General features: G+C 38.7%; 2 protein-coding genes and 1 long non-coding RNA gene across 3 annotated transcripts in view; 2 read left to right on the top strand and 1 right to left on the bottom strand.

Moving 5' to 3' along the window:
* The first annotated feature begins 28,846 nt into the window (after positions 1 to 28,846).
* Redic1 (regulator of DNA class I crossover intermediates 1) lies at positions 28,847 to 79,889 on the top strand. Its single transcript, XM_090328998.1, has 13 exons — positions 28,847 to 28,891; positions 31,465 to 31,603; positions 34,386 to 34,518; positions 35,072 to 35,114; positions 36,232 to 36,420; positions 53,883 to 53,998; positions 60,171 to 60,667; positions 61,244 to 61,313; positions 62,987 to 63,038; positions 70,789 to 70,852; positions 74,515 to 74,597; positions 78,603 to 79,059; positions 79,834 to 79,889. Exons 2-13 carry the CDS (start codon positions 31,498 to 31,500, stop codon positions 79,887 to 79,889), a joined length of 1,866 nt encoding a protein of 621 aa, XP_090185124.1. The 5' UTR covers positions 28,847 to 28,891; positions 31,465 to 31,497.
* A 15,469-nt stretch (positions 79,890 to 95,358) lies between these two features.
* Slc2a13 (solute carrier family 2 member 13) overlaps positions 95,359 to 114,142 on the bottom strand; it is a 318,943-nt gene continuing 300,159 nt past the window's right edge. The window contains exons 8-10 of the mRNA XM_090319807.1: positions 105,225 to 105,346; positions 104,964 to 105,116; positions 95,359 to 99,953 (exon numbers count right to left, since the gene is read on the bottom strand). Of these exons, the coding sequence (XP_090175933.1) occupies positions 99,727 to 99,953; positions 104,964 to 105,116; positions 105,225 to 105,346 (502 nt within the window). The 3' untranslated portion in view covers positions 95,359 to 99,726. The remainder of the gene's footprint in view (positions 99,954 to 104,963; positions 105,117 to 105,224; positions 105,347 to 114,142) is intronic.
* Positions 99,894 to 102,576, top strand: LOC150066281 (uncharacterized). The gene is made up of 3 exons (XR_016532866.1): positions 99,894 to 100,050; positions 101,122 to 101,201; positions 102,488 to 102,576. It is a non-coding gene; the product is annotated as an uncharacterized LOC150066281 (long non-coding RNA).

The raw sequence follows: 114,142 nt of genomic DNA, 5'->3' as shown, positions 1-114,142 counted from the left end.
TAAAAATGTAACCATCTGGAAAACCAACTGGATTCATTTTAAGAACTCCAGTGTCTCCTGCAAGTTTGTTTTCCCTGTGTTGTTTAAAATTAGAAATAATCGAATAGCTACTTCCTATTTTTTTGTTTCAGCTATTTGAAAAAACATGTTTATTTTTTTTAAAGTCATCTTCCTAATAGGAGACTTCAACTACACAAGAGTTAAGCATGTTTGTTTTCACATTTAACAGCAGGTGAAGTGCAATTTTTAGGTAAGACTATTTATTTTTAATCTAAAAAATATTTTTCTGTCTTTACTTCCCCCTACAACATACATACAAAGTTCTAGTCCACAGAAAATGATACCATGTGATGAAATCCATAGATTTGCTCCTGCTAGGCAAGCATTCTACCCCCCAAGCTACATTCCAGCCCCAGGCACACTCTAAGAATTCTTTTTTTTTTTTTTTGCCAGTCCTGGGCTTGAACTCAGGGCCTGAGCACTGTCCTTGGCTTTCTCAAGGATAGAGCTCTACTACTTGAGCCACAGGACCACTTCTGTTTTTTTTCTATGTATGTGGTACCAAGGAATTGAACCTGGGTCTTCATGCATGCCAGGCAAGCACTCTACCACTAGGCCAAACTCCTGGCCTTAAGGATTCTTTTACTGTTGGGGTTTTGAAGTTAGGTCATTATGCTTGTTACTCAGGTCCTCTACCACTTAGTCTTATCTACAGCATCTTAGAAGCCATACTGGCAGAGCTAAGTGGATGGAACAGACTATAGTCTATAAAGGGTCACTTCTGACCCTTGACAGAAATTAACAAGCCTCTGGGCTAGAATATAAAACATGTAATTTTGGGGGGGGGATTGTGGGACTTGAACTTTGGGTTTGGGCACTGTCGCTTAGTCCTTCAGTTCAAGACTAGCTCTCTGCCACTTGAGCCACAGTGCCACTTCCAAAAACATGTATTTTGTTACTGTTTTATTTTTATTTATTTTTTTTTTTGCCAGTTCTGGGGCTTGAACTCAGGGCCTAAGCACTGTCCCTGAGCCAATCTGTGCTCAAGGCTAGGCTCTACCATTGAGCCACAGTACCACTTCCTGCCTTTTCTGAGTTGTTTATTGGAGATAAGAGTCTCATGGACTTTGCTGCCTGGGCTGTCTTTGAATATCAATCATCAGATTTCAGCCACCTAAGTAGTTAGGATTACAGGTGTGAGCCACCATCACCCACTTTGTTTTTGTTTTGTCTTTTCATTTTTGGTACTGAGAATCAAACCTATAAGGGTTGTGTAAAGAATGCAGTTCAGGTAAAAGGGAGTTTATGAGGAGAAGCAAACCACTAGATATTGATGTACAGAGCATGGCAGGTAGTATTGCACGCGGCCTGACTGATGATGGAGAGCGATTACAAGCAAGAGTGTATGGGGATGTGACCTCAGAGCCTGAGGTCCTTTGCTGACTAGCAGTCAGATGACTGACAATAACAAGTGATTACTGATGGGAGGGAAGAGTTGACAGAACCCAGGATATTGCACTTACTAGGCAAGCAATTTGCCACTGAGCTACATCCCAGCCCTAGAACATGGCTTAATGTTGGATGATCTTAATGATTCACTTAGTCATGACTAAAAAAACTATTCTCACTTCTATAAATATTAATATAGATTATAGAGAGAGATAGGTATCCATATAGAGAATATAGATATGTATCTATAGTTCTATATAGGCTCTATATGTCCATATAAACATATATTTATATCTGTAGATAGGTAGCTAGAGAAATAGATCGACAGATAGGTAGATATAGTGCCAATATTGGGCTTGAACTGAGGGAACTCTACCTTAGCTTTTTCACTCAAGATGGTCATTCAACCATGAGCCACTCTTCTGTTTCCAGCATTTTGCTGGTTAATTGGAGGTAGAAATCTCCTTCAACTTTCTGCCCAGGATGGCTTTGAACTTTGATCCTGAAATCTCAGCCCCCTGAGTAGCTAGGATTATAGGAGTGAGCTACTGAGCCTGGTTTGAATACGAGTTCATTTTAGGTGGGGGAAGGGAGGAGGGTGGATCAGTCCTGTAGCACTGGGTACTGTCCCTGAGTTCCTTTTGCTCTAGGTTAACACTCTATTACTTGAGTCACAGTGCCATTTCCAGCTTTTTCTCTGATTAATTGGAGATAAAAGTCTCATGGAATTTTTTGTCCAGGCTGATATTGAACCCAGAATCCTCAGATCTCAGCCTACTGAGTAGCTATAATCATAGGAAGGAGCCACTAGCACCAGCTGAATATCAATATTCTTAAACTTAAATAAATAAAACAAAAACATTAAACGTAAAAACCCTCTATCTTTGCTATATGATCACATTATATCCAAGGATCTTTTCATTTGCATTCAATTAATTAGATTTGCTAAAACACGGGTGATGGATTCATGCAAGTCTCTTTGATAGCTGGCATATTAGAAGCACACTCCACTATCTTAGTCAAAGATTTCCAAATCTTTATATGGAGATCTGGGGTCCTAGTGGTTACAGTAAAAATTAAAAATAAAACAATTTTAAAAAAACCTTTATTTTTCAGATCATGCATTCAGTGTATGCAAAATTAGACTAACCTTACACTTGTAAAGTGTAATCATCTATTCTGTGATTCCTGACAGGGACTCACAAAAGGGTTAACTGTAACAGGACAGATGGGAGTCAAGGTAAATCTAATTGAGGGGTCATGGTGGGGTGTTCAGTGAAGTGGAACATCGCACACAGAAGGATACCGAGGTTAGGCCAGAGCTGGCAGTTGCCATAAGTGATTCCCATTACTGACAAACAACCAGAGGCAGCCATATCGAGGAGGAGCAGGGGCATAAGAAACCTAGACAAAGGGCTAGAACTGTGAACAGGAAAGCAGTCAGCTATAGGAAGTAGGTCACTTCACTGACTTATAATGAGGCTGGGATGGTTTAATTCAAACTAGCTTTGAATTCCTTGGGGGAAGAGACTTCTGAGAAGGAAGAACCAAGTATGGGGAAAGTGATCAAGATTAGAAAAAAAAATTCAGCTGTCAGAATTAAGGTACAAGGAAGGTTGAAGGTCAGGTATTAGAACTGGAGAGTCAATGTTATATCTGAATTGATGTTGAGACTTTTGGGTACTGACCTACCTATTATCATTTCAATGCCACCCCTACCTTTTACTCTTTCCTGTTGCCAAGGATCAGGGCTGTTCCTGAAATCTGTAACTATGCATAAGACTTCAGATGAGGCCAAGGAAGGATTCAATATGATGGAACGATGTGTTGAAAGGAAAAAAGGCTGATATACAGGTGCATTTCTCCTGCCTTGACAAAATAACAGCCACTGTGTGCCAAAGGCTAATTTCCTGTTAAGTGTTGAAAGGGTCAGGAAGTGCATTCTGTGTCAGAAATGCAGTCATGTGCTACATAATTTATCAGTCAGTAATGACCACAGAGTATGACTATGGCACTGTAAGATTATAATAGGTCTGAAAATTGCATTTGTCTACTGACAATATTACCATTGTATTATCATAGTACTCATGAGTTTGTGATGATGCTGGTATAAACAAACACATTGGGTTCTATAATTATGTACAATTGTCATACACATAGTAATGGATGATGATACATTACCATGTTACTTGGTTTATGTATGTACTATAATTTTATAATCATTTTGTAGCATATTCATGACTACAAAATATAGCTTATCATAAATCAAAATGTCATGTTATATCAGTAGCAACCTTCTCATGTTTAAGTCCTTTGATGCATTGAGAAAACCCAAGGAGTTACTTGCCCATACTAGCTAGGTGTTTGCAAATTTGTTTAATGACTAAACCATCGATGATGAATTTCTCAGAAGGTATTCCCATCAATAAATGACATATGATTGATTATACATATGCTTTTCTAATTGCGAAGTTGAGATTACTAAGAGATTTGCTTTTAAAAATATTGGCAGAATGCAATTAAAGAGAATGTTAATTTTCATTTGAATTCCAAAATAAGAGAGGAAAAAAAGACATGAAAAAGAAATCATTTACTACAATAAACATATTCACTTTAATCTCCCGTCCAGATTCTCATCTTTGGGCATGTTTAAATAGGAAAATATTTTAAAATTTCTTCAGAGGAGAAAAATAATCTTAACAAAGAACTGGAAGGGCCAGGAGTTTGGCTTAGTGATAGAGCACTTGCCTAGCTTGCACAAAAACTCAGGTTTGATTCTTCAGCACCACATACATAGAAATAGCCAGAAGTGGTGGTGTGGCTCAAGTGGTAGCACTTTAGCCATAAGAAAGCCCAAGGACAGTGCTCGGGCCTTGAGTTCATGCCCCAAGGCTGGCAAAAATAAATCACTCTGCTTTAAAGTATGATATTCTTTTGTTTAGTTCTGGTGCTTGAACTCAGGGCCTGGTTGGTGTCCCTGAGATTTTCACTCAAGAGTGGTGCTCTACCAGTTGAGTGATACCTCCACTTCCAATATTTTGGTGGCTAGCTAGAGATAAAAGTCTCTCATATTTAGTTGCCTGGCCTGAATATGAATTGTGATCCTCAGATGTTAGTCTCCTCAGTAGCTAGGATAACAGGTGAGAGCAACCAGCACCTAGCTAATGTATGATATTCTAATTATTATCATAAATATCCATCTCAGCAGGATTAGAATATATATTAGCAACTGTAACCCTTTCTAGAACTACTTAAAGGTAATTTAAAGTATTTAAGGAAATTATATGTGTATACACAAAATTATATAAAGAATGAAACATTAAAAATATGTTGTGGGCTGGGAGTTTGGCCTAGTGGTAGAGTGCTTGCCTAGGATGCATGAAGCCCTGGGTTTGAATCCTTGATACTACATACACAGAAAAAGCTGGAAGTGGTGCTGTGGCTCAAGTGGCAGAGTGGCTAGGTCCTGAGTGCACATCCCAGCACTGACAAAAAACTAAAACAACAAAAAAAGTTTTATAATAGAGAATTATATATTTGCATAAAAACATATAACGTATATTATATATGCGTTGTGTTTAGATTATAAAACCCTGGCAAGGATTTTCTAGAAATAGTTAAGTGTTAAGAATTTGGAAGGGATTTTATTTTCAACAAATGCTAAATAATATTTCATCAGTACTGTATTGTTTTCTTGAACTGTTTCCTTTCCCAAGAGATTACATAATTGCTGCACTGGCCCTAAAATAGCAGTGTTTGATTCTTATTTTCAGTCTTGTTAGCCCTACTCATTGTAGATATAAGCAATACCGAAGATAAGCTTTTAGGTCAAGCTACTTCCTTGCTCCTAAGGAAATCTCTTTTCCTGTGAAAGAAATCATCATTAATACTTTGTCTGAAAAAATGTCTCATGCTTTAATCTTAGTCTAATTCATCACTCTCATTGCCTCCCAGTAATGGAAGACATCAGTGGCTCTAGTGAGGAACAAGAGATGGTTCCATTTAGCTCTCAAGTTCTTGATTCTTCTCCAACGAATTCTATCTTTGTGTGCCTTCAGAAAGTCCTGGAACTAATTGTTCCTCCCAGTGAATTTAGTCAGGTTTTAGAGTGTTGAAACTAGGCTGGGGGAAGTGGCTCAAATTGCTTTGGTGGTGGAAATTGGGAGGATCACAGTTCAATGCCAACCAAAAAAAAAGTCAGGGAGACACCCATCTTAGTGGATAAAGTGGATGTGGTTACATGGGCCTGTCGTCACAGGTTACTGGGAGAAGCAGGGTCTGCAGTTCTTCCAGCTGGGGCATAATGAAAGTAAACCAGGTACCAGGTCCATGTGCGTAACCCTAGCTACTCAGGAGGTAAGGCCTGAAGGATAGAAATAGGAAACCAGTGGAGACAGCAAAGAGTGCAAGATTCCATCTCCAACAAATCAGCCAGCTATACTGTGGTGAGTTTAAAAGTTAAAATTTACAATACTAATGAAGGACCTATCCTTGGTACTATTTTCCAATGACTTAGAAAATGTATTATTTTACCCTGGGGGAGGGGGAAGTCATAGTAACTTTTTTTCTTTCTTCTTCTTCTTCTTCTTTTGCCTGTCCTGTCTGAGGTTTGAATTCTGGTCCTGGGCACTGTCCCTGAGCTTCTTTTGCTCAAGACTAACACTTTACTGCTTGAGCTGCAGCACCACTTCTGGCTTCTTCGGTAGTTTAGTGCAGATTGTCTCATGAACTTTCCAGCCCAGACTGGCTTCAAACTGTGATCTCAGTCACCTAAGTGGCTGGGATTACAGATGTGGGTCATCAGTGATGGGCTTGATTTGCTTTTCTTGGTGCCAGTACTAGGGCTTGAACTCGGGACCTGGGCACTGTTCCTTGAACAATTTTGTTCAAGGCTAGCATTCTAAATTTGAGCCACACCTCCACTTTCGGCCTTTTGGTGTTGACTGAAGAGTCTCATAAACTTTCTTGCCTTGCCTTGCAATCCTCAGATCTCTGCCTTCTGAGTAATTGATTACTGGTGCTGGTGAATTTTTTTGTGTGTGTGCATTTATATTTGGAATAAGTGTAAGTCAGTTTGTAAGATATATGCTTTTTGATGATATAAAAATATAGAAATGAACAGCAAGATCCAATTTTTGTTTTAGGACCTTATCTAGTAAGAAGTTTAAAATAATAGAACTGTTACTGCTAAAGGAAGGTTTTTTTTTTTCCCCCTAGAGGGTTTAATTTCAAGGCTTTTGGCTGGTTGGGCTTGATCCCCTCATGGAAGATGGTCTACCACCTGAACCACACCTCCTGACCTGCTTTTTGCTGGTCACTGAAGAATTCAGGTGACATTTGATGTCTTCTTTCCTCTCTCTGACCTGATAGGCTTGTGCCTATAATCCTACCTACTCAGGAGACTGAGATGTGAGGAAAGGCGTAGAGTCTTATCACCAATTAACCACTGCCCAAAAAACAACCTGCAAGTGGCCCCACCGCTCAAATAGTAGAGTGGAGAGAGAGGGAGAGGGCCCGACATCATTACAGTGGAGAAGCTTTTGTTGTTTTTCCAGTCCTGGGCCTTGAACTCCGGGCTTGAGCACTGTCCTTGAGCTTTCTCCAGCCTAGAGCTCTGCCATTTGAGCCACAGCACCACTTCCAGATTTTTTTTTCTATGTATGTGGCGCAGAGGAATCGAAACCGGGCCTTCGTGCATGCTAGGCAAGCACTCTACCACTAGGCCAAACTCCCGGCCCCTAGAGGGGAACTTTTGAAATCCTAACCCTCTGCCCTCCTGGCTGGGCCTCGAGGACCCCTGGGTCCCCACCACACCGTTTCCCCGTACGGCTCCCCTTGGCCCTCGACATGAGGCTCCTGGCCAGAAGTGCGTTCCTGGCCGGAAATGCCTGCGCAGCAGCGAGGTCTGGAGGTGGGTCTCAGGACCGGAACCGGAAGGAGCTCCTGAGCGCAGTGGACGATGGGAGGTGTCCGGCTTGGCCCAGGCGGAAGTCCTCCGAAGGTCTGGAGCGATGAACTGGGTTGGGGGCTCCCGGTAAGTGGTTCCTCTGTTTCCTGACGCCGCCATTCTCCTAGGCTTAGCTTCTGCTTCCACAAACTTCGGTTTGGGGGTCCACTGTGGGTAAGCTTCGGAGTCCCTCCTTTAATGCGGCCTGGAGCACTGAGCCAGGCCGCCTATTGCTCCTAATATGTCTGCGCCACACCTGAGGCTGGCCTACTGCTCCCAGTGCGCCTGCGCCACACCGGAGCCTGGCCTACATACAGCTCCCATTGCGCCTGCGCCTGACGGACCATAGCCAGCTTTACACCTCCTCCGCATTGCAATTTTTGTTTTTTGTGTGTTACTGAAGCTTGAACTCGGGGCTTAGGCATTTTTTTTTTTCAAGGCCTGAGGCCTACCACTTGACCTACAACTCCACTTCCAGTTTTTTGTTTTTTGTTTTGTTTTTTTTCTGGCAAGTTGGAGGTAAGAGTCTTGTCAGGCTTTGAAGCGTGATCCTCGGATCTCATCCTGGAGTCCTGAGTAGGTAAGATTACACATGTGCAACACCAGTGTCCAGCTTATAGTTTTGTTTTTCAAGGGAAGTAAAGTTAGTAGTTTTGTGTGGATAACTGCTATATAGTTTACAACTCTGTATTCAAGATTAATTACAGGAAAGTATGGAAGACTGATAGCTTGCTTTTGTAAAACCTATTCATTGCTGCTTTCCTTAAATTCTAGTGGAAATCATGTAGGGTTTGTTTTGTTCTTAGTCGTGGGGCTTGAACTCTGGACTTGGGCATTGTCCTTGAGCTCTTCAACTCAAGGCTACCACCCTTGAGTCACACAGCACCTTTTCCTGTTTTCTGGTAGTTAATTGGAGATCAGAGTCTCATGGACTTTCTTGCCCTGGCTGGCTTTGAACCATGATCCTCAGGCCTCAGTCTCCTGTATAGCTAGGATTACAGGTGTGAGTCACCACACCCGGATTCATGTAGGTTTTTAAGTGTGTTTGATTATCTAGTCCTCACTGGAAAAATAGAATCCATTTGAAGAGTTTTTGAATCACAATGCTACAATACATAGCTTTTGTTTGTCTGTGTGATAACTATACCCAGGACAGTAGTGTTGGAGTTAGAATATAAAATTTTATGATTTAAAGAATTTATGGGCCGGGAGTTTGGCCTAGTGGTAGAGTGCTTGCCTAGCATGCATGAAGACCCAGGTTCGATTCCTCGGTACCACATACTTAGAAAAAAGCCAGAATTGGTACTGAGGCTCAAGTGGTAGAGCTCTAGCCTTGAGAAAGTCCAAGGACAATGCTCAGGCCCTGAGCTCTAGCCTGGGACTGGCAAAAAAAAGAAAAAAAAAAGAATTTATGTCATGCCAGGGGCAGTGGCTCATGCCTATAATCCTAGCTACTCAGCAGGCTGAGATCTGAGGATTGAGGTTCAAAGCCAAGACCTGAGACTCTTATCTCCAATTAACCTCTAGAAAACAGGAAGTGTGGCTTAGCTCAACTGTAGGTTGGTAACCTTAAGCTGAAGAGCTCAGAGATAGCTCCCAGGCTGAGATCAAGCCTCATGACCCCCTCCCCCCCCAAAGAATTTATATATCAGTTACAGATAGTTCACACCTGTAACCTTAACCACTTAGGAGGCTGAGATCCAGGTGATTGAAGTTTAAAGCCATCTAAGGCAGACAGATCCAGAACTCTGCAATATTAACCAGCAAAAATCCCAAGGTGGAGGTTTAGCTCTAGGGGAATGGCACCACCTGTGAGTGCCAAAGCAGAGACCCAGCCATGTGTTCATGCCCAAGTTCCAGAAAAGAGAATTAATGAGAAATGTTTTTTTTTTTTTTTTTTTTTTTTGCCAGACCTAGGCTTGAGCTCAGGGCCTGAGTACTGTCCTTAAACTTTCTCAAGGTTAGAGCTCTACCACTTGAGCCACAGCACCACTTCTAGCTTTTTTCTATGTGTGTGGTACTGAGGAATCGAACCTGGGTCTTCATGCATGCTAGGCAGGCACTCTATCACTAGGCCAAACTCCCGGCCCATGAGAAATGATTTTTTGTGTTTGCTGATTTCTGTTTTTGGCTGGGGTGGGGGGGACACTAGGGTTTTAACTAACTTAGGTTTCCTACTTCATAACCCCACACCTCTTTGACTTTAATTTTTTTTTGTATACGGTCTTCAGGTTTTTTTTCTTCTCCCCTCAGGGTCCTCTGACAACAATTCACCTATCTGTGGCCTTACATAAAGTTAGGATTATAGATCTGAACCACTATACTTATTTGTTGAAGTGAGGTCTTGTTAATTGTGTGTGTGTGTATGTGTGAGTGTGTGGGAGTCCTGGGGCTTGAACTAAAGCTTGGCCTTGTCCCTGAGTGCCTTTTGCTCAAGGGTAGCACTCTACCATTTGAGCCACAGCTCCATTTATGCCTTTTTCTGTGATTAATTAAAAATGATTTGCATAGGCTTCCTGCCTGGGCTGGCTTCAAACCAGGATCCTTGGTTCTCAGACTCCTGAGTAGCTAAGTTTACAGGCATGAGCCACCAGCACTCAGCTGGACTTGCTGGTTTTTAGCTTGCGCTGACCTCAAAGTTGTTCTGATATATACCTCCATAGAAGCTAGGATTATAGGTGAGAGCCACCATTCCCAGGCCTTCACCTTTGCTTGTTACAAAACAAGTGTTCTAACTATATTTGAGAGCATTTATTCTATTGAATATATTAGCATTGTATTTTAGAAATTTACTGAGTTTACTGTGGCTAGTATTGTAAGAGCACACTTGAATTTGTGAAAAAATGAAAATTTAATACGCGTCATCCATGTTTGATCCATGAGTATAATATGATGCTTATGTGCTTTTTTTTTTAAAGGTACTGGGATATGAATTTAGGGCCTTGCACTTGCTATAAGGCATTTTATCACTTTATTTCTCAGATAGGGTCTTGAGTTTTATGCCTAGGGCTGGCTGATAATTTTATTACCTACTGCCTCTTGCTTAACTGGGATGGCAAGAGCTTGTCATAAGCTTGTTAGTTATGATGAAGTTTTGATAACTTCTTGCCAAGGCTGGCATCAGATTGTGATTTTTCTGTTTCTACCTCCCTGATAATGGAGATTGTAGGTGTAAGTCACTGTAGCTGGCCTGAATTGTACATTTGTTAATGTCAATATTGAAAGATTTTTTTGAACATTACTACATAGACATAAAAATCCATGCTGGGACATACACTCTATAGACATAATGTTTTATTATATAGATTAAACTGTATCTATTACATACAAACCCTTAGCTTAATTTTAATTATGTTCTAAAATGAATGTGCCAGTGATTCCTTCTTGAATACTTGTTTAACATGACATTTGAAATATGATGTAAAAATCAGTGAGTAAAATCTTTAAAAAATATATAAGATTTATACTTATAATCAGTATGAGGTTCCTTCAAAATTTGTAATACATTACTTACATTTTCATTTGCTGTTTTATACAAATATTTTTCACTCTGAACTGATGACAAATCTCCAGCAGTCATGGGACTTATCTAAAGGCATTGTTTTTTTTTTATTATTGCATTGCTCTTGTTAGTATAATCAATTAAATTTAGTCAGTACAACAGTGTATCTATTTTGTGCTCAATATGTAGCCTACCTTTGTAAATGAACTGTAATCTTTTAATTTCTCACCACAAAAGACTTAGTGAACAAGAGTGTGTACAATTAAAAATAAAAGACAGGTCACATACAAGTCTGGTGAGAAAACACAGTAGAGAGAGACTTGTGTGGAAAGAAGGATCAATAAAGGCAATAAGGAGTCATTGTTTTAATCTACCCAAGTCTCTACTACTGTTGGACTTATTAGCACACCACTGAGATCATGAGAGACGAGATTGTCACTACATGTTAAGCCTCAAGATATCATAAAGCTTGTGTGTTACAGAAGCCATAAAGGCTTGTATGGTAATCCAAAGTAGCAAGTGTTCTATTACATATATTCGGATGCAAAATTTCTGGCAACATTTAGCAAAGTATTTTTCAGAGAATAATAACCACATATTTCTAAAATTTAATAATTGTATTTTATTGTCAGGATGATATATAAAGGGGTTACAATTATATTCATCAGGTAGTGGGTACATTACTTCTTTAACATTGATACCCCTTCCTATGTTTTTCTCCTTTTCTCTCCTCCCACCCCTTCCAATCATCTTGTTTTTCCCCTTCCTTTCCTATTTGAAATAAACAAATAAATGTATATACAAAGTATATACCAAGTACCAAGGTCAGCTATAGTAACAACATAAGATAAACTAAGGAGAAAAAAAAGAGATGGAAAAGAAATAACTTTACATAGTACGTTAAGAACAACAATCACAAAGATAAATCTCTTGTTTCCATATCCTGTAGTTCATTTCCCTTAGCCTCTTCCTCCATGGCAACCACACATTTTTAAGAGTGTCTTAAGTGGATTTACATTTGCAATCATGAATCTCTGAGACCATGGTAAAAACTACCAGGGAAAATGTGTCCAGATAAGGAAAGGAAGGTTTTGATAAAACAGGACATCTCTCTTATTATTACAACATGCTGTAGAACTCTAGGGATTGGGGTGCTCACGTGCAAAATAATAAACTTTGATTTGGCAGTGAAAAATTCTGAAAAAGTCCAATAAAATGCTAGGTTCTATTAATGTAGAAAAAAAATTTTTTTGAAGTGGGTGGCTCTTGTCATTGCTAAAAACAAACAAACAAAAAAAACCTTGAGCACCTTCCTTTGTCTCTGTGGTCTTGAGTGAGTCCCTGGACACAGAAGGAGAAATAAAATGGTAAAACTTTATTGAAGGAAAAGATAAGCAGAGAGAAATAAAGCTCCTGCTATACAGGGGTCCCAAGGGAGGGCATGGAGGGTGGGGGGAGATAAGGAGTTAATTAGGAGTAAATAAGGGGTTAATTAGGAGAGATCAATGTAACTCTCAAGATTATTGGACAGCCTGAGGGCCATAGCAGACCCTAGACCCAGTTGGAGGCACCATACAGTGTACAAGCTGTATAGACTTTAGTTTCTCTGATTGGATGCCTATTCTGGAGTACATGGCTGGGATCCAGTCAGTCTGCTGATCACTTGTGAGTCTTGCAAGGTCAGTGAATCATGGATGTGATGAGGGGCCCACATGCACAACTATTTAGTTATGGTGATGTGATATCTAGGGGCCTGTACCAAGGAGTTTTTGGGGCCATGGTGAGGGAAGTAGAACCTCTGTGAGAGAGAGGGAGGCAGGCTTTTTGCCCTAATTGCCTAAATGGCTGTTTTTTTTTGTTGTTGTTGTTTGTGTGTGTGTGTGTGTGTGTGTGTGTGTGTGTGTGTGTGTGTGTGTAATATTACACAGACTTTCCTGGTTATTCTAGGAGGAATATTTTAGTTATGAGAGTTCACAAAAGCACTATACTGCAAAAATAATGTAGTCTAAGATCTTGTTTCTCAACGATAGTAAGGTGTCATCCCTTTCCTCATTCTCTCCAAGTGTTTCCCTCCTCTCCCCACCCACAAGTTGTGTAGTTCATTTTCAACACTGCTGAGTATTGTTTTCTTTTAGCAGTACTAGGATTTGAACTCAAAGCCTTCCAGAACATTCAACGTTAGTGTTTCTTTGCTGGGGTGTGGGAGGAAGTACTAGTCCTGGAGCTTAAATTCAGGGACTGTGCACTGTCTGAGTTTTTTTCTTAAGGCTAGTGCTTGACCACTGGAGCCACAGTTCACTTCCAATTTTGAGGTGGTTAATTGGAGATAAGAATTTCATGGATTTGGCCAGAAGTGTGTCCTACTGGTAGAGTGCTTGCCTAGCATGCATGAAGCCCTGGGTTCAATTCTCCAGTACCACATACACAGAAAAAGCCGAAGTGCTGCTGTGGCTTAAGTAGTAGAGTGCTAGCCTTGAGAAAGCTCAAGGACAGTGCCGAGACCTTGAGTTCAAGCCCTAGGATTGGAAGAAACAGACAACAAAAAAGGATCTCATGTATTTTCCTGCCTGGTTTGGCTTTGAATCAAGGTTCTCAGATCTCAGTCTCCTGAGTAGCTATGATTATAGGTATGAGCCACCAATGTCTGTTTATTAACTGCATTTTTACATGTCTGTTTTTGAAATGTTTAGGGCTTATGTTGTCTCTCATCTCCTTTGCTGTCCCTTGGTTATCTCATATTGGTATAGTATCTCACTTTGTTATCTGATATATTGAATTTATTTGTATTTGGATATTTGAAATTTGATAGGGAAGGGGGGAAAACCAAGACGGGTGGGGGGTGTGGGGGGGAGGGAAATGGGTACCAAGACATGTGAAAGGGTATCAATGTATGTGAATTAATGCACCTTCTATCTGGCAGATATCATGTAACCCTTTTACTAATTACAATAAAATAAAAAAAAACAAAAGAAGAGAAAAAATGATTTTGTTTTTTATAAAAAGACCTTATGATAAAATGTTGAAATACTGTTTTTATATTATGGAAACTCAGTCTATTAAGTTTAATTGTAGACTCAATCACTTGATGACTTGTTGACAATAAGAGTGCAAGGGCTAGCATTTCTCACATAAAATAAACTTGACATTTGACCTTTATTTGCTCTTCAGTTAGGGAGTTCTCAGGGAAATAGTTGTAGCTATTCTTTTAAAAATTGTTTTCTTGGCTTGTTTTAATGTGGTTTTTAAACATGTTTGCAAGATACCCTACCATTTCACTTCAGTCCACAATCTCATTAAGGGTAACAAGATTTGATCTTGCCAGGCTCACTCTTGTAATTCTAGCTATTTATGAGACTGAGATCTGAGGATTGCAGTTCAGAGCCAGCCAGGCAGCAGTCTGTGACTCCCCCCACCCCACCAATTAATTTTATTGTAAAGGTGATGTACAGAGGGATTAAGGGGTTATAGTTACATTGGTAATAAGTTCTCCCTCCCTCCCTCCCTCCCTCCCTCCCTCCCTCCCTCCCTCCCTCCCTCCCTCCCTCCCTCCCTCCCTCCCTCCCTCCTTTCTTCCTTCCTTCCTTCCTTCCTTCCTTTCTTTCTTTCTTTCTTTCTTTCTTTCTTTCTTTCTTTCTTTCTTTTCTTTCTTTCTTTCTTTCTTTCTTTCTTTCTTTCTTTCTTTCTGCCAGTTCTGGGGCTTGAAGTCAGAGCCTGAGCACTATCCTTGGATACTTTTTGCTCAAGGCTAGCACTCTGCCACTTGAGCCACAGTACCACAAAGGGTACAGAAATAACAAATAGTGACAATATGGAATAGACCAAAGTTGCAGGAGGAGAGGAAATTACTGAAAACAGTGCAATTAAAAAAAAAAACCTTAATTTCCATTCTTCAATAAGCATCGTTTTATATGGTCAGATCCACATAGCTATTGAGCCTTAGTGATCCCCTGCTAAGAATATCCCAGCCAGGTGTCAGTTGTTCAGGCCTGTAATCCTATCTACTAAGAATATACTAGCCAGGTATCCATAACTCACAACTGTAATCCTAGCTACTCAGAAGACTGAGATGTGAGATTCCCAGTTCAAAGCCAGCCTGGGCAAGAAAGTCCACCATGAGACTCTTATCTCTAGTGAACCACTCAAAAACCAGAAGTAGGGCTGTGGCTAAAATGGTAGAGTACTAACATCTAGTGCAAAGAGGCTCAGGGACAATGCCTGGGCCCAGAGTTCAAGCCTCACGTTTGACAAAAAATAGAATATGGTAGACATTCTCTAGTTATTACAAATGAGAGAATCCATGCTGCCTGTGTTTCTTTGGGTCTGGCTTACATTGCTTAATATAATTTTTATCTCTAGTTAATCACCAGAAAACTGAAAGAGATGCTGTGGTGGAGCTCAGGGACATATACCCAGACCCCACATTAAAGCCTCACTACTAACAAAAGAAAAAAAAATTGATCTTAAAACCTCTATTTTTTTTTCAGTGTTAAGTAGCTTTTATTACCTTGACTTAGAAGGTGAAGGGATTTCCCTGAGGTTGGCCTGTGAGCCTGTCTGATTTATTGTGGTCAAGATGGCCCTGTGATGATGTGTCCGTAAAGACCACAGCCCCAGCAAATATAAGCCTCTCACAATGCTTACTCCTGAATCTTGCCAGCTACAAGTCAGAATACTAGTCTTTGACCTTGAGCTGACCTCAGTGGGTTTGATGTCATTTGTTCCCTGTCTTTCCTTAGGCTGGTTTTTCAAGGCACAGATTTGGTGATGGCTATGTGACTTAGCCAGTTTGAGCACTTAGTTTCTAGGGGTGCTGAGCCATTTCTAGAGGGCTTATTCTCCCACCTGCATGAGCCTTACCTTATCCTGTTCTTTGGGCTGTGGTGAGGGACTCTCAAGTTCAGGAACAATGAGTCCTGCTTTTTGCTGATTCTGGGGGCTGAACTCAGGACCTCATGCTTATGAAGTAGGTGCTGTAAAGCCACTAATTTACATGTATATGAATCTTGCTAATCGGTAACATTGTTTTCAGTGGACTTTTTTCTCCCAAAGTTTTACCCTTCCTAGCATTTTTATTTTAAAAATCCCTTATAAGTGAAGTTAACATCAGTCCTGTGTCATTTTCATCAGTTATAAGCAGTTTGTTTACTCATCTGGAAATCATTGACCTAGAATTCTCTTTTTTAATGTTTCATTTGTGAAAGTCACTACTGAAGCCTCTATTTCTTGATGAAATCAAGGTGAGATTTGAAAGAGGAAAAATAAAAAAAAACAAAATGAGGAAATGGTAGGAAGAAAGGATAATAAATGTGAAACCAGACTTGTACTGCAAAATATTGTCTAGAATCAGACTATAGCTCTAGAAATACACCACTGTACATAATGTAAAACTTTGTATAAATGAAGGCAATTATGTTTATAATTGTGATTCGAGAGTTGGATGAGTGTCTTATAAAAGCACAGGAAAGGTTCTGTTTAATAGAGGTAGAAAGAGGCTATCATTTGTAAATGCAGGCCTTCATCTAACCAAATAACAGAGTACTGTGTTTCAGGAAGAAAGTACAAAGTAACTAAAATCTAGTATTTTTTCAAGAGATCTAGAGTTTACTGATGGGGAAGAATGTGCCACTAAGTTTGACATTGTTTTAGGAAAAGAAGCCCAAATATATGCTATAAGAATAAGTAATATGAATAGGGGTAGAGCATAGGATAGTTTTACTAATAAAAATATAAAGGAATTAGTAATTGATATAAAGTTTGTTTTGAGGGTAAAATTTTGTAAATTAAAAAAAATTAAATAATTTTTAAAAATTCATTGGGACCAACAGGTCAAAGCTTTAATTGATCTCCTAAAGGAAGGATTAGATAGTGAAAAAGAAAGAAACATTGTATAATTGAAGATAAGATGATATATGTCCGCTGGAAGCCACAGAGCCACTCAAGGGCAAGGGTAGCACAATGAAAGGGTGTTTTATGAGTATTGGTTTGCAGTGTTAGTGATTTGGATTGGTATATAGCTAGTAAAGATTCTAAGATAGCTGGGCGCAGTGGCTCACTCCTGTAATCCTAGCTACTCAGGACACTGAGCTTTGAGGATTGTGGTTCAAAGCCAGCTGGGCCACTAAAAAGTCAGGGAGACCCTTACCTCCAAAATCACTAGAAAACTGGAAGAGACACTGTGGCTCTAGGGGTTGGGCTGTAGCTTTGAGCTGAAGATCTCAGACAGTGCCCAGGCTCAGAGTTCAAGTCCCACCACCACCAAAAAAAAAAATTTCAAGGTAGTCAAATTAGTTAGAATTCGGTTAGAATATAAAACATATTTAATACTATTTTCTGTTTTGTAGTTTGACTACATATTCTCCAAATCTAATGAATATAAGACCTGACTCACTTTGTAGGGATTACAGGCTAAGTGTACTAGGGTACACATAGGGCTGAGCTGGTTATAGGCGAGGCTTCTTTATTATACAAAGTCAAATACAAAGCTTGGAAGGGGCACATTTAAATGAGGATCCTGAAGCTGAAGCTTAATTAGTTCTAGAGGAAATTGGCTAGGCCAAACTCCCGGTCCCTCTCTCTGTCTTTTTTAAAAAAATTTCTTTGCCAGTCCTGTGGCTTGAACTCAGCGCCTGGACATTGTCCTTAGACACTTTTTCTCAAGACTAGTGCTCTGCCATTTGACCCACAACGACACTTCTGCTTTTTCTGTGTATGTGTTACTGAGGAATACAAACCAAGGCTTTGTGCATGCTAGGCCAGCACTCTTTTCAATTAGCTATGCTCCCAGCCCCTTGTATATTTTCTCAATTACATAGAATTGTCAGCTAAAAAGTTCAGTAGTTTAAAATTTATTACCAAAGGCAACTTAAAGATGATTAAAGGCAGTATTAAAATAATTTAGATATAATTAATTCATTTTCTTCTGAAACTTTTGAGTATCAATATTAAAAATAAATGAATTCAATAGGTATAAGTACAAATAAGTACAAAAATACTTTTCTGCTTAGGCTTTTTGCTTCACCTTCTGATAATTCATAGAAAAAAGTTTTTGCTTGCTGCATTGTTCCTGGAGATAGCTGTACATTTATATAGTAATTTATTTTGGAAGATACCTTTTACATAAGATGTTCTTGAAGTTTGACAACATAAAGTCATTGTTGTTTGATACACAGGATTCTTTGTTATGGATTTTTAAAATAAAATTTTATGGTTAAGGTGTTGTACAGAGGGTTAGCATTCCATAACCCCCCAAATTTTAATGTGTATATATGAACATACATATATATAAATACACATAATTTTAGTTATATTTCATTATTTAGCTTCCCTTTTACTATCTAGCATCCTTACATCTTTCTTTTTCCTTTTTTTTTTTGGTACTGGGGTTGAAACTCAGGTTTCTTACTAGCTAGGCAAATGGTCTGCCTCAAGTTAAGTATACTATTTGAATAATAAATGAAAAAGAATATATTAAAATCTATGCATATAACAGACATTGAATACATATTAGATGGTATTCAGTCAGTAATGGTCAGTTTAGCTAATTGGTTGAGTATAAAATTTAGAATTTGTTGAGTTTAGGAATGAAGATATTTTGAATGTGCAGTATACTTGGCTTATATTTGGTGGTACCTGATAAAATTATTATGTTCATAGTTTTCTTGCTGAAATTCAGAAATATTCTTGACATATTTCAGGATGATGATCATCACTGACAGTGTAGCCACCCTGAGAGGATTAAAAATAGAAAAAGTAAATACCTACTGTTTACTTTATTGCCTCTTCTTTTTCCTCAAGGTTTTAGGTATTAATATGTTTTATTTAAGGAATTTAGAATTTTACATTTACAATGTTGCTTATGAAAATTGAAATCTATCTCATTCTACTTATATAGCTACCAGGAATATTTGTGTGGAAACTTATCAAGAATTTAGTTGTAAAATAAATTACTAAATTGTAACCTTGTACTAGTTAATTAAACTTGATGGCTATATGTTCAGTGTTCTAAACTAGGAAATGATGAATACACTCATTTTTTCTTCTTGATTTTATGATAATGTGAATACCTTGAAGAGAGACAGAGACAGAGACACAGAGAGAGACAGAGAGAGAATGTGTGTGTATGTATATGTATATGTGCATTTAGAATGTCATTCAAATCCTAAAATCTCTTCCAGTGGGTGTTTAGGTTGTTTGCATATAGTTTTTACCTATAGAATAGTGTTTTTGGTGAGAAAATAGTGTAATTCAGTTTGAGAATTCAATTAAATGCTGTATTCCAGGTATCAAACAGGTTTCTACTTCATTGGCTTCACATTTTTTCCCTCAATTTCTTTTTGTTTTTTAAACATTTAGTTTTAGGGGGGTTTATTTTGACATTTAAAATGTTTACAATGCTTCTGGGCGAGACTCACCCTCCTTATCATTCCCCTTTCTGAAAGCAATTCCAGTAGGTTTCATTTTTCTATTTTTGTGCAGGAATGTAAAGTTCCTGCTGTTGATCCTCCCACTCAGTTGTCACTACTACCTTCCCCTGGACAGGATTTGCTTTACATTACTGTCATTCATTTTTAAGTGTATATTCATTATTGGAGGGGGAGTTCCTGGTAATATTTCACAATGTGCATATTGTACTTTTTTTTTTGCCAGTCCTGGGGACTGAACTCATGGCCTGAGCACTGTCCTGGGGCTTTCCTCAAGGTTAGTGCTCTACCACTTAAGCCACAGCACCAGTTCCAGCTTTTCTATATATGTGGTACTAAGGAATCGAATCTGGGTCTTTGTGCATGCTAAGCAAGCACTCTACCACTAGGCCAAACTCCCAGCCCGCATATATTGTACTTTAATCAAGTTAACCTCCTCTACTACTCATACTCTATTCCTCGACACTATTATTCAATAGCTGTCAATTTCATTGTGCCATCATGGTGCACAGATACAATGTTGATATTATTTACTCTTTATCATTTTCCTCCCCCTAATTTCTTTTTTTATTATTTTTTATTTTAATGTATAGAGGGGTTAGTTATATTTGCCAGATAGAAGATGCGTTACTTCTCACACATTGATATCCCTTCTTATGTTTTTGTCCCCAGTTCCCTCCCATCACTCCTTCCACTCATTTTTCCCCCTCCTATTTCAAATAAGTAAGCATCTATATAATATATCAGGTAACAAAGTGGGATACTGTAACAATATGACATTAACCAAAGGGCAACACAAGAGAAGAGAAACATAATACATTAAAATTAAGTCACTCATAATTAAGCTCTTGTTTCCATGTCCTGGAGGTCCATTAATTTGGCCTCATCCTATATGGCCTTATGTATCTAGGGTTTGAGCTATTGTAATCCTCTGCTAGATTTCTAGATGTGTAATAATTATTACAAACGTGGGAAACCATTGAGCCTATGTTCCTTTGGGTCTGGCTTACTTCACTTAATATGATTTTTTTCTAAGTGCAAAAAACATTTTAATGTCTTCCCAATGAAAATGACTCAATTTGTGATTTTATGAAGTTGAATGATTCTCACCAGACTGAGTCCAATTCCTGTCACTTTCTTCCCCTGTCATGGGCACTGGTCCTAAAGGTCTTTTTCATATATTTTTTATTGTTATTAATAGAAGGGTTACATTATATTCACCAGATAGAAGATATATTACTTCACAAATATTGATAATACCCTTTATTATGTTATAGTCCCCATTTCCTTCCCTCCTCCCCCACTCATCTTGATTTCCCCCCTTCCCTATCCTATTTCAAATGCCCAATTAAGCATATATAAAATATATCCGATAACAAGGTGAAATATTGTAACAATATGAGATAACCAAGGGATAGCAAAAGAGATGAGAGATAACACAGTACATTAAGGAAAACAATCACTCATTATATGGCTTTTGTTTCTATATCCTGAAGGTCCTTACATTTAGTATCATACTATATGGCCTTATTTATCTAGATTTTGTTCTATTGTAAATCTCTGCTAGGAGAGCCCAGGGTTTCTACTGATTATGACAAATAAGGGAACTATTGAGCCTATGTTCCTTTGAGTCTGGCTTACTTCACTTAATATGATTTTTTCTAAGTCTTTCCATTTCCTTACAAATGGGGCAATATCGTTCTTTCTGACAGCAGCATAGAGTTTAATTTTATTTATTCATAATGCGGTAGTGAGCAAAGTTCAGAACTCTCTTTGTCATCATCCTACCTCCTTTTATTCACTTTTACTTGAGGAAGAAACCCAAATGAAAGATATATCATGTCTGTGCCCAAGAACACTTGTTCTAAAGATCATGGACTCTGTCTGACATCCCTTCTTCACACAAAGGAAGCCTATTCAAACCTAGATTACCTTCTATTCTTTTTTCATAAATTTTTTATTGTAATTAATAGAAGGGTTACATTTTATTCACCAGATAGAAGGTACATTACTTCACATACATTGATACCCTTCCTCATGTCTTGGTCCCCATTTCCCTCCCCCCACCCCCGCCTCTCATTTTGTTTTCCTCCCTTCCCTATCCAACTTAAAAACCCAAATACCCATACATTCAATATATCAGATAACCAGATAAAATACTGTAACAATATAAGATAACCAAGGGACAGCAAAAGAGATGAGAGATAACATAGTACATTAAGGACAACAATCACTCATTATATGGCTTTTGTTTTTATATCCTAGAGGTCCTTTCATTTAGTGTCATACTATATGGCCTTATGTATCTAGGTTTTGCGCTATTGCAAATCTCTGCTAGGAGAGCCCAAGGTTTCTACTGATTATGACAAATGAGGGAAACCATTGAGCCTATGTTCCTTTGAGTCTGACTTACTTCACTTAATATGATTTTTTTAAGTCTTTCCATTTCCTTACAAATGGGGCAATGTCGTTCTTTCTGACAGCAGCATAGAATTCCATTGTGTATAAATACCACATCTTGTTGATCCACTCATCAACTGAGGGACATCTGGGTTGGTTCCATATCTTTGCTATGGTAAATAGTGCTTCAATGAACATCGTTGTGCTAGTGGATTTAGTATGTCCTTGTTTCTGAACAATTGGGTAAATGGCAAGTAGTGGAATTGCTTCCTCCCCCTAATTTCAAACAGTCCTATTGCAATTGTGTTTTTCTCTTTATGCATACATATGTTCATTTATGTACATATAGATATATATGATCTTTTATGTACATATGTATCTTTTGGATGTAGCTTCCACATATGAACTTTGTGCATTCTGAAACTAATTCTTAACATGATAATCTTGAATTCTATCCATTTATTTGTCAACAGTTCTATCCATTTATTTACCAACAACATAACTTCTTTCTTCATTATAGCTAAATCATCCTCATTTGTGTATGTATGCACCTTATTCATATGTGATTTTTCTATAACATTGCTATTTTGAATAAGACTGAAATAAACACATATGCATGCATTTCTTTTATATCCTATCTTGTGCAATTTTTGAATGTGTGGCCAAAAGTGGTATCACTTGATCACATGATAGTTCAAGTTTTAGGTTTCTTTTTTTTAAGGAAATTTGATATTTTCCACAGTAATTATATTAATTTACATCCCCATCCACAGTATGTAAGGGGTAATTTCCTTTGGTAATTCATGAACTTTTAAAACCTTTTTTCTTGTATTATGGAAGAAAGGTGTTTGTTGCTTTACTTTTGGGACTCCCTAGATAGCTTAACCTTGTCTGGAACTTGTGATCCTCCTGCTCCCAAGTGCTGAAATAGCCACGTGTGCCACACACATGGCCCGTGACGTATACTTAGAAGCCAGAACTTTCTAACGTATGTCATTACTATTCTTAACACATCAAGATGACCTGCTTTAGTTTTGTGGAAAACCAATGTAAGTACTTTTTCTAGGTTAGCTACGGACTTGAATCTTAATAAGTCCACTAGCTTGTAATGCTAGATTTTGAGCTTTCCGGCTAATGAAGATTTTACTATACCACAAAGCATGAAATGTCTTTCAGATTGTTGGTTATTGATCTTAATTGTGTTTTCCAATTTTAATTATCCTTGGAGATTGATGATAAGATCTTAACATCTTGAAAATTTCTTCTGTGGGTCACTATACTCTGAGGAAAATAAATGAACCAGGAAACTAATAAAACACAACTAAAGAAACAACAATCAAAAACAAATGTATGATTGCTAATGTAAAGTATTTATATGGCATCCATAACATTTAGTTCTTAGTGCAGTTTCAATAGCACTTTGCATACTTTTTGTAAAATATAAGTTAGTGTTATTTTAGCATTTTTTGGCAATGCCAATATGTGTGTTTTGGTCTGAAATTTAAGAGGAGTGTTTCTTTAAAAATTTTTTTTGATGCTGGGCTCCAGTGGATCATGCTTATAATCCTAGCTACTTGGGAGACTAAGAGCTGAATATTGCTGGTCAGAGCCTGCTGGGGCACAAAAGTCCCAGAGACTGTTATCTCCAATTTACCACCAGAAAACCAGAAAACACTGTGGCTCAGCCTGGTAGAGCACTAGCCTTGAGCTGAAGAGCTCAGGGACAGAACCCAGGCTGGGAGTATAGCCTATGGTAGAGTGCTCAACTAGCATGCACTAAGCCCTAGGTTCGATTCTTCAGTACCACATACACAGAAAAATCTGTGACCCAAGTAATAGAGTGTTTGCTAACCTTGAGAAAACCCAAGGACAGTCTCCAGACACTGAATTTAAGCCCCAGGAGGACTGGCAAAAGAAAAAAATTATTATACTTCAGAAGTGATGTATAGAAGGGTTACAGTTACATTAGTTTGGTAAAGAGTACATTCCTTTGGAAAGACTTAGAAAAAATTATATTAAGCAAAGTAGGCCAGACCCAAAGAAAGATAGGCTGCATGGTTTCCCTCATTTGTAATAATCAGAATATGTTTAGAATATTTTTAGCAGAGAATCACAATGGCTCAATAGCTATGTGAATAAAATAATGCTTATTGAAATGAACTTCCAGTAAATGGAAATGAGGGTTTTTATTTTTATTTATTTCCAGTCATGGGGCTTGAACTCAGGGTATGGGCGCTGTCCTTGGCCACTTTTTTGCTCAAGGTTAGTGCTCTGCCACTTGAGCCACAGCACCACTTCTGGTGTTTTCTGTGTATGCAGTATTAGGGAATTGAACCCTGGGCTTTGTGCACGCTAGGCAAGCACTCTACCACTAGGCTATACTCCCAGACCAAGGAATTTTTTTTCCTTTCTCTTTTCCTTCCTTCCTTTCTTTTTTTTTGTGTGTACTATTTGCAGTTATTTCATTTTTTCCCTTTGGTTTATTCCCTTTTGACACCGGTTTTGATTTCTGTACCCTTTGATTTGGGGAAGGGATGGGGAATCACAGAAATGGGACAAAGGGTAAGCCATTGCAACTGATACTCGCTAGACATGTTGGAAATGACCTTCACAGCTTGGGAGGTGGAGGAGCAGGGGAGTGGGAGAAAATGAGGAATTGGGTAACACTGTTCTAGAAGAAATGTCCCCATTACCTTATGTTATTTTAACCCCTCTGTACATCACCTGTACAATAAAATTATATTTAAAAAAAGAGTATGTTTCTTGTGAAGTTGTATAGGGAAGGGAGGAAAACAAGATAAGGGGAGGGGTGGGAGGGAGGAAAATGGGGACCAAGACATGAGAAAAGGTATCAATGTATGTGATGTAATGCACCTTCTATCTGGTGAATATAATGTAACCCTTCTATTAATTACAACAAAAATATATGAAAAAGGAGTACAGTTTTTTTTCTTTTTGCCAGTCATGGGGCTTGAACTCAGGGGCACTGTCCCTGAGCACTTTACCATGAAGCCATATTCTCAGCCTCAAGAGTACATTTCTTTTTGAACAGTGTTACTTCTTCCCTTGCTCTCTCCCAGTTGTTCCCTCCCATCCCTACCCACAAGATATATAGTTCATTTTCAACATAGTATATTTACCATTTTTCTTCAGACCATATCTTACTAGAAAGAATAGGAAAGGACAGAAATTTTTATTTCTTTTGCCATTTGGTGTTCTGTTTTTATGTCTGTCCTTCTCTATTTGTTCTTTTCAGTTCTTTACACTTCATTTTCTACTTCTTAGCAAATAGAATTTGTAACTAATATTTTTATTCTGGCTACTAAGAATAATTTGTATTGTATGAAGTTATGACCTACTGCTTTTCACTTAAGTAGCTACAGTAACACTTTATTTTATTGGTTGTGGGACTTGAACTCTGGGCCTGGGGACTGTTCCTAAGCTCTTCAGCTCAGGGCTACTGCCCTACCCCTTGGCCTGGGCATTGTTCCTGAGCTCTTCAGTCAAGGTTACCATCCTAATCCTTTTGTGCCACAGCACCACTTCCAGTTTTCTGGTGATTAATTGGAGATAAGAGAATTGGAGATAAGAGTCTCATGGACTTTAGTGCTGGGCTGGCTTTGAACTGTGATTCTCAGATCTCAACCTCCTGAATAGCTAGGATTACAGGTGTGAATCATTGCGCTTGGTGACACCTTCCTTCCCTTCCATTCTTTCCTCCCTCCCTCTTCTTCTCCCAACTGTGGTCCCTCCCTGTTTCTGCTTTCCTCCTTTTCTTCCCTCTCTTTCTTTCTTTTCTTCCCTCCAACAAAGTCCCTCTCTCAATGTCCTTATTTGTTTCTTTTTCTCTTTAGTTCTTTCTTTGTGATGCTGAGGTTTGAACTCATAATCTTACGCTCGCTAGGAAAGTACACTGTACCTCCTCAGCCATGGCCTGGTCCTTATTCCAACTTTCATTGAACAAGACAATTACAATATATATATTTTTTAAAGGTATTTTCTAGAATATTGTAACTACTACTCCAAAGATGAGAGTGCCAGTGGCTCACATGTTTATTTCTCAAAAGGCTTATATCTGGGAGAATTTGGTTGAAGGCCAAAATAGGCAGAAAAGTCCTTGAGGCTTTAATCTCCCAAATAATGAGCAAAATGCAAGGCTGGAGACATGGCTATTTGGATTACATGCAAAATTTAGGATATGATTTATGTTTGTCAATTATGAAGCTTGAGCTAATTTCCCATATTACTTAAGGACTGACTCCACTTATCATTGCTACCTTGTTTATGTATTAGTGTAAGGAAAACTATATGTGATTGATTTGAAGCTGGGCATGTGTAATCCTAGCAGGTAAGGAGCCTGAGATCTGAAAATTAGGTTGAAACTGAGGTTAGGCAGACAAATACAAGATAAGAAATATCTCCATTGAACCTGGACAAAGAAGGTAGGGGAAGTGTGGATTGAGTAGTTAGGGTTCTAGACTTGCGCAGAAAAAATTGAGCCGGAGAGTAAAGCCCTGAGGCAAACCTTACTACTGTCACAAAAAGAAAAGAAATGATTCTCTTATATTTCAGACAACCTGTAACTATTTCTAACGTCACATCTTTGCACTTTGCCTACTCAACTTCCCTTAGCAGACAGGCACATTCCCTCTAGATGCCTTGGTGCTTCTCTAAAGCTGCTCTGGCCCTGGGACAAGAATGTTGAAACCCAGAGGCTTGAATTTTCTGACTATGGTTGCATACCCTACAGTCCCAGATATTAAATGTAACTTGTGTCATTCAACAGACATAGGTTTTTTATGTCTGTCTGCCCTACCAGGTTGTCCTATCCACATAAGACACCAAAGGATGCCAGAACTTGTGAGATGTGTGTGAGCTTTGTGTGCAGAAGCACCTAGGCCTGGCTAGGAGTGCTCCCACACAGGGGTCTGTGTTCATGTCTGGGGTCTGTTTTCTGTCTTATGGACTTGGTCTTGCTTTTCTTATGTTTAGCTGTTTCTCTGCTAACCTTCAAGGATATTTCTTTACTACACTGCACTGGCCTGCTATATTTTTAACTAGAAATAAATGAAAGATGAGAGAAAAAATGGGAGGGCGGAGGAAGGGAAGGAAGATATGTAGTTGACTTTTAGATTACTTATTTTAATTTTATTATGCAACAGTTATTTCTAAGACATATTCTTCAGTAGCCCCATTGGTGTGTATTTCTTACCTTATATGCTTTTTTGATAGATACAAGCCATCTCCCTCTGTAGACACTAGGCACTTGCTTTACAGTTGGCTTTATAGGTAAAGAATGAGCATGTACAGCTGGGCTCATGCCTGTAATCCTAGCTACTCAGGAGGCTGAGATCTGAGGATCAAGGTTCAAAGCCAGCCTGGGCACAAAAGGATTTGAGACTCTTTATCTTCAATTAACTTCTAGAAAACGGGAAGTAGGGCTTAGCTCAAGGTTAGGGTGATAGCCTTGAGCTGAAGAGCTCAGGGACAGTATCCAGGCTAGTTCAAGCCCCATAACCCAGCTGACACACTGAAAACTTTACAGGAAGGAATAGGAGATACACTAGGCCTCCTTGGCACAGGTCGAAACTTTCTTAATAAGGACCAAGAATCACAACAAATCAGAGAAAGGCTGGATAAGTGGGACTGCATTAAACTGCAGAGCTTTTGTATGGCAAAGGACATAGCTAGTAAATAGGAAGCCTACAGAGTGGGAGAAGATCTTCACTAACCAAACAACGGACAAAGGCCTCATATCTAAAATATATCAACAACTCAAAAAATTGAATCACTCCAAAACTAATCTCCAAAGTAACAACCATCCCATTAAAAAATGGGCCAAAGACTTAAAGAGAGTCTTCTCTGAAGAAGAAACAAAAATGGCCTATAGACACATGAAGAAATGCTCCACATCTCTGGTCATAAAAGAAATGCAAATCAAAACAACTCTAAGATTCCACCTCACTCCAGTTAGAATGGCCAGGATCAGGAAAAAGAATAATAACAGATGCTGGAAGGGATGTGGCCAGGAGGGATCATTACTGCACTGCTGGTGGGAGTGCAAACTCGTTGAACCAGTATGGAAAGCAGTGTGGCAGTGCCTCAAAAGGCTAAACATAGAACTCCCCTATGACCCAGCAATTCCACTACTTGGCATTTACCCAACCATCCAGAAACAAGGACATACTAAATCCACTAGCACAACAATGTTCATTGTAGCACTATTCACCATAGCAAAGATGGAACCAACCTAGATGTCCCTCAGTTGATGAGTGGATCAACAAGTTGTGGTATTTGTACACAATGGAATTCTATGCTGCTGTCAGAAAAAATGACATCGCCCCATTTGTTAGGAAATGGAAAGACTTAGAAAAAAATCATATTAAGTGAAGTGAGCCAGACTCAAAGGAACATAGGCTCAATGGTTTCCCTCATTTGTCATAATCAGTAGAAACCTTGGGCTCTACTAGCAGAGATCCGCAATAGAGCAAAACCTTGATACATAAGGCCATATAGTATGAAGCTAATTGAAAGGACCTCCAGGATATTGAAACAAAAGCCATATAACGAATGATTGTTGTCCTTTAATGTTGTCTCTCATCTCCTTTGCTGTCCCTTGGTTATCTCATATTGTTATAGTATCTCACTTTGTTATCTGATATATTGAATTTATTTGTATTTGGTTATTTGAAATTTGATAGGTAAGGGGGGAAATTTGATAGGGGTGGGGGTGTGGGGGGGAGGGTAATGGGTACCAAGACATGTGAAAGGGTATCAATGTATGTGAATTAATGCACCTTCTATGTGGCAAATATCATGTAACTCTTTTATTAATTACAATAAAAGTATTTTTAAAAGTAATAAAAAAATAAAATAAAATTCAGGTGTAATTTTGTGTTAAATCATTCACTGTCGATAGGGTGTTTTAAAAATTAGATTACCTAAGAAAATTTTGTGAAATGTATACTAAAAATACTTGGAAGAACATTTTCATACTTCTTTTTTTTTAGCAAATAATGCCATGATCACTACATTTTGGGGTTTTAGTTTCAGATCTGTAGTTAACTGAGATGACAGTCATTTTAAAGACACTTCTTTAATCACTGTGTATTTTGTCTTCATTCCCTTTTTAGGAGCAGGGTTCTGATCAAGCAGGACAGGAGAAAACAAAAGGTAACCAAAATCTGTTTTTATTGATGTCACATATATGCATTAGGCAACTTCTGAAACATTTTTCATCATTTATATTAAATTCACCTAAGTTCAACTTAGTCCTTTAGTCTTCTCCATCCTTATAGACATATCAATTAACTCCCCACTTTGCTCAGGTGGAGACTTAAAAACAATTCTTGATTCTTGCTATCTTGCTAGTGTCAAGATGATATCTGATAATATCATACTCATAGTATTAGCACTGTAATTTGAATTGCCTAGAGTACTGCAAATACTCCCATTTAGTCTTTCTATTTGGCTGATTGCATAATTCATTCATGTAAGCATAACACCTGAGTAGTACACACCTGAGAGAAACTTGTGTGTATATACCTGGAGATATGGATAAGGTTGGATCACTCTTTTGCTAAACTACTAAACAGAAAGAGAAAGGAGAAAGAATTTCATGGAGAGGGAGGAGGAAAGTGAGAGAACAAGCCAAACTTCCATAGTGGTAAAATAATTAAACAGATGGTGTTGTATCTAAGTTATAATAGAGCAGTAAAAATGTTTTAATGATATTTAGGAAGTGTGCAGCACTCTCAAGTATAAAATGCTGAACAAAAGAGGTAACTCACAGAAGACCCCAAGAAAGATTCTTTTTATAAAAGGGCTAAAATGGAAAATAAAAAGGGAAAATATTAAAATGGTATATCAATATAGTTAAAAGTAGTGAAATTTAAAGAAAAGGAGTAATAATGATGAAAACAAACTGATTTGTCAGTTGTGCTATGTACCTTTTGTTAGTCCTGCATACTTTAATCTCATGCATAATTGCTTTTCCTTTCAAATTTTGAAACAAACTCCTCTTACGCTTTGACATACTTACCAGATTTGACTTCCATCTCTCTGGTTGTTGTCTAGTTTTAATAGCTATTTGCAAATTGAAACTTGTTTTTCTTCCCCCTGAAAGTTTTCTCCAGCAAGGGAGACTTGACAAACACAGCAAGCTCTTTCCAGCATTAGTTGACTGTCCAGACAAACCCATTCCTGTGAGGTGTTACACTGCTAGGAGAGTGGCCTCCTGTCTTCTCCACCTGGGTGCCTATGTCGCTGTTTGGGTGGCCTGTAGTGCAGCTGCAAGGCAGAACTGTGCTTCCTTGAGAGTGTGCTAAGTGTTTGCTTTGGGTCTTAATTCTAGTCTGGGAATAGACACTGAATGCTTTTTCCATGCTTCCTAACTAGATGGCTACTCCTAGTCAAGTCTAATACAACTGATTTGTATTCTGTACTTCAGTATTCTTCACTCAGATTCTATTTAATATTCTAAGTACATTCCCTTCCAAAGGAATATTAAATTTGCTCTAGTTAGGACTTTTGTTTTTACATAGATCGTCTTCTTTGTACAATATATTGTAGGCTGCTATTCAAAGTTTTTGTATATTACATATTTAATAATTTGATATATTTAGCAAAGAAATTGTCTTCAGTCATTACTGAGACCATTAGTTTTAGCCTAATCCTCATTTGTACAGAGCAGATGTCATCCTTATTGAAGGCCAAGCAGGTATTAAGATGCATCTTAAAGGAAAGAAAACACGGAGCCTTGAATCTAGTCATTTTAAAAGCTACTATTGAGGGTTGTTTTAAATTAATAGAAAAGTAATTATTGTAAATACAATTTCTCTATCTTCCTTGGTAGAAAAAAAAAACTGAACCTTACTCTTTGTCAGACACAGTCATTTGTCTTGCTAGAAATGCTGAGTTTGGAAGCCAACTTGATAACTAGAGTATAGAGAACAAGCCTCCTTTGTAGAACTCTCTGGAATAAAGGCTTACTCTCTTTGCAGACAGGCTTTCAATTGAGAGTCTTTCAACTGTTCTTCCTAATTCTTGGAAACTTATATTTCTTTCTTTTCCTTTTCCTTTTTATTTTTTGACCAGTCCTGGGGCTTGAACTCAGGGCCTGGGCACTGTCCCTGAGCATCTTTTGCTCAGGGCTAGCACTCTACCACTTGAGCCCCAGTGCCATTTCTGGCTTTTTCTATATAGGTGGTACCAAGGAATTGAACCCAGGGCTTTGAGTATACTAGGCAAGCACTCTACCATTAGGCCACACTTGCAGCCCCAAAGTTTATGTTTCTATCTACTTTTTGGCTCTGATTAACCTTCTAAATTTTGCAAATTATTTCCCAAGAAACCTTTTCTTTCTTCCATTTCTCTTCCTACCATCCGCCAAGCTGTAAGTTACATGCTCTTACTGACAATGTCTTACCATCTCCACCACATTTAATTGTAATTGTGTCACTGTCTTCCTTGCTGTTATTCATCCCAAAATACAGTGCCTTTAAAAAGAACATCTTCATTCTAAGACACTATCATTATATGAACTATCATTTGACTTAGTATTTGCATCCTAAGGTTCCTGTTATTTTATTGCTGAAATATATATACACAGTGTGATTTATATTTATGTGTAAACATATACTGGTGCTGTCACAAAAATATGAAAACAAAATCAGTCTATGATTTTGATTTGTGATTCTGCCTTACATTACTTGGTATACATTAATTCTAATTTTTAAATATTTTAGGAGTATTTTGAAAGGAACAGGTTAAAATCAAAAATGAAATTACTGGGAGTTTTGTCTCCTGCCCCAAATTCTGCTGTCAGTTTAGACCTTCTTAACCTCTACATGGTAAATCAGATATCTTGCAAGAAGAAGACACCTGGTAAGTCCAATGGCATTTTATTTTGAGCTTGATTTTATAACATTTAGCTTTCTAATTAGCTTGAAAATTTAGACCTCAAAGCTGTGGAAAATTAATTTAAAAATTTAGTTGTATTTTTTTTTTTTTGCCAGTCCTGGGCATAAGCGCAGGGCCTGAGCACTGTCCTTGGATTTTCTCAAGGCTAGAACTCTACCACTTGAGCCTCAGCACCACTTCTGTTTTTTTTTCTATATATGTGGTACCGAGGAATTGAACCCAGGTGTTTGTGCATGTTAGGCAAGCACTCTACCACTAGACCAGACTCCCGGTCTGTATTTTTAAATTAGCTGTTAGACTTATTTAAAATATTTTGTTTTGTACAATTTACTTTTATACTGTATACATATTTAAATTACTAGGTATTTAATTTCTAAGATGATAAGTCACCAACGTTTAGCTTGGCAGCAGAGAACAACAAATGTGTTTACACTGATTAAGTAATTCATTTGGGTTGGGTGCTGGTGGCTCACGCCTGTAGTCCTATTTACTCATGAGACTGAGATCTGAGTATCAGGGTTCAAAGCCAGCTTGAGCACAAAATAATTGTGAGACTCTTGTCTACAATTAACCACCAGAAAATAGGAAGTGGCACCGTGGCTCAGAGTGGTAGAGTGCTAGCCTTGAGCTGAAGAGCTCAGGGACAGTGCCCAGACAAGTTCAAGCCCCATAACCACCAACACCACCAACAAAAAAGAAATTTGTTTGGAAGGCAGGTGCCAGTGGCTCACACATATAATCCTACCTACTCAGGGGACTGAGATCAGAGGATCCAAGTTCAAAGTCACCCTGGGAAGCAAGGTCCCCATGAGACCCATCCAGTTAATGACTCCAAAACTGAAGTGACTCCATGGCCTAAGTGGTAGAGCAGTAGACTTGAGCACAAAGAGGCTCAGAGACAGTGCCTGGGCCCTGAGTTCAAGCCCTACAACAGAGGAGAGGCAGAGGGAAGAGGAGAGAGGGGGAGCGAAAGGGAGAAGGAGAGGGGGGAGACAGGAAAGGATGGAGGGAGGGGAGAGGGAAAGGGGAAACGGGGAGAGGGAGGGAGGGAAAAGGAGGGGTTTGTTTGGAAGGTATACCTGAAGTGGTTTCCTGTCTCATAACTTGAATTATTTCTTACATATTTTTTTGTTTTTGTTTTTGCTGGTCCTGGGGCTTGAACTTAGGGCTTGGATGCTGTCCCTGAGCCTCTTTGTCTCTTTGTGCTCAAGGCTAGTGCTCTACCACTTGAGCTACAACACTGCTTTTGGTAGTTTATTGGAGATGAGTGTCTCACACATTTTACTGTGGAGACTGTCTTGGAACTGTGATCTTCAGATTTCAGCCTCTTGAGTAGGTAGGATTACAGGTGTGAGCCATTGGCACCTGGCTTAGACATTCTTAAAGTGGACTACAATAGTCCTCTGTTTCAAACTAAAATTCATTTTTTCTTGTACTTTGGTTAAAAGCAAATCAGAATATCCCTTCCCTTTCTTAAGAAAACTTGTATCTAATACTGAATTTTTAAAAGAAGTACAAAAATGATAAGTTAGATAAACCATTAGGAAAGAAATTGATCAGCATTTTAGTATTTCTTTAATATCTTTTCAGTTTTTCCTATTACGTGATTTGCTTTGAAGAGAGCAGTGGAAACTAAAAATGATTTTCTTGCTTCCAGCAGGTTTTCTAAATCCCAGGTTACCATTTTAGGGGTACTACCATCATGTTCTTTTCATATGTATATTCATCCAGTCACACAACAAATTTACTAACTACTTATGATAAGAACTGCATTTGGATACTGAAAATGAGACAGAAAGCAATGCTTTATCAGGACTCATAGCTGTTAATGACAGAAATCCAAAGCAGATATACATTCGTTTAATTAAAAGGAGGACTGATAGTGCAGTGGGTCTCAGTGATAACTTTAATCAGGAATTTGAATGTTAAGAGTTTTTCAAAGAGTAGAGCTTTATTCTCTCATTGTCTTCATTATTAAGGCTTCAAACCTTGTTTTAAGAAACTAACGTTGCTTACCTGTTAAGTTTGCCACCAGAGGTGGTTTCCAGATCTTTAATTCTTTTGGAAGTATATTCTCGTTTAGTATTGGCATTTAGTTTTGGTAGTGAAACAACTTTACTTGTAATCAGTTGTTAGCATTCTATTTTTGGTTAGCATTCTATTATTATTATTATTATTAGTTTATCTTTCATCAAATAGCTACTTCCAAATCAAAACTTGATAGGCAGACAGAAAGTCCCCATTAGAACTATAAAGTTAGACTGGTACAAAAAAGATTTCTCAGGAAAAGAAAGACTACCCCCCCAAAAAAAGAAAACCATTTAGCATGAGAGCATTTTAGCTTATCTTTATAAAGACAAGATAACATTAAGTTTAAAATTTAGTGGGTGAGGTAAAACTCATCAAATGAGATAAAGTATAAAGACGTGCTACACTAGAAAATGTGTAGGGCTTTGAGTACGTATCACAAAATGTCATGTATTTGAGAGAACAGGACAGTCTTGCAGGTACAAATTCATTGCAGGAAGTTCTGTAATGAATTAATAGGGCCTTCTCTTGAGGTTAGTTAAGGTGGCAAAATATTCTCAACTTTGTGTGATAGTCATATGTACAGTATCTCTGTCATATACAATATGTGCTTGTATAAAGCATTTCAGGTACATATTTATCTACTGAAGATGATTTATCGTTTTCACAGTGTTTTCTTCTAATTTGTAAATTATTGTTTAAATTTTTTAACTTACAGAGACTATGAAAAAACCAGTCCACGTGAATATGAACAGAGACATAAAAATCCCTCTAAGAAAGCATGATTTAGAACTTCCAATGTCACCTAATTGCACACCTTCTAAACTCTGCCTTGATGATGCAGAAGACAAGTGAGTTTTCACTGAGACTTACTTTGTTACATATTTAAACTGATTACTATCAAATTTTTTGGCGGGGAGGCAGTACCAAGGATTGAACATAAGATTCCTGCTCATAAGATTCTCTACCAATTTAGCCATGCCTCTAGTCCTGTTTTGTTTTCTGGCTATTTTGGAGATGAAGTCTCAAGAAGACTTCTGCCTGGGCTGGCCTTAAACTACATGTAGCTAAGATAACAGGTATGTGAGCTTCCTCTAACCTGGATTTGACTCATTCATTGAAAAAGTATTAAGAGCTTGCCTTTGAGCTTCAGTTTTGTTCGATATTATGAAAGTATTAGGACCTTTATCAAAGGACCTAGATGTTTTGTACACATAATTCAATTTTCTTCATGATTAAGTGATTATTCTCATATTAATAGGATTTTTATCAAAGCTCAATAATGTTACTATCCTGGAAGGATTTACTGTTTTGTTTGTTGGGGTAGAACCCTGCGCATTTTAGGGAAATAAAATGAATTTTATTATACTTAGAGTTTTCACCTTAAAGTTTTCTTTCCATTAGTATACACTCTCAGGAACAGGGGAACAAGGAAGAACTAATTCAGGTAAGTTTTTAAAATTTAATTTCTAAATTATTTTAACAATTGTGACATGTCAATGAATGACCTAAATTTTTGAACTTTAGAAAAATTAGTTTTAACTTTGAAAGAAAATTTTTATAGTCTTTTTTGTTTTTCCTTGGCAGAACAGGACTTTGAACTCAAGGCCTTTCTTTTGCTTCCCAGGCAGTCACTCTGCCACCTGAGCCATATCTCTAGCCAATTTTGCCTTCTTTAATTTTTTTTTTGTTGGTGATTTGACTTGAACTCTGGACCTGGGTGTTGTCCCTGAGCTCTTCAGCTCAAGGCTAGCACTCTACTCTTTGAGTCACAGTGCCATTTCTGGTTTTGTGGTGGTTAATTGGGGATAAGAGTTTCATGGACTTTTGTGCCCTGATGGCTTTGAACCTTGATCCTCAAATCTCAGCCTCCTGAGTATCTAGGATTACAGGCGTGCGCCACTGCGCCCGGCTTCTTTAACTTGAATAAAAATAAAGTCTTGTTTTTTGGTTGGGCCAGCCTGAACTTCACTCCTCCTATTTATGGTCCCCACCCATCTGAGATGACAGGTGTGTGCCAGGGTTGTATTAGTTGAGATGGGTCTTGTAAACTTTTTCTCTGTGTTGGCCTCAAACCACGATGCTCTCCCCACCTGCTATGTAGCTAGGATTGCAGATGTGAGCCACTGCCTTAGCTACAATTGTTTCAAGCAAATAAAATCTTAATCAATTAGAAAATATGTACATTAAGAATAAAGTTTGAAATTTTGTTTAATGTCCAATGTCTATTATTGACTTCTTTCCCTTGGATTGCTAGAGTTAAACTAGATCAGCAATCTTGTCACTTGTAGTTACTGATAATCATCTCTTATATTAGAGGAGGACATGTAAATGTAGCAGGGGTGCCTGAGGGTACAAGAGGAAGATGAAAATGGCAGGTAGAAATGAGTTGAAAGACAGTCTTACTTATTTACCTGTCTTACGTTAGAAAATTCTACCAGTTACAGATGGCTTAGCCTACTTCGGCCTCTTGTAACGTATGCTTTTTTTTCCACCTTAGTTTTGGCATTTTAACTTGTTTAATTTTTGTATTCTAAGTGATTTTTGTAATTTTTTTCCTACAGTTGTCGCAGCACATGGGCTCATACCGTATGTTTGCACCTCAGTTTCACAGAAGAGAAAACTGTAGTTATCCCTCACCATCTTTTTCTACAGATTTGTCTTCTAACAAACATAGTCCAAGGCAGAAGTGCACTCCCAGAGTAACACTAAATCCTTGGAAACCTGCATATGAAACAACTCAAAATAACCAGGTATTTGGAATCACTAGTCCTTACCTGTCATTATATTGCTAGGATATATTCTCTCATCTCATTTGACAGATTTGAAAATTGTAAGTTTGTAATTTCTACAGATAAAATCAAAAGAGAAGATAGATGGAGGCTAATAGTTTCTTTTCAGTCAAAATTTAATTTTTGTACATTGATGGTAAATCCCAAAACTGAGATATTTTAAAAGTTTTGGAGATGGTCATTTGTTTAGAAAATTATTGCTAGCCCAGTTGAAAAATTCTTGAGTGTATTTTATTGGACATGTTTGCAATCACTGTAATGGCTAGTTGGGATGTCCCGGTGATCCATTGTGCACGGCATACTGTCCCATTCATGTCATGTCTCCTAAAGATAATTGTGATGGCCTGATTCTCTTAAGAATTTGAGAGCTGACAACTGATTTTGTATCACTTTAACTAATAGTTTCTGTAGGAACCCAAAGGTTCAATCACATATCCCAGGTTTTTTAATTTTTTTTTTTTGCCAGTCCTGGGCTTGAGCTCAGGGCCTAAGCACTGTCCTTGGACTTTCTCAAGGCTAGAGCTCTACCACTTGAGCCTCAGCACCACTTCCGGCTTTTTTTCTATATATGTGGTACTATGAAATCATACCTGAGTCTTTGTGCATGCTAGATAAGCATTGTACCACTAGGCCAAACTCCTGGCCCACATATCCCAGTTTTAAATGTCTAAATATCCTAATCCTAGAAAATATTTTTCATTTAATACATAGCTTAAATATAGGATTACTAAAGGTTACTACCGCTGTAATATATAATGGCAAAAAGATGTATGCATGTTTTGTAAGAATATTTACTTGTTAATTTCTCTATTCTTAGCATGCAAAGTTTTAGAGCCAGTAAATTTTGAACATCTGTGAAAGACATTAAACTAGTTATTAAACTATTCATGTAGCTTATATATACCTGCATTCATACATACATACATACATACATACATACATAATATACATAGATACTTCTATATAGTGTCCTTATATTTAAAATGGGACTATGGGTAATTTAAGTGCAAGACATAGCATTTGCTACATAGGTACTCTATCACTGCCCTTTCTATCACCCCTTTCCTTTCTTGCTCTAGTTACTTTGTGGATAAGAGTGCCCCATTTTTGTTCCATGTTACCCTGAGAACACAATCCTCTAAACTATTTCTCTCACTAAGCTGAGATTACAAGCATGAGTTAGCCTGCCTGCTCTGTTTATTGAAAAGAGTTCTCCCTAACTTCTTATGCATGCTGGCCTTGAACTACAATCCTCCCTATCTCTGCTATTGAAGTAGCTGGATTTATAGGCATGAGCTACTGTTTCCAGCCCTAGTTTATACATTAAAGACAAACTCTTCTGTTGTGACTATTTTATAGCTTATCTTTGCTCTGTGGAATAGTTTCAGATAGAAAATAAAACACTGATATATATATATATATATATATATTTGAAAAGTCTCTTTTCATATATATGTGTATGTTTGTGTTTATGTAGCTATGGATTCATGATTAACTCTAGACAGTAGTGTTTTAATCCTTCCATGCAGACTGGAAAGAGTGGCTAATGACATTCTCCATGTCATTGTGTCATCATGTGAAGTGTTAGGATGTACTTAATTTATTATTTTGATGGATTTATAGGCAACCACCAGTATCTCCTCAAAATAGAGAGGTGGTAGGGACGGAGTGGGATCAAACCCAAGACCTCCCACTTGATAAGCTAGCACTATTTCGCGTTGTACCCTCACCTTCCATCTCTTTCAGTGGGACGTCTTTTTTATTTCTCATATCAAGTTTGATTTTTTTATTTCTATACTTCTGCCACTGTCCTGATACCATCTCTTTTTCAGCTAGAACTATTTGTTAATTGAGACTTGAATATCAGCTATTCCTGTCTTTGGTCTTTTTTCCCCTGCAAAGACGGCACATGGCATCTTTTTTACTTCCCTCTTTTTTTGCTGTTGTTGTCGAAACAGGGTCTTGCCTTGTATCACACAGTACAGCGCTCAGTATGTAGCCAAGGCTGGCTAGAAACTTGTCATCCTCCTGCTTCTACCTCCCACATGAAAGGATTACAGAGATGTAATTCTATGACCAGCTCTCAGATTTTTGCAATTGATGTCTTTGGACTTTGGTTTTTATGTTCATGGATAATAAGTGAAATATACTATTGATAAAAATCATTATTACTGGATAAATTAGTAAATTAGTATTGGGCCAATATATGATATTGTAAGATACTTTGCACTTTAACAGGTGATTTTCTTAACACTCTTCACACACTATCCTCATTTTGTACTGAAATATATTGGTATTCAGAAAAATTAAAAAGTAAAAAGTAATTCAAAACTACTGAATACGTGGAAGAACAAATGATTGTTTTGTTAGAGGAATTTAGATTTTAGTTAATCAGGACCTTGTTCAACGTACTGTAAACTCCATTATTAATTATTCAAACATTACATTGGATTTTTAAAAAATGTTTATTTTGGTCTTTAAAGAACTAAAATTACTTTGTTTTTGTGCTGGGGCTTGGACTCAGACCTCAAGATTCTTTTCATATATTTTTTATTGTAATTAATAGAAGGGATACATTATATTCACCAGATAGAAGGTGTATTACTTCACATACATTGATACCCTTTCTCATGTCTTGGTGCCCATTTCCCACCTCCACCCCTCATCATGTTTCCCCCCCTTCCCGATCCACTTTCAAATAACCAAATACACATTTATCCAATATATCAGATAACAAAGTGAAATACTGTAACAATATGAGATAAGCAAGGGACAGCAAAAGAGGCGAGAGATAACGTAGTACATTAAAACAATCACTCATTCTATGGCTTTTGTTTTTATACCCTAGAGGTCCTTTCATTTAGCATCATACTGTATGGCCTTATGTATCTAGATTTTGCTCTATTGCAAATCTCTGCTAGGAGAGCCCAAGGTTTCTACTGATTATGACAAATGAGGGAAACCATTGAGCCTATGTTCCTTTGAGTCTGACTTACTTCACTTAATATGATTCTAAGACTTTCCATTTCCTTACAAATGGGGCAATGTCGTTCTTTCTGACAGCAGCATAGAATTCCATTGTGTATAAATACCACATCTTGTTGATCCACTCATCAACTGAGGGACATCTGGGTTGGTTCCATATCTTTGCTATGGTAAATAGTGCTGCAATGAACATCATTGTGCTAGTGGATTTAGTATGTCCTTGTTTCTGGATGGCTGGGTAAATGCCAAGTAGTGGAATTGCTGGGTCATAGGGGAGCTCGATGGTTAGTCTTTTGAGGAACTGCCATACTACTTTCCATAGTGGTTGAACGAGTTTGCACTCCCACCAGCAGTGTAGTAGTGATCCCTCCTGGCCACATCCCCTCCAGCATCTGTTGTTATTAGATTTCTTGATCATGGCCATTCTAACTGGAGTAAGGTGGAATCTTAGAGTTGTTTTGATTTGCATTTCTTTTATGACCAGTGATGTAGAGCATTTCTTCATGTGTCTATAGGCCATTTTTGTTTCTTCTTCAGAGAAGACTCTTTAAGTCTTTGGCCCATCTTTTAATGGGATGGTTGTTACTTTGGAGATTAGTTTTGGAGTGATTCAATTTTTTGAGCTGTTGATATATTTTAGATATGAGGCCTTTGTCTTTTGTATGGTTAGTGAAGATTTTCTCCCATTCTGTAGGCTTCCTATTTAATTTACTAGCTATGTTCTTTGCCCTACAGAAGCTCTGCAGTTTAATGCAGTCCTACTTATCCAGCCTTTCTCTGATTTGTTGTGTTTCTTGGTCCATATTGAGAAAGCTTCGGCCTGTGCCAAGGAGGCCTAGAGTGTTTCCTATTCTTTCTTATAAAGTTTTCAGTGTGTCAGCTTTTACCTGGAAGACCTCAAGATTTTTTTTAAAGCTCAAGGTTACTGCTCTGCCACTTGAGCCACGATTTCACTGCTGACTTTTTGGTGGTTAATGGAAGAAAAAAAGTCAGACGTCTGCCTGGGCTGGCTTTGAACCATGGTCTTCAGACCTCAGACTCCTGAATAGCTAGGATTATAGACTTGAGATACTGGTGCCTGGCTTAAATATACATACATACATACATACATACATACATACATACATACATACATATATATGTGTATATATATATATATGTTGCCATTCCTGGGTCTTGAACTCAGGGTCTGAATACTGTCCCTGGGCTTTCTTAAGGGTAGAGCTCTAACACTTGAGCCACATCACCACTTCTGGCTTTTTATGTATGAGATACCCAGGAATTGAACACAGGTCTTCGTACATGCTAGGCAAGCACTCTACCACTAGACCAAACTCCCAGACCCATAAATACATATTTTTTATTAAAGAATTTATTAACATTGATTTTTACATAGTATTTCAAATGATGTATTTAACAAACAAGTATTCAAGAAGGGAATCTCTGTATACAATCACTGGCACTTAGATTTTAGAACATAATTAAAATTAGGCTGAGGGTTTGCATGTCACAGATATATATTAATCTATGTAATAAAAATTATGTGTATAGAGTCATAAATTTTTATGTCTATGTATCTGTGTTTTTATTCCTAATACCATGTCTAAAGCATTGGGTATGCAAAATTGAGTCCTCTCTCTTGTACTGTTTGGATCTAATAGCCACACATTAAGGATACTATGTGCCTTTTTGTTCTTTTGGTCTTGACTTGTCTGACTCAACATGATTCACTCTAGATTTGTCCACTTTCCTGAAAATGCTGTTATTTTATCTTGTCTGTTGGCCATGTAGAATTCCATAGTATATATATATATATATTATATATCACATTTTCTGTATCCATTCATCTGCAGTGGGGCATCTGGATTGTTTCCATCGCCTGGCTATTGTGAATAGTGCAGAGATAAACATAGCTGAGCAGGTGTCCTTATCATATCTTGGATTATGATGTTCAGGATAGATGCCCAGAAGTGGTATGGCGGGATTGAAGGGAAGGTCTATTTTCAGTTCTTTCAGAAACCTCCACACTGCTTTCCAGAGTGGCTGAACTTGCTTACAGTCCCAACAGCGGTGCAGTCAGGTTCCTTTTTCTCCACAACCCCACTAGCAAATCTCATTGTCTTGAGTTCAAAATCTTGACCATTCTTGTTGGGTTAAGATGGTATCTTAGGGTTGTTTTTTTTTGCATTTCCTTTATGACCATAGATGATGAATATTTTCTCATATGCTTTTCTGCCATTTTAATCTCTTCTTCTGATAGGTCTCTCTTTAGTTCCCTTGCCCATTTAGTGAATGGTTTATTGGGTTTGGGGGGGATTAGTTTCTTGAGTTCCCTGTAGATACTAGATATTAAGCATTTGTCAGATGTATTGTTGGTGAATATCTTTTCCCAGTTGGTTGGCTGTCTCTCTACTTTTGCAACTATGTTTTTATCTGTACAGAAACTTTTTATTTTTAGGTAGTCCCATTTATGGAGTCTCTCTCCAATCTGTTGTGACCCTGGGATTTTGTTCAGGAATTTTTTTTCTGTGCCTCTGAATTCCAGTGTATCTCCAACTCTGTCTTGTGGCTGTTTCAGGGTTTCTGGTCTGACATCGAGGTCTTTGATCCACTTTGAGTTAATGCTTGTGCATGGCGAAAGGCTAGGGTCAATTTTTAGTTTTCTTCATGTGACTGCCCTGTTTTGCCAGCATCAATAATTGAGTAGACGGTGTTTGTTCCACTGTATATCTTTGGCTCCTTTGTCAGATACAAGTTGACTATAGGTATGTGGTTGTATTTCTGGATCTTCTGTTCCATTGATCTTCTGGTCTATTTTTGTGCCAATACCAGGCTGGTTTTGTCATTATGATTCTATAGTAGAATTTGAAGTCTGGTATTGTAATACCACCTGCAATGCTCTTTTTGCCTAGAATTGTTGTGGCTATTCTAGGTCTTTTCTTGTTCCATATGAACCTTTCGATTCTATCTTCAATTTCAATCTTCAATTTCAGTAAAGAATGTCTTTGGGATTTTGACGGGGATTGCAGTGAATTTGTATATCAATTTTGGCAGTGTGGCCATTTTCACTGTATTAGTTCTCCCTACCCATGAGTATGGGATATCTTTTCATTTCCTGGTGTCCTCTTTAATTTCTTTCCTTAGGCTTTTATAGTTTTCATTGAACAATTCCTTTACATCTTTAAGTTAATTCCTAAGTATTTTATTCTTTTGGGGGTTATTGCAAATGGAGTCATTTTCTTGATTTGACCTTCTGTTTGCATATTGTTGGTGTACAAGAAGGGTACTTACCTTTGCAGGTTGACTTTGTATCCTGCCACTTTGCTAAAGTGGTTTATTAATTCTAGGAGTTTGGGAGTGGAGCTTATTGGGTCACACTCAGGTAGAGGATCATGTCATCTGCAAATAGGGATAATTTAATTTCTTCTTTCCCTATGTGGATCCCTTTGGTGTCCTTTTCTTGCCTTATTTCACTGGCTAAGAGTTCCAGCACTATATTGAAGAGAAGTGGAGAGAGTGGGCATCCCTGTCTAGTTCCTGATTTTAAGGTAAATGGTTCCAGTCTTTCACCATTTAGTATAATACTGGCTGTAGTTTTGTCATATATGGCTTTAATTATTTTAAGGAATGTACCTCTTATTCCTATTTTTTCTAGTGCTTTCAACATGAATGGATGTTGTATTTTGTCAAATGCCTTCTCTGCGTCAAGAGAAATTATCATATGATTCTTATCCTTAGCTCTACTGATTTGATGAACATTGATTTGTGAATGTTAAACCAGCCTTGCATCTGTGGGATGAAGCCTAGTTGATCATAGTGTATACTTTTTAAAATTTGTTTCTGGATTCTGTTGGCTAGTATTTTGTTGAGGATTTTTGCATCTGTGTTCATTAGAGAGACCGGTCTGTAGTTCTCTTTTTGTTGGGTCTTTCTCTGGTTTGAGGATGAGAGTAAAATTAGCTTCATAAAATGAGTTTGGTATTGCTCCTTCTGCTTCTATTTCTCGTAAGAGTTTCAAGAGTTTAGGTATTACTTCATCTTTAAACGTCTTGTAGAATTCCGCAGTGAAACTGTGTAGACCTGGACTCTTCTTGGTTGGCATTTCCGTGATTGCTTCCACTATTTCATTGTATGAAATTAATTTGTTCAATTTGTTTACCTCTTCATTGTTCAATATGGGTACCCTATATTTAAAAAGTCATCCATTTCTTCTACATTTTCTTGTTTCTTTGAATATAAGCCTTGCTAGTACTTACTCATAATGGACTGAATTTTTTGGATATCGGTCGTGAGTATTCCCATAGGTCTCTAATCTTGTTTATTTGAGTCTCCTCTCCTTTTTTTTAAATTAATTTTGCCAGGGGTCTGTCCATTTTGTTGAGTCTTTTTTTTCCTTAATATATTTTTATTGTAATTAATAGAAGGGTTACATGATATTTGCCAGATAAATGGTGCCTTAATTCCCACACATTGATACCCTTTCACATGTCATGGTCCCCATTTCCCTTCCCCCCTCCCTCACCCCTCATCTTGTTTTCCCCCTTTCCCTATCCAATTTCAGATAACCAAATACAATTATATCTGATATATCAAGTAACAAAGTGAGATAGTGTAACAATATGAGATAACCAAGGGACAGTAGAAGTGATGAGAGATAACATAGTACCTTAAGAACAGCAATGATTAATTATATGGCTTATGTTTAAATCATATTTTAAATGACAAGTTTAACAATTGTTCAAGGAGGAAATCTCTAATTACATTCTTTGGGACTTAGTCTTTAGAACTTAATCAAAATTAGGCTAACAGTTTGTATGTCATAGAAACATATCAGTTTATGAAATAAAACATTATGATTATAGAGTCATAGGTTTTTTTGTCTATATAGTTACGTTTGTATTTCCATTACCATGTCCATTGCTTTGGGTATGCAGTTATTGAGTCCTCGCTCTTGTACGCTTTCGAATATGCTTTTATCTGTACAGAAACTTTTTATTTTTAGGTAGTCCCATTTATGGAGTCTCTCTCCAATCTGTTGTGACCCTGGGATTCTGTTCAGGAATCTGTTGTCTGTGCCTATGAGTTCCAGTGTATCTCCAACTCTGTCTTGTGGTTGTTTCAAGGTTTCTGGTCTGACATCGAGGTCTTTGATCCACTTTGAGTTAATGCTTGTGCATGGCGAAAGGCTAGGGTCAATTTTTAGTATTCTGCATGTGGCTGCCCAGTTTTGCCAGCACCAATAATTGAATAGACTGTGTTTGTTCCATTGTATATCTTTGGCTCCTTTGTCAAATACAAGTTGCCTATAGGTATATGGTTCTATTTCTGGGTCTTCTATTCTGTTCCACTGATCTTACGGTCTGGTTTTGTGCCAGTACCAAGCAGTTTTTGTTACTATGGCTCTATAGTAGAGTTTGAAGTCTGGTATTGTAATACCACCAGCATTGCTCTTTTTGCCTAGAATTGTTTTGGCTATTCTAGGTCTTTTCTTGTTCCATATGAATCTTTGGATTATATCTTCAATTTCTATAAAGAATGTCTTTGGGATTTTGATGGAGATTGCATTGAATTTGTATATCAGTTTTGGCAGTATAGCCATTTTCATTATGTTGATTCTCCCTAGCCATGAGCATGGGATGTCTTTCCATTTCCTAGTGTCCTCTTTAGTTTCTTTCATTAGGCTTGTATAATTTTCATTGAACAATTCCTTTACTTCTTTGGTTAAGTATATTCCTAAGTATTTTATTCTTTTGGGGGCTATTGCAAATGGAGTCATTTTCTTGATTTGGCCTTCTGTTTGTGTATTGTTGGTGTACAAGAAGGCTATTGACTTCTGAAGGTTGATTTTGTATCCTGCCACTTTGCTAAAGTGGTTTATTAATTCTAGGAGTTTGGGAGTGGAGTTTGTTGGGTCACTCAAGTAGAGGATCATGTCGTCTGCGAATAAGGATAGTTTAATTTCTTTCCCTATTTGGATCCCTTTGATGTCCTTTTCTTGTCTTATTGCTCTGGCTAAGGGTTCCAGCACTATATTGAAGAGAAGTGGAGAGAGTGGGCATCCCTGTCTAGTTCCTGATTTTAAGGTGAATGGTTCCAGTTTTTCACCATTTAGTATAATACTGGCTGTAGGTTTTTCATATATGGCTTTCACTATTTTGAGGAATGTACCTCTTATTCCTATTTTTTCTAGTGCTTTCAACATGAATGGATGTTGTATTTTGTCAAATGCCTTCTCCGCATCCAGAGAAATTATCTTATGATTTTTTTCTTTAGTCTATTGATATGGTGTATTACATTGATTGATTTGCGAATGTTAAACCAGCCTTGCATTTGTGGGATGAAGCCCACTTGATCATAGTGTATGATTTTTTAAATTTGTTTCTGGATTCTGTTGGCTAATATTTTATTGAGGAGTTTTGCGTCTGTGTTCATTAGAGAGATAGGTCTGTAATTTTCTTTTTTGGTGGGTCTTTCCCTGGTTTGAGGATGAGAGTAATATTAGCTTCATAAAATGAGTTTGGTATTGCTCCTTCTGTTTGTATTTCTCGGAAGAGTTTCAAGAGTATAGGTGTTATTTCATCTTTAAACGTCTTGTAGAATTCCGCAGTGAAACCATCTGGACCTGGGCTTTTTTTGGTTGGCATTTCCCTGATTGCTTCCACAATTTTGTTGTAAGAAATTGGTCTGTTCAATTTGTTTACCTCATCGTTGTTCAGTGTGGGTAGCCTATATTTATTTAAGAAATCATCCATTTCTATTAGATTTTCTTGTTTCTTTGAATATAGGCTCTGGTAGTACCTATTCATTATGGACTGGATTTCTTGGGAATCAGTTGTGATTGTTCCCGTGGGGTCTCTAATCTTGTTTATTTGAGCCTCCCCTTTCCTTTTTTTGATTAATCTTGCCAAGGGTATGTCAATTTTGTTGACTCTTTCAAAGAACCAACTTTTTGATTTATCAATTTTGTGTATAGTAGATCTTATTTCAATCTCTGAAATTTCTGATTTTATTTTTGTTATTTCTGTCCTTCTAGCTGTTTTAGAATTAACTTTTTCTTGCTCCTCTGGGTGTTTCAGTTTTTTTTTTTTTTTGCCAGTCCTGGGCTTGAGCTCAGGGCCTAAGCACTGTCCTTGGACTTTCTCAAGGCTAGAGCTCTACCACTTGAGCATTAGCACCACTTCTGGCTTTTATCTATGTATGTGGTACCGAGGAATCGAACCCGGGTCTTCATGCATGCTAGGCAAGCACTTTAACCACTAGGTCAAACTCCCGGCTCTGTTTCAGTTTTTATTTTTTTTAAGGATATTTACATGCTCTTCTTCTGTCTTTTTAATAAGAGCTCCTAGGGCGATAAATTTGCCTCTTAGAACTGCCTTTGCTGTGTCCCATAAGTTTCTTTGTGATGTTTCTTGATTGTCATTACATTCAAGGAAGTTTTTAATTTCATTTCTGATCCGATCTGTTACCCAGGGGTTATTCAGAAGTGTGTTGTTCAGTTTCCATGTGATTGAATGTTTTTTGACTTTGACTGCATTGTTCAGAATTAGTCTGACTCCACTGTGGTCTGATAGGATGCATGGGATTATATCAGACTTTTTGTATCTCCTTAATTTTTCTGTATGAACTATTATATGATCTATTTGGGAGTGTGTTCCATGTGCTGCTGAGAAAAATGTAAAAAGTTTTGCCGTTGGATGGAAGACTGTGTATATCTGTTAAGCCCAGCTGGGCTATTGTGTCATTTAAGTTGATGGTGTCTTTGCTTAACTTTTGTTGAGTTGACCTGTCATTTGTTCAGAGTGGTGTATTGAGGTCACCAACAATGATTGTGTTTGAGTCTATCTTTTTCTGTAGTTCTAAACGAGTTTGTTTGATGAATTTGGGTGCTCCCGTGTTGGGGAGTAGATGTTTATAACTGTAATATTATGGGCATGGATTGTACCCTTTACTAATATATAATGGCCGTCTCTATCTTTGTGTACTGATTTTACTGAGAAGTTAATTTTATTGGAGATTAAGATTGCTACTCCTGCTTTTTTGCATGGTGCATTGGAGTGGAAAATTCGTGTCCATCCTTTCACTTGGAATTTGTTTCTGTCTTTGGCAGTGAGGTGGGTCTCTTGGAGGCAACATATGGATGGGTGGTGTTTCTTAATCCAGTCTGCTGCTCTGTGTCTTTTGATTGGATTGTTCAGCCCGTTCACGTTTAGGGAGATTATGGAGAAGTGGTCAGTGTCCATTGTTGTTATTTATTTTTACTTCTAAGTTTCTTTCTCTTTTTTCCCCTTTTGTGTTTAGTGAATTATAGATGTTTGCTTCTTGATGGGGGTTCTTGATGTTCTACAATTTGTTCTCGATTAATTAGTATTCTTTGTAACGCTGGTTTAGTGTGCACATATTCATAAAGCTTCTCTTTGGAGTGAAATATTCTTGTTTCTCCTCAAATGTAAATGCTAGTTTTGCTGGATATGTCAGTCTGGGTTGGCAGTTGTTGGTCTTCAGGACATCAATGATGTTTTTCCAAGCTTTTCTTGCATTTAGGGTTTGCGTGGAGAGATCTGCTGTAATTCGAATGTTCCTCCCATTATAATATAGCTCCTTCTTTGTTTTTGCAGTATTTAAGATCAATTCCTTGGTATTCGGGTCTAATGTCTTTACTATGATATGTCTAGGTGAGTTCCTTCTAGGATCTTGCCTGCTTGGGGTCCTGAAACCTTCAATAATGTGAGTATTTTCCCTTTTGAAGTTAGGGAAGTTCTCTGCTATGATTTTGGTGAATAAGGGTTGCATACCTTTGTCCTGGAATTCGGCCTCCTCCTCAATCCCTATTATATGAAGATTAGACTTCTTTGCTGCATCTGCCAGTTCCTGGAGCTCTCTCTGGTAGATTCTGACTGATTTTTCCAAGGTGGCGATTCTCTGTTCCAGCTCTTGTGTTTTGTCTTCCGTTTCTGATGTTCTGTTCTCCATCTCCGTCAGTCTGCTTCTTAATGCCTCCATTTTTGCTTGAAGTGTGGATGCTGAGCTGATCATGTCTGCTCTGAGGGTATTAATCTTTTCTTCCATTTCTCTTTTGAATTCGAGGAGCTCTTTGGAGATTTCCTGCTTATGTTCCAGGAATTGTTTTTGGAATTCTGTTTTAATCTCTTTAGTCATGTTCACAATCATCTCCTTGAATAGGGTCATGTTTCGTGTCTCTTCAGGTGTCATTTCTTGGGATGGTGACATCTCTCTTGTCTCTTCGCTCTTGTTGCCTATTGGGCTTTGCGTGGGACTTTGATTATTTATGTATGTCGTGATTCTTCTTTGAGGTCTCCTCAGCACCGAGAACTGTTGTTGTAGTTTGCTCTGTGGTCAGTAGGTAGCGGTCTTTGCTTGGATTGGGACCGTTGTTCTGGGAGTATGTGAATACCTGTGGTTCTCAGCCAAATTGATTCCTCTGCTGACTATGTCAGAGTTTGCCATTTTTGTAGGTGTTCGATCGATTCCCAGAGGCTGTGTGCTGCTGTACAGCCCAGCCAGTGGCCTCACAGTGGGCCGTGGGATGGATCTGCGAGCTTTGGTCTCAGCATGCTGAGTGGATGGTTGGTTTTCCTGTGCTGCTTCTAGGGGCGGGCCCCCAGCCAAGGGTCTGGGGTTTGGGAGTTTCTAGGGGCTCTCAGCAGTACCTGTGGCTGTCCGCTCTGTTCCCAGGGGCGGGGCCCAGCTGAGGACGTGTTTTCCAAGGGCAGAGCTGAGCCTTTCTGATTCTCAGAAGGCTAGCTTGGCTGCTGGTCGGCCCTTCAGTTCCCTGCTGCTTTGTCAGAGAGTCTGTGACTGTGGGGGGCCCCTCAGTGCTGTCTCGCTCAGGATTCCCAGCTGGAGAATGCCCCGCTTAAGATTTGGGGGGGACAGATGCTGGCTCCTGTTGTCCCGTACACGCTGTTGTAAGGCAGGGACACAGTGCTCCCCGCTCTCCAGACCCAGTGGCCTGGAAGAGGAACCAGGTGGGCGGGTGGGAGCTGGGACATCCCCGCCTCCCCTGGTGGGGTGCTGGGTCTTGGTGCAGCCTGCCTGTCAGTCTCCTGTCAGAGGCCTGGGAGAGGAACCTGGTGGGCGAGTGGGGACTGGGACACCTCCGCCTCCCTTGGTGAGGTGCTGGGTCTTGGCGCCTCCTGCCTGTCAATCTCCAGTCATTGGCCTGGGGGAGGGAGCTGTTGAGGGAAGGGACAGGATTCTAAATTCCTTGCCCCCCTTGTTCCTACTATTCTCAGGTGGGGTGGAGGGGTCTGAGTTAAGTTCTATGGCTTGGCACCCGCTCTGTGTTTTGGGGCCCGGTGCAGTACTCACACCTCGTCTGTGGGTGCTGCATGGTGTTGGATAATCCTTCACTCCCCTCGGATCTCCGCCGCCGCTTGTGGTCCGCGTCTGGGTTCCGCTGCTTCTACGGCTTGCTGACCCGGTTGCCCGGCCCGGCGCTGCCCGGCCCGGCGCTGCCCAGCCTGGCTCCCTCCACTGCCCCCTCCACCGCTGCTTTTCTTGGCTCGGAGCTGGCGCGGTGGGGGAGTGGTCCTCGCCTTCCGAATTCTTTGAGAAAGTTGGATGTGAGCTTTATCTGGATTTCTTTTTCAATTTGGGTCCTTTTCCTTTGCTTCTTGAGTTTGTTGTTGTGGATTTCTTAAGGTAATTGATTTGTGGGACTCCCTGGTTCTCTCTTTTTGTGAGAGAGAGCTAGGCAGTGTCCCTATTGTCTCGGCGTCATCTTCCTCTTCTCCATTTTGTTGACTCTTTTAAAGAACCAACTTTTTGATTTATTAATTTTGTGTATAGTGGATCTTAGTCTCTATTTCCGATTTTATTTTCGTTATTTCTGTCCTTCTAGTTGTTTTAGAATTAATTTTTTCTTGCTCTTCTAGGTGCTTTAGTTTCTTCTTCGTGTTATTTACATGCTCTTATTCTGTGTTTTGAATATGGGCTCCTAGTGCGATAAATTTGCCCCTTAGAACTGCCTTTACTCTGTCCCATAAGTTCCTTTGTGATGTAACATGATTGTCCTTACATTCAAGAAAGTTTTGAATTCCTTCTTTGATTTGTTTTGTAAGCCAGGAGTTAAGTCAGAAGTTGTTCAGCTTCCAAGTGTTTGAATGTTTTTTTTAACCTTTTACTGTGTTATTCAGAACTAGTCTGACTCCACTGTGATCAGATAGAATGCATGGGATTATATCAGCCTTCTTGCATCTGCTTATGTTTTCTGTATGAACTACTATATGATCTATTTTGGAGTATGTTCCATGTGCTGCTGAGAAAAATGTATAGTTTCGCCACTGGATGGAAGACTCTGTGTATATCTGTTAAGCCCAGCTGGAGTATGGTGTTGTTTTTATGTCGATGGGGTCTTTGCTTATCTTTTGTTGAGTTGACCTGTCATTTGGTGAGAGTGGCGTATTGAAGTCTCCCACTATGACTGTGTTTTAGTCTATCTCGTTCTGTAATTCTAAGAGAGTTTGCTTCACGAATTTGGGTGCTCCCGTGTTGGGGGAGTAATGTTTATAAGTGTAATATTCTGGGTATGGATTGTACCCTTTAGCAATATGTAGTGGCCATCTTTATCTTTATTTACTGATTTTACTGAGAAGTTAATTTTGTCAGCGATTAAGATTGCTACTCCTGCTTATTTGCTGGTGCATTGTAGTCGAAAATTCTTTCCCATCCTTTCACTTGGAGTTTGTTTCTGTCTTTGGCAGTGAAGTGGTGGGTCCCTTGGAGGCAACATGTGGATGGGTCTTGTTTCTTAATCCAGTCTGCTGTTCTGTGTCTTTTGATTGGATTGTTGAGCCCCTTCACATTTAGGGAAATTATGGAGAAGTGGTTTGTGTCCTTTGTCATTATTTATTTTAACTTCTGAGTTTCTTTCTCCCTTTTTTCCACTTTTGTGTTTAGAGATTCATATGTGATTGCTTCTTGATGGGGGTTCTTGATGTTCTGCAGTTTGTTCTTGATTATTTAATATTTTTTTGTAATCCTGGTTTAGTGTGCATGTATTCATATAGCTTCTCTTTGGAATGAAATATTCTTGTTTCTCCCTCAAATGTAAATGCTAGTTTTGCTGGATATATCAGTCTGGGTTGGCAGTTGTTGATCTTCAGGGCATGAATGATATTTTTCCAAGCTTTTCTTGCATTTAAGGTTTGCGTGGAGAGGTCCGCAGTTATTCTATTTTTTTTTCCAGTTTAGTATAGCTCTTTCTTTGCTTTTGTGGCATTTAAGATCAGCTCCTTATTATTCGGGTCTAGTGTTTTTACTAGGATGTGTCTAGACGAGTTCCTTCTAGGATCTTGCTTGTTTGGAGTTCTGAAGCCTTAATAATGTGTGTATTTTCCCTTTTGAGGTTGGGAAAGTTCTCTGTTATGATTTTGGTGAATAAGAGTTGCATTCCTTTATTGATAATCTCTGCCCCTCTGCCCCTTCTTCAATACCTGTTATACGAAGATTAGATTTCTTGGCTGCGTCTGCCAAGTCCTGGAGTTCTCTTTGGTGAGTTCTGACTGATTTCTGTAGACTGATGATTCTCTATTCCAGCTCTTCTATTTTATCTTCCTTTCCTGATGTCCTATTCTCCATCTCAGTCAATTTGTTGCTTAATGCTTTAATTTTTGTTTGCTTTGTGGACACTGAGCTGATCATGTCTGTTGCGAGGGTATTAATCTTTTCTTCTAGGGATGTATAATTTTTTTTCTATTTCTCTTTTGAATTCAAGGAGCTCCTTGCTGATTTCCTGTTTATGTTCCTGGAATTGTTTTGGAGTTCTGCTTTAATCTCTTTAGTCATGTCCGTAGTCATCTCCTTGAGTAGAATCATGTTTCGTGTCACTTCAGGTGTCATTTCTTGGGGTGGTGACATCTTTCTCGTCCTTTCACTCTTGTTTCCTTGTGGGCTTTGTGTGGGACTTTGATTATACATATTGTGATTTGTCAATTGCAATTCCCGATGCATTGGAGACTGTTGTTGTAGTTTCCCTCTGTGGTCTATAGGTGGCGGTCTTTACTTGGTTTGGGGCTGGTGGTTCTGGGAATCTGTGTAAATGTGTGGTTCTCAGCCAAACTAGTTCCACTGCTGACTGGGTTGGAGATTGTAGCTTTTACAGGTGTGTCAGCTCGTCCCCAAAGGCTGTGTGCTGCTGCACAGCTAGCTCTCAGCTAGCACAACCAGTGGCCCCGTTGTGGGCCGCAGTTTGGGGCCTTCAGCCGTGAGGCCCTGCAGCTAGTTTGCCCATCCTATTCCCAGGGGTGGGGCCCTGCTGAGGGCCTGAGGTTTGAGAGCTTCTGGGAGCCAGCTAGCTTGTGGCCCTGTTCCAAGGAGCGGGTCCCAGCAGAGAAAGTGGGCTCTGAGGGCACAGCTGCACCTTTCTGGATCTCAGAGGGTGAGCTCTGCCCCTGCTGGTCTGCCCTTCAGTTCTCTGCTGTGTTTCAGGGAAGTACTGGGCTGCTTTGGTTGAGAGTCTTTTTGTGACTCTGTGTGTGTGGGGGGGGTCCCTTGGTGTTGGCTTGCCAGAGGCTCTCCTCAGGATGGTGCCCCACTTAGTTTTGGTTCAGTCAGATGCTGGCTTGCAGACTCATGCACACATCCACCCGCTGTTGGAAGGCAAGATCTTAGCGCCCCTCAGTCTCCAGTTTCAGTGGCCTGGGAGACGAGGCTGTTGGGCAGGTGGGAGCAGGGACACCTCTACCCCCTTTGTTTGGGGTGCTGGGTCTTAGTGCCTGCCCACCTGTCAGTCTCCAGTCAATGGCCTGGAGGAGGGAGTGCTGGGGGAAGGGACAGGATTCTGAATTCCTTGCCCCCCCCACTTGCCAGTCTTTCTTGGGCTGGGTGGAGGGGTCTGAGTTAAGTTCTGTAGCTCACCAACAGCTCTGCTTTCCCGATGGGTTTGGGGGAACCCCTTGGACCACTTACTGGTCAGGGTTTGTCTGAGCTGCTCCACGGTGTTGGAGGGTCGTTCGCCTCCCCTCTGGTCTCCACTGCTGTCTCTGCTGCCCAAGACCGGTCTCTGTGGGATTCCTGTGTCTGGAGTTGGGGGCTTTCCCGGCCCAGGCACCCTCTGCCACGGCTTTGGTGGCTTGGAGCCAGCAGTGAGGGTGGGGGAGGGGTCATCATGTTTCGGATTCTTTGGGAATGTTGGATATAAGCTTTATCTCCGTTTCTTTTTCGGTTTGTATACTTCTCCGTTGTTTCTTGAATTTGTAGTCATGTGTTTCTTAAGATAGTTTGCTCATGGGATTTCCTGACTCTCTATTTTTGTGTTAGAGAGCTAGGCTGGTTCCTATTGTTTCAGGTCCATCTTTCTTTCTCCCCCCACCATAAATACATATTTTAATATAGATGTAGATTATGTAAATGTCACCTTTGGTAAATAAATTATATGTACGTATATTTACTATTTTGACATTTTCTTTGTTTTTTAGCTCAGTGAAATTAATTGTTCTGATTCTTTGGTTTCCAAGTTAAGAGATGGTCAAGATGTTCTCAATTCATCATATAAAGTAGCACAGTTTGGAACATTATTTGGGCAATTACAAAGGTAAGAAAAGATGCAAAGAAAATAAAGAAATAATAGAATTCTGTATGTTCAGTGTTAATTTGCTTTTAAGGGGCATAATTTTAGTTAGGAATATAAACAGACTTAAGTACATTTGTAGAAACAAAACACTCAGTAAAATGTATCATTTATTTAAAATATCCTTCAAAAAATTATCCTTCAAAACATGTTTAACATAATGTATATAGTAATGAGCTCTAGCATGATTTTCCATAGCGATCTTTCATCAAATACTTCTTCTTTCCAAACACCCTACCAGAAATCCTTCCTGATTTTCAGTAATACTATATTTTATTAGCATTCACATATGGAAGAGAATAGTATATGTGGCTGTCTTCTTTTACTTAGCACCATGTCCTACAGTCCCATCTATTTCACTGCAAATGACAGGATTTTGACTCTTCACTATGCTCCCACTTTTCCTGAGTATGGAGGCTGATTCCCTAATACACTATGAGTAGTGCCACAGTAAACATGTCTGTGCATTTATGTCTCTTAATAGTGGGCTATTTGGTTACTTTCAGATATGTCATCAAGAAGTTGGGTGGCTAGATCATTTGGCATATATATCTATATATATTTAGTATTTTGAGGAAACGTCATGTTATTTTTTATAATTATAGTTCTAATTTGCTTTTCCACAGGGTTTAAATCTACATTTTACTCACAATATATATTTTTTTAAGTTGAAAAGGGCAGGATTATTTCATTTTAATAATTTTGAGTTTTATGATCCTTTATATGTTACTAATTATCACAAGAACTTTCCTTGTAATTTTTTCAAAAATAACAATATGCTAATAACAATATGCTAATAACAAAAAAATCTCCTTTAAGGTCTTTTTCTGCTATAAAGTTAAACTCTATTATGAAGGGGAGAATTCATTTCGAGAGTAATTCAAAGCAATTGGAATACTGTCTCCATATTGCATGCATATGAGATAATGTACAGAATATATTTTTAAAAGTATAATAGCTATTTAACCATAGTGGGGTAGTAATCATCCTAGTTTTGATTTGCATTTTTCTGATGACCAATTAGAGTTGAATATTTTTCATTGATTTGTTGGCTTTTCTTTTTATTTTGAGAAATTCCTATTCAAATGATTTGCTCATTTTAATTGGATTTCTTGGCTTTTTATCACTGTGTGTGTGTGTGTGTGTGTGTGTGTGTGTGTGTGTGTAGTGCAGCGCAGCTTGAACTCAAGGCCTCACACTCTTAATGTTTGTCACCGAGGGCTTACATGCTGCCATTTGAGCCACAAATCTACTTTGGCTTTTTGGTGGTTAATTGGAGATAAGAATCTCAGGGATTTTTCTACCTAGACTGACTTTGAGTATCCAGAATTGAAGTTATGAGTCACTAATGCCTAGCTGTACCTTTTTTTTTCCTTACCTGTCCTAGGGCTTGAACTCAGGGCCTGGGCACTGTCCTTGAGCTTTCTCAAAGCTAGCACTCTACCACTTGAGCCACAGTATCTCTTCCAGCTTCTTCTGTGGATGTGGTACCAAGGAATTGAACCCAGGGCTTTGTACATGCTAGGCAAGCATGTAACACTCCTGGCCCTACAATAGACATATTCTAGTATTAGAAATTAGGAAAACCACAGAGCCTATGTGTCTTTGGGTTTGGCTTGTTTAATATGATTTTTTCCCAAATCTTCCATTTCCTTAGAAATGGGGCGATGTCATTATTTCTCATGGAAGCATAGAATTCTATTATATATATGTATACACACACACACACACACACACACACATTCACATCATATTTTCTTGATCCATTCATCTACTTAGAAGCATCTGCATTGGTTCTATGTCTTATCTATGGTAAATAATGCTGCAATGAAAATAGTTGTACTGGGCCAGGAGTTTGGCCTAGTGGTTAAAGTGCTTGCCTAGCATGCATGAAGACCCGGGTTCGATTCCTTGGTACCACATACACAGAAAAAAAGCCGGAAGTGGTGCTGAGGCTCAAGTGGTAGAGCTCTAGCCTTGCGAAAGTCCAAGGACAGTGCTCAGGCCCTGAGCTCAAGCCCAGGACTGGCAAAAAAAAAAAAAAAGAAAATAGTTGTACTGGTGTGTTCTTGCTCTTTAAGTTCATGCTGGAGGTGAGTGGAAGGCCCACATATGCGGTCTCTTCTGTTTTTTCCTGGTTCCCTCTAGAAGTGGTCACTTAAATCTTGTCTTTCTAAGTAGGTTGCTTATAATATTTTCCTTAAATATAAATCTCTGTATAATTATAGCTTACTCTCTAGACATGGACCTAAAACTGTTTCTTTGGAGAAAACACTGTTGGTCCCCTCATTTTTTGGAGACTTCTGTATTCTGTGTTTTAAATTCTTATCCATTGCACTTATTAATGGATAGTCTTATTTGTTTGCTATCCGTCTTCTTTAGCATATAATCTTTATTGTCTCCCTACTACATAATAGGCACATAATAAATGCATATAAAAGAATTATTTAGAGAACTTATCTGTATTTTAACCCATAACTTTTAATAAGTTATAGTTAGAAAGCTAAGTTTAATTATTGTAAGACTTTGGAGTTTATTAGTTTCAATTCTCTATTCTCTACAAGGAATCCTTTGCAATATTTATTCCCAAATCAGATGCTGCCTGGATATTTTTTTTTTGTGGGTCATGGAGCTTGAACTCAGCCTGGGCGTTGTCCCGGAACTCTTCAGCCCAAGGCCACCAACCTGCCCTTGAGCCAAGCCCCATTTTCTAGAGGTTGACTGGAGATAAGAGTCTCAGGTCCTTTTTTGCCCAGACTGGCTTTGAACCTTGATCCTCAGATCTCAGCCTCCTGATTAGCTAGAATTATAATCGTGAGCCACCGTGCCCCACTTAGAATGCATTTTATAATGTGTTTTACAAGTCATGAATTGCTTGTTTGTGGCTTTCCCCCACCCCATAAAAATTTCACACTCATGCTCAACTTTTGTACTGTTCATGGTATGTGTTAGATTATATCTCCTAATATAACAAAAGAGTGTAAACATTGAGAAATATTGTGGGATTATGAATTATGAATATGAGCAAAAAATTTCCCTCTTTTAATATTGAACTCACTTCTTTTTCTGTCCTTAACATATGACTTAATGCCTATAATACTTGTAGGTGCTTATTGAATATTTGATAAATAACTTGAGGATAAAATTGGAAATCAGTATTGTGTCAGTATGCTTCTTTTTAAAATGTCTTTAATACCACCAACCTCAAACCACTCAATCCCAAGTAAATTTGTAGTTACTAGAAGTACAAATAAAAAGCATCTTTATTTCTCATTATTTCTATCTTAGTTTTGATTCTTTTCCACAAATTGGACTTCACTTAGACTTACCATTTCTGCATTAGAAACAAACTTTGGAGTCTTCTATTGCTCCTGATTTTCATCTAATTTATCTGATCTCCTGTTTACAGTTTTCTTCTTTGGAACTTAGTAGCTGCTTTAATATCTTTATTTGGTTGCAAAATATCAATTAAAGTGTTCTTAAAACTATTTAATTGATATTTACGCAAGCTAAATTTTTTTTAGAGAAATAGCATAGTACATTAAGAACAATAGTCACATCTTATATGGCTCTTGTTTCTATCTCTTGGAGATCGTTTCATTTAGCCTCATCCTATATGGCCTAATGTATCTAAATTTTGCCGTATTGTAATCCTCTGCTAGGAGAAACCAAGGTTTATACTAATTATAACAAATGAGGGAAGCCATTGAGCCTATGTCCCTTTGAATCTGGCTTATTTCACTTAATATGATTATTTCCCAAGTCTTTCCATTTCCTTACAAATGGGGCAATGCTGTTCTTTCTGATGGCAGCATAGAATTCTATTGTGTATAAATACCACATATTTTGATCCAATCATCCCCTGAGGGGCATCTGGGTTGGTTCCATATCTTTGCAATTGTAAATAGTGCTGCAATGAACATCATTTTGCTCGTGGGTTCTAGACGATTGGGTAAATGCCAAGTAATGGAATTGCTGGGTCATAGGGGAGCTCCATGTTTAGTCTTTTGAGGAACAAACTGCCACACTGCTTCCCATAGTGGTTGGATAAGTTTACACTCCCACCAACAGTGTAGTAGTGATCCCTCCTGGCCACATCCCCTCCAGCATCTGTTGTTATAAGATTTCTTGATCATGGCCATTCTAACTAGAGTGAGGTGGGAATCAGAGTTGTTTTGCTTTGCATTTCTTTTATGGCCAGAGATGTCGATCATTTCTTCATGTGTCTATAGGCCATTCTTATTTCTTCTGCAGAGAAGACTCTCTTTAAGTCTTTGGCCGATCTTTTAATGGCATGGTTGTTTCTTTGGAGATTAGTTTTGGAGTGGTTCAATTTTTTTAGCTGCTGATATATTTTAGATAAGAGGCCTTTGTCTGTTGTATGGTTAGGAAATATCTTTTCCTACTCTGTGGGCTTTCTATTTAGCTTACTAGCTATGTCCTTTGCCATACAGAAGCCCCTCAGGTTAGTGCAGTCCCATTTATCCAAACTTTCTTTGATTTGATGTGTTTCAGGGTCTTTATTAAGAAATTTTCCTATTCCTTCTTGTAAAGTTTTCATTGTATCTGCTTTTACCTCGAGGTCTTTGATCCATTTGGAGTTAATCCTGGTGCAGGGTGACATAGAAGGATCCAACTTTAGTTGTCTACAGGTGCTTAACCAGTTCTACCAGCACCGCTCGTTGAAGAGGCTGTCTTTCTTCCATTCTAGTTTTTGGGCTCCCTTAACAAAGATTAGGTGGCCATAGGTCTGTGGGTTGAATTCTGGGTCTTCAGTTCTATTTCATTGGTCCTCAGGCCTGTTCTTGTGCCAGTGACAAGCTGTTTCGGTTACTGTAGCTCTGTAATCGAGTCTAAAGTTTGGAATTGAAATTCGTCTTGCTCTGTTCTTTCTGGTAAGGATTCTTTTTACTATACGGGGTCTTTTATTATTCTGTATGAAATTTTGGATTGCCTCTTCTATTTTCTTAAAGAATGACATTGGGATATTGATGGGTATTGCGTTGAATTTGTAGATAGCCTTTGGCAAGATTGCCATTTTCATGATGTTAATTCTTCCAGTCTAGGAGCATGGGAGGTTTTTTCCATTTTCTCAGTTCTGCTTTAATTTCCTTTTTCAGGATTTTAAAGTTTTCATCATAAAGTTATTTGCATTCTTAGTTAATTCCTAGGTACTTTATTTTCTTTGTGGCTATTGCAAAAGGAGTTGCTTTTCTGGTTCGTTCTTCCTTCCTCTCACTGTTGGCATATAGGAAGGCAGTTGATTTTTGAGGGTTAATTTTATACCCTGCTACCTGCCAAAGTTTTGAATCAGCTCAAGCAACTTGGGAGAGGAATCTGTAGGGTTCTTTAAATACAGAATCATGTCATTTGCAAAGAGGGAAAGTTTCACTTCCTCTTTCCCTATTTGGATCCCCTTCATGCTTGCTTCTTGCCTTATTGCTCTGGCTAGGAGTGGAGAGAGTGGGCATCCTTGTCTCATTCCTGTTTTTAGAGGAAATGGCTTTAGCTTTTCATATGCAGGGTAACTTTTTTCTACTCTTGGAAATCTCTCTGTGGGCAAATGGAGCAGCAGTGACACACAGTGGTCGACTGAATTATTTGCTAGACTTTATTGTAGATGAGATATTATTATAGTCAATCATTTTGTTTTGATTATGTAACCAATAAAACAATTAATTTTTCATGTGAACTACAAAACAGTATATATTTTTATACTCAGTAGTATATACATATGTATGGAGTATATTAGATACATTTCCATCCAAAACATCACTTACTTCAATATAAAAAATAAAATATAGGGCTGGTTGTTTGGCAAGTGGTAGAGTGCTCACCTAGCATGCACAATGACCTGGGTTCAATTTCTTGGTACCACATACATAGAAAAAGCTGGGCGTGGTGCTGTGGCTCAAGTGCCAGAGCTCTAGCCTTGAGAAAGTCCAAGGATATTGCTCAGTCTCTGGTGAGTTTAAGCCTCAGAACTGGCAAATATGTGTGTGTGTGTGTGTGTGTGTGTGTGTGTGTGTGTGTGTGTGTATGTAATGTAGTAAAGGTTTATTAATCCTCAATATATTGTCTAAGAGTTTAAATTGGTTGTACTTTTTATGCTTATACAAGTTTATTTGTCCAAAAGTCCAGGTAATGAGAAATTTCTTACACCTGCTATATCTGTGAGTGAGGATTGTAGAAGCATGGATACAAGAAGACCGTCAGACTTCATTATTAAAAGCCATCCAGTACAAGATATTTTGGAAGATAATAAAAAAGAATTTTCAAGTTTTCTTGGAAACATGACCCAGCCAACTCATATGTTTGCATCAGAGAGTCAGGGCTCTTTTGTTAATCAAAATATCATTAACTTATTAAGCATAGATCAACAAAGAATAAAAGAACCCTTTGATAAGTGTGTTCGCAATAATTTCGGAGAATCTTGTGCTGTCACTCCTTCTGAAAACCATTTCATTGATGGATGCAGTAGAGACATTTTTACAGTTCCAGAGATGGCTTTTAGCTGTTACCCAGAAGCATGTCAGTCAGTCAAGAATTATCAGAGAGAATGCAATGATGAGATAAATGATGGCAATACATCTTTTGAGGAGAATTGCTACTCAGCCACCTCTGAAAATAACGGTTGGTATTGTAGATGGAAAATACATAATTTTTGTTTCCAGCTTTGATATATATTGGTGTATTTTACATATGTAAGATGCACCCACTCCTGTATAGTTGAATTTTGAAAACTAAAGTTTTCTTTGTTTGCAGATTTATCTAACCATAGACTGAAACTAATTTTTAAAGAAAATTAGCACCTGTTTTGAGCATGTACAGATTTTTTTTGGTGTTTATTCCAGAAGCAGTGTTATATCAGCTATCATAGGTCATTGAGTGACATAAAGCACATGAGGGTGAGCACACTCTGTATTGAGCCTTGAGCACCTGTAGATTTTGACGTTTGAGGCAGATGGGCAGAGTAGTAGAGAAAAGTGTTCCTGTCTGATACCAAGAGAAGATGATACAGTGTATAAATTCATCTACTTTATCAAAACACAAAGCCATAAACTAGAGTGAGTTTCTATGACATCTTGTTTATCTGACAGTGCAAACCAGTGTTTTCCTACTGTATGTGTCATGCGCATATGTCTTAAGTGAAAAAATAGAGATAAGTTATGCTGGATCTTTTACTCAAAGCATACTTTTATTTTTAAGGAAAACTTAAAAATGATTACCAAGAGAAGATACCACAGAAAAATACCCAGCAATGTCTAGAGAAACATATGTAAGTTTTCATATAAATCTGTAGAATGTATATTAGGATATATATATCTGTAGTTATATATTAGAGTGATATGTGTATCAGGTTGAACCAAGACAGTGAGGTAAGCATATTGCCTGAGGGCAAGCAGCACGCTAGTTGAGGGTATGGTACTTACAGCTGCCTTCCCTGAAATATTTTTCTTATCTGAATATTAGTGTTCATGACACTAAAGAAAATACATTTATATGTTCAAGAAATTGATATATTTACCAGAATATCAATTTATTTGCAGTAAAAAATAGGTATGCTTATTAACTTGGCAAGCATATTTCCTTACTTTAGGGTTTCCATAAGCAGATTTCTTTGTATTATATCAGAACAAGGAATAAATTAGTAGAGGCATTGCTTAGCAAGATCAGGGTCCCAGGTTTCAACCTAAATACCACGAACAAGAACAGGGAGTGATGATACATATGTTAGTGGCCTAAGCAAGCTTGCCAACCATTCATGGAACCCACAGCATGTGTTCTAGGAAGAGAGAAATGCTGCCCTCTTGCCAGCATTTATCTGACTCCTGACTCTGTACAAAATCTTCTGGATTCGAGTAGATTGGTATCAAATCCTTTGTAATTTGATAACCTAATTTATTTAGAGGTTTGAGGCTGTTTCACTGATCCTTCTGCATGATGACTTCCAATTATGGCTATTTAAAGAAAACTTCATTTTAGCCAGTAGTTTCTAGAATAGTCCCAACTTTTTCGGCAATTGTGATTTAGACAAATCGTTGAAACTAGGAATCTATTTAGATTTTTAATTTGAAAGTGGCTTTAGGGATATCTTTAAAATACTGATTTAAGAGAATACCTAAACCTTATGCCTACACTTGTTATTCAGGGGACTGAGATCTGAGGATCACAGTTCAAAGCCACACCTGCATTGGAAGGCTAATGGAATTCTTATCTCCAGTTAAACAGCAGGAGGCAGGTAGAAGAACTGTGACTTAAATGATAGCCTGAGCAAAAAGAAAATCTAAGGAAAAGCACCCAGGCCTCGAGTTCAAGCCCCAGTAGTACCTCACACACAAACACATGCAAAACGAATTTTTGTGAGATTTGTAATTTGTGAGACTTACATAAAATGCAGACTCATAATTCATTTTATTAAAATTATCACTTTCTCTTCCTCAATATCTGGGAATTTATGAATATAAAGCTGTAGGCTTTAGTATGCATGAAACTCTGGGTTCGATTCCTGGGTACCACATACACACAAGAAGCCAGAAGTGATGTTGTTGCTCAAGTGGTAGAGCCGTCCTCTTGAGAAAGCTCAAGGACAGTGCTCAGGCCCTGAGTTCAAGCTCCAGGACTAGCAAAAACAACAACAAAACAAAAAAAAATGGTTTAGAATAGCTTCCAGAGCTAGATAACAAATCTCAGTTACTTAAGGGGATGATGTTAAAACTGCAGAAGTCTTAACATGAGTATATGTATCTTTTTCTTTTAATTTCTCATATAATTGTTTTTTGAAGCCAAGATTTGAAATTGCAGTTTACCATATCAACTTATAGAGGGAGTAAAGCAAATATTAATTCTCTCTCTCTCTCTCTCTCTCTCTCTCTCTCTCTCTCTCTCTCTCTCTCTATCTCTCTATCTCTCTATCTCTATCTCTATCTCTCTATCTCAAATTAAATTTAGCGGTGCTTTCCCTTTAGAAGATCCACAGTACTGGGCCTATGGACTTGGTGAGGTAAAATGTATCTCTAATTTAGTCAGTTCTTTGTATTGTATTTTAATATTTTATCTACTTTGGCTTATAGTTAACTCTTATTCTTGTTTCTTTTTATGTACGCTTGCATTTTCTTAAGGAAATTATAGTTTAGATCTACAAATAGAATCTTCTTTACAGAAATTAATGTTCTTTGCTTAAAAATATTGAAACTTGTAACAATATACGTTACTATACTGCGTATTGTTAACAGTATGGTTACATGACAATATAAGAAAAAAGAAACTGAATGTCAAAGAAAGAGATTGGGTAGATTATTCCAGGTCATACACATGAGCTGGGATTCTGACCTGATATTTTCAACTATTCTGTTTTCTTTTTTATTGAGAAATTGGCATTGAGTGTTATGAATCTAATGGGCACTCGGTGCCTTCTGTATACTAGACTGAGAATAAAATGGCAAAAAATAGTTTCTCTTCCTTAGAGATTATATTCTGTTATACACTGTCCTCTGCAAGATACAGAGAGGACAATTACAGAACCAGTTTTTAGGATGCTTCTCTCTAGTAGCTAAACAGATGCAGAAAGAAAACACAATGCATTTAGGTAAGTTGCTGCAATTGAATTTTGCACAATTGGCAGTGGGCATGAAGTTTTAAGAAAATGTAAGTTTTATGGCTAGTTCATAGGAAAATATAGTGGAGAAGGCTTCTGAATATAATAATAGTGAGTTTACTGAAAGGATGAAATGTCTGAGAAAGCAACAGTAAGATGTGATGAGACTACTTTGTTTTAGACACTACTTGAAGGTATAATTCCCTAGAAAAACTCACAGTTGAACAAAATGAATACTTAGATTCTCATACTTGAAAGTGGTTAAGGGGAAAAGGGTATGATGAATGAAGAGAGACAGGTGGAGGGAAAATGTAATCATTCTAATTATTGTTATAGATACAAGTTACAAAGACAAGTAGCAAGAGAGAATTTTATCCTTTTTTATGTTTATCTATTTTCTTTTTTATTAAAGAATTTATTAACATTGATTTTTACATCATATTTCAAATGACATATTTAACAAACATGCCACATCCTTTTATAAAGGAATAGATAATAAATAAACTTCTATGCTATTTAGCAGTTTAGTTTCCTATCTCCAAATAGTGTGCTAAATAAATTGTAACTGAGAGTACCTGTGGCTGATGTCTGTAATCCTAGTTACTCAGGAAGCTAAATCAAAGCTAGCTTGCACAAGAAAATTCATGAGCCTCTTATCTCCAATTAACCAACAAGAAGCCAAAAGTAGGGCTGTGGCTCTAGTGGTAGAGCAGCAACCTTGAGTGAAAAAGCTAAGGACAGTGACTCAAGCCCTGAGTTCATGTCATGGCACGTACACATGCATACACAAAGAAAATTCTAGCAGAAGTGTATGATGACAGTAGAGTATTAAAAAGTCAACTTGAGCAAAATGAGGATATATCTGATAAGCAGAACATCTGAATGTAGGGCTGGAAGTTGTACAGTGGCAGTTTGAGTGGAAAAGAGATTCAGATGTAGATTTTGAAAGAACTCAATGATTTGACATTAGCTAACAAGGATGAGATATGGAGAAATACAAGACCTATGATTTCAGGCAAGTTGGTAGTTGGCGGGATGATAAATTTGAACCTATGTGTTTTTTAGGATATAAATGAAATAATTTCCCAGCAAAGAATGGATTTTCTAACAGTCTACCCATGAAGGCGTGGCCCCATGGCTAGAACTCACTAGAGACAAGGTAGCGGAGCAGTACACATCATTTTAGATGAAGGCTTCTAAGAAGTGGGAAGTCGGGCTGGGCATGTGGTTTGGTGGATAGGAGTGCTTGCCTAGCATGCATGAAGCCCTCGGTTCGATTTTTCAGTACCACATAAACAGAGAAAGGGACACCGTGACACTGTGGCTCAAGTGGTAGGGTGCTAGCTAGCCTTGAGCACAGAGACTGCCAAGGACAGGGCCCAGGTCCTGAGTTCAGGCCCCATGACTGGCAAAAAAAGGGGGAGGAAGAACGGAGATAAGACAAGAAGTCCTTTTCTATACTGTCTTCCTTCTGAAGACAAGAAGGCCATCATAAGGGATGGAGGTCTACCCCAAGAATGGGAAGGCACAAGCTCCAAATTACTTTTTTTTAATTCCTTTTTTTTGGGGGGAGGGGTGCTTGTGTGGCTTGAACTTGGCCGGGGTGCTGTCCCTGAGCTCTTCAGTTCAAGGCTACTGCCCTACCCTTGAGCCACAGTGCCTCTTCTGGTTTTGTGGTGGTTAATTGGGGATAAGAGTCTCATACATTTTCATGCCGGCATGGCTTTGAACCATGATCCTCAGATCTCAGCCTCCAGAGTAGCTAGGATTACAGGCGTGAGCTAACCATGCCTGGATGTTTGTTGTTGTTTTTGAAAGATTTTATTAACACTGATATACATCATATTTCAAATGTCATGTTTAACAAACAAGTATTCAAGAAGGGAATCTATATGCAATTACTGGCACATAGATTTTAGAACTTAATTAAAATTAGGCTAATTTGTATGTCATAGATATACTCTATAGACATATTATATAGATTGATGTATATATCCCATCATAGATTTTATATCTGTGTAGTTATGTTTATATCTCCAAGACTAAGTCCGTAACCTTGGGTACCCAAATATTGAGTTATCACTCTTATACTGTTTGGATCTAATATCCACATATTAAGGATACCATGTGCCTTTTGTTCCTTTGGTCTTATCTTACTCAACATGATTCACTCTAGTTTCATCCATTTCCCAGTGAATGCCATTATTTTTTCTTCCCTGTTGGCTATGTGGAATTCCAATGTATATATGTACCACACTTGTTTCTTAAGCCATTCTGCTGTGTCCTTCGATTGGATTGTTCAGCCCGTTTCCATTGAGGGAAGTTATGGAGAAATGGTTAGCGTCCTTTGTCATTTATTTTGCCTTCTGTGTTTCTTTCTCTCTTTTTTCCCTTTGTGTTTACTGATTTATAGGTGATAGCTTGATGGGAATTGTTACTGTTCTGCTCTTTGTTCTTGATTCCTTAATATTTTTTGTAATGCTGGTTTAGTGTGCATAAATTCATCTAGCTTCTTTTTGGAATGAAATATTCTCATTTCTCCTTCAAATGTAAATGCTAGTTTTGCAAGATATATCAGACTGGGTTGGCAGTTGTTGATCTTCAGGGCATGAATGATATTTTTCCAAGGTTTTCTTGTACTTAGGGTTTGCATGGAGAGGTCAGCAATTATTCTATTTTTTTTCCATTGTAAAGTATAGTTCTTTCTTTGTTTTTTGCCTTATTAAGGATCAGCTCTTTACTATTCATGTTTAATGTTTTTACTATGATGTGTCTGGTAGAGGTCCTTCTGGGTCCTGTTTATTCGATGTCCTGAAGGTTTCAGTAATGTGAGTGAGATTTTCCCTTTTGAGGTTGGGGAAGTTCTCTGCTATAATTTTGTTAAGTGTTGCATTCCCTTAGTTTGAAACTCCTGCCCTTCATCAATTCCTAGTATATGAAGATAAGATTTCTTGGCTGCATCTGCCAATTCTTGGACTTCTCTTTGGTGAATTCTGATGATTTCTCCAGATTGATGATTCTCTGTTCTAGCTCATGTGTTTTATCTTCCATTCCTGTATCCATCTCAGTCACTCTGTTGCCTAGCACTTCCATTTTAGTTTGCATTGTGGACATTGAGGCCATCATGTCTGCTCTGAGGGTATTCATCTTTCCGTATATAAACTTTGTCTCCACTTCTCTTTTGAAATGAAGGAACTCCTTGGTGATTTCCTGCTTATATTCCTGGAATTTCTTTTGGAGTTCTGCTTTAATCTCTTTAGTCATGTCCACAATCATCTCCTTGGACAGAGTAATGTATCACATCATTTGTTTGGATGGTGTCTTCTCACATTCCTTCACTCTTGTTGCTTTTTGGGATTTGTGTGGGACTTTGATTTCATAAATTTAATGATTTGTCTCTGTGATTTCCTCATTGGGAGTTCAGGGCTTGTTAACCACTGTTGAAGATTTGCTCTGTGGTCAATAGGTGGCGGTCTTTACTTGGTTTGGGGCTGGTGGTTCTCTCTGGATATCTGTTAATTCCGTCGCTGACTTCAGGTAGGTGGGTCCAGGTGTGGATTTGCACTATTGGTGTTTCTGGGGTCAGGAGGTATGTACAGCTTATTTCCCATAGTGGCTCACAGTTATCTGTGAGTGTTTTGGATTCAGCTGGATAGAGTCACTGTTGGGGCTTGTCCACCAGGCTCTCAGCAGCAGAGTCTAGCTGTTGATGTGCACCTTCGGTTCTATTGTGGTGGGGCACACACCTGATTCCCAGTTTGGTTGGATAGCTGTTGTTGGCATGCCTGCCTATTCTGAATGGTGAGTGTCACTTGCTTTTTGATTGCCTGTTTGTTGTCTTGAACACCTGGTGACCAGCAGAAGGGGCCAGCTGTAGGTGCCCTTTTGGTTTTCTGCCCTTAGGGGGGCATGTTCTCAATTCACAATAGGGGATGTGTTCTCAATTCCCGGTAGGAATGAGTGGCTATTGCTGACATGTCTACTTGTTTCCAGTGGAGACATATAGTTGCTGGCTGTGCCCGTGCTCTCTAGTTAGATAGCACTGTTGTAGTGGGGTGGACTGTACTCACGATTCTGGGTCTGAGCATGCAGCCTTTGCTGATGTGTTCAGACATTCCCAAAGGCTGAGTGCAGCTGCACACCTAGGTCTCAGCTAGCCCAGCCAGTGCTAGTTTTCCCACCTTGTTCCCAGGAGCCTGACCCAGCTCAGGATGTGTCCTCTAGGCGTTTCCACAATAGGGCAGAACAGCACCTTTTTGGTTCTCAGAGTGCAAGTTTGTCCCTTGCTTGTCTTCCCTCCAGTTCCCCACTGTGTTTCAGGGTTGCTATCCCTGCTCTTTCTGCTTTTCTGTTCTAAGGTGGAGTGCATCCCTGATTTCCACTGGAAGTAAAGCACTGTTTTTGACTGTGCTTCTTTTGGTGTCTTGGTTGGTGTCCCTATGGTGCTGACTTGCTAGAGGCTCCCAGTAGGGTGCCCCTCTAGGTTTTGGCTACCTCAGATGCACGTATGTGCACACCCCCCCACCATCTGTTGGGACACTGGGTCTTAGCACCCTTCTGTCTCCAGTTTCAGTGGCCTGGGGGAGGGGGCTGTTAGGGGAAGGAGCAGGAGTTTTGTTGCCTGCAACACTTGCTAGACTTTATTGGGTGGGGTTGAAAGGGGTTTGGGTTAAGCTCTCCACCAGCTCTGCTTTCCCATGGGGTTTGGGAAGATCCAGTGGGCTACTTACACATCGGGGGTTTGGCTGTGAGCTGTTCCATGGTGGTAGAGAGTTGATCACCTCCCCTCTGGTCTCAGCCTCTGTGCTGTCCTGCACCTGGGCTGTGTGAGATTCCTGTGTCTGGATCTGTAGCTTGCTGGAATTCACGGGTTCCTGGCCCTGGCACCCACTGGTGAGGGGTGGGGGAGGGGTCCTCGCATTTCTGATTCTTTGAGAGAGTTGGATATAAGCTTTATCTGTGTTTCTTTTCCTGTTTGTATATTTCTCCATTGTTTCTTAAATTTGTAGTTGATTTCTTAAGATAGTTGGCTCCTGGGATTCCCTGATTCTCACTCTTTGTGGGAGAGAACTAGGCTGAGTCCCTTTTGTTTCGGAACCATCTTCTTTCCCTCTTTTTTTTTTTTTTAAAAAAAACTGTTTTTTGGTGGCACCCACATTACTGCATGAGAGAAAAATATTTGTGTTGACTGTTGTACATTTCATAATAAACATTTGTTTCAAAATACTTAGCATTCATTCAGCTGGTTGCAGGAACAAATTTCTGCATGCATTGCTTGAAATACATGGATATAGCTTTCTCAGGTGAGGAGCCTTCCTAATGGGATATCACAACTCCTTTTTCTTCTTGGTGTGCATTTGGAGCTTGATTGTGTCAGGAGTTAAATAGTGCTGAAATGGTGGCCTTAGGAAGCCATTACAAAACAAACAAACAAAAAGAAGCCATTACTCCATATGGCCATATGGAAGGCCTCAAATGGATGGGAATCTGCTGTTTGGTGGTATTTATTGTAGTGTGTGGTGGTACTAGATAACAGAAGGAAAAAATGGTGGAGTGTTTTGGAAAAGATGGTGGGCTTCGGCTGGCAGGAATGGATATTACTTCTTCCCATAACCAGAAATTCATACTTGAGATCAACTTCAAGAAAAGTCAACTTGAAGAAAAGCTTGGAAGTGTGGAACCTCCCCTCCCGCCCCCCAGTAATTAGCAGAAAAGAGATTCATAGTCATGTTTACTAATAAAAACTCAGTAAAATTTGACAGAAGTAAATGCAAATGGTTCTTCCATCAGTTTGGGGAGAGATAAGGAAACACACTTTATCTCTTATATGTGGAAGCTATAGTTTATAGTATATAAATGTCTAAGTGAAATTGTTGATGGCATGCATATGTTCACCAATGTATTAACTGAAATATGGTAGATTCAACAAGAACCCAAACTTCTTAGAAAGGCTAAATCAAAGTTAATCAAAATAAACACCAGGAATTAGATACTAAAAGGCTTTGTGTAGGGTCAAGGGAAGGGGATGGGAGAGGAAGAGATGAAGGGTGGGAGAGAATGCAGTAAAAATTTTAATATATTGAGCTGGATGCATGTCTGTAATCCTCGCAGATCTCAGGAGGCTGGGATCTGAGGATCACTCAAACCAGGCCAGCACAAAAAGTCTGGTGAGACTCATCTCCAAATGAAGTGGTACTTCGGTCAAAGTGGTAGCCTTTGAGTTGAAGAGCTCAAGGATAGCAGCCAAGCCCAGAGTTCAAGCCCCATGACCACCACCACCAAAAACAAAAAATAAATATATATCCTATAAAACTAAGAAAAATGAGCTGGGCCTGATAGCTCATTTCTGTACTTCTAGTTATTCAGGGGGTTGATATCGGAGGATCACAGTTCAAAGTCTGCCCAGGCACCAAAGACAGTGAGACTCTTATCTCCAGTTAATCACTAGAAAGGGGAAGTGGGCCTGTGGCTCAAGGGGTAGGAATCAGAGACAGTACCCAGGCCCAGAGTTTAAAAAAAAAAAAAAAAGAAAAACGAGGGAAGGAGTGGATTGGGAGGAATGGATGAGAATATTGAAAGAAGTGACAATGATCAAGATCCATTTTATTTATAAACTATTCTGTTGGATAGCATTTTTGTATAACCAGTTAAAGATAATAAAATGCATAGAAAAATCAAAGAAAATTAAAACCAATAGTGTCTTCTGTAGAAATTTTTTTTTGTCCAGGGATTGAGCTCAGGACCTTTGCACTGTTCTTGGGCTTTTTCTCAAGGCTAGAGCTCTACCATTTGAGCCTTGAGGCACAGAACCACTTCTGGCATTTTCTGTGTATGTGATACCACTCCACCACTAGGCCAAACTCCTACTCGCCGCTCTAGAAAATTTACAGTCTAGGATTTGATATTTTGAAAAGTGAAAATAAATTAGGATAATTAACATAAGAAATAGGAAAAGAATAACAGAATAAATCCTCAAAGTGCTTTATGTTCACAGCTTATTTTTCATTGTTTCTAAACTAATTTAAATTTCATCTTATTGTTCACTGCAGGCTAATAATAGGAAGATACTAGGAAATGTATTCATTTTATAGATAGTATAGATATAAATGGACTTTATGAACACTTGGGAATTGTTAAAATTTTGATTCTCTTGTAGAATGTGATGGAAGAAAGAGGAACAAGTTCTTTACAAGGGACGTCAGCATCTACTAAGAAGACATGTTAGTATGACTATATAAGCAGATTTTACTTTTAAAAATTAGATATCAGTTAAATTTTAAATGCTCTTGAAAATTTTTATCTCCAAATTACTTTTCTAGGTATTGTAGGCTATATTATTAATAGGACTAATTCTTCCACTACTTTTATCATTTAGAAAATATGCATGATGAATATATGTGTGTAATATAAATGTGAAGCTTAATGAATAATTTAGAAAAACATACTCAGTTTAAGAAATCCTATGTGAATGTCATTCTTTTTGTAGATATCCTCAATTGCATTTCCTTTCCTGCCCCATAGAGGTAACTTTTAGTGCGCATTTATTCTGTGTGATGTGAACACAGTTTGCTGTTGTTTGATTTTGTACTTGCAGCACCCTACAGGAGCTATATTTTATGCAGCTTTATTTTATGCATACAGTATTATTTGTTGCATTTCATTTACTTTTATATTTGTGGCTCTAACATTTCATTATTTTCTGACTGGTATGCATCTATATAACATTCTGTTGTACCACCATGCCACGATTTATGTATCTTCTGGAAATGGGTATTTAGATTGTTTTGAATATTTTTCTCTTACGTTTTTTGGCCACTTTGACATTTATTCTGATGAGCATGATAAAAAATTTCTCTAGGGTATATATCTAGGAACTGAATCATTAGTTCATATTGTAGAGACTTCTTTACCTCTTTAAGATAACCCCAAATTATTCAACCTTTTACTAGCCTGGGTAAAACTTTGTCTTAGTCACATACTTTAAATTCTAAGTATTTTATCATTATTATCTGGCAGTCCACCGTAATTTTAATTATTTCTCTGATAATTAACCATCCATGCTTTATCTCTGAAATACCTTTTATGTCCCTTGGCTATATTTTCTTGGCTTCTTTTGTTTCTTTTGACAAGATCTTACTGTGTAGCCCAAACTGTTCTTTATCCTCTTGCATCAACTTCTTGTTATTGAGATTACAGGTGTGTTCTACCATGCCCAGTTGCCCATGTTTGTTTTGGGAAGTTGGATTTTAGTTAGACAGTTTTATGCATCTGTACCTAACTATATCTATTTGTTATGAATTGCTTCTGATTCTTGGATTTTCCTTGTATGGTTGTGTAAAGCAAATACTTCATATCTAAGTGCTTTTTTCATTATTTATTGTTTTTTAATGGACAAAAAATTTATATTTAACTGGCAAAATTCTGTCCTAGAATGGTTCTTCAGGTTATCTAATTTATTAAGATTTACTTAAAACCTTTGTGGAATTTTTCCATGTTTAATTTTGAAATGTATAAAATGCTAATTTGTTTTTTATTCCTATTGCCCCTGCACTAGTTCCTTTTGCTACAAACAAATAATTACTTTTGTGGGTTAATGGTTTATCATTGTAATGAGAAATTGAAGCTAACACATATAAACACAAAATTACCAATAAATCTTAGACTTCTACCTTTCTTTTAAAAGTAATGTTATATTTTAAAAGTAAATTAAGTGAATTTATTTACTTAGTAAATGTTCTGTAGGGTATATGTTCTATTCCTTTATGATAGGAATAGGTATTTTTATCCTTATTTAGAATGTGCTCATGGACAATTGGAGCCCTATTGATGAATGCCTGAGCTCCTTCTAGGATTTTCTTTTTACAAATGCAATAAGTAAATAACTATGTATTTCTCATTAGTGGAGGTACAACTGGGAGTATTTTCTAGAACTGGAATTAGTTAGTACATAAGGAAAGCAGTGGTATTTGATAGGTATTGCCAATTACATTGGTACTTTATATTGGTATTTTGATTTTAGTACATGTTACCAAATTTTCTGTTTCTATTGTTTAATTCCATCAAAAAGTGCAAATTGTTTTACTCCCTCATTCACAGTAGTTGTGGGCAGGGAAAAGAAGGGCAGGGCAGGGCAGGGCAGTCACAATGGCTGTGGGCAGGGCGGGGCAAGGAAGGGCAGGGAAGGACAGTCACAGTGGCTGTGAGCAGGGCAGGGCAGGGCAGTCAGAGTGGCTGCGGGCAGGGCAGGGCAGGCAGGGCAGTCGCAGTGGCTGTGGGCAGGACAGGGCAAGGAAGGGCAGGGAAGGACAGTCACAGTGACTGGGGGCAGGGCAGGGGAGTCACAGTGGCTGTGGGCAGGGAAGGGCAGAGCAGGGCAGTCACAGTGGTTGTGGGCATGGTAGGGCAGTCACAGTGGCTGTGGGCAGGGCAGGGCAGTTACAGTGGTTGTAGCAGGGCAGGGCAGTCTCAGTGGCTGGGGCAGTGCAAGGCAGGGCAGGCCAGGGTACTCACAGTGGCTATGGGCAAGACAGGGCAGAGCAGTCACAGTGGCTGTGTGCAGGGCAGGGCAGTCACAGTGGCTGTAGGCAGGGTAGGGCAGGGCAGTCATAGTGGCTGTGGGCAGGGCCAGGCCATCACAGTGGCTGTGGGCAAGGTCAGGCACAGCATGGCAGGGCAGTCACAGTGGCTGTGGGCAAGTTCGGGCACAGCAGGGCAGGGCAGTCACAGTGGTTGTGGGCAGGGCAGGGAAGTCTCAGTGGCTGCAGGCAAGGCAAGGCAAAAGGCAAGGCAAGGCAAGGCAAGGCTTCTTTCTTCCTTGCTGGTAACTGGGTTTATATGGGCTTATGCTCAGCAGTGGTAGTACTCTTTACTTAAATGTATGTTTCTGTCACCACATATGTGTAAGTATGCAAATTTCTCCTTTCCTTTTTTTTTCCGGCTCTGGTGTTTGAACTTAGGGCCTGGACACTGTCCTTGAGCTTTCTCAAGGCTAGCACTCTACCTTTGAGCCACCACGGGCCTGACTGTATAAGTCTCTAATAAAATGAAATAATAGTTCTGGAAAGTTCTTTCTGTCTCAGCTGAGTGAAGTTAATGAGCTATAGAGAGCACCAGTTCTTACTTGAGACAAATAGCTATGGCTTATTGGATACATGAGTTGAGATAGGTGATTGTTTTGTGCTTTTCTGCAGGAAACCCATTTTCATCAAGAACACAAGGACAGTAGTTGTAGCTATTAGTGTTGAGGAATGTCGGGCTTCAGGACCTACTTAAATTTTTTTCAGCTACGTGGTAAAATAGCAGAAAATGAGAGAATGTAGCACTGGATACTTTAAATGCAGTTTTGGCTACTCAATGGAGTTTTATTTACTGATTAGCAATAATAAGCTGATCCCTTGGGATTTGGTAAACCTAGTTTATTCCTCCTTTCTGTAGGTTGACACTTTCTATTCATAAAAGTAGTTCAGAATTCAGTTTTGCCTTTTCTTCTTCATTTCTTCATATACCTGTATTTTGCTTATAGATACAAATCTACAAGGAAAAAAACTATATATGCTGTTAAAAATGCAGGGTGCTGGGCTGGGAGTGTGGCCTATTGATAGAGTGCTTGCCTAGCATACATGAAGCCCTGCATTCAATTCATTGGTGCCACGTACACAGAAAAAGCTGGAGGTGGTACTGTGTGGCTCAGGCCCTAAGTTTAGTCTCCAGGACTGGCAAAAAAAATGCAAGATATCATGTGCACAAAATTATAACTAATGTTGGCACATTTCAAAGTAGTTTGTTATGTTATTAACATAACAAACTATATTGTAAGCAGTCAGTATCTTCTGCATGTATATTTTGTGGGGTACTCTTGATGAATTAAACCTTTGTTTTTCAGGTGTTGATTCTTCACAGAGCAGTCTGTCTGCCAGTTATTCTCCAAGGCCAACAGAGAGTTCTTTCAGCTCTAGTTCAGACTTGGTATGTTATACTTATTTACTTACCTACATATCCAGTGTTAATTTAGAAAGTTTTGCTTTTATTCTAGTTTCCTTTACACTAAGAAAAATTGTTAAATCAATGTGGTCAAAATAAAAAATGAAAATGTAAAAGGGTGCGGAAAATCTAATAAAATTATTATTATATTTTGTCCGTCGTGGGGCTTGAACTTTGGGTTTAGGCTCTGTCCCTGAGCTCTTCAGTTCAAGGCTAGTGTTCTACCACTTTGAGCCACAGAACTGTTCTCTTAAAAATTATTTTTTATATATTATGTACAGTATATATCATTTGCAAAAGTTTATCAACATAAATATAGATACTTTGAGCATATACATACAGTTTATGACATATAAATATAAATGTATATATGGTTATATTTTATACACAAATGGTGACATTTTAAAGTTTTTTTTAAAAGAAGTTGAAATAATTGGAAATATAAGTATACATTAAAAATACAGTCTAGCTGGCCATGGTGGCTCACACCTGTAATCCTGGCTACACAGGAGGCTGATAATCTGAGGATCTTGGTTCAAAGCTAGCCCAGGAACTAAAGTCCTTCTTCCCTTCAATTCTTCCCTTCAATTAACCACCAGAAAACCGGAAATGGTGCTTGACTCAAGGAGTAGGGTGGTAGCTTTGAGCTGAAGAGCCTAGGAACAATGCCTAGGCCCAGAGTTCAAGTTCCAGAACCGACCAAAAAAATTATATACATATACACACACAACATAGATATATAGTCTCAAGACTTATGAAATGAAAACAATAATAGTAAAGACAAATAAAAATAATTGGTAGGGCATTTCTTATAAATCATGTACCTAAATGGAGGGAATTCTCCTTTCCTTCCTTTTTTTTGCCAGTCTTGTGGCTTGAAGTCAAGGCCTGAGCATTGTCTTAGGCTTTCTCAAGGATAGAACTCTACCACTTGAGCCACCGTACCACTTCCACCTTTTTCTATCTATGTAGTACCAAGGAATCAAGCATTCAACCACTAGACCCAACTCCCAACCCCTCCTTTCCCTCTTTTTCATCATTGCTTTTGTTTATACTTCTAATTTTCCATATAAGTTACTCTTGGTAAGGATACCAGAGACTGTGTGTGTGCGTGTGCATGTACATGTGTGTGCGCGCATATGCATGTGCACCAGGACTGAGGCTTGAACTCAGGGCTTCATGCTCTTGTTTGTCATTTTCACTCAGGGTTGGTGTTCTATGATTTGAATCAGGGGCTCCACTTCTGGCTTTTTTCTGGTTATTGGAGATGAAAATCTTAACAAACTTTTCTGCCTGGTTGACCTTGAACTGTGAGCCTCAAATTTCAGGCTTCTGAGTAGCTAGGATTATAAGGATGAGCCACTAGTGTCAGGTTGCACACCAGAGACTTCCATGTTGTCCAGTTTAGTAGACACTTTCAATCTTTATATCATAAAACTCCTGATCTTTGTATAAGTCCTTCCTGTATCTCCCTCCTTCCCTCCCTCCCTCCCTCCCTCCCTTCCTTCTCATTCTTCAGTACTGAGAGTTGAATTCAGAGCCTAACTCTTTTTTGTACACAACTGCTTTATTACCTAGCCACCCTCTATGCCCCATCCTGTTGCCTTCCGTTTGGTTTTCAGCTATACTCTTACATTTGCCCAGTGCTGACCTCAAACTGTGATTGTTCTCTTCTGTCTTTGGCCCCTTGTAGCTAGAATTACATATATTTATCACTACACCTGGGTTATTATTTTACTTCTTGAAAATATTTTTGGTGGGATTAATGGTTCAGTGCAGAGTATTGTCCTAGCATGAGTGAAGTCTTGGGTCAATTCTAGCACTATAACAAATAAAAAAAACATGCTTTATGGTTTGTGGTTATAACCAGTAACAATCTTAGCTTTCTTCATATCTCTATAAATGGTGGTTGATGCCTTCACCAGCATTTCTTCTACTTATCTTCCTTCCTTCCTTCCTTCCTTCCTTCCTTCCTTCCTTCCTTCCTTCCTTCCTTCCTTCCTTCCTTCCTTCTTTCTCTTTTTTCTTGTCTGTCGTGGGGCTTGAACTCTGGGCCTTGGTGCTGTCCTTTAGCTCTTCAAGAGCTCAAGTCTACCACCCTAACTCTTGAGCCACAGCACCACTTTCAGTTTTCTAGTGGTTAATTGGAGATAAGAGTCTCAGGTCCTTTTGTGCCCGGGCTGGCTTTGAACCAAGGTCCTCAGATCTTAGCCTCCTGAGTAGCTAGGATTACCCGTGTGAGCCACTATGCCCGGCGAGCATACCCTTCTTTCTGTAATAATATTGTAATGTCTAGGGGTTACACAGAACTCTCTTCTGTTTACCTGTGCTCTAAAGCTTTAATGATGTTATTGGCTCCAATGATTTTATGTTTCAATATATATTTCCAGTTCACAAAATCTGCATCTTTTCATGTTTGACACTAACCATACTCCTGGCTTTCTCTCCAGACCAGGTTTTCTGAGCTATCAGTAGATACTAAGTGTTCATATCAAAAGAGTTAGTATTTCTTCTTATGTCTCATCTGGTTTCCTCAATCACATTCATTTCTAATTACTTCTACCTCCAGAATAAATCATAAATGTTTCTGGTCCTCTCAACCTTTGACTTACCCTGTTGTCCCTGTTGTGTTCTTGAACTATTGTTTTGGATTCCTATTTTATTTCCTATTTTATATTTTAACTTTTGCCCCAGTTTATTTATTTATTTTTTTTTGGTCTGGGCACTGCCCCTGAGCTGTTCAGTTCAAGGTCACTGCCCTACCCCTTGAGACATATCACCACTTCCGGTTTTCTGGTGGTTGATTGGAGATAAGAGTCTCATGGTATTTAGTTCCCAAACTGGCGTTGAACTGTAGTCCTCAGATCTCAGCCTCCTGAGTAGGTATGATTACAGGCATGAGCCATCATGCCTGGCTCCAGTTTATTCTTTAGGTAAAAAAAAACAAACAAACTGACTTTTTGTAAACATAAATTGAGTTGTGATATTTCCATCCTTATTTCTGGCTATTCAAGGGTTCCTGTCTGACTTTCTATCTCAACTCCTTGTGATGACTGCTGGTCCTATGTAACATGGTTCTCATGGTGCTCATTCCTTGGGCTTTCTCAAGGCTAGCACTCTACCACTCGAGCCACAGTACCACTTCCAGCTTTTTCTGTGTATGTGTTACCAAGGAATCAAACCAGGGCTTCATGCAAGCACTCTACCACTAAGCCATGCTCCAGGCCTGTCAGTCTCTGTCCTTCTGTGGGTTCTATACAGTCTACTTCCTCATCCCTATTTCTGTTTAATTTTTTATGGTATCACTAAATATGTCACTTATTCAAAAAAAACTTCCCTAGCTCCCAGGTCTAAACCAGGTATAACCTACTTAAGATCTCCAGGTTACCTCTTAGTTGTTCTTCATTAAGTTTTCCTTGGCTTGTAGCGGTATATTCACACAATCAGTGATGCCTGCAGTGCCGCCTTCTTTCTTGTACTTCCCTGCGTATGCATGCTCAGCCATTGTGCCTTCCTAGTAGCTGCGACTATGCACCCCCTCACCCAGCCTCTTTTTGCTCTGGCTGCCCTTAGTCCATGATCCCCCTGTATTTACCTTTCAAGTAGGAGACACCTTGCTGCCTGGCTTTTTACTGGGAGATGTTTGGAGATTAATTGATACTGTTTTTAGGTATCCTATCATTTGAAGTGATAGAATGATTTATTTTGTTGTTTGTGGTTGTAGGGCTTGAACTCTGGGCCTGGGCACTGTCCCCTGAGCTCTTCAGTTCAAGTCTAGTGCTTTACCACTTGAGCCACAGAACCAGTTTCGGTTTTCTGGTGGTGAGATAAGAGGCTCACTGACTTCTGTGCCTGGGTTGGCTTTGAACCTCAATCCTTAGATGTGAGCCTCCTGAATAGCTAAGATTAGAGGTGTGAGCCACCAGTGCCCTTCTAGATTTTTTTTAATTTAAGCACTGTTTCACAGTAAAAATGTTTAATTGCTTTTAGCTATCTGAAGATGAAGATCAAACATCACAACAAATTGAAGACTCACGCAAGACATCCCCGAAGATCACAGAAACAGCTAAAAGTTGTTATCCAGAAAGGATGGGAAAATGTTTAGGTGATCAGATTGTTAAAGATAATGCCGAAGTTCACACACAGAATGGGAAGTCTCACCAAGTGTCACTGAAAAATAGCACAGATCCATGTCCACAGTCTCCATGCAATTCCACACACATAGTGCAGATCCCCACCAATACTAACTGCATTGTGAAGGTTCCAACGTGCGATGCGGGGGTGCAAACTGAGAGAGAGCCCTCAGTGGGAGGAAAGGTAGATGCTGCCACACAGTGCAGCATACTTTCACCATGTGTGTGTAGGAGCTGTGTGTCTCCTCTGCACAGTAGCAAAAGCTGTGGTGAAGATAAGGAAGACACCACTAGAGGGCAGGAGAGCCTTCAGAGTGAGTAATGTTCTAACCTCAGCCCAGGGCAGAACATTTACTTCTCTTGACTTTGGAAGGAATGAGTAAATGTCCAGAATTTCATTAACATAATGAATGAGAAACTAGAGTTAAGGTTAAGTTGCAAAGGTGTATTTATGGTTCTTTTGAAGATGTTTTTAACATTGTCTATGCATTTTATTTTATTTTATTTTTTTGCCAGTCCTGGGCTTAAGCTCAGGGCCTGAGCACTGTCCTTTGGACTTTCTCAAGGCAAGAGCTCTACCATTTGAGCCTCAGCACCACTTCTGGCTTTTTTCTATGTATGTGGTACCGAGGAATCGAACCCGGGTCTTCATACATGCTAGGCAAGCACTTTAACCACTAGGCCAAACTCCAGGCCCCTATGCATTTTATTTTTATGTAAGTGTTTTTCAATAGCTTTAATATATCTTCAAGTTTTTAGGAAATGTGCTTTTAAATATAGCATCACCCTCCTGTTTACTATTTGTGATGTTGAACTGATGCTATTGTGAATTAAAATTAGTTGTGTTCTTCCTTGTGGCATTTATTGCTGAAAAAATGTTCTCATTCAGGATTTTAAGGTAGAAGATAATAAATAATACCTTAATATTTTATGTACTCATTATTAGCATTTTGCTAGCTATTACCATTTAATACTATACCCCATTTTGTTATTTGCAAATTTTTGAACAATTGCAATATCTTTCACTGTTTTTACCTTTTTTCTCCCTCACTCCCTTCTCCCCTCCCTCTTTATTTCTTTCTTTGCAGTGTTGGGAATCAAACCTGGGGCCTCATGCATGTCAGGCCAATTAACTTGTAAATAAAACACTTCTATTTTATTTGGATAATAATTTTGTTGTTGCTTGTTGTTGTTTTGTTGTTCAAAGAAAACTTTTTCTCTTTAAAATAAAAAAATGCATTAATGCCCTTAAAGCATTGTTTGAAATTGCATACATTGTTTATGTTATTATTATAATACTGTTAAAATTCTTATCATTAGATCACATAAAGATTTTTCCTTCTTTTGTGGCACTGGGATTTAATCTTAGGTTTTTTCTAATGAGTACTTTAACATTTGAATCATGCCTGTAGCCCTGCTTTTTTAAAATTTAATTTTATTATAAAAGTGTTATACAGAGGAGTTAGTACGTATGTAGTACAATGATGAGTACATTTATTGTCAAACAGTGTTACCGCTTCTCTCATTTTTCTCCCATTTTCTCTTTCCCATGACTACCTTCCCCCCCACCCCAGGTTGTAAAATTCACTTCCAACAAAGTATCTTGTGAGTATCACTGTTGCATTGGTTCACTCTTCACCCTTTGTCTTGCCATTTTGTTATTCCTCTTCCCTTCCCCAAATCAGATAAATGTATATAGAAGACACAGGGTTTCAAAACAAAAAACCATGACAACAGAGGATATGCCAAAAGGGGAAAAAAGAATAACCAACTTTACACACTACATTAAAATCAAGAATAACAAAATATCCTCTTGTTTACATATCTTGGAATTAATTTTGATTAGCTTCATTTTATATGGTCATATGTACCATAGCCATTGAGCAATTTTGATCTTCTGGTTAGGACTCTCCTAGACATATACTAATTATTACAGCTGAGAGAAACCATGGAGCCTATGTTTCCTTGACTCTGGCATACTTCACTTAATACAATTTTTGTTCAAGTCTTTCCATTTCCTTACAAATGGGGCGATGTCGTTCTTTCTGATGGCAGCATAGAATTTCATTATGTATAAATACCACATCTTGTTGATCCACTCATCTACTGAGGGGCATCTGGGTTGGTTTCATATCTTTGCTATAGTAAACCGTGCTGCGGTGAACATCACTGTGCTAGTGGCTTTAGTGTGACTAGCCCTGCTTTTTAAGAAGTGATTTTTTTTATTAAGTAGTTGTACAAAGGGTTTACAGTTTGATAAGTCAGGTTATGCGTGCAATACTCCTTGATTAGTGTTGCTTCTCCCTTTGTCTACCATACCCATTCTCTCCATCCCTACCTGCACATGTTGTAGTTTGGTTTTTACTGAATGTATGGCTCCATTCTTTCTCTCTTCATTTGTGTCTCCCTCCTTTCCCCTCCAAAAAGATGTTTCTGCTTTCTGGTATTCATTTTGATAAACAGCATGTTAGTTATCCAGAGGAGTTACCTTTGGATTCCTCCCCTAAGTATAACATACTTTAGTCAGTGTGTGTGTGTGTGTGTGTGTGTGTGTGTGTGTGTGTGTGTGTATTTATCTATGTGCAAATGTATTGAGCTCTGGTACATGTTGTCTCGTATGTTTGTATTTTAGATCTAGCTTCCACATATGAGAGAATATGTATTGTCTGTCTCTCTGAATGTGGGTTACTTTAACATGTTTTGTTCTAGATCTATCCATTTGGCAAATGGCATAACATCTCTCTGATGGATGAATGTATATATATATATGTATATATATATACATATATATACACACACACAGCACACTTTCACGACACATTCATCCATTGTAGGGCATCTGGGCCATCTACATAATTTAAACCTTTTTTAAAAATTGTTTTAAAATTGTTAATATAAAGGGTGTTGTACAGAAAAGTTACATTTACATGTCAGATAAAGAAATGGACTCTTAACTGTTTTTAAAGAAATATTTTTATTACCTTCAAGTAGTTGTATCAAGTTGTATTCATAAACAAAGCAGTTTATGAATTAAGTGTGACTTCATGTCACCCCTTTCAGCATTCTCACCCATCCCTCCCAACCTACCCCCATTCCCTCATTTTGTCTCTTTTTTGTAACTGATTATTTTGGAAAAAGACACCAGTGAAAACTTTTCTGCCTAGGCGGGCATTGAACTGTGACGCTCTAGATCTCAGACTCCTAAATCTAGGATTACAGCTGTGTAATACCTGGTCTCCTCATCTCTGCTTCCCAAGTAGTCAGCTGCCTTGTTGGGTAAGTGTTGTTTCAGTTTAACCCTTGCCGTTCATTACACATCTGACTGGGAGCCATGGCTTGTGCAGCACTAGGGGCAGAGCTAATATAAGAAAAGATCAACATTCTAAAAGCTGTCACATCATGCATATGATAAATTATAATGTCAGAGAGTATTGCATAGCACACAGCAGATGGCATTCTGATACATTCTGATTCAGTTAATCAAAAATAAAATTGTTGGAGAATTTAAAGAAAAGAGCAATCAGATGCTGAATTCTTATATAGAGATGTTGCCTAATAGTTTGTGCTGCTGAGTTGATTTGAATTTCAATTAATAGATCAGAAATACTAACAGCTAATGATTAGTAACAATCCTCAAACTTTTAGGTAGTTTATTTATTTTTTATTTTTATTTTTTATTGTAATTAATAAAAGGGTTACATGATATTTGCCAGATAGAAGGTGCATTAATTCACATATATTGATACCCTTTCATATGTCTTGGTCCCCATTACCCTCCCCTCCACCCCCCCCCGTCTTAGTTTTCCCCCCTTCCCTATCCAGTTTCAAATAACCAAATACAAATAAATCCAATATATCAGATAACAAAATGAGATACTGTAACAATATGAGATAACCAAGGGACAGCAAAAGAGATGAGAGATAACGTAGTACATTAAGGACAACAATCTTTCATTGTATGGCTTTTGTTTCAATATCCTGGAGGTCTTTTCAATTAGCTTCATCCTATATGGCCTTATGTATCAAGGTTTTGCTCTATTGCAGATATCTGCTAGTAGAGCCCAAGGTTTCTACTGATTATGACAAATGAGGGGAACCATTGAGCCTAATTTCCTTTGAGTCTGGCTTACTTCACTTAATATGATTTTTTCTAAGTCTTTCCATTTCCTAACAAATGGGGCGATGTCATTCTTTCTGACAGCAGCATAGAATTCCATTGTGTACAAATACCACATCTTGTTGATCCACTCATCAACTGAGGGACATCTGGGTTGGTTCCATATTTTTGCTATGGTGAATAATGCTGCAATGAACATAGTTGTGGTAGTGGATTTAGTATGCCCCAGTAATCTGGATGGTTGGGTAAATGCCAAGTAGTGGAATTGCTGGGTCATAGGGGAGCTCTATGTTTAGCCTTTTGAGGCACTGCCATATTGCTTTCCATAGTGGTTGAACGAGTTTGCACCCCCACCAACAGTGTAGTAGTGATCCCTCCTGGCCACATCCCCTCCAGCATCTGTTGTTATTCGTTTTCCTGATCCTGGGCATTCTAACTGGAGTGAGGTGGAATCTTACAGTCTTAAGAATTTATTTTGTAAATCTATTGATTATCTCAAGAAAGGAGATTATCATTTCTTAGATATATCCATAGTTTTCCAAAAGTGTATATCTTTTGTTGTTGTTGGTTGTAGGTACTGAATTGTGGGCCTGAGCACTGTCTGTGAGCTCTTCAACTCAAGGCTCGTACTCTACCACTTTGAGCCACAGCACTGATTCCAAAAAGAGTATATCTTTTTTTTTTTTTTTTTTTGCCAGTCCTGGGCTTGAGCTCAGGGCCTAAGCCCTGTCCTTGGACTTTCTCAAGGCTAGAGCTCTACCACTTGAGCCTCAGCACCACTTCCGGCTTTTTTCTATGTATGTGGTACCAAGGAATCAAACCCGGGTCTTCATGCATGCTTGGCAAGCACTTTAACCACTAGGCCAAACTCCCGGCCCCAAAAGAGTATATCTTTATTGTGATTTTAAATAAAATGTATTCCATTATGGGTTGGATTACTCAGGCATCATTTTACAAAAATATGATGAGCATATTATAGTAGTAAATATTGATAATGGAAAAAGAATATTCTGAAGATATTATGGTAAGAATAAACCGTGAATCTTTGATTGACTTAAATTTTGGATACATGATTTCTTTCCACATTTAAACCACTGTCTTAACAATATTGAAAGCACTATAGCTAGCTCTATTTTTATTGATATGGATCAGTAATGCTTAACAAGTTCAGAATTTCAGGACTTCATGAATGTAATCACTCCATAAGAGCAAGGTAATTTGCAATATAGTAAAGAGTTTACTCTTGTCTGGTCAGAGGGTAGGCTTCTAGAAAGTAAGGAAGCCATGAGTGGTGAGTACCTTTACTTGCCTGGGAAAGGTTGTGTTAAGTCAGATAGTCGAAATGTTTTGAGCCAGCAGCTTTACTTCCTAAGGGAATTTGAAAATGGGACCATCCATGTAGGTTACCTCCACACCACTGTATTGCAATTCTAATAGACTGAGACTTAGGTGGACTTCTTCAGCCAGAGTGCATGTCAGTAATATTGCTAGGAAAGGACTGCTATCTACTTCTCCATAAGAGTGGACTAGTGGAGGCTCTACATTTTGTATTTTCCTAAGTTCTGCGGTATGGATTTCTTTACTGATTTTAACCAATTTTCTTTCCTAAATAAATAAGTCACAACTGTGAGAAGAGTATTTTTTTATTAAAAGATTTTATTAACACTGATTTTTTGCATCATATTTCAAATGTCAAGTTTAACAAGTATCAAGAATGGAATCTCTATATGCAATCATTGGCACATAAGTTGAAGAACAAAATTAAGCTGAGAGTTTGCATGTCATAGATATGTATTGATTTATATAACATATCATTATGTCTATAGTGTGTATATGCCATCATGAGTAGAGTATCTTTGGATGAATTGTGTGTCCTTGTTTAGGGTAATCCTTTGACCTCCAAACTTGCACTTCATAGGTCAGAAAGAAAGGCAGTTCTGTGGTCTATTAATATTACAGATGCAACTCCTTAGATGCCTTAAGGAGATGGTTGTATTTAGGAAGGAAAGTGCATATGGATTAAAAACATAAGATGCATTATATGGTAAATTATGACATATACCCCCAAATACTTATAGGCAAGGCTTTCTCTAGGTGGAATCATTTGGTGGAAATGTAAATAGTTGAAATAAAGAGTTTTCCATGTTGAAATTTAAGATTTATAGAATAAAGTAAATTTTAAATTCTGCCTAGATGAAACAGAAAGCGATGCTTTGGTTGTACTGATTACTCCAGAAAGTTACCACCTGTAATTATATGAGACTATTTTTAGGGAAATTTTGAGTAATTCACTTTTATATGGCTTATCATAGTTGTAATTTGTTTGCAGTTTCCTAGCTAATGTTTATTCCTGCCCCCATAATCCTGTTGCAGTGTAGGGAATGCTGTCATGGTTGGCTCCCATGTCCTCAACAAGTCCCATTTCTATACATGCCAGCCTGATTTCTAACTCCTGTGTCTGTGACTGCTTTTTGCTGTAAGTAGCTTTGTTTCCTGAGCTGTGTTTCGTGGAAGGTGATTCATGGCTTCTGAGGAGTCCCAGCCCCAACTGGATGAAGTCGTGAACTTTGAGCCTGTCCCCCCTCATTGTGTAAGAGGTAAGATTTCTTTTTCAAAGGTAGAATTGCTACAGATGTTGGGAGCATGCTTTGCATGTGCAAGAAACAAATAATTTGTGGGCATAAGGTGTGTTTGCAGTGTCCCTGACATCCCTCCACAGAGCTGGAGCATAACTGCCCTGCCCTTGTGGTGCATGAGCCTTCGTGACTGGCATCGTAGAAGCAGCGTGAGGTGGAAATGAGCCGGCAGGGAAGACTGTCATTAAAGGTCACTCTGGTGACCTCTCCCTCTCCCTCTTTTTCCCTTTCTTTCTCCTTCCTCTTCTCCAGTTGCCTTTGGCATTCTAAGTTGCTGTGGTAGAAGTCTGGTTCAATCTTCCATGGTAGAAAGGCCAAGGGTAGTCATCACATGGCCATTATGAGTGAGATAACACAGGGATGCTTTCCCATCCACTTTTGAGTCTTCTCAGCCTGGACAGCACATACCTGAGCCACCCCATCCAGAAGGGAGCTGCTGCTAGTCCTGCCCAGGTGTTGAGTGGAATATGTACACCTGGCTTGTTCTTGAGCAGTTAGCATTCTAATACCCCAGTTGGATCATTTCACATTTCCCCTGACCTTTGCTTGTTTTGCTTATTACCTTTTGTTTTTTAGTTTCCATCTTTTGCTCTTTCATAATTCTGCTAGTATCCCTTTTACATTGTCTTAACTTTACTTCATGGCCTGATAATGATAACTATTATATTGGAATATATCTAACTTTATTTTTGCCAGTCTTGGGCTTGAGCTCAGGGTCTGAGCACTGTCCTTGAGCTTTCTCAAGGCTAGAGCTCTGACCCTTGAGCCACAGCACCACTTCCAGCTTTTTTTCTATGTATGTGGTATTGAGGAATTGAACCTGGGTGTTCGTGCATGCTATGCAAGCACTCTACCACTAGACCAAACGCCCAGCCCCTATATCTAACTTTTTGGTTTGAGGCAAGATCTCACTACATAGTACCTGAACTGGCCTTGAGCATGAAATCCTTGCTCAGTCTTCTTAGGACTTGAATTATAAGTATGACCTATCACACTTGGCATTCCTAGTGCAAAATTTTATGTGCAAAATTTGTAGCATTTGTAATGGATGATTCTTTCCACGTGAGCCATAGGAAAGAATGCAGCAAGATACAAATCATATGCAAGAAAACCAGAAGTGCCGAAGAAACAGTGGTTGAGTAGTGGTTTAATTCATATTGAGGGTGAAGTCAATGGATAATACGAAGTTCAACTGAAAATAAATCCAGAGCAAGTATTAGAAATCTAGGTTCTGGAATCAGACCTGTGATTTGAACCTGTTAATTACACTAGTTTGGGAAAATCACCTTAGGAATTTAAATTCAAATTTCTTTTTTTTGTAAAAATATCTTCAAACTCTTGTAAAAATTAAAAGCACATATATATCTATACATGTTTCTCCTGTCTCACATAGTTAAGGCCAATCACCAAAAGATGACTTTAGTGTTTCAGGGGATAAAGGAGGTCTTGGCTTCATAAGCCATACGTGTAGCTAGCTCGTGTGGGGTACACTGTATCCTACCACCAGGGAGAATGAAGCAGGAGTATTGTAAGTTTGAAGACATTAGGAGCTTCTTTTATACCCCTGGATATAAAAGGAGTTCAATGCTAGCCTGGGCTGCATAACAAGACTATTCCCTTTCCTCTAAAACAGTGTGAACTGAGCAGACCTGTCTCAGTAACATAGAAAAAAAATCATGTCTTCGTGAAAATTTCCTGATGTTAGATGTTCCAGTCTTATAAATTTAACACTTTAAGCATATGTCATCAAATATTTTTTGTTCTCTGGAGGTGAAATCTTCTTGCTAATTTTGATTGTGTTTTTCCATTGGTATAAGAGTTAACTCTATGCCTGGCATGGTGGTTCATGCCTGTAATCCCTAGCTACTCAAGAGGCTGAGATCAGAGGATCTCTGTTCAAAGCCAGCCCGGACAGTAAAGGCCATGAGACTCTTATTTCCAATTAACTGCTAGAAAACCGGAAGTGGTGCTGTGGCTCATGGGGTAGGGCAGTAGTAGATTGAGCTGAAGAGCTCAGGGACAACGCCCAGGCCCAGAACCTAAGCCCCATGACTGACCAAAAAAAAAAAAAAAGTTAACTCTAGCAAACTCAGAAAGCCTGAGACCCTGAATTCTGGTCCTGCTATCAATTTTTTTTTTCTTACTGCCAGTGGCTATTCTCAGATTTTAAAATCATTGGACATATATGTGAACAATATCATTCTTTTAAGAATTTTTTTCTTTTAAGAATTTTTATTTATTGAAGTAAATTCATGGAGAAATCAACAATCTAGCCCCCAAAAAGCAGTTTGGATGGAACATTTGGAAATTCAAAGAATGAGTACAAACTTACGTTTTCTTTTCCTATCTTAGATACAGTGGAAAATTTGTTGCTGTTTGATGATGGTTACTTTTTCTTTAACTTGTAAAGAGATACTCTCTTATTGCAGTTAAGATGGAATGATATGGGCAGGCTGTTTGCTCCAAGGCCTCAGAAATAACTGACTTCATAGAAAATGACTTTCCACATGGCATGTCTTAAGTTATTTTCTAGTGACACTAAGTGATTTCTTTGTTTAATGCCTAGTTTAGTATATAGCTTAATTGGAGAGTCTTTTGTGAATTTCACAACCAGATTTATGTGTATTTTCAAATGCCATTGACATGTAATAGATTTGGAAAATTGCAGTGTGAAAAAGTCATAGTGTGCATATATTTCTTAATCATATAAAATATGATTTTACTGTGTTTTTCTGTGATGAAACAGCTGATGAATTCATGGTATTAAATAGAGATTTGGAGACGGTAGGTTGTTCACAGTCAACTATGAGTTGTGGCAGGCATGCTATTGCAGATCTGCTCTAATTTATAAGTTCTATTTATAGTTCCAAGGTTGTATTTATCATTATTCTGTTCTGCAGCGTAGTGAAGTTTGTTTACAGCCAGTTCTGTAGAGCATTTCCAGGTAAGTAATTATTAAGGAGACCGGCAACTACTGCTAAATGAGAGATAAATTCTATGCCATATGTATTGTATTCTTGTATTTTTTAAAAATTGTTGCCATCAGACATGGGTGTCTCCTGTTATCCTGCCTACTCAAGAAACTGATATTCGAGGATCCATGGTTCAAAGCCAGGCCTGGCAGAAAGGAATGTGAGATTTCTTCAGTCTTCAAAAAGAGCGGAAAGGAGTGGTTGAAAAAGATTAAGGGACACTCATATTCTGAATTTAAGCCACAGTAGCATCAAAAAATTTTTTGTAGGATGGAGAAAATATTAAAATGTTTTCCAGAATTTTTGAGGCTTGCTTGCTGAGATGGTGGTCTTCCACTGAAACAGGCCTTTGGCTCTTCTTTTCTGCTGGCTTTGAATCCGAGTCCTGCAGATCTTAGCCTCCTGAGTTGTTAGGATTAAAAGTCAAATATTTGCTGATGTAAGTCTTTGCAGTTAAGGGGGTTGGTTTGTTACAGAAGAATAGCTAGTTACAAATACAGTTAATCCCAATCTTTCTGATGTTTTGGAGTTGCTGGGATTAGTAAAGTTAAGCTAGGACAGTGTGTAATATTTTTAATTATTGTCATTTGTATGGTATACGTGTTTTTGGAAAATTTTTAGCAAGGCAATATTCATACAATGAATTTCTATGAAAAAATAGGGATTAGGATTTAGAAAATAGACATATACATACACATATTTTTTCTATCTGTACAAATATATGGACATAGTGGTATATATACTATCTTGCTTTCCTTAAAGGTTGTATCAAACAAATAGGGAGTAGGTATCAATTTTCACTAACTGTGTTGTAAAATTTTAGTGGGATTTTATGATCTTTGTAAGTGCTGTGGTAAGGTTTCACTCAGCTGCATCTCGAATCCCTTGCCATCCAGGCATATCAGAGATAATAAGTGAGTTCTGGTCTTTGCAGTAGTGAAAAAGGAAAGAATAAAAATGCAATGAAAAAATCAGAATAATGTGAGATCGAAGCCTAAACAATGGTTTCTGTTTAGAATACAATTCCTTTGGCATTTTTAGATGATTTTTTTTCTCTTCTGAATATTTTTTTTCCTTTGCCAAATAAAGAAATCATGTTATAGGTGAGCTGAGTTGGGTGCTGTGGAGAGGGGTTAATATGGTAGAAGTTGTTTGGGGCTGGAAAGCCATTTACCATTACTTGAGGAGTAGGGGTGGGGTGGGGAGTGATAGAAGGGGTGGGGTGGGTGGGGAACATGTGTACATGTTGCGATTGCACACAGTGATCAGTGTATGCTAATTTAAAACATTCAACCATTTCTGTGCCGTGCATAGCATGTTAAAATGTAGACCATGCTCAACCATCCTATGAACAATAGAGCCTCTTAACACTCCCAGATTATTAAAATGTGCGTTCTTCCCTCCATGAAATGGTTGTTGTTTTTTTCTCCAAGTTTGCATTGCATTTACCCCAGGGTTGTCTGTGATCCATGTGGACACATGCCTGTCCTCTTTTCTAAGGAGCTATCGGATCTCCCACAGTCCTGGGACAGAGCACGAGCATTTCAGCAGATTCCAGGCAGGCCTGGCCACCATTTAGGTCTGTGGGAATGCTCGGTCTCCTCCTGAGGGGAATCAGAGCTGCTGAGCAGATGAGCTTTTCCCTGGGTTCCTGTCCTGGGACTTGGCCTGTGAGGGATGGAGGAGTGGCACAGGGTAGCAGCATAGTGTTTCCTGTGCTTGTGAAATGGGGGCACCATCAGGCTCCCCTTTTTAAACACCCTTTCCTTCTGAGGGGGAAGAGCTCAAGTCACTGCCATATGTTACATTTGCTCTATTCATGTTATATTATGTGTTTATGTACCAGGTCCTAAGTTTGGTTTGCATCACCCCAAAAAACAAAAGTTTTTGATTAAAACTTAGCAATGAAAATAATGAAAACAATTTTTTCCTTTTTGGGTTCTAAAGGTAAATCTCTATTGGACTTACCTATCAGTGAACATTTTAGGACAAAGCTCTGGTGTCTTCTGGCCATTTTCCCAGTAGTTTCTCTTGGTAGGAAAAAGAATCTTAAACTTTGTAAAAAGGTGTTGTGTTGATCTCAGCTGGTGATCTCACACTCCACCCTCACAAGTAAAAAGCTGAACAAAAACTGGAAGTCAATAACTTTTCTGCATGAAAAGTAAAGTCACAGGGCAAACTCTGCCTCCAAACTGGGGAAAGAGAGGTAACAGCCAACCAGCTTACTGAACTAACCTAAGGTGGAGCCCTACACAAATCGAACCTGTCATTAATAAATTGCTGGTCTCTGTGTGAATGATTATAAGGGGAACCTAATTAAGTGTCCTTGAAGATCCAGACCCTTCCCTGCTCCCTCAGACTCTTTGAGCCTTTCTTTCACACGACCCTCCAGATGTACAGTAAGGGAATGCTTTTCTGCTTCTGTTTGTGGGTAAGGCAGGGGTGGTGAAACCCGCAGAGCAGTCTCTTCTAATGAGACCTACCTTCACCCCCCCCCCCAAAAAAGTCACTAACATTTCCATTTCCTTTTACTCTAGTGTGGCTGCAACTAACTCTAGCAGGCTCTAGCTTTCTAGGTGGGGGTCAGGGTGGCGAGGCACTCTCATCCTCCAGTAGTTCTTTTCTATATGGGGAGAGAAACATGACAAGTATTTGTAACCCGCTAAAAGAATTAGAAGTAATCAGGCTGTAGAATGGTATCTCCACACCAACTATTTCACTCAAGGCCATTTTACCTGTGCACATCATAGAACATTGAACACAGAATTATAAGTTGCCAGGTATGGTATTGTTAGGGTGTGGTAGGGAGTTAGGGAACTGATGGCTAGGGCTGGGATGAGAATTAATGCTCAGGCCTGCCAGTGCTGATAGAATGACTCATGGCATACAGCACGGTCTTGCTGACCCACAGCCCACAGAAATGCCAGCTGCAGTCTGTCCATCCAAAGTCAAAACTCCCCCACTTGACATGGAGGAGTTGATGACACAGTTCCTAGATTCCAGGACTAACTTCCCCATGTCCAGAGTAAAATAAATGCCTAAGGTCTTGGGACCCCACCCCCGGCCCAGTGCAGTGCTCTTGTGAGCTGCCCCCCTCTTTCTAGTTGAAGGGTACACTTTGCTCTCTATTAATAAACCTCTGTCAGTCCTTGAATTCTTTCTCTAGTGAGAAAAGCATCTTTCTGGACCTCTAGACCTCATACCAGAAGCCAGTGAGTGATGTACGCTCCTCCGTCAAGCCTGCCTGACTCCTACTTGAATCATTGGGGTGGGGTGGGGGGGACCTCTTTAGTTTTATTCTGAACTGGGAATGCTACCTGGCTAAATCAACAGTGGAGGTATTCCTCTTGGCTCTTGTGTCTGGGAATATCAGATAATAGTATTCCAAACAGCAATGACAGGGTTCACATGGCAAGATGTGGGACTTCTGTGAATTCTTTCTCCCTCTGCATTCTTGCTTGGACTAAAAGTTTTCAAAGTTATTGGGAGGTTTTCTCCCTCCTCCTCCTTCTCCTCCCTACTTGGGGCGGAGACCTGAGAGCTGGTGCAAAGGCCAGTCACTAGTCTGGGCAGGAAAGTCTGTGAGACTGCTCTCTAACCACCAACAAGCTGGAAAAGGTGCTGCAACTCAAGTGGTGGAGTGCTATTCTTGAATGAAAAAGCTGAGTAAGAGTGTCACGTGCTGAGCTAAAGCCCCAATACTAGCACAGAAAACCAAAAACCCATTAAAACACATTTTCTGCAGCTACATGTGCACAGGTGATTTTTGCTTTATTCTTTTGCAAATATAGTTTGTATAGTTTAGGTTTTCAAAAACAAAACAAAACCATAAGGTAAAGCCAGGAGTGTGACCTAGTCGTAGAATGCTTGACTAGCATGCACGAAGACTTGGCTTGGATTCCTGAGTACAGTGTACACAGAAAAAGCTGGAAGTGGTACTGGAGCTGAAGTGAGAAAGCTCAGGGACAGTGCCCAGGCTCTGAGTTCAAGCCCCAGGACTGGTAAAAACAAAACAAAAAACCCTCCAGAATCCAAGGCTAGAAGCAGGGATGAAATACACAAGCCTTTTTGGAAAGAAGAATCCTTATGTTGGAATAGTTTTGTACTAAAAGCAAAGGATTACTCCATAATGGAATAGCCAAGGGCAAAGCCAGTAGGCAAAAGTATGTCACAGAGGACTGTGATAGGGTTTATGCTGAGATGCAATTAGTGGAATATTGTATGGTATGATAGCACATAAATAAGTTATAAGTAGATATTCAATCCCCAGGACACCCCCCCCCACACACATACACACCCACACTCACTCACCCCACACCAGGATGTTGTAGAAAAACTTTTCTAGGCTCTATCCCTGGAGATCCTAGTGTGTTAGTCCAAGCAAATCTACAAGATTGCCTTTTGCAACAAGCTGGCTTGATGTCAGTGATGCCTGTCTGAGGATCATACCTGTTACAAATATTTGGTGAATTTAGTATCACTTTGCTAAAATAAGGCATTCCCCAAATTCTTACATAAAATAACTCACTTGTCCTGTGGAAATAGTTTTTGTAAGTGCAGTGGAAAAGCACAGAATAATTAGCATTTATAATCATAAGAGCTTTATTTCAGCACAAGGACTAATGTTGCTGTTTTTATTTGGTGAAGATTTACAAATTCCTTTTGCTAATAATGAAACGGCTCTAAGTGATATGTTACTAACAGATTTTCTAAATCTAGTCTTATTTCTTAACTGTAAGGTCAGATAAAGAGAAATTATGCCCTAAGTCCTGTGGATCTGGAGAGAATGGCAAGACTGTGCCTTTCAGGAGAAAGAAAGCAACAGGCTAAGTCAGACCAGCTCAGACCATTCTGGTAGCACAGCGGACATATGTCAGGCCCTTGTGTTCCTCCTGTGGTAGCATTTGTTCATTCTGTGATTTGGTTTGAACATCCTGACCTCAGTGGCACTGGGGAGAGTACAGGGATGACGACACTGGCAGTCACCCAGTCCTTGGTGCTCCTGCTTTGTGTGTAAGTAGGTAGAGTGCCATCTCCTTTCATTCTTCACACAGGGAAAGTGACACAAAGGCAATTCAAATCCTTAAAGGTTTTTAATGGCTTTTTTTCTGAAAAACACTGACTACTTAATTGGACTTACAAATAAATAGCAGGAGGAAACTTTATCAACCCTGCCTCCATCTTGTGATCTGTTGTTGTTCTAAGCCATTCTCTTGCATTTGCCTTAGAACCTAGGAAGGACAGAACTGATGAGTAACGTTTTTATAACAAGAGACAGAAACTACAGGTACCGAACACAGAGCCTTGCTGTCCCCACCAAATAGGACAGTTACCTCTAATGAGACTGCACCCTGGACAAGCGGAATGGTCTCATGGAAACCAGAGTGCTTGCCTCAAGTGATGTCAGCAATGACATCTCTGGCATGGAGGTAACTGTGCATACTTTTACTCACTGCTCCTAGTTTGTCTGTTCAAACCTGTATGTGAAGATGAAACTCAAATGTTGTCTACTGCCTTTTTCTGCCATGTATGTCTCTTAACTTGGCATATGGGGCCAGGTGGCTAGACCTGACTGTAGAATTCCTGGAGTTTGAAACTCTGTCAGTAAGTATAAAAGCTGAGATTGAATTCTAGACAATTTTGAGTTTGGTTTAGGCTGTGTAATAATATTCTGTAATTATAATCCAAAACCCAGGGCTCCCAGCATTTGTCCTGCAGTCCAAGTACATGGCTGGCCTGTTTATGATCGTTATAATTTAAGAATTCCTTGGGCTGGGAGCGTGCCTTAGTGGTAGAGTGCTTGCTTAGTATGCATGAAGCCTGGGTTCAATTCTTTGATACTACACACACAAAAAAGCTTGAAGTGCTGCATGGCTCCAGTGATAGAAGCCCAAGGCAGTATCGAGGGCCTGAGTTCAAGCCCTAGGACTGACAAAAAAAAATCCTTGAAGCCTAGGCGTAATGACGTTGTAACTGAGGACCTGCGAGGGTATTCACTGCAGACATTCCATACCCGTTTCCAGTGTGTGGTCTGGGATACGTCACTAAACTGTTTTGCACTTAAATCTTAGGAGCAGGAAAGGATGGCAGAGTTTGTCTCACAGGACTGGACAGTAAGCAAGGACTTTCCTCACCACTGATCGACATGTACTACTTACTGTTTCTGTGTTCATTACTCAGGCGGGTAGAAGATTCTGTGTAATCTGTGGGCTATGTAAGAGGCATGGTGACTGTAGGATGTCTGCTGATGTTCAGGTTCATGCAAGTTTTCAAGTGATCACAGGTGTGCTATCATCCAAAGATCTCTTTGAACTAATTTTATGGTGGGGCTCAGGATGACATACTTTGGAGACAAGTTTAGGGACTTTGTATCTAGCATGTTTGTAAATAAAAGTTATCAGCAACACTATGTTTCCACTTAAAAACAACTAAAAGGGCCAGGAGTTTGGCCTAGTGGTAGAGTGGTTGCCTAGCATGCACAAAGACCCAGGTTCAATTCCTCGGTACCACCATACTTAGAAAAAAGCCGGAAGTGGTACTGAGGCTCAAGTGGTAGAGCTCTAGCCTTGAGAAAGTCCAAGGACAGTGCTCAGGCCCTGAGCTCAAACCCATGAGTGGCAAAACAAAACAAAAACAAAAACAAAAAACTAAAAATAATGTTTGAAAGTAATTATCCATGATTAATATAAGTGAATATGATTAATATAAGTGAACATTAAATTGGACTACATTAGTGTATTAGAGATAGATTGAAAGTACTGCCAGTATGTAACTACGATGTAAATGAATTCCATAGAAGAAACCTAGAAAATAAGAAAGTGAATGAAAATACATGAGCAGTGAATTATTTTAACTTTTATTTGATTATTTTCATATACAGTTCTGGTAATGACACTTTTTTAAAAAAAGATTTTAATTTTGTGTAAAGATTGAACTTCAATAAAATAACTTAAAACATTTAAGTCTCCATAAAATATACAATATTTTGAGACAGAATAGGCTAGGATGACTTTCAGTATATGATACATACTCATGGTTTTTAAGAGATATTCCATATGTCACACGTAGGAATAAATATATTAAACTGCCAAGATAGAAGTGTTAAACACTTATATAACATGCACTCTGAAATTAATATGCACACATTTTAAAAGCATAATACTTAGATATATATATTAGAGTTTCTAAGTAGCAATTTGAACACTTATTCAAAGAAAAGATAACTTGAGATGTAAAATGTTTCAAAAGCAGCTAGGAAACACTTGACATAGCAAACATAAATTTTTACTTTGGCTAGAATTAAATCTGATCTTTCCTAACCTTTAAATGAAATGGAATGATGTTAAACTTACTAAAACTGTAGAACTTCACAATTTTTTTTTAAATTCTGTACTGGCTTTCTGAATGGCCCATTTCTTTTTCTTAGGTTGATATTATAAAATCAAATTCATAAACTTACCTAAAATGTGAACATTACTTATAAATATTTAAAATCTTGTAGTACAACAGACTCTCTTTTATACATATAAAGATTTAAAGGAATTACATATTTTTATACTCATAAGTAAATTATGATAAAATACTTTTCATGTGCTTCAAAAACAACATTCTTAAAAAAAACACCTCTCGGAGAATGATTATTGGCACACACAAAAATTCCTTCTCTGAAGCGACAATACAATAAACACTTGGTAACAGTTAGCTGTTTAGCATTTTAAAATGATTGCTATCCCCAGAAAATTGCAGCATATTGCTCACCTAGGAGGAGAACTGAAATATACCAACAATTTAACACTGCTACAATCTCAGGCACATTGTCAACTTAGCCTAACATCCCCTCCACGAGGGGGATAAGACTGATGGATGTGACAACACAAAGGACACTAAAATGAATGCCAAGGACAATCCTAAGTGTTTTTTTTTATAGGCAGCAGCTACACACAAGCCATAATTCATTTCTCAAATAGAGAACTTAATAGAGCTTGGCATAAAGTACATGCTATGAATTCTCTGCCTCTGGCCTGGCTATGTCATCTCATTCTTTTATTCCTGACTTAGTGAAAAGGTCTGAATTTGGCAATGGAAAACTTACTATAATTTGAAGTAACTTGGAAAATAATTGAAAAATCTGATTATAAAAAAACCAAAATCCTTCAAATGCCTTACTGCATCACACTATTAGTGAGTCTGTTAGTATAATGTCAGGCTTTTAAAGATAACATATGGGGAGTATTTTCTAAAGTAGCATCTTATCCCCACCCTCAGGATTTACAAGTTGTTACAATTTTACTTTGCTATTTAAATGGCAAAGGATAAGGTGCCAATAAATATTGCCTGATTACAATAACAATTTATAAAGTCTTGGCTTTATCTGATTTCTCATTTTAGAGTGAAGAACAAAAATATTTTTAGGTTATGTACTAAAATCTGGCTCAGGGGTAAAATTAAATCATGAAATAAACTACTGTTATTGTCATAACATTTGCTTGCTATCAGGGACTAACTGCATATGGCTGGTAACAAAATTTGAAATGAAACATGATCCTTATGTCTTTCATATTAAAATATTTTAGCTAAGGACTAAGTTAGGTTTAACAATCAAAATTAGAATTGAGTGTTACTATTTTTCCTTCTGTATAAACAACTTTTCTGACATCACATTTAATTGTATGAATTTATACATAGACAATAAAGTGCTTCATTCTTTAAATTCTGGAGCAGCTCAGCCATCTATCTACCTGTCCTCAGAACCTCTGAGGCCTTTTCTACTTCTTCTCAAACCTAACATACCCTACTGACTTGCAGCAACTGCACAAGCTGGCTTGCAACTCCTGTGTCACAGGTTTTATGTATGTCACATCATATCATCCCATGTTGAAATTATCTTTAAACTATGTTTGATATTTTGAAAGTGGAGGTTTTCAACTTGATAATGGTAGCCAATGACACTCAGAACTTAGAAGGTGCACTATATATTTTTTAAAAAGCTTGCAAAATTCAAATGTGCTATAAATGTTTAAATACTCTAAAGCTCTATAAGGTTCCTTTTCAAGTTGTTACTTGTTTTTAAAAGGTACAATCCTTAAAAGGTATAATTCTTATGCTGTGCCTGTCTTGCACTGTAGGGATGTGGAATATTATCAGTACTGTGGAAGGAAGTGACAGGGAGGGGAAGCGGAGCTGGATAAGAGAACCGAGGTTGGTTTTCCCAGTATGCACATTGATGGGTAGAAACTTGAAAAGGTCATTTCCTTATGTCAGGGAGAGCAGGCCATGTTCTAATTTAAGAAACAGTGAGTCCAGTTGCTCTTTTAATAAGTTGCTGTGCAGTAACGGCACAGCCGAGGATAAGACTATTAAGGCTTGGATAAAGAGAGGAATTGAGGCAATTATTTGAACAAATCAGAAAAATAAATTTTTAGAGCACTCAGATACATTTTTATCCACAATATTCTGGTTATATGACATAATAGCTAATTTTCTCTTTACCTGTATAAAATATTACAGGTAAGAAATAATTTACTCTGCTAAATCACATCTGTTTTTCTGACAAAAAAATACTAATCCCTTTAGAAATCAATTGTCAAAGCACCTAATTCAAGGGAAATCTCTAAAATACTACATTTAAAAAAATAATGAGTGACCGGAGAAAAATTTTTTTTGGTTGAAGGATAAAGGGCACAAAAGTGACTAGTTAAGTACTCTGGTGAAAGTTACTTGTTAAATTCTCAGTCTTAAAATTGTGATAGGAATAAGACAGACTTCAGAAAAACAGAGCATCTTGGAGACCAGTAAAAAACAGTTTGTACTGATCAAATAGTGTATCTTATAAGTTTAGAACCACATCAACTGATGCATTCCTCTCTGCCACAGAAAATAATTACTCACATTTTTATTGAAATTAGCAAACGATTTTGTGAATTGAAGTAGTTGTTAAAGGAAGGACAAGAATTATGAATTTTGTGAGGAACACAGAAATCAATGAAAATTTTGGAAAGACATTGTTGGAAAAGTGAACATTTTTTATGGATATGATATATTAGAACAATCAATTTTTAGACAAGGAAAAAACTATGAGAAAAAAAATTTATGTATCTTGGGCTTTTGGCAAATGTCAGAGAAAATGAGAAAAGGTATGTAAAATAAAAGCTAGTTTATGTTACTAGAGTTACAAAAAGGTCAAGGCCAGAAAAGTGACACTGTTCTTAGGAAGATCTAATAAAACCCAAGAAAAGTAAGTGGCATGGTTTAACTAAACAACACTGGAGAACCATTTCTGGCACTGGTTTCTTCTGTTTTGTTTAATCAGACAGTCATTTTTGCAACAAAAGAAAAAAAATCATCTCTCAGCAGCCATCTACATAACACCAATGAAGGCACAGAAGAGGTGGAGCCGGTGTGGTGAGTTTGATATGAACAAAAACAGACCCTGAAATACAATGAAAGATCTAGTGCTATTCTGCAGTTATAATTGCATTCTTAAGCCACTAATGAATGTGTGATCTATAAAAATCTTCTCTTTCTTAATCTGACAAGAAAATAGCCATATCAAAACGTGCTAGCATATCTGTGTAAATATACGATGCAAAAAAGTATGAAAATAACTCCTAAAATACCTGCTTTTGATAATGTTCAAAGATCCTGTGTGGAGCCAGGCTCTGAAGAATTCTTGGTATCTGAGTTGGAGAGAGAGAAAAACCAAAATAGAGAACCTAAAGGCAAGAAGGACAACTGTGCCCTGGTTGGAATTTTTGAATTTGCTGATGAAAGCTTAAATGGAATAACTTTCTAACAGCTGATAACAGAAAAGTCACTTATCCTTAGGAAAATTTAGGGCCAATCAGCCATATTCTGGATATAAAACACCCTTGGACTATTGCACGTAACCTATTATAAATATATATATGTAATCTGCCTAGATTGTCACTGACTTGTTATTTCCACTAATAATTATATATGGTCTTAGGAATAAAGGGTACCACTTGAGTCACTGGGTACAATATTCAGTTTAGACTATCTCGGGAAGGAATTATACACATTTGCTTAAGAATTATTAGATTAAAATCTCTAAGTATTTTTACATTTCATTATTATCATTGTACTTTGACTTTTCCTTCTATGAAGTGTTCTGGAATATGAAGTCATTCATCATGAGACGGTGGCAAGAACCAGGTTAGAAGCAGGGCAGTGAGGTCACCAATTGCTGTTCTTCTCCCCTACATTTGTGTAAATACCTCAACCTATCAGCAGCTGACATTATTCCACATCAGAAGCATCATTGTCGGAAAGATGGTAGTTACTTCCCTTAACCCGAATATATTCAATGTATCTTCCGTCATCCGAATCAGATGCCCCACATGTACATAGCCTGTTGTCAAAGAGAGATTCAATTTCCTCTAATTTTTTCCCTTTGGTTTCAGGAAGACAGCCATAGATAAAAAGAAGTCCCACAGCTGCAAACCCACCATAGAGGAAAAAGGCTCCTGTAAGAGGAAAAAAAATGCATGACTATTCTGGGCTAAAGTTGGAGAGACAGAGATGTGATGTTAACAACCCCTACCATCAGTCATTTACAACCTGGTATGAAAGGAAACTGAAACATTGCTGCCAAATGGGTTAGCTCTGTATAAATATAGTGTACTTTTTCTTAATAGCAACACTAGGCACAGAAGTAAGTTCTGTGATGAGGCCTTGCCTCATTTCCCTCATGTGGGGGAAGGGGAGGTTGCTGTCTCCTGTATACTTTCTTAGAAGTGTTACAGCATAATAGCCAAGCAGCATTTCACTTGTTCACATGCAAGTCTATCGTATCTGTTAAGACCAGAGTTACTTGACCGGCAGGACAATGTCTTTTTGAGTTTTAGATCCAAGTGCAACTGTGACATTGCTGAGGAGAGACCTAACTGGAGCACGGAGCCGTGCTAGCTTTCCAGTCACTCAAAACCTGGGAGCCATCTCCCCCTTTTCTCTTATACTATATCCCTCTTTTTCCTCATTGCACTTAGTATAAACTGATGAAGACAATGACCTTTCCTACTTTGTTCCTTCCAGTAAGAGGCTAAGAGTCGTCATCTTCTCTGATGGAGAAGATGGATGGAATCCCTAAGTCCAGAGGCTCCTGTATATGAAAGACTGGTGTGACAAAGGAATGACTGGGGAAGGGAGATCTTGTGAACTGAGCCTTCCCAGTATGTCTTCTGGGAGTCATATAACCCCTCTGATCTACTTCCTTATGAAGTGAAATAAGATGGTTTCTCAACTCCTATTCGATCGCTGGAAGTTTATCATTGTATAATTTACCCCAGTCAGGAACAGGTACAGGAGAGATGATGAAGAGCTTTTTCAGAAAGAGACTTGCTCTTCTGTTGTCTCCTTGAGGGCAGAGCCCACAGTTTGGCCAGGGTTTCCAGTGACTAGTATGGGAGGGAGGATGGGGGAGAAGAATTCTAGAAATTAACAGTGGAAAGCCATTTGTCAGATTTTGGGGTACCTTGTGTAACAGATCTTAAACAGGGCTAAAAATTAAGCATATCTCAAAGTCAGTCTTCAATATTTATACTTGCTTAGCGCAAAGACCTGACTTAGTTTCTCAATCTTGCTGATGAAACAACTCAGTAACGGTAAGACTTGTTAAAACTATTTAATAATCAGCCACAGAAATGTCTTGAGGAGACATGAAGAAAAGAATGGAGGAAGAATCCTGCTGAAAAGACCACCCGAAGGGTATCAATGTATGTGAATTAATGCACCTTCTGTCTGGCAAATATCATGTAACCCTTCTATTAATTACAATAAAAATATATGAAAAAAAGAAAAATCATGGTGAAGAGAATAAGAGACTCCAGAAAATGGGAACAGCATATAAAACTATAGTAATGAATAAACTAGAGTGCATATAAGTAAAGAAAAACAAAGACCACCCGAAAGAATTTGCTCTTAAAAGTGAGAAGCTGTGAGAAGATGGAAGGGTATAGGTAAATTAGAATGAAAAAGGAAAGTTACGTTATATGACTCTTAAAAGTTTGGGTATTAGAACTTAAAGTGAGTAGTAGGGAAGGAAAGGGGCTACTGAAGACAAAACAACATGGGTTTAGGATTATAGTTTGGAAATGTTTTCATGCTAGAGTGATGCTGGTAGGCCAGCTCTTAGAAAATTTCAGAATTCTCCTCCGTTTTAAAAAGAAGAGGAAACCCTGTATTCTAGGGGCAGAGAGGCACAAGTCTAATAGGTAGAAATATTTTCTTTCCTTTTTTTTTTTTTTGCTAGCACTGGAACTTGAATATAGGGCCCCATGATCTTGCTTGTATTTGTTTTTGCTTAAGGCTGCCAGGGCTGGCTTCAAATCATGATCCTTACATCCCAGTCTCCTGAGTAGCCGGGATTATAGGTGTGAGCCATGAGGACCTGGCTCAGAACTGGAATCTTTTGCAGTAAATGACAAAGAAATGATGGTTGATCATGATAATTACACATAAAAATAAGAGCAGATGGGAAAATGATTTAGATTAAACCAGACTGCTAAGCCTAGTTTAGCTTTACAAAATATCATTTTTTCTTTATCTTTCTCAATTTTGGACAGTGGCATAATTACGAATAACAAAAAACAGATGAATTAGGACAACTGTTAGAGACTAGAGAGACTCTAACATGTAACTTAGATTTCTCAATGCTATCTACTACTAAAGCAATGCTACTAAAACGTCTTGTCTTAAATTTGTTTTATATGAGCCCTGAAGACTTCAGGCAGACAAATGCCAAAGTGCATGTGAAGTGGGGATTCCCTGTAAGACTTCTGGCCACTAGACTCTCCCATTTATTCTGTAGAAGGAAAATGAAAGAATGTATGTAACAAATCAGCTCCAAGGTATTTAAACAATGACAAGATTTCTTAGCATTTTTCTTGAAAGTAGTAAATTCTATTACAGAGCTATATAGGTTAAAACAAATATTTAATTGCTTCATACAAATTGAGGAATCAAAGACCATGATTGATTGAATTTTAATACCTCAATTCAGGAACATCATCTGCGGCTCTCCAAGGATCTATTTAGCCACACATGCTATGTAGAAAATGGTATGTTGACAGTAAACATCGTTAAAGGACATTCAAGGTATGTCTTTTCCATGGATTAGAAAGAAAGCATCAAAACTGGAGATCTTAGGAAACAATCAAAAAGGAGGGAGAAAGACTCAAAGGAACTTAGGCTCAATGGTTTCCCTCATTCATCATAACCAGTAGAAACCTTGGGCTCTAATAGCAAAGATTTGCAATAGAGCAAAACCTTGATACATAAGGCCATATAGTATGAAGCTAATTGAATGGACCTCTAGGATATTGAAACAAAAGCCATATAATGAATGATTGCTGTCCTTAAGGTGCTACATTATCTCTCATCTCTTTTGCTGTTTCTTTGTTATCTCATGTTGTCACAATATCTCACTTTGTTATCTATATATTGGATACATTTGTATTTGGTTACTTGAAATTGGACAGGGAAGGGGGGAGGGTAATGGGGACCAAGACATGTGGAAGGGTATCAATGTATGTGAATTAATGCACCTTCTATCTGGCAAATAGAATGTACCCTTTTATTAAATACAATAAACATATTTTTAAAAAAGGAGGGAGAAAAAGACACTGATACTTGAAAACAAAAATATCCCTAGGAAGTATTGTTAGCAAGGTCCAGAAGTTCAATCCTACACTCCTACCTACTCAAGAGGTTCAAAACCTGGTTTGGGTGCAAAGTCCATGACACTCCAGTTAACTACAAAAAAAAAAAAAGCCAGAAGTGGAGCTGTAGCTCATTTGTAGGACAAATGAAGCAGCATCCAGACCCTGAGGTCAGGTCCTACCTAGCATGCCAAAAGGTATATTCTTACGACATCTGGAATTTAAAAATATAGCATGTAGATCAAAATGTCACCGAGAAATGAAGAAACTGACCAGAATTAAAGTATTTCTCCCTACTGGAGAGTTGCACACTGAGTAGACGTTGCATTGGGAGGAAGGAAAGTGAGTAAAGCTTAAGACTCCTGCCTGGTGTTGAGAACTTGCTTATGTGCCATTCAGGTTTCACTGTTGCCCCATGTCTAGCAGTAGAGAGTCAAGTAGGAGCAGCTCTGCCATCTATGATGTAGACTTCATTATTTAAATTAGGAATTTTTAGTTGATATAAAAAAGCTGGGGCCGGGCGTTTGGCATAGTGGTTAAAGTGCTTGCCTAGCATGCATGAAGACCCAGGTTCGATTCCTCGGTACCACATACATAGAAAAAAGCCGGAAGTGGTGCTGAGGCTCAAGTGGTAGAGCTCTAGCCTTGAGAAAGTCCAAGGGCAGTGCTCAGGCCCTGAGCTCAAGCCCAGGACTGGCAAAAAAAAAAACCAAACAAAAAAAGCTTCCTCAGGATTGTTAGTGTATATGAAAGCCTTCAAATATTTCAGCATTCTCCAGAATCAGCAATTATGAATAAACATTACTCTGTTTATATTTACCATGTCATAAGATAAGTTCATGAGATTTTCCCAGTTGACAGTTTTATTTTTACATAAAGTGGAATCTTTTATTTATGCTTGTGGCTTAAAATGGCAGTGCATTTCCTTTCCAGGAAAATCAGTATTTCTTGATATTCTAAGTTGTGAATGGGAGTGAAGCATTTTAGGAAAATGAAAGCAATGAACAAATAATACTAAAAGCAAATAGCCAATTTAGCATGTCCAGGAGAAAGAGGGGAAATGGATTTTTAAAAAGTGTTTTCTCATCGTTTTCAACAATTGTCCCTGTGTTTACTCATCTGACAGATGTGCAGACAGACAAGGAATAATCCTGCTGCTGTGTGGACTTGTATCCTGAGGCAGGAGACGGGCATGCAAAGTCTGTTCTGGTAAAAAGGAGTTTCTGTGCTCTGAACAGGGGTGAGGTGGGGTCAAAGGTTTTCTGGAAGAACATTCTACATATATATATTAGAGATACTATGGAGAGACAAGAGAACCTTACATTTTCACCTTCAAGAACCCTGTCCCAACCTAGAAAAATCACAAAGCTAAGGCAGAAACTCTCCTTGTAACAAGAAAAATCATCTTCTGTAAAAATAAATTTGAAGTAGCTTGCCAAAGTGTTTCGCTAACCTAGTTGTTTCTGATATTGTTTGCTCTCAACTCAGATTCCCACACATTTTCATTTGTGTCTTGTTCACAGCTTTGGAAGTGGTGGTGCTCGTCTCCACAGACACTGTGGTGCCCACAGCGCGGCCTGAACAGCACAGGCAAGCCCTGGGAGCCTGCACAGCTCTCTGTGTTCAGGGAAGCCTACACATTCAGCAACAAGACTCAGTACTGATGAGGAAAGGAGAATTCCTCTTCCTTTTCCTCAGATACAATGTCAAGCCCTTTGGAGAACAAGGTATTTCAAACAGCAAGAATATAGTCACTTACTAACCAATTATAGATCAGTCAAAATGAAAATAAGTATGTTGGTGAAACTAAGCTCTTACCATAATATGTAAGATACTCAGCTGTGTGTAAAAATGTTAGTGAAACCAACACATTGCAAATCCAGTTTATTCCAGATGAGCATGCATTTCCTGTACTTCTGGCCCACAGGGGATATATTTCAGAATTCACAGTCCAAGGCATTGGTCCCATTCCTAAGAAATAGAAACAGAACTTGAGAGAAAGATTCTGTAAAGAATTGGAAAACCACACTAGTTTTCATAAAGACAATTGAATGAGAAAATAACAGAAGCTAGACTTACCAGGTGCAAAGAAAACCAGATATAAAATAAGGCCCAAAAGTGCAGTCCAGGAGTACGGAGTGGGGCAGAAATTGTAAGCCCAAAACACTTCTTCTGTTTTGAACTTGGTTTCATTTTCACACCTAAAAAAGGGTTAATGCCATAATTAGCAATCTAGTGTTAGGATACAGCTGTAGGAAGTAATGCGGTTATACTGGTTAGATCTGGACATCACACATGTAAACATGTACAAAGAGAACATTTTAGAGTTACATATTATTCAAGCAAATTACATGGAAATATACTGCTGCATATCCATTAGACTGAATTTTGAATCTAGACAATGCCTTAACCCCCTTTAGGACCACCCTGAGTCATCAGATATGCAGTTAGCACAAGACCCAAATTTGAGAGCCAGACTTCTTTTGTCTGGAAGATAGAAATGATCATATAGACTATTTTTAAAGAGTATAGAAGGGTCATGTATAATGGGGAAAAAGTGATTATAGCTGATTGCTGTAGCAGCTCCTTTCTGTCACTCATGCCTGGCAATCTGGCTTCTTTGTACTGAGATGATACAAAGTATTCTTGGTTTACATTGGGGATCAAACAGAACTTAATTTTTTTTTAAATCTGAATTGCCTCTAAAGATATTACTACCTCCCAAACATTGTTACTCTGCTGTCACTGTTACTCTGCTGTCAGTGTATTTCTGCTTGTCAACAATTTTGTGTGTTCTGGTACTAATGCCTGAACTTGGGGCTCAGAATGGTGATTCAGCCATGCTTTTGGCCTGACTTTTTGTTGGTTAATTGAAATGGAGTCTTACGGTCTTTTTTGCCCAGATTGGCTTCAAATCTTGATTTTCTAGGTCATGGATGTGTAGCTCTTTGTCAGCCCCATGCTTGTTAAACTAGTCACTTCATTCCCTGCCATGTCCATTTATTTTTCCTTCTGGCCCATATACTACAGCAGGCCTTGGAGGAACTCCATTCTTGAGGACAGGTTGTCACTACCAGAAAGGCCTATATTGTCTTCTCTACCGAATTACTTGTCAGAAACATCTTCTACAGCCTGTAATCGTAGATACACAGGAAGCTGAGATCTGAGGGTCATGGTTCCAAGCCAATCTGGGCAGGAAAGTCTGTGTCTAATTAACCAGTAGCAAGCTGGGTTTGGAGCTATGGCTTACTTAGTAGAGTGCAAAAAACTACGGGACAGTGACTAAGCCTGACACCTTAAAAAATGTGGCCAGATGCTGGTGGCTCATGCCTATAATCCTAGCTACACAGGAGGAGGCTGAGATCTGAGGATCATGGTTCAAAGCCAGCTGGGCATGAAAGTCTGTGAGACTCTTACCTCCAGTTAACCACTAGAAAACCAGAAGTAGTGCTATGGCTCAAGTGGCTTTCGAGTTAGAGTGACAGGGCCCAGGCCCGAGTACAAGCCCCATGACCACCACCAACAACAAAAAATGTGAACGAACTTGCCTTTTTCTTATAAGAATCTTCAATTTAAGTATCAATATTTCTCTTTCCCTCCTCAATCTCTTCCTTCTTTCTCCTCCTGTATCCACTGGTAGATCTCTTGTCCTTCCCACTTGTGGAGCTGCATCTCACCCCCTGCTTCCTTTGTTAGCAGGTTCTGTCAGTAGTCTGTTCTCTCCACAGCACCAGAGACTTCTCTCCAATTTCCAGAGAGCTCTGTACTCCCCACAGGGCTCCAGGAACTTGCTTAAGGCATGCCAGCTCACATATGATTGCCTGTTACTCTGTGCCAACCCTCTCCTTCTCTATATCTATCTCCCTCTTGTTTCTTTATTGCATACATTAAAAAGATAAATTGTGAATAGTCAGAGATTTCATGCCTCTTCTGCATCTCTTCTAAGGTTCTATTTTGGGCTTACATCCTGTCTCATCATCATGGCATTTCCTTTTAGGACTAATCTCCACATGGATGGCCTTGGTAGTTTACTCTAGCTGTGAGGGGATTTGGGGACCTGAACATATACCTGAGGTGGTAGCCACGATAACATGGCTACAGTGAAATGCCTTCTGGGATGGGAGGGGGTGCTGTTTGGAGTTCAGACTGTGACTCTGCCATTTACTGGCTGTACTCATTCATTCAATTTATGTGTCAGACATTAGAACATCTGTGGGCAAAATAACCACTGCTCTATTTACAGAATGTTGTTTGGTGGGAACAAGCATGCTACTGTTTCCTAATCTGCGGAACAGGGGAGAGGACTGGCTCAGGCTGTTGGAACACTAAGTGCTCCCATCTGCACATGCACGCTGCCTCTGTATTCTGCGTGTTGTGCATCCTGCCTGCCAGGTGTCGTGTGCGTAAGTTACTACGCTACTAGTGCCCACCTGTCATGACATTTCTATGTTAATTAACGTCACCGTTCTCTGAGTTGGATGGTTTAAAAGTATTAGCGTCATCCACAGTTTTCATAGCCATTACAGAGCCTCAAATGCTTTTTAAATCCAAGTAAAAAAAAGCACAGCGGCTAAAACTGTGAACTCCTGCAGGGAGTTAGGTTGCAACTGAGGGTGGTATCTCATTCCTGTAATCTCAGCTATTCAGAAAGTAGAGTTCTAGAGGATTGCAGTCCAAGGCAAACCAGAGCAAAACATTAGTTTTCTCAACAACATGTACCATGTGGTGGTACATGCCTGTTGTCGTCCCAGATCTGTGGTCAAGACTAGCCTGGGAAGAAGGCATGAGACCATCTGAAATATAAGTAAAGCAAAAAGGGCTGAGAGTGCAGGTAACATAAGTGGTAGAATACATGCCTGGCAAAAATATCACAGACCCTGAGTTCAAGCCCTAATACTGTAATAACAATAATCTAGGATATATATGATCAGAGTATTTTTCAAAGCTTTGTTGTCTTCTGTAAAGTAAGGATTTTCCAGCTGGGAGTGTGGTAGAGTGCCTGTTGAGCACCACATACCAGAAAAAGCCAGAAATGGTGTTATGACTCAACTGGTACAGAGCTAGCCTTGAGAAAGCCCAAGGATGGTCCCATGGCCCGGCCAAAAAAGAGAAGTATTTTCCTGGCACATAACTACACATTGATTTTTGGGCTTGCATGAGAACATGAAGTGCTGTAATTTCACCTACAATTATATTTCCTGTGGGTTGGGAATGTTGCTCAGTGGTACACCATGATGTGAAGGTCACTGGTTTGATTCCCAGCACTAAATGTAAATGTACACACACACACACACACACACGTGCATGCTCTTAGACATAATTTCTTGACTGTGTAGCACCCTAGTTCAGACTGTGCACGATCTATTTCTGATGGCCTTCAAGTGTGGGCATGGCCAGTGACTTGCCTTTTTTTTTTTAAATATCTTTACAGGGGAGGTTGCAGTTACATAAGTAAGGTAATGAGTGATTTCTTTTAAACACTGTTATCTCCTCCCTTACTTTCTCCTGCTTACTTCCCTCCCACTCAGTTGTAAAAATTTCAGACAGTATGTAGGGACTATCACTGTTGCATTATTTGATCCTTTGAACTGTGGAAGGGAAATGTAATCACAGAAACAGGAGGACAGATAAACTTACATGACAAGGGTTTAGAAAACTAAAATAGAAAAAATATAAATAACTGCATACAGGACATTATAAGAACCTCTTGTTTCCAATTCTTGGGAGTTCATTTTGATATGCTCCATTATATATGGTCCTATACAGTTAGCAATTGAGCTATTGTGAGCCCTAGTTAAGAATATCATAGATATATTCCAGTTATTACAAATGAGGGAAACAACACAACCTACTTTTCTTTGGCCCTGGTTTACTTTATATAATTTTTCCAGGTCTTCCCATTTCCCTTTGAATGGGGCAATGTCATTCTTTCTGATGGAAGCATAGAATGCCATTGTGTATAAGTACCACATCTTTTTGATCAGTTTATCAACTGAGGGGAATCTGGGTTGATTCCATATCTTAGGTATGATAAGTAATGCTGCAGTGAACATGCCAGCAAGAAAAAATACAGCGGACAAAGGCCTCATATCTAACATATATACTTAGAGCTCAAAAAAAATTAAATCCCCCTAAAACAACTACCCCTTTAACGAGTGGGCTGAAGACTAAAGAGAGACTTCTCCAAAGAGAAAATAAGAATGGCTTATTTGGACACATGAAGAAATGCTCCACATCTCTGGCTATAAAAAAATACAAATCAAAAGAACTTTGAGATTCCACCTCAGCCTAGTTAAAATAGCTATTATCAAGAAATCTAATAACAAATGCTGGCAGGAATGTTACCAAAGGCACCCCTATTACACAATAGGTGGGAATGTAAACTTGTTCGGATACTTTGGATAACAGTATAATCCAGCAATCCCACTCCCGAGAATTTACCCAAATGACTGCACTAAAGCTACGAGCACAACCATGCCTCTCATGAGTGGATCTGGCAGAGGTGACAGGACATAGTGATTATGTATGTGAGATCTCAATGTCCTTGCCAAGTGTCTTCCTCACTTACAACGGAGGAGAGGGAAAGGATCATGGCACAGGGAAAGGTAAGATTCCTGTTTGTGAAGGACCAGGGGCCTGGCTCAGTAGCCACAAGGACACTTCAGTCCTTCACACCCAGCCATAACTACTGAATTCTGCTAACAAAGGGTGAGCTTCAAAGGAAACCACAGCCACACGGTCCTCTAAGCAGAGCATCGTGCCTGGCAACTTAGATTTTCAGAAAAGGATAAATGAAATGTAGTTTCCTTTTTCCTGTTTCTATCATTCTTTTCTTTGCACTACCTCAATGTTCAAAACCTAATATTTCCAATTCTACAAAACAGAGGGTGCAAAACTGGACTCTAGCCTGCCATCCCTTGTATTCAAGTAAATTGTTTATTTTCCAGCCATAGCTCTGGAAGATCCAGTATCTTCTACTCATGTTGTATGTGTTAAAAACTGTTACTACTGGGGCCAGGAGTTTGGTCTAGTGGTAGAGTGCTTGCCTAGCATGCACAAAGACCTGGGTTTGGTTCCTCAGTACTACATACATAGAAAAAGCCAGAAGTGGTGCAGAGGCTCAAGTGGTGGACTTTCTCAAGGCTAGAGCTCTAAGGACAGTGCTCAGGCCCTGAGCTCAAGCCCAGGACTGGCAAAAACCTCCACAAAAAACAAACAAACAAAAAACAACTGTGGGCATCAAACATCTCTCCTTATCCTCCCCTATATCATGGCACACAGAGCTCTGAGCTACTTGCCTGAATACCCTGCCATCCTCTGTTCAGGGCTCTCCCAGGCTCTGTAGCATGCCACAGTGCATTAACTGAACAAGGTTGATGCATTTCTCCCCCTGCCTGCTGTGACTTTAGTAAACAAATTGAGACAGAAGAGCACAAATAAGAGGCCCTAATCAAGTTGTTACAAAGATCTTACAAGGTCATGAATACCTGACACAAAGAAAACAACTGTTGATTGTTTCCTGAATCCACAGTGATTTTGTCTGGGCACCATGTTTCACACCTATAGTCCTATAGAATCTGAGATCTAGATAATGTGATTTGAGACCAGCCTGGGCAGAAAAGTTGCTGAACTGCATCTCCAAAATCAGCAAAAAGTCATGCTGAAGATAAGGCTCAAATACTAGAGCACCTGCTGTGCAAGTATGATGATTTCAAATCCTTGTATTGGGAGGAAAAAAAGTCCTCATTTTGTATTCCTAAAAACTCTTTGTTATTTTTTTTCCAGTCCTGGGCTTGAGCTCAGGGCCTGAGCACTGTCCTTGGACTTTCTCAAGGCCAGAGCTCTACCACTTGAGCCTCAGCACCACTTCCAGCTTTTTTCTACATATATGGTACTGAGGAATCAAACCGGGGGCATGCTAGGCAAGCACTCTACCACTAGGCCAAACTCCTAGCCTCCTAAAAACTCTTTACCTGTAGTACTTCAAAATGCTCTGGAGCTAAATAGTCACTGAATGATAATGAAGCCTTTCCATTTGCATGTTAGAACTATCCTGATAGGTCCCCAAGATCAGTAACAAAGAAAAGCAGATAGAGTTATTAAAATCTTAAATAAAAAGCTGGGTGCCTATAATCCTAGCTACTTCAGGCTGAGATCTGAGGTTCACAGTTCAAATCCTGCTGGAGCAGTAAAGTTTATAAGGCTCTTGATCTCCAATTAGCCATTTCTTTTTTTTCCCAAAAGACAGAAGTAAAGCTGTGGCATAAATGAGAGAGTAACAGCTTTGAGTGGAGAAAGCACCTAGGTTCTGAGTTCATGCCCTAGTCCTGGAGTGCACACATGCAAACACAAAAATCTTAAAATCCAGGTACTGGTGGCTCATGATTATAATCCTAGCTATTTAAGATAGATCCAAAGTGTCAAGTCAATGAATAAGTATGAGGCCCTGAGTTCAAAACTTGACATTGCCAAAAAAAAGGTAAAGGTAGGAAGGTGGGTTCCAGACATAAGAAATATTTACTTAAATTCAGGGCCTGAATTCTGTCCTTAGGCTTTCTCAAGGCCAGAGTTCTACCACGTGAGCCACAGCATCATGTCCGTTTTTTTCTGTTTATGTGGTACTGACAAATTGAACCCTGGTCTTCATGCATGCTAGGCAAGCACCCTACCACTAGGCTAAACTCCTGGCCCCCCCCCCCCTTGGACTTTTCTACCCAAACTGGCTGCAAACTGTGATCTTCAGGCTGGAACTGTGGCTTAGTAGTAGAATGCTTGCCTAGCATGCATGAAGTCCTGGTTTTGATTCCTCAATACAACATTAACAGAAAAAGCTAGAAGCTGTGGCTTCCTGAGTTCAAGCCCCAGGACTGACAACAATAACAACAACAAAACTGCAATCCTTAGATCTCAGCCTCCTGAGTAGCTAGGATTACAGGCATGAGCCATCAGCACCATTTTTCACTTTCTTAAAATACACAGGGATTTTTTTGAAATTCAACATGTATCTTTTCATTGCCATTGTTTCTTGAATTTTTTGGTATCATAAGAAATAATTGCCTAAGCAAGGACCTAATGATTTATGTTCTTTATTCCCTTTTACTTCTCTCTCTTTAATCGATATTGAGTGATTTTTTTAATACAATGTGAAGCAGGCCATTGATGCATGGGTGTATTTCTAGACTTACAATTCAACTGTCTTTGGAACTGTTTGCATGCCAATACCTCACTGTCTTGATTTAATCTAATTAATCTAATTTTATAGCAAGTTCTAAACCAGGAAGTGTGAATCTTCCAATTTAGTTCTTTCTCAAGATTACTTAGGCCATTCTGGTTTTTTGTATTTCTATATGAATTTTAGAATTAGCTTATTAATTTCAGCAAAAAGGCAGCTGGAATCATTTCCAAGTAAGCAGGGCAAAGTTTGTCTACATGCTAAATTAGATAAATAAGGATTTAAACATGAACATATGAAATCAGCCATCATTTTTAGTTTAAAAATGGAGATATTAATATGTATTTCAAAATCATGCCATATTGAATTAGATTAAACATATGAATTATTTAAAAAAAGAAATATTTACAATTAACTAAAATTCCATGAACAGAATCTACTCACTGTTTTCCTCACCACCAGAGTTCCTTGCAGGAAGTCTTGCTGTGATAATGCTAAGAAGCCCATTTTAAGGGCTTTTTAATAGTATATTTTTCAGCATAGCCTTACCCATGAGCACATTTCTGTATGTGTTAGAAAGGCCTGGGCTGGGAGCATCGCCTATTGATAGCGTGCTTGCCTTGCTTGCACAAAGACCTGGGTTCAACTCGGTACCACATACACAGAAAAAGCCAGAAGTGGTGCTGTGGCCCAAACAGCCTTAGCCTTGAGAAAGTCCAAGAACAGTGCTCAGGCCCTGAGTTCAAGCACCAGGACTGGCCAAAAAAAGCACCTAGCAATTCCTACACAGATTTTAGGGAAACACTTCAGCCATGAATTTAGCAAAGTTATACACTCAGCAATAGGTAGAGAGCCAATGACAAAGATCTGATGTCACTCGCAACCTTCAAAATACAAATGCTAGAAATCCCAGCATGTGTACTCCAAATGTTCTTGCAAAATACCCCTTATGTTTTCCTGGCTTACTGACCACTGGTGGGAGAACAAACTGCTCTCCAGAAGGAAAAAAAAAAAAAAAAAAAAAAACGTTTGGACATCAGCACGTGGGCTGGGGTTAGAAAAAGTCATGCTCTCTGATGTGGCATCTTTTCACAGAATCAGAGTGCCAAACCAGGAGATAATGAGGGAAAGAAGCCATGTGGATGGACAAGAGACGGACAAGCTGCAGGCACTGTCAAGAAGGGGCACAGGAGAGCACTGTGGCTCACAGTGGTCAATCACCAGCCTTGAGAGAAAAATCCCAGAGACAGCGCCCTGGCCCTAAGTTCAAACCCTGTCACCAACAAAAACAAAACATAAAACAACTCCCAAAGAGGTGGCATACATCTTGTTTCGGCAGTATCAGAACTAATCTTTCCTACTACAGTGACCCATCTGCAGCTTGACAAGTATGGAGAAGGGTGCCATATGGATTAAACCAGAGTTCCCTGCTCTAGTCGTGGGCCCCAGGCTTCCTTAGCAGCACACCTACAAATAGCCCTCTGTGAACATGGATGTCCAGCACACAGTCGGATCCTCCGCAGGACTAGTCCTGCCTCTCTTGTGTCACCTCACCAATGAATAGCCACGTGGAATTTTAAACGAGAGAAATCACTGAAGGAGCTGAGCGGTGCCAAAACCTGACCGCTCACCCCAGCGCCCATGCAGCACACTCCTACCCCACGACCAAACGCAAATGCCTTGGTTTGCATGGAAAATGGAGACAAGAAACGTGTTAGTTAGCTCTCCACTCCTAATGAATGATAGACATACACAATTTTTTCCCTTGCCAAATAGTTCATGAAATAATATTTTGGAAAACCAGAGTGCTTACAATGGGAAGAAA

Source organism: Megascapheus bottae, chromosome 2, assembly GCF_031878675.1.
Source record: "Megascapheus bottae isolate mThoBot1 chromosome 2, mThoBot2.hap1, whole genome shotgun sequence".
Taxonomy (NCBI): Eukaryota; Metazoa; Chordata; class Mammalia; order Rodentia; family Geomyidae; genus Megascapheus; species Megascapheus bottae.
This window is presented reverse-complemented; position numbering and strand designations above follow the sequence as displayed.

Coding starts and splice junctions, on each gene's coding strand:
- Redic1 (XM_090328998.1), top strand. CDS start 31,498: ATGAAATTACTGGGAGTTTTGTCTCCTGCCCCAAATTCTGCTGTCAGT. Junction 36,421..53,882: donor AAACAACTCAAAATAACCAG/GTATTTGGAATC, acceptor TTTGTTTTTTAG/CTCAGTGAAATTAATTGTTC. Junction 79,060..79,833: donor AGGGCAGGAGAGCCTTCAGA/GTGAGTAATGTT, acceptor CTTTCTTTGCAG/TGTTGGGAATCAAACCTGGG.